General features: G+C 43.4%; 8 protein-coding genes and 1 long non-coding RNA gene across 27 annotated transcripts in view; 5 read left to right on the top strand and 4 right to left on the bottom strand.

The window, feature by feature from the left end:
* The window catches only part of LOC117232250 (four and a half LIM domains protein 2), a 70427-nt gene extending 45222 nt beyond the window's left edge, over positions 1 to 25205 (top strand). For 6 of the 11 annotated variants that reach the window (XM_033491508.1, XM_033491503.1, XM_033491509.1 and 3 more), the window contains 7 exons: positions 1 to 97; positions 169 to 378; positions 13039 to 13239; positions 14773 to 14947; positions 22378 to 22547; positions 22746 to 22932; positions 23056 to 25205. The exon at positions 1 to 97 is cut by the window's left edge and continues 137 nt beyond it. In XM_033491508.1, the coding sequence (XP_033347399.1) occupies positions 1 to 97; positions 169 to 378; positions 13039 to 13239; positions 14773 to 14947; positions 22378 to 22547; positions 22746 to 22932; positions 23056 to 23213 (1198 nt within the window). In that variant the 3' untranslated portion in view covers positions 23214 to 25205. Of the gene's footprint in view, positions 98 to 168; positions 379 to 6886; positions 8637 to 11421; positions 11856 to 13038; positions 13240 to 14772; positions 14948 to 17269; positions 17416 to 17836; positions 18102 to 22377; positions 22548 to 22745; positions 22933 to 23055 lie in introns of those variants that run through there. The other 5 variants (XM_033491505.1, XM_033491504.1, XM_033491511.1 and 2 more) reach the window with 5 other exon arrangements.
* Positions 4746 to 7052, bottom strand: LOC117232262. The gene is made up of 2 exons (XR_004493097.1): positions 6960 to 7052; positions 4746 to 6893 (listed from the first exon to the last, which is right to left on the bottom strand). It is a non-coding gene; the product is annotated as an uncharacterized LOC117232262 (long non-coding RNA).
* A 2089-nt stretch (positions 25206 to 27294) lies between the features above and the next one.
* On the bottom strand, positions 27295 to 72844 carry LOC117232258 (protein FAM76A). Of its 4 annotated transcripts, none has more exons than XR_004493095.1 (10): positions 72434 to 72844; positions 71882 to 71946; positions 71588 to 71801; positions 71380 to 71516; positions 70979 to 71222; positions 70662 to 70899; positions 34000 to 34248; positions 28207 to 30627; positions 27954 to 28014; positions 27295 to 27768 (listed from the first exon to the last, which is right to left on the bottom strand). XR_004493095.1 is itself a non-coding variant. In XM_033491532.1 (7 exons), the coding sequence occupies exons 1-6, from the start codon at positions 72527 to 72529 to the stop codon at positions 70666 to 70668; spliced, it is 990 nt and encodes a 329-aa protein (XP_033347423.1). In that variant the 5' UTR covers positions 72530 to 72844; the 3' UTR covers positions 69394 to 69979; positions 70662 to 70665. The 4 variants fall into 4 exon arrangements, 2 of the variants coding, with proteins under 2 accessions (XP_033347423.1, XP_033347422.1); XR_004493096.1 differs by having other exon boundaries at positions 27303 to 27768; positions 30365 to 30627; XM_033491532.1 differs by lacking the exons at positions 27295 to 27768; positions 27954 to 28014; positions 28207 to 30627; positions 34000 to 34248 and adding an exon at positions 69394 to 69979.
* Positions 57157 to 69181, top strand: LOC117232253 (PR domain zinc finger protein 1). Of its 2 annotated transcripts, none has more exons than XM_033491520.1 (8): positions 57157 to 58364; positions 60004 to 60216; positions 60937 to 61056; positions 61520 to 61645; positions 61748 to 61874; positions 61953 to 63803; positions 63911 to 64252; positions 64334 to 69181. In XM_033491520.1, the coding sequence occupies exons 2-8, from the start codon at positions 60010 to 60012 to the stop codon at positions 64492 to 64494; spliced, it is 2934 nt and encodes a 977-aa protein (XP_033347411.1). In that variant the 5' UTR covers positions 57157 to 58364; positions 60004 to 60009; the 3' UTR covers positions 64495 to 69181. The 2 variants fall into 2 exon arrangements, with proteins under 2 accessions (XP_033347411.1, XP_033347412.1); XM_033491521.1 differs by having other exon boundaries at positions 57159 to 58366; positions 60004 to 60174.
* Positions 72845 to 72970: 126 nt separating the features above from the next.
* On the top strand, positions 72971 to 74122 carry LOC117232260. Its single transcript, XM_033491533.1, has 3 exons — positions 72971 to 73587; positions 73659 to 73766; positions 73846 to 74122. Exons 1-3 carry the CDS (start codon positions 73250 to 73252, stop codon positions 74018 to 74020), a joined length of 621 nt encoding a protein of 206 aa, XP_033347424.1. The 5' UTR covers positions 72971 to 73249; the 3' UTR covers positions 74021 to 74122.
* A 505-nt stretch (positions 74123 to 74627) lies between these two features.
* Positions 74628 to 80917, top strand: LOC117232255 (exostosin-1). Of its 2 annotated transcripts, none has more exons than XM_033491528.1 (8): positions 74628 to 74875; positions 76056 to 77118; positions 77200 to 77401; positions 77477 to 77596; positions 77674 to 77904; positions 77983 to 78249; positions 78323 to 78573; positions 79359 to 80917. In XM_033491528.1, exons 2-8 carry the CDS (start codon positions 76235 to 76237, stop codon positions 79537 to 79539), a joined length of 2136 nt encoding a protein of 711 aa, XP_033347419.1. In that variant the 5' UTR covers positions 74628 to 74875; positions 76056 to 76234; the 3' UTR covers positions 79540 to 80917. The 2 variants fall into 2 exon arrangements, with proteins under 2 accessions (XP_033347419.1, XP_033347418.1); XM_033491527.1 differs by lacking the exon at positions 74628 to 74875 and adding an exon at positions 74974 to 75809.
* Positions 80918 to 81469: 552 nt separating this feature from the next.
* LOC117232254 lies at positions 81470 to 122904 on the top strand. Of its 4 annotated transcripts, none has more exons than XM_033491522.1 (18): positions 81470 to 81588; positions 81665 to 81933; positions 82012 to 82515; positions 109935 to 110112; positions 111618 to 111713; positions 113055 to 113484; positions 114090 to 114145; positions 114430 to 114584; positions 114730 to 114902; positions 115009 to 115058; positions 115747 to 115878; positions 116721 to 116762; positions 117312 to 117505; positions 119692 to 119917; positions 120637 to 120766; positions 120846 to 121153; positions 121231 to 121429; positions 121568 to 122904. In XM_033491522.1, the coding sequence occupies exons 3-18, from the start codon at positions 82443 to 82445 to the stop codon at positions 121730 to 121732; spliced, it is 2607 nt and encodes an 868-aa protein (XP_033347413.1). In that variant the 5' UTR covers positions 81470 to 81588; positions 81665 to 81933; positions 82012 to 82442; the 3' UTR covers positions 121733 to 122904. The 4 variants fall into 4 exon arrangements, with proteins under 4 accessions (XP_033347413.1, XP_033347414.1, XP_033347417.1 ...); XM_033491523.1 differs by lacking the exon at positions 119692 to 119917 and adding an exon at positions 118371 to 118596; XM_033491526.1 differs by lacking the exon at positions 82012 to 82515 and having other exon boundaries at positions 121568 to 121732.
* LOC117232305 (adenylate cyclase type 10-like) lies at positions 122385 to 128972 on the bottom strand. The gene is given in 23 exon segments (XM_033491615.1): positions 122385 to 122627; positions 122912 to 123128; positions 123186 to 123467; positions 123538 to 123634; positions 123691 to 123775; positions 123829 to 124012; positions 124078 to 124198; positions 124275 to 124531; positions 124612 to 124853; positions 124935 to 125126; positions 125206 to 125415; positions 125498 to 125678; positions 125761 to 125994; positions 126229 to 126416; positions 126509 to 126789; positions 126856 to 127130; positions 127206 to 127412; positions 127496 to 127850; positions 127922 to 128049; positions 128122 to 128228; positions 128296 to 128522; positions 128609 to 128745; positions 128807 to 128972. Coding segments are annotated over 21 exon segments (4080 nt in total). The 5' UTR covers positions 128680 to 128745; positions 128807 to 128972; the 3' UTR covers positions 122385 to 122627; positions 122912 to 122972.
* Positions 128973 to 129679: 707 nt separating this feature from the next.
* LOC117232261 lies at positions 129680 to 130135 on the bottom strand. The gene is made up of 2 exons (XM_033491534.1): positions 130049 to 130135; positions 129680 to 129982 (listed from the first exon to the last, which is right to left on the bottom strand). Exons 1-2 carry the CDS (start codon positions 130133 to 130135, stop codon positions 129680 to 129682), a joined length of 390 nt encoding a protein of 129 aa, XP_033347425.1.
* Between the last annotated feature and the right edge of the window lie 14044 nt (positions 130136 to 144179).

The raw sequence follows: 144179 nt of genomic DNA, 5'->3' as shown, positions 1-144179 counted from the left end.
TCCGAAACATGCCAGTAGCGCGGACGATTTTATGGCGGCGAGGAACGAGATCGCGTTGGATATCGGAAGCGTACAAGAAGTACTCGAGAGAGATCTCGTAAGTATCAACGCGAATATTATTATTCTATGCGATTCTATGGAAACTAAGAGTGTTTGATTCGTTTGTAGGATTGCGGCGCGTGTCACGCACCCCTGAAATACGGTAGCCTCGCCGTATCAGCGAGCAAGTTGGGTCTTTTGTATCATCCTGCTTGTTTCCGATGCACAGAGTGTAAGGAGCTTCTCGTTGATCTCGCTTACTGCGTACACGACGACACTCTGTTCTGCGAGAGGCATTACGCCGAACAGCTGAAACCCAGGTGCGCAGCTTGCGACGAGGTGAGTACGTTTATTTGCCGTTTGCTCGCAAATTTCGGTAATCGAAACCTCTGCGACGATTTATGGCAACGTTTAAGTCGACGATAGTTAAAACAAGCTACGAATTGCTTAATGAAACGTCCTTAAACGTTTTAAATTTCCCGCTCGAAAGAGGGAATAATACCGGCCGTACCCGATCAGATAAACTTACCGTGCGGCGCTAGTAAGATAGCCGTAGCTCATTCCGTGACGAAACGTTCTTATCTACTGAAATCTCCTTTATCGACGGTAGAGGTTTGCTAACCTCGATCGTTGCCATCGATACATAGAAACGAATCTCGATGCACGTTTCGAATTCTAACGCGGGAAATACTGAATCGTTCGCGCGTAATAAACGATAATTTTTTTAATTAATTTTCACAAAACCAACAATTTTTATTGTTACTCTTTCAAGCAAATCTGATTCGTCGTCCCACATGCGGTTGATTTTTCCATTTACGGTTAAGATCCGGCGAAAAAACGAAAGATCGCGCGCGACTGTTTTGCGAAGGTACTTTGCATCGTTCCGCCGAGCGTTTTTATTGCATCGGTGGCATTGCTTTCGCATTAAGAAAACCTGAAATCTCACCGGTGACCCAAATGCGCACAGTCAGCTGTCAAGGTGCGCGTAAATCGCGATTCGTGCCAAGCTCGGGCCTGTTTACCGCTCTTAAGTGTACGAGAACATCGTTTCCGAGCTTACGAACGATTTAACGTCGACATTGCCGCGATCACCGGCGCAAATAAATTCTCATTGAGTAATATACAAGTTACCGTGCAATTTTATGCAATCGTCAAACGATTTATTCGGTTGTTCCAGAATCTTTCTCTCCCTTGTCTGGAAACTTTCGCTGTTCTCGCTGACAGATATCGAGCTCTCGTGACAGTTTAAACGTCGATCTTGGCTAATCGTAAACAGTCTGACTGTTGTTAAAATATCTGCGGCATAGTGATACGAAGTGCAGCGCAATCGCGAGGCGTTGTCTCGCGCGTTGCGCCGGAACTGGGCCGCTTTCGGCTTTATTTAGATGGACGGAAATAGGAATCGTGTAGGATTGAAGCCGAACATCGTACAAGCATGTTCGTCACCGTGGCCACTGCGCAATGCGAATTATGTTGTAGAAACGCGAATTGGCCAAACCTACGATCTTTTTATCTCGATTCGTCGCTGACTAATAACTTTACTCACTCGTTTCGATGTATGTATTAAACGTTACTCAAATATACGATCAATCGAGTACAGCGCGTTTCCATGTTTCATCTTCTCCAAGAAATGACTGGGATAATCAAACAACTTGTCGATGTTTCATCTTTTTCTTTTTTATTAACTCAAACTGTGACAGTACTAAACCGAAGTTTTTCAGAATCGAGAAAAACTTCGATGCGACCGAAAGATGGTTCCTCTGGAACGCGGCTAACTCGAGAAGCTACAAAGCTTCAGCTGTTACAATTTGTTACCACCTTTCTCGTTCGTCTAACACGTCCGAATTGGTTTTCTTCCAACCGGAAACCCTATTAATCGTACCTGCGGCCGGTCGGTAATCTATTTTGATTTCTTGTCGAAGCTCCCACCACGATCGCGTAGTGTCCAGACACCGAGAACCGTTCCCGTCTTTTATTAGAGTCAGTCAATTGGAGGCGAACGAAAGGCCTAGCAAACCGCGAGAATAATCGACCAACCCGTTCTTCCCTCTTCGATCGAATCTAGTCGCGTTTCCCGTCCTCCTGATTCGCGCGAGTCACGTCGAGTCCGGCGTTCTCGCATCTTCGCGATCGTCATTGATTTTTTCTGCGGCAGTAAAAGCAGTGGTCTCTGGTTTCGGTAAGTGAAACGAGTCACACTCAGCCACACACGAGCCACTACCCGCTGAGGACAACGTTCGATCCTCGAAAGACTAGTTTGATCGACGATCAACAGCCTTTTGTCGATCGACGATCAATACTCTTTCGCTCTGTCTGACAATAAAATACAGAAACACGCAACGAACGTTCGCATTGTTCCCTGCCAGTTCGTATTCGGGCGTACGGCCAACGTAATCGTAACCGGATCTCGATAGAATCTCGTAAGGAATTTCGGCGAGAGCGTCGGCAAGCTTGTGAATATTTCTGATAAAAAACACGCGACAGGTTTAGACGCGCGAGACTCGAGCATCATCGACGATCATTTCGGAAGACGGTCTGAGCCTCTGACGGGAAACAAACGGCCTTTATAGAAAAGCGTGGCGTAACAGTGACGCAACAAGCCGTTATAGCGTCGCCGTCGTAAAATTCTACCGCGTTGTCTATTTCGGGAGCGTCGTGGTTCACGTACTACGCGTCTGCTGCGCAAAAATTGTCTCTCGCGCCTCCATTTGACCCGCGAGCGTGCACCCTCGAACGCTCGATCGTTCTAGCTCGCGCTAGGAACGCTACGGCGGTGAGCTTCTGATCGATCGGGTATCCCGCTCGATCGTCGCAGCTAGGAAACGAAAGAACGTTCCGAATGGAAAAGCGAATAGCAAGACGCTTTGTATTTTACGTCGTCTCGCAATTTGGCTGTCAAGCGCATCTGTCGATGACAAAATATACAGGGTGGTTGGTAAATGGTGATACAAGCAAAAAGGGGGTGATTCTACGCGAAAAAAGAAGTCGAAAATATAGAATGAAAATTTTTTTGAATTTTTCCATCGAGACAACGATCTACGATGAAATCCGTTATAACGTACCGTACGCGTACCGAGCGAAAATTCAAAGTCGATTTTCTCGAAAACAAAGCCTGAAACGAAAAATTTTTATTCTATATTTTCGACTTCTTTTTTCGCGTAGAATCACCCCCTTTCCGCTTGTACCACCAGTTACCAACCACCCTGTATATAAGCCACTCGTTACTACTTTTCGATCCAAGTTTCGCTTCGGAGCAATTAATGTTTCTTTAAAATTTCATCGAGCGAGCGCTTCGAAGTATTATAGCAGACGGGATCGATCGTTCGGACTAGAAGCCGCGTACGAGAGCAATTTCGAAAATAGCGCATTGCTGTTGCAACGCGAAAATGAATGACGCGAATTCAGGTCACCGGAGCCGCGTTCATTCGTCAAAAATACTTAAACGAAAACCTAGCAGCTTGGGCGATAAGTCGTGGAAACAGAGAGCTGCACGACTAGCATTCTGTTTAGGTCTTTGCACTTGACCGCTTCCCTGCTGCTACAGCGTTCTTCGCGTATCGACCGGTTCCAAAATGAGCCGCGGCCATCGATTTCGAGCATCGGAGACAGTTAAAAGCAAAGTTTCCACGCAAGGAATCGTGGAAGATAAACACGATGGTCGATGCAGCGTCGAAGGTTGGCTATTCTCGGAGCGATTATCGAAAAAAGTGTATGCATCAACCTATTTCGCGTAAACACGCGGGCGCCTGCGCGACGGACATTCGATATAATACGATAGCAAGCTAAGATCGCAGCTTTTGTATTTAGCATTTTGTTTGCCCGCTGACGATACTCTGTTCTTTGCTCCACTCGTCCAAGTTTCACGTAAAATCAGCGTTAATTTCGATCCGAGCAACGATACAAAAGGTAGAAAAATAGCTGTGTGCGTTGGCATATTAATCTTTGATCCAAAGACTATTCGAGAGGGTCAGAAAAGCGTGAACGAGCCGCTAACGCTTAAACCGCAAGGTGGAAGCGTGCTCGTTGAGCAAAAGATTCCATGCACCTGACACAAGGTGGAACGAAGGGTCGTCCTAGGAACAGTGGGAACGGCTGCAAAGTTTTCAGCGGTCTAATTCGGTCGACTCGCGAAATGACTTCGTAGAGATCCGGTGGCACGCTTTTCTCCGACCATGGCACACACGTTCGATCATCGACCGAAATAACATTGGCATTGTTCCGTTTCCCTCCAGAAGAACCGGCTTTCGTGGCAATCGGGTCGACTAATTTCGACCCTTCGCCACGACCGTGGAATGTCGCGCCTTCTACGGCCGCATTTTCAGATCGATCCACGTTCTTCCATTTCGAACGAACGTCGATTCGATTCGTTTCGCTGTTCCGCGGAACCAACCGTGTACGATTTCTAGTCGATCCATGAGCGGAAGGGGTCAAGGTCCAACCACGACTGTTTGCCAAACCAACGATTCATAAACGAGAAATTAATTCCATGGTTCGTGACTAGAAAACCGTAACCTTGCAAATTCAACCGGGGAAGGAAGTTTGGAACTATGTCGTGAAAACAACGCGACGAGCGCAGTTTCGCTGGCAGAAACGTTTCGTGAATCAGAATATTAATCGTCGCGACCCACGATTGTCGCTACGTTGTTTCGAGTCGTTTCTCGATGTAAATACACAAGGAAACAAGATAGGACGAGGAGGACGGAATCTTATTTTCGTCGATGATTTATTTACTCGTTCAAGTGCCAGGTGTGGACGAGGTGATTCGACCATCGATCACACGGCCAGCTTTTCCTTCGACAGCAACAGGAATCTCGTGAGACGTCGAGGTCTTCTTTCCGGCAGGGAGCGATAACCTTGCGCCTGCTTATCGTATCTTCGACGCTTTTCATTCAGAAGTCGTTCCACTCGATTAACTATACAAATTACACGAAAAATCCTGTCTAACGTTAGAAATAGATTCGATGGATAAGTATCGAGGGAGGCAGAGGGCAAAGCTCTCGTTCGTTCCTTGGATCCTCTTTTAGCTCCGGAAATAAAGATACTCATAATCCAAACAGCGCTGCTCCGATCATTGCGAAAGAAAAGCACACGGAATCGCTCCGTCCACTTCTTCGTATTTACACGACAGATCAAACGAACGTGACGCAGTCGTTTTGCATAACCAGCGGTGTTCTCTGCGCGGGAAACGTAATCGTAAATCAATTTACTCCAGCGGATCGTGTTCGATAAATCGTGCCATGGTAACTGACGCCAGCGTGACGCGCGTGTTTACGCGTCATACGCTATCGTGATACGCAATTCGAAACTTTATCGCGTTTTTTCTCCTACCCTATCGATTTCTATCGTCTTATTCTATACGTCGGTACGGTCGAACGAAAAGCATACAAACAAAGGTAAACGATTTTTAAGGAACAATCGGACAGTGTTGCGGTACGGCGCAAATATAGATCATCGAGAGTTCGATAAGCTGGACGTTGGGTGTTTCGATATCTGTTTGGACGTGCGCCAGAGAGACGTACCGCGCGCAAAACGTGTATCAAAGATCGGCTCGACTCGTTGATTCGTAACCGATGAGGTAACCGAAATAAAGTGGTGCGAGTAACGCGAGAAATTCGGCCGCGCATCTCGGCCACGTAAACAAGCCGGAATTTCCACGCCAGAACTCCGTCGAGTTCGAGCGAACACAGAGAAAGAGAGAGAGCGCAACGATGAATGGGATTAGGTTAATTGATCGACGTAACGGATCAAAGGTCAGGCCGCAACTGAACTTGAATCCTGGAAACTTTCTCTCGCTCGAAAGTTTCGCGACGAAAGATGGGACGACGTAAACGAAAAGAACGGCGACCAGAGTTCGCACTGACCGTGCTAGTTGCTGTATGATCGATTTTAAAGATGCGCTTGGACGCGAATCAAGTTGCAAGCGACGAATCGTTCGTTTTTGCGAAACGATCGCGACCAAAGGTGCCAAACTCTCGTTCTCTCGTCGCGACGTCGTACAGATATCGAAAGGACGCCCCCGCGCCAACGTTTCCGAACACGACGTGGAACGATGGTTAACGGATTGGCTCATTAGAGCTCGGCATCGATCGCAATTAATCGCGCGGCCGATGATCGGACGTCGCACGCGGCGACTGCCAAATCGGGCTCCGTTAATTATCTCGAGCGAGTGATCGATCGCGACGCGTACGCTGCATTAAGGACAGAGATTCGCGTCCAGGGACATTCGAGCTAACTTTAGCCTTAGCCACGGTTCGCTCCTCAAGTCGAACGTTACGTCGACATAACGAGCCGAACGGCCACTAGTTTACCCCGGGTCCGAACGGTTTGCCCACGGAAAATAAAACAGTTCTCTGGCCGCCATCCGGCCGCATGGATAAGCCGATAATCGCGTGATCACCGCCTCCTCGAGTACGTGCCGCTCGGTCAGGGCCCGCGACGCCTTTCAGCCTGCTAAACGGGCTACGCCACCGTTGTGGACCAGTGGGTGCGCGTGGGTGGTGGGTGCCCCCCCTAGGAAGTCGTTTTAACTTCTCGTCTCGTCTCTTTCCTCTCTTTCGTCCCCCGGGTGTGTGACGTCAGCCTAGAGGATTACCCGAGTGACACCAAGAGTTTGGTCGAGATCCCGAGGATATCTTATGGATGTAGCACGCACATCACCGAGATTCCCTTCGCTCTCCGAGATCGAGGAATTCCGGTATACGTTTCCGAGAGGACTTCTCTCGTAGATCATCCTGGAGCGGTCTCTTCTATGCTCCCGAAGAGCGACGAGCTCGAGAAAAAGAACGATAGGATGAAGCACCGCCAACTGTATGGGTATTTGACGTGTCGAGTTCGTGACGTAACATAGTCTCTATCTGTAAAGTGATTCGCGTAGAAAAATATCGTTTATTCATGATAATACGATAGAAGACCGCTCTTACCGTTTCTCATCGGAAAATCCAAGAACGCTTTTCGAGATGGGCTTAATGATGTCGATACTGATCGGATGCGTCGGCATGTTGGAGTTGCTCGCCTGCCTCCGTCACGTCACCGACGGCGTCGTGATCAGGATCAATCAACCAGCCACACCGTGTCTCTCGTATCACGAGCAGAACGATACTATGAGCACTCATGACTCCATCTGCAGTTTCAGTCACTCGACCGACGTGAATTTGCCTCGTGGCGCCAAGCACAAATTGGAGAATCTGCACGAGTATAGTTTACGAATCAGAACCGAACTGCGATCCCTGGACAAGAACTTTGACTACAGCGCGTTGTCGGAATGCAGCGCCAGAGATTTCCTGTTACCCTCCAGGGTAAGCCCGGACTCCAGGCTCAGTCCAGATTTCGAGTATCTGGTACAAGCGAGCGATTCTCGAGAGGATCAAGCGGAAGCGGAAAGCGATCACAGGGATCTATACGAACGAGATATTTACGAAGATGCGACTGAAAACTGGCGAATGGAAAGTAGTTCGAGAGACCGACCATTATCCGTGATAACCGCAGAACCGGAGAAATACGTCAGAGTACCGACGCCGATTCCTTTCGACGTGGACGATCCGTTGTCCAGTTCCGGAGCTTCGAGCGACGTGGGTACGTCGTTCGACAACGATTCCGGAAACGAAGCGCCCACAATGAGATCCTTCGAATCGATTCCAATGATCAAACGATACAAGAGTCCTTCGGAAGGCGGATCCTCGATAGACGAGTCCGATTGCCACGAGCAAAGGAAATATCCCAGGAAACCGATCAGAAAGTCTCGCTCCAAGTCTCCCGAACCTTCGAAGAGTCTCGAAAATCTCCGAGAAAGCGAAATATCGATTCCTTCCGAGAAACCGAACACGGCCGAACATCAAGTTGAATCGGTAAGAGTACCGAGTCAGAGGAAGAAGATCAAGTCCTCCGGCACGATCACGAGGAAGCCCACGAGGTTGAAATCGAAGGACGCACAGGTGAGCAGAAGCGCCGAGAATTTAACGGCGAGAAAGTCGAAGAGGCACCGAGATCCGGAGAGACGAAAGTCGGATATCTCCGTTCAGACCATCGGCAGCTACCAGAGAGACGAATGGACCAACACGTCGCCTCCAGACAGTCCCACGATGTCCAGGTCAGAGAGTCGGAGGAGCGTGTCCGTCCAGGTGCAGACCAGTTTCGAGAAGGAACTACCGAGCTTGGAAGCTTCGACGGAACTGGAGGGCTCGGTTCTGGGTCTGTCCGAGAGCAGAAGAGATCTCACGTCTCGGGATCATTTTGGCAGAAGGACCTTTAAGAATAGAAGATTCGGATCCGGTTCCAGGGACAAGGCCGACGACGGCGACGGCGCTCGAGATAACTTCTCGATGACTAATGCAACTTCATCCGTTGAGAGATCCAAGGATGAGGCGCGTCTGCTGAAAATATCCAGCTTCGAGGAGGCGGACGACGAGGATTATCAGAGAATCCGGAACATCCTAACAGACTCCGACTCGAAAGAGTTCAACGAGAAGAAGAGGAGAAAGGGATCTAGGTCCGTGTCCTCGTTCGAGGACGAAGATTATTGGGACGCGGAGGATGTGAGTGCAGCAACTGGACGGATACAGTACTCGATACCGGATCCCGATCGAAACAAAGCTTTCTGGGTAATGACGCAATCAATGAAGCTCCTCTCGTCTCTCTCCGATTACACTCGTTAGTTACACCCAATTCATTCGACACTCTTTAGACAGTGAAATACAATTGAAAACCACCATACACACTTTCCCCGCTGTTTGTATGATTTTACATACAAACATTGAACGACTCAATGTCGCTGTCACCCACTCAATTATCGAGAAATTGGGAATACTTGAGATTTCGGAAAATCCAAAAGATCGATAGAAGCACTCATCGTCCGATAACGGTCGATGTTGATCCTAGGTTGATTTATTTTCGAAGAAATTACTAATTGCTGACTGTTAAAAATCTAACATACCAAAAGGTGCAAAGAAAAGACAGAGAAATTAATTTCCAACCCCACTAGGGGCGATTTGAATTCAGGACAATTTGATAGGAGTCGCGTTATCGAATATTCTTCTTCACTAACACTGACCAATCTAATCACCGCCATCGTACTTGCTTCGTGTAACACTCGGCAATCGGAATATTTTTTAAACTCTGCGTATTAACCACGATTACGGTTATAAAATAGATTTTAACTTTCGACCAGGTCGTCAAATAGTTAGGAAGGTGCGTGTACAAACGAGACGGCGCGAAACAACGACGGTATACTCACAAATCACGGTGACTCGTGTTTTCACTGATGGCACCGAATTCTTGGTCGTTATTTGTCAAATAACCGACCTGGAATAGCGGCGACGAAGTCGTAAAACTAATGGCGAATCGCTTTTGGCCGCGAGACAACGGCGGTGTGCGAAATTACTCGCCGACTGGTATCAGATTCATTCTACGTGAAATAAAAAAACAAATGCCACCTGGTTCTAACATGAAACGATAGAAAATTTGCCACTGACGCGACGCGACGATTGCATAATATCCCTCAGCCTCGACTCTGGCCGAGGCCACTGGCGATCTTGGACCCGCTATTGTTATCCCCAAGATCTTGGAATCTTACGTTGTAGAGGGAAAAAAGAATCGCAAGGAGACGGGGTGAGAAAACGCGATCCCAATTTCGTACGAAATACTCACAGTTCTCTGGCACGTTCATTGGTGCCGTGTGCCTCGCGTGGGGTCTCCCAAAATATCAATCTCGTACTCGCTTGCAAATAATATACGTATACATCGCACTCCTGTCTCGTCGTTTACCTCAGACGCGACACTTTCTCAGGGCTTCCCTTTACGAACGTTTATGGGATTACGGGGACACTAAGTTTTACCCGGTCGTCTTCGAAGCTCGCTGGTTGGTGCTTTGACAGAGTTACGGTTCAAAATGTACATCGCGTATCAATGTATTAAACGGATATCAGCGATCTATCGCTGATCATCGAACGTCTACGATCACCATAGACGTTTTCAAGGCAATAGCTGGTACACCAGAAGCTCATCGCCAGAAGAATCCTCGTGATATTCCACTATTTTGGTCGACCCGATTTTTCAGCGGCGTTATATTTTTAATCGTCCCTCTTCCGGACCCCTCATGGCCGATATTATGTTACCGCCCGCCACGATTCTCAATCCGCGTAGGCGATCACATCCTCCTGTGACGGGCGATTTTCATTTTCCTGCTATTTATAAAACGGCCGGCGTTCCTGAAATATCTGTATGATGGAATGGCGATTTACCGTGAAACCGTGAAATCGAGACCACCGCCTAAATCTACCATGGCCGTGTTCCCGTAATTCTCTCTCGCCGGCCATGGTTACGATTTTCAAACCGGACCAGAATACGCGAATGGTTGTTGGTCGTGTTTGATAATCACGGCTGAAAGAGGTATCAGTGACGATGAGAATGCGGAACGTGGGTGGGCCACACGAATTGGTGATGTGCGGAACATTCCGATCCAATTACACCGTGGACTTCTTCTTTATTTTTCCGGCCAGTTCTATTTTTCGCGTAGTTTCACCCCGCGTCAACCAGGAACCACCTGTTTGGCACGTGATCAACTTGTCGATGTTTCAAGAAACGATCGTGAATGATCGATGACGCTTTCGTATCTTTCCTACGAATCTCTATAGATCGCAATAGTTTACAAATGGCTTTATCGATAAGAGATTTTTCGCGTCGATCCTATCTGACCTAGATCGGAAAGCTTTTGGAAAAATCTTTACTCCAATTCCATCGATCGTGAAGCAACGATCCGATTCGTTGGTCGTCGATTACCTAGTTGCGTTTCATCGACGAAATTATCTACCACTCTACCACTGCTCCCAATTCCCAGACTTATCGAACCAATTCGATCGCAAACAGAAAGCAACATACAATTTTATTTCATTTGATCTATCGAATGGGCTAATACATAGAGGGATACTCAACGATCGTCCTTCCGATCATTCAGAAATCGAATCGTCTGATCGAGCGGGCAGATAGAGGAGACGCCGTTAAAGTGTCCAGAAATATCGCTATCGAGAAAAGATAAATAAAAATGAAGAAAAAGGGAAAGATTTCAAGGAATCGGAGCGGCGTTGCCGCGAAACTGTAACCTGTCGCGGTCGATCGCTAACGAGTCGAATGGCAACGACTAAAGAGGGGGACAACGGAGTCAAAGAGAGAAAGAGGGGTGTCGTGGAGAAGTTGCACCCGGCACACTGCATCGAGAATCTCGACGAGGAGGAGGCAACGGAGGAAAAGAAGGAGTAGAAGGTTAGGGAAGATGAAGAGGGAAGAGAAGAGAGCGAAAAGGAGGATGGGGGAAGAGGGTGGCGGACGCGCGCGGCGAGTTTCTGGAGTCGTCGGGACGCCGAAAATAGCGTCCCGATATGATGATGCCCGGAGCGCGACGATCCTAGATTTCAGTCAGTTCGCAAGCTCGAAAGCTGCTGGCTACACACGGAACACTCCGACCACGCTCCGGTTTTACATTTTCATAGAGGCGCCAATCAGCCTTTTTCGTTTCCGAAGCTCCAAGCGTTCGTCTTTCTTTTCGTCTCTTCTCCTGGACTACACGTCCGGTTCCCGGTTCTTCTCCTCGTTTCCTCGTGAGACGACATTCGAGAGTATTCTCGCGACCGAGATCGTTAAACGCGCGGAACAAGCTTCGACGAGTAGCACACGATGGCGGAAGTAGACGGTGTAGTGTTCACGACCACCGAGCGCAAGATTCGCAAAGTGAAGAAGACGACGAAGCGCAGGGAGAGCCACGATCAGAACGCCGAGGTCACGATCACCGAGGTCGACAGCACGCAGAATCACCACGCCATCGAAGAGTATGTGCTGGCTGCAGATTTAACTCGGATCGGCCCGAACACGTTTTCGACGATCCCCTTTTTCTCAGCCACGAGCTTTCCGTTTGCGATCGCAATCCTCGCGAAACGAGATCTTGGCCGTCACCCGTGAACCCGCGCGATTTTCCAACTCGATCGTTGTCACGTGAAATTTTCGCCTTTTTCGTCGTTGATCCGAGTTTCAGCATGGAGCATGGTGAAAGACAAACGCGAATCTCGATATTCGCGGCAAACGAGAAAAATCGACGATTCATTTCGGCAACGGACGAAAGCAAGCTCTTTGATCGCGAGCTGTATTTGCTTTCCGACTCGACCTACTTTACTTCGATAGCGAAATTTCATGGTTACGTTTGCCGCGGTCGGTTCGTCGTCCCCCCTCCCCTTCCACTGGTTGTTTCCTCCTTACCGTTCCAAAGTAACGAGGTACTAAAACAACGAACCACACAGGAACGAGCTGCGATAGTAACGAGAGCTCGAAAGATTTGCTAATGTTTTCAAAACACGTTCGTTTTGCGAAATTTCCGGGTAACCGGCCAGCTTCTCGTGTCGAGGGGCGCTCTTCTCTCATGGGAGTAGAGGTTCGCGACGCGAGATCCTCTCGATCGACGATCGAGAGTGCCGCGTAATTCGTACGATACATATTATGCATTTTTCTTTACGCCACGATTATATGTTCCCGTACAAAAAATACTCAGCCAGCACATACAATAGCACTCAACCAAGGTACATATAACCAGCAAATCTATCGCAACACCGTCGCAGATACGCTAGACACTGCAGCACCGAGCAATGAAAGAGAGAGATTGCGAGGAACTTTTGCGGTTCGGTCGGTGGGAAATTTCGTCGGACGAAAAAGCGAGAGAAAACGATGCTGTGAGAAGAGCGTATCTGGAGCTTACGTCGTCGTACATGCCACGAGATTTATCGTGAAAAGAAAAACAGAGTTTTCGCGTTTAAATTAGACAGAGTCGATGCTATCTCTCGAATATTTCGCGTTGCCAAAAATTGTCGTGGAGAAGTACGTCGCTTTAAAAGCGACGTTTTCCTTGTTCCATGGAATCGTTCGATTGCCTTAACGTATTAAGGGGATCGGGTCTAACGAGCGTTCCGAGAGAAACCTGGCAGGAACGATCGTCTCTAAACAGGTCGCGTTTTTCGTTTCCAGTTGATTTTCAGTGGCGAGTACACGAAGGCGATGAACAAGGACTGGCACAGCGGCCATTTCTGTTGCTGGCAGTGTGACGAATCTTTGACCGGGCAGCGTTACGTGCTCAGGGACGAGCACCCTTACTGCATCAAATGCTACGAGAGCGTTTTCGCTAATGGCTGCGAGGAGTGCAACAAAATCATCGGTATCGACTCCAAGGTACGTATATCGCGGTTCCATTCCCGATATCTCGCGATCCTATTTTCCCAGCGATAAACGCGTTGACTCACCGACCTCGATCGCCCAAACGCTCGATTTTTCTCTCGATACTTGGTGTCGCGAACACGCGCCCGATAGAAACCGAGATATTTCACGAAACGACGACGATACGTGGGTTTGGATACGATCCAACCGGGCGGAAAACCAAAGTTTTCCCCTAAATTTAGATTCGCGGCACACGGCACGCGTTCCACCCTTTCCACGCGTGAAAAAAATCGAAAGACCTTCGCCGTATCGAAGAATTCCGTGGTTCGAAGTAAAGCCGATCGGACAAAAATCGGTAATTATCGGTTCGCGTATGATCGCAAGACGAGGTGGCGATATACGAACGAGCATGGGCGTTGATTTACTCATTCCTAGAAATAGAAACGATGATGCAGGTGCCTGCTTATTTCCGTTTCTCGCTGGTTCGTCGTTGTTATTCCTCCTACTTGGCCAGCCAAATCAGAAGAAGCGTACCACGAACAGCGTTATTTCGCCGGCCGGTTTTCGTGACAAATCGATATCACGCGAGAAGACGTTTGCCAACTCGACGGAAAATTATCCTCTTACATAGCGAAACAAACACCCAAGGATCCGCGTACCTTTTCCTCGCCGGAATGACACACTGCTCTAGTAGCATTGCTTAAAGGTCGACGAGTTAGCGATTGTAATCGATCCCGGAATGGAAACCCGCGTTTCGTTTCGATACAAACGCGTTTCTCTCTCTAAATTCGATGATTTGTATTCGCATGTTGGTCGTCGGAACGTGATCGAACGTTGCAACGTCCGTCGTAGCGTTCTATCGTTTTGCATAAGATCGGTCACACGAGCTACGTCCGTCAGATTTGTCGTTGTATTTTTTGTTTTCCTTTAAAACTGGACACGCGAACGGATGAATATTCGTAATGTGTAAACACGACCTATAAGAATTTGTTTTGTCTTCTCAGTTCTTTTAATTCGTCAAACGACGACCGCGACATGCGAAGATAATCGAAAAATTTCTTTTCGTCGGTTCGAAATGCATCAGAGATCGTGTAAGATGCATCTTTCAGTAATCTCGAATTCATCGCGAGTTTTGGCCACGTATGGATACTAGAAACGCGTACTGATATGGGAAAATTACGGAGATCAAAACCAACGCTCGCGTGACTGTAGCCACAACTTCCGTCACAACGGACGTCATCGTCACAACGCTTGTGTAACTCGAGCCTAAAAGGCAAGACGACTGACTGACAACGAATCTATTTGCTTAAGGCAACGCTGGATCTAAAGCGAGTTCCTTATAGTCGCAAAGGCCGTCGCGTCAAACATAATCGATGTTTTCCTCTGCTCGTTCAGCGTGTAATTCGCGAGATCCTGTTTTTCGTTATCCATTCGCGTATTTTCATTTCGCAACCTGTCCGTCGCTTGTCCGTTACACGAAACGAAAACGATTATCACCTCCGTAAGGCGAGAGCGAGCAAACGATAATTGGCGACGAATCGTTTGCAGGATTTGTCGTACAAGGATAAGCACTGGCACGAGGCCTGCTTCCTCTGCAACAGGTGCAGAGTGTCCTTGGTGGACAAACAGTTCGGTAGCAAGGTGGACAAGATCTACTGCGGCAACTGTTACGACGCCCAATTCGCCAGCCGTTGCGATGGATGCGGCGAAATCTTCCGTGCTGGTACGTAATTCGAAACCAATTTCTTCGATCGCAGAAATAGCAGAACGCCTCTTTCACGCGTATCCTGTCGAGTGCTTGAATTCGAAGGAACGCTGTTCGAACAGCGATAAAAATACGACCGCCGTTGTAACCCGAAATAACCAATTCGTTCACCATCGGCCGACTATAGGAGGTCCGGTCTAGACGATCGATCGAACCACCTGTTTTCCAGCAGCGATGACCCCCGAGGAATGACTCACGGTCCCGAGTGCGACACACGGGCAGTATAGATCTCGCATTCGGCGTTTCTTATTAAGGCAATCGAGTCAAGGTTCGAACCAATTATCGCGATCCTTTTCAAAGGGAAAGGAAATGCTTAAACTTCTGTGACCTCTGATTCTTCAGCGCGTGTCCAGATTGTTCGTGGGATTTTCCCCAAAATTTCGCTTCCTATCGAAACGTATTTTAAACGACAAACCTGGACCGTATTTCTGGACCCGGCAGACATCGACGTTTGATCGCATTTTAGAAGAAACTTGGCGAACGAAGTTCGCGCTGTACGGTTTCTCTGGCGGGTTTCGAGCCGAGCGAATCGAGAAGCGGGAAAGTGGGTCGAAAAAGGTTGTCGAGCAATTATGCGCGCGACCTTTTTCGACAAGCGCGGAACGCAATCTCCGAACGACTTATCGCTTTGTCGCCTCGCAACCTTCGGCGATCGCAGACGGCGTGGTGGAGCGCACCGCGACCTATATATCGCGTGATTCACGCGTGCCTCGACGACCATGCTTCAGGCCACTACACAGGTAATTGGGACGACAACGTGAGAGCCTGTGTTAACGAGCCGCTGATTCCTCGAGAATCGTAGACCTCGGAAGAGCCCCGACGATTAAACGTTAGTTCCCCTTGTTTCTTTTGGGAAAAGGTAGCTCTTCGCTCGAGGGCAGCTACTTCCGCTGAAAGATTACGGGTTGGTAATTCGGTCAAGTACGCTACAAGATGAACGAGACATCGTGCAAGTAAAACCGTATGGCAACGAAATTCGGAGAATACGAATTAAGCTTCGAATACGTTTAAACGAAACTGTCGAGGAGAAAGCCAAGTGCTTAGGATGGATGATCGATTTGGCGAACGAGGTTCGTGCCTCTGATGGACTGGTTCCGACTTACGTGACGCGCGTGGGAGTCTCGTTAAATCTTAAGAGAGGCACAGATAGTTACGGGATCGGCGAGGAATCGTTTGCGAAAATGACTCGGTACCAACGCGTGTCCGTATACGGCTCGACCTTTCGAACGATATCTAGCGTGGTGCATCGCGAATGAACTTCGTGAAAAAGAAATGCGCCGTATTCGAGCGATCTGGTTTCCCGCGGAAAAGTTCGCTGTTTGCAAATTTTTGACATGGAGTATCTTTAACGAGTTTTAATTGAGTTTTACGACGCAGTCTCGAGATATCGACGATAAAGATACCGCTATTTATTCAACCATTAAAAGAAACGAGAGATTACAGGACAGAAGAATCAATAACTTGATCGAACGAGTACGACTAACTAAAGGTTAAACTAGCGCGACGATCGTGAATTGAGCGCATTCTGTTGGCGTTTGACGTCGCTTATCAGGGAACGTGTTAATCGACTCAATTCTTTCGATGAATCACGGCCGATTAGTTCATTCTTCAAGCAAAATACTTTGTCATTCGTTTCTTTGGCTATTGCGCTGCAGGAATAATAATCTGGTCGTCGGAAAAAGAAAAAGTTTAAGAGTTCCGTGCCACTAATTGCCAGCGCGCTAATCACCACGGTACTCGATGGCGTAATCGTGCAGAGAAAATCGTTCGTCTACGGCAAGAAATCCTTCCCCTTTGTGAACGTCGTGACAAACGAGATGTAAAACCGATGACTACCGCAGCTAAAGCGATCGGCGCGCCTGTTAACTTCGAGGTTAATGCATATCATTTAAGCCGAAAGAAGCAGACTGCATTTATAGAAGCAACCATCAATGTCACGACGTCTGAACGATCGAAATAAACGTGCCCGTCGTTCGATCGATTAATGCACGCGTCAATTACAATTCCTCGCTTCTGCATCTGCGACGATGCTAGACGTACTCGGCAGAGGAGATGGTCGGATGAATCTCGAAAGAGACGAAAAGGAGCCGGTTCGACGAACGAGGCCGGGCCTGGGCTGGAGCGAACGCGCCGCGTAAATATATAAATATTCGCGGACGCGCTCCAGGATGGCGGAGAGTGGGTCTGGTGGAGCGGAAAGGCGAACTTATCAGCGGAGTAGAAGACACGTTGCGCGTGCTCGCGGTGTGCACGGTGAGTCCAGCGAGGGGGCTCGCTTCGGTTGCTTCAGTGGCTCGCAAGACTCCGGGCCAATCGCACGATCGGCCGATTTCTTCTCCTTAGCTTCTACTCTCCGTAGACGTTGTATTTGCGTCGTGTTTGAATCGTGTTCGCGCGTCAATCCGGCTCTCTTCCGATTCCCGTAGGTTAGCTCTTGATCTTCTCACTTCTCGATCGGTCCTCGACACGCGTTGCTTGGGAAAATTCATAGTAGACGCATCGTATTTTATTCCTTGGACGCTTTTACTTTGGTTAACGACGGTGTAAACACGTCTCGCAACACGTCTGATCTCGGACAAACGTCAGATATCTCGCTCGAATGCTTTTACTTCGAACGACATCGCTATAAAAATACTTGCCACTTGCGACTTGTAAAAGTCTCGTTGACTTTTACAACTTTCTCGATAGTAGAAGCAACGATTCTTTTATTCTTTACGACAACGATATGCGCTCTATGTCTGACAGTTTTACAGCTTGTTTAGTGCAAACTCTTTTAATATTGCGCGATCGAGGGTGAGAAATCTAAGGGTCGGTATTTTATATGCCATCGCGATATCGAAATTTCAGTGAACGTTTTGTCGTGGAAGTTAAGAGACTCGTGAGAAAAAAACAGAAACGAAGAGAAAGATGGCCACAGACACGTTGAGCGAACGGCTATCCACTAAGCTTCACCTGCAAACGAAGAAGGTGGGCGAGGACAGGATAAGAAGGGCAAAAGAAAAGGACGAGGATATTGCGATATTCAGCATGTTTTCATTGGAGGGTGACCCTAAGTTCAGATGCTGTCTGGGCAAAGACTGTCTGCTGGGAGATCCGAAAAAGGCAGATCCAGGTGACGAAAATGATAAACGACCTTCTTTCTTATTTTTCAATGATCTTTTGTTTAAAAACTCGAACGAAAACAAAACGTTCTGGGAAGTATCGTGTTCGACATTCCGGGTCGATCTTGGAGGACGTTGCAAAACCACGCGATGCACGCGGGGGCGACGAATAAGGTTCCGTTCTCAAGTTTTCCTAAGGTCGACATCGGCACGCCGATCGTGGGTCGATGTCGCGCAACCGGCCCGCGATAAACTATCCGATCGAACGGACAGTCGGCGAATCGTGCAACAGAGAAAGGAAAAAGGAATGAGAGAGAGAGAGAGAAAGAAAAATAGGCTCCGAGGAAAAGTGGGAATTCGAAGGGAACCGTGACCTTATGTGGAAACACGAGCACGGCCGCACAGTTCGATTGTCCGTGGCTACATTTGCTTAGTGAATCAGGTTAATTGTCCGTGACTCGATCAACCATACAGTTCTTAATAAGAAATCGTAAATAACGTGGAGAGTATATAACGAAACGTCTAACGAAATCTAGCGGGAAAGACGGAAACGTGTTTGCGAAGCGCGTGTTTAGAGAAGAGATAATCACCCAGAGACGCGGTAGAGAACCAAACAGACGGGATTCTATGCTAATCGTACACTCAAGCTTTATGATTAATATAGCTATACGATCGTGATCGACTGTGTCGTGGGATTAATAAAGCGTTCGATACTTCCGGCTGCGATCACGACACGTGTGTCACTTAATGAACGTTTCAACATTTCCTGGAAAATTCGTTTTTCCCTTCTAGTTACTTTTGACTTTAACGTTCGACAGAAGCTGTTTTATTTGAAGGACGCGACTGGTGTTTGGTTTGTTTGCGGATAATTCACAATGCAAATCCGTCTAACGAAGCCCAGCATCGTCGCGTAATGCACGCGGCAAAATTTGTCGTTGGTCAATTGCAAAACAGCTTGGAGTTTGCTACGGTGCGATTAAATAATGATGTCATCCGTCGTTTATTCGAATGTTCGCGAACTCTGGCAAAAGAAAAAGATCCTCGTGAAACGCGACTTTTCCACGGTTCGCTCTTCGTGCGTGGATCGATCGAAACGGTGACAAGAAGTAGATCGGGCGGACAACCGCGATCGATAGATCCTGGCAGAATGAGCCAATCGATTAAAAAATTGTGCATGCAGATAAGAAGTCCTATTAATACGACTGATGTAATTCATTGTCAGACTGTCATTCACGCTTGTTGTTAGATGCATCAATATCTATCGAGGCAAATTTCTTGCTTTCTTATCACGGCGCAATCTGCCTCGGCCGTTATCAACTACGTATTTGACGCCTCGTAAATCCCCGATAGAGTAAGGAAAAGAACGATTTCGAGTTTGCTCGCGAGAAAGGAGACGTGGGGAAAACAATCGCGGCAAGATTGATCGTTCGAGGCTTGTCGTAGGCACGACACGGCGAAGAGTAAAGTTTTATGTAACGTTTCAAGTCCGTTGTGCAACGGCGAATGATTTAAAAACAGGCCGGATGCGGCCACCGTGTTCTATATTTTCCTCTTGCACAATAACTAATAACGCTTTATGAAGGGACGCGTCGTGAAGCCTGAGCCGCGTCGAATTTCACGTGTTCACTTCACCAAATTCTCGTCGCTGTTAGTCGCGCAGCGCTCGCGTAGATCTGGAAAGTCCGAGGCCCGGTGTTCTCCTCGTCGGTGAATTTATATTTAGACTTGACGTGGCCGAGAATCGCCGCTTTCAACGGATTACCAGAACCTCGTCGATTCGAGATCTCGTAAAATGCGGAACGATCGCGTTAACGATCTTCGATTTCAAGACTCTGTAATCTTCGACCTGCGGTTAGCGGATCGACGCTTAGCTGTTTCCAGAAATACTCGAATCACACGAGCTTTTCGCGAATCTATTTCGATCCTTCGGATAAAAGAGCCGGTTCCTCTTTTCAAAAGAGTTTGAGGAAAACATGGGAAACAGCGAGTTAACGGCACCGCTCCTCCGAATTATTCTAATACGTAAATCGAATGAACGCGCAATTTTTCACAGTCGATCAGACCGATGAAACGCAGTGGTAACGAGCGAGCTAAAGCGACATGTATAATGCGATATTACCACATCGCCGGCCTTGGACCATCAGACTTTATACATATACGGAGGTATTGCTTGGACCAAGTGACGTCACAAGCCTTCTCCTGACTCACGGTGGACCAAAGGAATAGCGCACGGAAAGCTGTTGCTTTTTTCATTTTCGAGGACCACTGGAATCTAGGCTATCTATATTGGGAGGCAAACGGCCAAAAAATACACGGGCTACAGTTCCTGCTACTCGTTTCTCCCCCAGAACTTTTTGCACGACTCGTAATTAGGACCTTTTGCCGGTCTCTCAACCTATATTTTCGTCGGTTCCCATACACGAGCTCCGTTTGAATACAATAGCGTCTGCCTCGGATGATTAGCTATCTCTTCTACGTCCCGAACGCTATTGTATTCTACGATATCGAAAAAAAGAAGAGGAAGACTGTTACCAAAACTTGTTCTGCTATTACAGCGTGATTCGACGCTGTACTTCCTTCTGCGCGCAAATTAGGCATGCGATCGTCCACGTGTAGATCCAAGATCTCGATAAATGGAAATAAACTTGATTCGAACGGGCATTACAAGGGACAGGCTAATTCGCAGTGACTGATCGATCGGAAACTATGGGACCGGTAACGGCGCGCTGTTCATTTATCAACGACCACGCGGTGGATGATAATGCGTTGATTATATTGACGTTACTGGCAACAGATGGTCGAATGGAGCTGGGTATGCCACGTCGATTCTTTCTACGATTCGTCCGCCTTTCCGTAAGCGCAAGAACTGCGAAAAAGTTTCCTAAAATGTGGGCAAATGGATAAGATTTAAACGAATTAAAGCTGGTAAAGAAAGAAGGAAACATAGTAGGTGTCGAAAGACGTTGAAACCGATGATTCATGAAACTTTGAGGACCACAAATGGTATTATTTAACTGATCACTCGGACCTCTTCTAAGTCCTATTAGATCACCTTTCGGAATAGCGAGTCATCGTTAACTCGGGTTGCCCTTGGTGCGGCGCAAAGAAAGAGGAAGGAGCTAAGGAGCGAGAGAAATGTCGGAACGCCTACGGGGGAAGATTCCGCTGCGCTCGAAAAAACTCAACGCAGACTCGTGCAAGTGTCACGATTGTCACGATTAGTAAACAACGCTTGATTCTCTGATATCATAGCGGAGGAAGGCGATTGAAAAGTGGACGCGTAACCACTCGTAAGATTGTGACGGATCGTGGTCATAAACTTCGGTTCTGTGTTCGTCGCGACTACGAGAAAGGAAGCGACTCGAAGCTCGCGCGACTTCTCACGTAAACGGAAAGCGAAAGATTGTAAGCGTGGGACTCGATGATCTGCCCAATTATAGAGGACCAGTGACGAGCTCGCTCGCAACCCGGTAATTTCGTCGATCGTGGAATTACACGTTACGATCGGTATACCAAAGCGAAATTTATTTTCTCCTTTTCCGCGCGTGCCGAAGAAAACAACCACTTCGAATAAATTTGATCGTTGAGTATGCGAGTCAAGTTCTTAGCGAAGTTGTAGGTAAATCGTAGAAAAGGTAGCTATCAGTTGTAAGTTTCTATTAGTCGATAGAGATGACTACGATCGAGTTGAATGAGTACAGCGAGCCATCTTATGTAGATTATTAACAGCCGTGACTAGAAAGTTCCGTGCATGAAACTTTAAAACCGCATTGCGGGAGATGACACCTATCTACGCCGGCGATCTTCCGGTTTTGCGCGACTTTTTACACCTGTCTCGTTGAACTTTCTAACCTACTTCTTGTACAAACACGACCAATCGTCACGAATGTCGGTCGAAATAACTTCTCGCCAACAAAATCAAATTCCTCTAGGAATGGAGGATGAAATTCGAAACTACCCTCGGTTCGAATCGCGTTTCTCTACCAGATTGCCTTCCCTCTAAGAACGATTCCTTATCGGTGAGTTGTCGGAAAGTCATCTCCCTAGAATTGCACGAGCGAAACGGACATGCGAGCTCGTCGGGTGCCGCACGCGATCGTTCAAACGCAAAATGCACCCTACGCTGCAAACTTTCACCCTTGCAGACCGATCGTCTAGACATTGCCACAATATTCCACCTCTTTTGACGTTGCTTTGTAATTATTTCGCGAAAACGTGATATTACGCGAGGGTATTGTTCGTTTGGGGGAAAGTTTCGATGTCTGAAGGATGTCTTTCGCATCCTAGGTACCAAGAAGATGGAGTACAAGACCAGGCAGTGGCACGAGAAGTGTTTCTGTTGCGTGGTCTGCAAGAACCCGATCGGTACGAAGAGCTTCATTCCGCGCGAGCAAGAGATCTATTGCGCTGCGTGCTACGAGGACAAGTTCGCCACCCGATGCGTTAAGTGCAACAAGGTAAATCGATGAACTGTGGCGCATTATAAGCAAGGAAATTATTCGCGTGTTTTAACGAATATCTTTAGTTCAGCAAACGATTATCTCTTCGAAGAATTCTCCTGCTGTTTAACCGTTTGGCGAAGAAAGTCCGTTTGCCGGAGGAGAATGTGTTCTCGTATAGAGAATGGATAGATAAAGGGGATCTTATCGTTCCAGATTATCACCAGTGGCGGCGTAACGTATAAGAACGAACCGTGGCACAGAGACTGCTTCACCTGCAGCAACTGCAACAATTCACTGGCTGGCCAGCGATTTACGTCCCGCGACGACAAGCCCTACTGCGCCGATTGCTTTGGAGAACTGTTCGCCAAGAGATGCACCGCCTGCTCCAAACCGATTACTGGTATTTATCTCTGTTTCTTCTTACGAATGCGATAAACTTTATCCCTTGCGATGTTCATTTAACTCTTAGAAGATTTTCTTGCTGAAGAGGATAAATTTCTGATTCGTTGCCCGTGTATTTCAGGCATTGGCGGAACTCGCTTCATCTCTTTCGAGGACAGGCATTGGCATAACGATTGTTTCATCTGCGCGGGTTGCAAGACCTCGCTGGTCGGTCGTGGATTCATCACCGACGGCGAAGACATTATCTGCCCTGATTGCGCCAAGATGAAGTTGATGTAAAGGGGTAGTGAAACATCGAGCGAAGAAGAACGAACGAGAAGTAGGGGAGAGGGAAAAGGAGTAAGAAAACGAGAATTATCAAGGGTCTACGGTGTCCAGTCTATATACGGGAATAATATCCTCGCTAAGAAACCTTCCCTTGGAAACAACTGGAAGAGTCCGCTTCGAGAAACAGAAAGAAAGAAGAAGGAAGTCGACCAACTTTAACATAATTGCAGAAGGATAATTGAATAGTTTAGTCACCATCTCTCGAACGCGATGAAAATTACCGTGTTTTCTCCCATACGTATAATAATATATATATATATATCGTTATACGTATGTATACGTGCTCATAGTTGAGAAACGCGGTACTTTTTATTGAAAAAGCAGACACCATCCCGCGACGATTTTTTTCGTATTGGTCGGAAAGCTCTCTGTTCTTCTCGATCGGCTCGGTAATAATGCCGAGCTTTTGTGCATATTATCTCGAAGCAGAGAACGCGAGCAGAAACGAGGGTACTTCCTAGCTTCGTAGTATTTAGAGGTCATTTTAGTCACTCGCGATTCCGATTTCTCCGTCGCGCCGTAACAGCCGAAGAGACAAAGGAAAGTAAAATCGAACAAACGTAAAAATTATCGCAGAGAAGCGCGTTGGAGAAACCGAAGGAATATGCCTTGAAAAGTACGAGAATCAAACCGCCTTAATCAGTATAGTTACTGTCGTCAAGTTATCGAGCTGTGTGTTTAGAAGTGGAACGAAGTTACGTACTGTCGTGGTGTTATTAACGTTACTGTTTCTTTCTTTTCGCTTTATACAATAGATAGAGAAACGCACGACAAAGATTAACGCGAGGAGTAAAAGTTAAACGACAGGGACAAGAAAGGAAGAACAGATGGATCCTATATATTCTTACGGAATTAAATTTGATATACCTATGATAATATTATTTTTATTTAACTTAAACTCACACGTACACACACGAACACGATCGCGAACAATCACACACGTACACACTAACGCGAATCCCAACACGCGCGAAAACTGCACCCTTTTTTCTCTCTCTCTCTATCTATCTCTATCTATCGCTCCGCGATATTGTACAGTAAGACTCGTGCAAAATTCGAGTATAACGAACGATTAATTAAAACGACGGGGCTCGGGTGCACAGTTGTTAGAAAAATTCAAAATTTTTCAAATTCAAGGGTTTTTCGATGTATGAGATTTTTAATGTACAAATTTTACTTTTGTATTACTCCAACGATCGTAACTAAATTTCTATCTTTCCTATGTTAGCCTCGGAACGATTTTAACTCTCACGCGAGCCCACAAGTGCACATATTCGCGAATGCGTGAAAACGCGAATTTTAAATGCAATCGACCTTCATGTTCGATCGTTGTACTTTTTCTCGAACAAGAAAGTCAGTAAAGATCGAAATGATCTTGTTATCTCGCGTATCCGCGATATACGTTCGCGAGCATTTTTTGCATTAACCACATCAAAGTGGAGAAAATGATAAAAAATTGAAAAAAAAATAAATAAAAGGAAGAGAAAGAAAAAGAATCACACGCATCCACACACGCATGTCGGACGAGTGTGCGACACGCACACGCGGAAAATCACTAATTGTGGCCTTATCCGCACGAGTACATAAAAATAAAAAAAAAAAAACTAACGTCTTACGAAAAATAATTAGTTGTTGATACGGTACTTGGTAGAGATGTGTTACCGTCGAGAAGAGAAAGGACAAACGTGCAAGAGAATAGGCTAACAAACGGTAGCGTACCTCTATAACGAAATAAAAGGAAAGCGAAAGAAGAAGAAGCGACAAAAAAAATATCGTGACGACCAATAAAAAGTACACGTGCTATATAATATATGTTCTTACCGATCACTCACATACTAATCGCCTTAATTAGTAAACGATAAAGAGCAGAGATTATTCTATATTCAGCGTATCGTATACACTGTTATACTGTGAAATTGATAAATAAATAAATGTAATTATTTACAAGAGCTCTTTCATTTACCATTCACTTAATTACGTAGAAATTCCAAGATGGAAATAATAAGGAAAGTTCAAAATTCTCTTTTTGCTTCTAACTACTAACTATAAATCGAATTCAAATGCAGGCTACATAACTGTAAATTTATACGAGTATAACAAAGGCAAGGGAAGACGTGTGTGGGATGAATATACCTTCTAAAACCTTGGATATCTTTTTACATATTTTTAAATACGATTTGGATCTCGCTTTACTGATTCCATAAAGATTCCTGTAAGACATTTAAAACTTTATCCTATGTCCTATCTATTACAAATCTAGAGGCTCATAAATCCTACCTATTGCAAATGTAAATGTTTATATGTTCTATCTACCGGAGATCTAAGGATTTTATATAGCAATTATTTGCGCAACAGTAATAATTATCAACCTATACATTCAGATTTATATATTTGCAACACTAATAACATTCTAGGAAGCTACTGGTGAAACTGGATAAAATGACTCAGGAGCAGGAACATGCTGTCACAGGTACGATGTAAAATAAAAATATAAATCGAGGAAGCTAATTCAAATGCACATGAACGTCGCACAGTGATAGCTGTCCGTTCGCATGTGTATGCTCCAACAATACATAAACGTTTGTTTGAAAATCTACGAAATTTGAAAAATCGACAGGCAAAGTCAGAGATAAATGGCATGCTCCGTCATCGTGATTCACCGTCGGTTTCCCAAATCAAATTTCCCGAAACACATGAATATGCGCCTAACTCTAACCCGATCAGGGATTGTACCAACGTGTCTGGCCCTATCTACAATTAATGCTCATACCGGAAAGTATCCTATTTATCTCACTTAACTGTATATTTAAAAAATGACAAAATAGACACACGAACACACTGGTTCTACCGTTCTCACAATTTTTACACTTTAATGTGCGTAGCGCCTTTCTGAAATTGTCTGACGAAGACATTATCGGCGTGCATTGAACACGATAAAAACGCGTATAAATTTCAATTTTAATTACAATAATACGTACGAACATCTTTAAACAGTTAGCACTACTGGTATAAATGATATGGAGGATATCATTGTAATTTGACAGTCATATTTTTATATGACTCATATATCTCATTTATCAGCCATAATCATATTTTTTGTTGCTTATAATTCTTTGTAGGTATTTAATCGTAGATCTAGCTGTGAATTCTAATTACGTCACTAGTTGTGAACTCTTTAATTATTTTTGATTATAGTGAATGTAATAAGGACTGAGAAACAACGCAATTCCACGGCCTAGCCGCACACACACAGACACACACGCAGAGTATAAAATACGTCATACAGGATATACACGCAACATCAGTTACTGAGAAATTATTAATCTTATGAACTAGTCATCGTACCCATTGTCTTTCTTCTATCCGGCAGTACCTGAGTCGGTGAGTGAAGCGCTGGCAATGAACATGGAAGGTGTTAAACCTGAAAATTCTAGGCTAAATATATAATTGACATATCTTTTACAATTTTCATGTAAAGAGATAATAGCCCTATTTCATTCAAATTTTACTGATTCTGTACTTTACCTTACTTTATTAATTTTCAAATAATATTTATATCAATAATTCTAACTGAAATACTGCCCAACAGAAACATCCTGGAGTTATTTCGTCGTTAAAACACATCTTCGAAGCACAAAGAATGACTCAAAACTTGTTTTGATTCTGAAATCTTCTGATCGCGAAGTGTCTGCTTACACGTGAAATTTGATACACCTTAACAAGTGAACAAAATTAGACATAATGCCTTCATATTTCATATTCCAAATTGCACTAAAATTATGTTGAAAATATAACTTAAATAATAATGTTATTCCACGTTATCGTAAAATAGAAGATAAGATTGAATGTAATCATCATTAGCATTATAATAATTTCGATCATAATTAAAATCTTCGTGCTAACGAAGTTTGAGTGTATCAGACTTCTCCACTACAAAATACTTGAACAAAACCATTTCGCTATTTATTTCAATATTCATACAATATATACTGTATGGACATTTAATCTTTGTAAATAATCATACTGAATATAATTTGATTTTATAAATAATTATAATGAATATATTCTGTCATTTTCAATCGTTTAAACATACATTAATTATTTACATTATGCTATTCATACAGATTGTTTATATTGTAGTATGTAAATATTACACTGACATACATGCATTGATCAACAACACTTAAAAACGCGATTCGTAAGAAAACCTGCCCTCAACTAAAGAATAAAATACAAATAAAAAAAGTTACTACTCATGGATATAATAAATACCTGCGGTCACCATGCTAGTTAAAAATTCTACGTAATACGATCGGTCACCCGTGTCGATTCGGACCTTTCATCCTACGACACGATTGAGTGACCAGAAAAACAAAGATGCATGCGACTCATGATTAAATGCGAAGAACGTTGTCATCGATATCGTTGTGGCCCAAGGGAAGCCATGACCAAGGCGTCATCAGACAGAACCGCCGAATTCGACGGAAGAAGCGAAGGCCAAAAGAAACTTGTAACAAAGCATAAAGTATTATAATTTATTCTCAATGATAACGCTAATTAATTTGAAAGTTTAAAGTAATAATATCGTAAAATACAAGGAATATAATGAAACGAAGTACAAAATAAAATGTTACATTGTTACGGAAAAATAGGGGAATAAAGTTAATTGGGATACAGTGTAAAAACCCTTACATGCTTAAAGCTGAGACACCGCTACATCCTTCCTGGCGAAAGGGGAAATGTTATGAAGAATCTGTAACAAAATATACAAAATATTACATTTCGTCCTTAAAAACATACTTTTACTGTAATAACATAGAAAAATAGAAGACTGGTAACGCGTCCGTTTAAATAATATTCGGCAAACACATTAGCTATACTCGGGTAATCTCACTACAACAATATCTAACAAACTATTAAATAAGAACATATTAGTTAAACGAACCTAATAATCGTACAGATCTTCATTTTTTTCTCATTTTTTCGCTGTATAACGTCATCTAGCGCCAAATCTTCACCTGACTGACTCCTGATTGGTTGGGATCATTTACAAATCTTGCACACAAGTTCGAAAACTTTCTTTCTAGTAAATTATGTATTATGTTATTCAAATCGCTACTATGTATATATGTATATCGAATCGATAACATCGCATGTGACACGAAAATGGTAAGAGAATCAGGAAATCCTCAAAACGTGAGGCAAAAGTGTTACATGTCGCATCTGTTTTGTACCTTGTCTGTATCTGCAGCATAACAGAATCTCTAATTTTTTAATGACTAAGACATGTGACACGAACTTATATGTCATTACAGACGAGATGTACTCGCGTAGTAGCATATTATAAGTGACATTTTAGTTCAGCTTTCTCACCGCCAGATGACCATACCGTTTAGTCGCGTGCGAACAAACCCCGCTAAATGTAAAAGATCGAAACAATTAATATATGTCACAGCAAAGTACTAAACGAAAAACGAACAAAGTTAACAAAGACAAAACGAAAAAAAGTACGTAACTGTATCTATTTATCGTCTAAAGTGTAGAAACGATAATACCAAACACGATATTTCCGTTTTATTCGTCCAGTAGGAGAAAACTTACTTGCCTATGAATCTTTTCACCGTACCGCTATACTTACCAAGGCAAGGTCATTCGAGAAGTTCGTTGACCTATCAATGTCACCGATCTCACACAGGGAACCATAATCCGACTATAAAAAGATCTAGTGTCCATTTATTCGAAGGAACCTCAACGATCACGGGAAACGATTTTTACGTCAGGCAAAAGATGAGAAGAGCAAACGAGAGAGCGTAGTAATTGTCGAAAATATGCTGGTGAATTAAAGAGGTCATTATGAGAATGATAGCCCTCGCGGTGTAACATTAAAAAAGCGAATTTACGATCTTGAAGATTTGTATCTGCCCAGCCCCTCTTTCATACCTCGGCAGGGCAAGGCGTGCAAAACACATAACAATTACTTCAAAAATTCCACGTGGCCCCGGTAGGTATCGTTCGCTGTGAGACGAGCAAACGCAGTCGCTTAATTAAAACTCATGTAAATCGAGTAACCGCGCGGCGCTACGCCAATTAACTTTACATCGCGATGGCGAGCAAAAAGGATGGAAGGGGAAAGAATAAAACGGACCAGCGCGGCGAATGAGTGTTTCGTAAAAACCGTGGACGTAACAAATTGGTCCACGAAGCAAGACGCGTCTTCCGCCGATGCGAATCGCTTTACATAATACGGAACCGCGTGCTAAAATGACGCCAGTTCGATTACCGCCGATTCGTTCGATGCACTTTATTCTCGACGAAGTTTCGTTTACTTTGATCCCTCTCCGCGCAGATACCAACAAAGAATGTTTTCGGGCGGTTAATTTTCGTTAACGGTGAATCAAGAGCAAATAGAATGCCGTTTGCAAAGAATTGTGAAAGAGTAATGGGAACGACGAGAAAAAGGCAGGGCAAATTTTCGAGAGGCATCTTTGCTTTAAAGAGAAGGAAGTAAATAGACCAAAGTACAAATTTCGCTATCTAATTAAAAACGTCTCTGGCCCGAGAGAAAAGAAAAAACGGGACGTTTAATAAATCTTTTTCGCACCGCAGCATTTTTCCGGACAATGTGTGCAAGGGCTACAGAATAGGTCGGCATAATTTTCAGCTTCCTTTTCTCCGGGCGTGTCAGAGAAAAAGTGACACAATTCCTTTTATTTCGGAGATAAAATACAGTATTATATCTAATCTTCTATTTTCGATTTTCCGACACCAAACTCGACTAGTTTTATTTTCCGAAGCATTCGTTTAAAAGATCGATCTAAAGTATCTTCGAGTACTTTGTTTAACTAATCGTAAAAAGTTATCGTTCGATGCCTTTCGATTTTTTAAAACGAGCATATCCTTTCCCTGAAACCCGAGATCCCTGTCGATCGATTTCACGAAGTTCCGAATTCAGTCCATAAAGAAAATCACGAGCTTCCGTTGCACGTACACTGTACACATGTGCCGTCGGTGTATGGCGAGCTGAGGTGAAGCGAGGTCGATGGAAAGTGGCATAATCGCGGATGTGGATCGGCTCAAGGAGAGCAGAAGAGGAGATCCTTTACCTTACTTATGTAACGAGCGGTCGCCGTGTGTCTCGTGTCTTCGACCGCGTCCCGAACACATAGAAACCCTCTCTCGACCGTGTTCCTTCCTCCCTACTCTTTCCATCATCTTTCCCCTTTCCTCTTCTGACTTCTATGAGCTATCGTGATGTTTCTGTAACCGGTGTCCCTGAAAATCCCCTCGGCCTTATTGGGTCGACGCAGCTAGTCACCCCCTTTCTCCTTCGGATCCGTTTTCAGAATTGTCTATAGCTGCGAGTTTCCTAGAATTACAGATAATGGATCTATTAACTTTAACAGAACAGGATGAATGCATAGAACATTTTTGAAAGAGAGAAGATATCATAGCTCTTGCCCTTTGCATTTTGTTTAAACTTTATTTCATTACTACATTGTTAAGCTTGATTATGCCGGAAATTCCATCTTGAGCATAAATTTCTCAAGCTTTTGTTACAGCCATTCTTAGTGACTAAGCGGATGGCTCGTGTATTTGTCCATGACTCCTTAAGAAGAAACATCCTTTCCAACGAAATCTCACGAGACAATTAGACATGGAAAAAATTCCGGAGACAGAGATCGGTGTTTTCTCTGTAACCGATGAACAAGCTCGGAAGCTCAAGTATGGAGGAGGAGTTTCGTTTAACGATCAGTCGTAAAAGTCGAAAGCACGAAGCCGTAAAGGCATTATTCTGGCGCGACGGTGATTTCGACACCGAAAACGGAGGCCGTTGTTGTCGGAGGTCATTCGTCGGTTCAACGTTCGGGCCATTTACCTGGTCTCTGCTCGCTGAATCCTTCGTTATCGACGTTCCGCCATTGCATTATCATTTCCTTCACGATCATGTATTTTCAATCACACGAAATTTGTCTGATGATTCACAGGTGGAAAGAATTTCAAAGGATCCGTCAGCGTCGATAGAAAACGAGATTGAGGACTGAGATCACCGATCAGGATGAGCTCATCGATCACCAGTCGCGTCGATCGAGTTGATCGAAGAAGAGATGCAAGTGTGCTGCCTCTTCCTCCGAGTCTTTTTCTTTTTCAGAATCGCGAGAAGCGATTGCTTTAACCCTGTGAGCAACAAAGTGCGAAGGGAACCGATAACTCGAGCGTAATCCAGGTCGCGCTACCTTGTCCGTCGACCTTCCGCGGTATTCCTGCACAAGTCGGGGTGATGTTCGTTGCCGACAGCAGGAACGACGTTACTGATGTTAACACGCGCAACAGCGACAAACTCATTCGATGCCAGCAAACGTAGCATCGAATTAAAAGTATTTCTAAGGATGTCATTGCCTTTTTCACTTTCAAAACAGCGTAACTCCCAAATCTATCGTCATCCTCCTATACTAAATCTCTATCCCTACTCCCAGTCTAGTGACAACTCATTCTCTCTCAAGAGTCAGAGTTAGCATAATTTTGACCGATTCACCGTACGATGTCTCATCGTGGAATAAAGATCCCAGTTACGGTGATATTTAATCGGTACAGCATTGAAGACAGTTCTGGCAATATCTGTAAGCACATTTAACCGAAAGTGTTCTTCTCAAACTTACTTTCTTCGTATCAAACTTATCTACAGATCTTTTTCTTCTAACTTATCGATCGCAAGCGACTACGTTCTTCTATCGTAATCGCAGCTCTTCGATCTTTACGTCACCGATAGGAACAGGGATGATCGCGTGGTCTCATCGATCCCTTGATCTCCGTTAACCGAGCTACCTTAAACGAAGGGCAGCCCGAGTTCTCCGTCGATCGGCATTCGGAACCCGAATCGCGAGTAACTCACGCCACTGGAATCGACCTCTCGGAGGAAGGGGATGAGAATACCGAAGAAGGAGAAAAGCCGAAGCTGCTGGAGGGGGTTAGGTCCGAGTGGAGGTGGCGAGGACGAGCAACACGCAACACGACACAGCCAGAAGCCAAGACACAGCCAGAACGGAGACAAGACGAGGGAGGACGAGGATGGTGACGATGGTGTGTGACGATGGTGGCGGGGATGCGGTGGAGGTGGCAGGAAGAAGGACGAAGGAGAAGCGAAGGGAGACGATCGGAGGCAAGTCGAACGAAGACACAAGTTCATATCCAAGAAGATGTGGGACGATGGCCCGGAGTAACCTCCATCAAGGATGGACTTCCATCCACCGACCGCTGGGACGTACTATACATCCATACCTTTCCTCGCCAGTTATGCGAGGCTGGATAATCATCGTGTAGCGGGCGGCCCCGATCCTCATCTCCCAAACATCGAGTTCACGCGAAACGCTATTTGGATTTTCTACTTCCGAGTTTTCCTTTGTTCCTTCCGTTTGAACCCACGAACGAGCAATCGCGGCTCGTTCAACTAGTTTCCATCGATCACGGAATCGACTACGAAGAATAATGGAGTTAAATGCTTTAACCGAGAACGTTTGTTCGTGGAAGGATTTTGGAGAACGATGTATACCGATCGCAGTAGCGTGTAACGTGTATCCGTGATGGGAATATAGAGCGGAACAGGGCAGAAATATTCGTATCCCGGTGTGGGATTAATTTCTATTTTCAAGACAGTTTGGTAAGGAGCCCAAGATTATTGGACCTGAAAATGGTCGTTGATTGTCGCGCGAGCAGATCCTCGTACATGGTCGATGTACCGGTATCTTGATGGTTCACATGTCGATTGTAATTTGTTTATCGGCTGAAGGAGTTCGGGTGTCGGGGTGAACGGCCGTCGAGAAAGAAGTATCGTTGTTTTCTTTCAACGGCCGCCCGGAGCGGATAATGACGTCGACGAGCGGTCGGCCGTTTAGTCGAAATGTAGAACAGGAATCGTAGAAAACGAGGGAAATTCTTGTTTAATCTTTAGACCACCGATCCGTGCTGACTCGCTCCAAATTTGTAAGACGCGACTGAAAGTACGACGTTTCTCGTTAGCAATAGGGAACTCCGCTTCTGAAATTTCGTAGAATATTCGAAAGTGTATTGGTATCGCGTGACGTCGAACTCGCCGATGAACGATCGAAAGGAAAATGCTTCGACACGCCACAAACGGTAAGCAATGAATCATAAAGGTTCGAGGATGACGCGCGATCGAACTCGGATCTCGAACTTTCGCTAATTACACAACAAGAATGCTCCGAAACGCTTAGAATCTGCCTACGATCTATCGTTCGATCGTTTAAACACGTCTTTGTCCGTTATAAAACTCGTTCGCCATAAGAACGAGAATCACGTGTGACGCCGAAAAATCAAAAGTCAGGGACGCGATGACAAACGATTTCCTGACCAAAATCCGCCATCGTCGTAGAGCAGCGAAGAAAATGAAAAAAAAAATGATAAATAGCGAGCGTCCTAGTAACGGTGAGTCGTAGAATGTTGCGTAGAAAAGAACGTGTCGAAACAATTCCGTGGCATTCCGCGAGATGGTCAGGCCGACGAACCCCAGCGTGCGCGTCCATGCGAGCAGAAACGAACGCATACGCGTGAAAGTAATGGCGTTGCGCCAGTGTGCGTGCGATGTGCACGACTTATGTGCCTGCACCACGTCACATGACTTCGCCTTAACCCAGTGCCAGTGGCAGTTGCCCATGGAACGAGCGCTTTTTGGGTCTAGGTCTATCGAGGGCGTTCACCCCGCTTACGTTGTTAACACACTTACCATACCGCTCGACGAGGCCTCGCTACCACCGCCGCCGTCGTCGCCGCCGCCACCGCCGCCGCCACTGCCAGCCTCGCGGCTCGCTTCCACCGCGCGGCGGCCACCAACCCGCCAACCAGACGAAGAGAGTAACGTCTGCCTACGCCACTTTGACCTCCGGCCACGTGGTCAAGAGGCTTCACTTTTAATCGCGCTCCGCTCGGATCGACTCTGCTCCGGCCGGTTCGCTCCTGCCGCTTTGCACAGCGTCTGAAAATTAACAGCCACGAGATTAATTCTCCCCTATGACTAAACATCGCAGGCAAATTTTTTTCTTTCTTTTAGGGGAACTGATGGATCGGATAACGGAGCTCGAGTTTTTGTTCCTTTCTCTCGCGTCAAACAGGTACTGGAAACGACCAAAGTCTGATCGGTGAATAGCGAGGGACGTTCGCGAAATTTTGTCGACGATTTTACGAGAGGTCATTGTCCGAGGACAGTGACGAGATCAGGACGTTCATCCCGTTCGCATTGTCACCGTAATAACACCGCGTCCATCTTCTCCAGGCAGACGAGAAAAATCCGACTACCTACGTCTCTTGGAAATCCGTCGCCTCCAGTGTTCGCTAAACAATAGAGTGACATTGTCACTCCGAAAATTATACTACTACGCTATCTTTGAACACCCGCCATCTATTCGAATAGAGCGTCGATCACATTCGACGACTCGACGAACCTCTGCAAGCTCTTCGTTCATCCACCTCGAACGCTAATTGCAGCTGGTTCGATACGAATTCCGGTGTCGGAGAAGCGAGGTCGTTTTTCATCGGTCGAAACGAGCCTCGCTGGCGTCGATAACAGCAATCGAATCGATGCTCGGTTTTATCGGTTCCATTGAACCCAACGGTCCGCTCGGTCGTTTCACCTTCGCTTCGAACGGTCGCTTAACAGTACATCTTTCGGATGTAGATTTCCTCGTCGATGGCTGGAATGACGAAATTCACTCTCTCGCATGCGGGTCCCTATACGCTCGCCAGGCCACGCCACGGTACTTTCGTTACCGTCGAATGGAAAAGTTCCCTAAACGCAATCGGGACAAAACGACTCGGCGTTACCGTTAGTCCTCGCGGTGATCGTGCCTCTTACTCGTCGTTCGTTCGAAGGCGGCCGCACCTTGGCACGAAGATAGAGGGTGAAAGCCCTACGAAACCATTCGACATGAATGAACGTGTTTGTTTCGAAAACCGTGATCGTTATCGCGTTCGATGACCGGAAGAGCTCTATGCGTTCAAACCAATAAAGATTGCTCTCGCTGGGACAAATTTCTCAGATACTCGAAAAGTCTGTCATCGATGAAAGTTGTATCTTGTTCGAAGAAGGTTATTGGTCTTTGCATATATTTAAAAATATATACCTAGCGTTGAAAAAAACGTTGACCTTCGAATATTTATCTTGAAGTTTCATATCTAAAAATAACTTCAAGCGAACGACCTCACTCCTACGACCATTTTTCTCAACTTACCTCATCCTCTAACGCGCGATCGTTGAAAAACGGCCGACAAACGACAATAGAGTCTGGAACGTTCGAAATTTCGTTGTGGTGATCGTCGTGACTAGAAGGTCCTCTCGTCTCTTCTAGCACGGCGACTATCGTCGGACTCTCTCGTCGCGTATGCGTGCCGCGTACCGGGTGCTCGATGCACATGCACATGTACATACAAGCCCGTGTACACATAGACAAACGCTCGCGCCGTTCAGGAACTGCGATGCGTGACCTAGTGCCGTTGCGCCGTTCTACCTTCGAACTAGGTCTTCCTCGTTCCCAACTAAGTCCGTGCGGCCAACGACGTCGAGAATGCACCGGCGCATCGGGTCCGTCATCTTTCTAATCTTTTGCGATACACCTGCACCGCTATTCGTTCATCTTTCTGTTTAATTCGTAAATGTTCCTTCGAACATTTTTGGTTCGAACGGTTAGGTCTCTGTTTAATCAGCCATTGCAAGAAAGCTTGGAATTCGTGGAACTTTCGGTGGACCTAAGATGGTCGTAGAATGCGAGAACGTTGCGCAACCTAAGAGATTAAACCACCTCTATTCGTAGTTTCCGGAGAAATTAATCTTCTCGAGTGAACAAGGTAATATGCTTTGGGTTTCGTCGAGCGATGATTCGCTGAAAGACGTAATAGCTTGTAACGTCGTCGGTTAGTGCTTCGTTAGTATGACAATTTGTTATCTTCCTCTGCAATAATAAGTTAGCAACAATTTTTACGCTAAGTCCTGCCAATCGTCCGTTCTAATTAATCGAGCATTCTAAACTCTGCAGGAACGATCCGGACAAAACCGTACGCCGAGACTTTCTCACCGAAGAGGAAGTTTCGTTTCAGTCGCAAGAATTCGACCGTACCGCAAGCGGGCCCGGTCGAAATCGACGATTACGTAAGGCGATACGTTGTCCTGTATTCCCCTATGGGGAACGTAATCGTTTCGGGGCCCCGTTAGAAGCGGATTTGTTTACGTACGGGGACAAACACCTGCGAGAATGGCGGAGGGAACAGTAAGCGAGTCATTCCATAGGAGCTTGGCCAGGTATAAGAACGAAATGCGGTGACGTCGGGTCAATGCCTCGTATACGGAGCAGCATACGACTCGCCGACTTTCCGTATATGCCCAGAAACCACGGCTGAGATTCGTGCTCGAGCCAGATAGCGATAAAAACGAATGTGTCACGGGAGAATTCCCTTTTCAAAGCGGAATCGCGCGATCACCTTGCGCGCCCCCATTCTCACCCCGAAACGGATACCGCTTCGACAACCTACGATCGATCCGATCGCCAATGTCTCGTCAGCTTGTTCGTCGCATTGCTCGGTGCTTCGATTCGATCATTCGCGATAACGTCTTACAGCAGCGTTTCATCCGCGGATATTCAAAATCGTTGCACGATAGGAATTGAATCGAACTAGGAGCTGATGATCGATGTCGTTGCTCTTTTTCCTAGAACACGTACGTTCTTAGGTTGTCGAATATTTCTGTGGGTCACGTTGTTGCCGTTATAATAGCGTGGTCAAACGATCATATACAAAAATGTTAAAAGACGTATTTTTTTTGCGCGGCATCAACGCCAATTTAGATCTTGCGTCACGTAGCACGCGTTTCCTGTGCGCGATCGAACGAGCAACGCGGAGGAGGATCGTTGTGTATTCGTATACGTATGTTGCTTAGTTAGTTACGAAATAGCACGACAATAACGCGATCGTCGATATGAGATAAATGGGAAGCTTAGTCACCGGCGGCTACGAATTCGACAGGTTAAAAGTTTCAGGGTCGGGACTTTAACCTCGAGCATTGAACTCCGTGCAAAAAATGACTTGCCGACTAGAATAGACCACTGATTCTTTTCGTTTTTTTTTACCAAGGATCTGTGGTTTCCTGGGCTTCGCGCAGGATCGCTCGATGAAAATCGGTATCATACAGGATGGTGATTTTTGTAACCCTTGGAAATTTTTAGCGATGCAAAAACTTCCGCGTTGCGTGCGCTTTGCATACAATCGGTAACGCGATTCCAACGGTCGGTCGAGAGGAACCGGTTGTTAAAAATGTGATAAACCGGTCGCCAAAGCGGCGAAAAAAATCGTTGAACCGTAACCCCGCGCTTTTTTTCAACGGGCGCGAATGTTTCTCATCGGAGTTTCTCGAATCCATGTTGGGAAAACGAAAGATCGCAAGAGGCAGACCTTCGCCCGGTTAATTAAATGCTCGAATGTTGCGCTTAGAACGAATTATGACGTATAGTTTTTCAGGGAAACGTTAGGTCTATTCCACTGACGCAATATTATTTAAGATTAAAAATTTAGTCGTATTTCGGGCCAACCAAGAAGCTACAACTTTTAAAAGAAGCGAGTCAAATAGAGGAAGAAGAAAAAATAACGGGACAGATGACCGTGAGGGAAAGCAAAAGGGTTTTGATAACGACAGATCCGATTCAATTTCATAGTGCCGATCCGATTGATATTCGATAATTGCTCATAAGTTCGCTATTATCGAATACGAATTCGCGATTAACTGATACATAGGTATACACGATTGAATTTAATCGTAAAAGTTATCTCTGCCAGACACAGAACGATGAAAGGCTTGTCAAGTGCGAGGCGTCGATACCGTTCGATTCGCGGTCAAAGCCATCGCTAGGGACAGCCTCGAGGAAGCAGAGCGGTCGTCGACCCCTGAAAATACTCTTACGCATTGTGTGCCACTTCACTTCTGAGCGGTCTCGAGGCGAGCGAGGACGAAGAACGAGCGAGCGAGCGGCGGCGTCCCTCGCTCGAGGCAAGCGAGGACGAACCTCGATGTTTCCGACTTGGTGTTACATTATGGCTCACCCTAGGATTCCACGCAGCTCTCTACCCACTCCCCGATCCCCTCCCTCTACCACCAACGCCTCCTCCCTTTCGACTTTTTCCTCCTCCTCCATCTCGCGCTTCTCTTCTTCTACTTCTACTTCTTCATCTTCTTCTTCTTCCTCTTCTTTCGTTTCTCCTTTCAATTCGATTCGCGACTCAGACCCAAAGCTAACAGTACTCCCGTGCCTAGCCTAGCCAGACGTTGAGACCGTCAGGGACGTACCGCTCGAATTTCTGGGCCCAAACGAAAACGAGTCAGCCAGCCTCGAGTAACGTTAACACAATTTTCTCCCCTCACCTCCAGGCTCGTTCCCTTTCGAGCGTCGACATTTCGATGACTTTCCCAGACCAAGTCTTGTTTCTCTCATTTGATAGCTCTGAGATTTGTACAAGGGATTATAGAGTTTCGTTAGAAAACCGAAAAAGAGTAGGAGAGCGGTGTCAAGTGCCATTGTGCATTGGTTTACGCGTGGGTATTTCGGTAGCGAAGGCCACGATAGAGAGACATTTCTCAGAATACGCGGTTGTTAAATTAAGCAGCTGGCGCGAGGACGTTTCAAGGATAGAGCTGTCCATCGAGTATTCAAGGTTCTCGTGGGTTATTGGATCTTCGCTCCATGGAAACGGATTAAAATTTCTAAATCGAGGATCCCGTTGCGGATCGAACAGTCGTCGGCAGGAAGCGTTACCGTACAAGCAGGGAAAGTGTCGAATAACTCGAGGAAAAAGTCTGGAAGAAATCTGTTTGTCGAAATTTATAACGCTGTAATTCTACAGAGCGTTTAGACGTAATATTCGATGATTGTTGGCTCTTCTTATCTTGAAACGGACACGCGGCTTGATTGCAAATCTTGGAGCTGTCATCCGCACTAATCGTTGAACGTTCTTATCGCGTTCGAAAACAGTGGCAATTTCGAGCGCGTAATTACATTTTGCGCGGAGACGACATTAGTCTTGCAATGTAGGTGAAATAGATTTTCCAGCTAACGGAATCAATTGGGAATACTTTCTTTAGTCGATTTCATCGTTCATCCTGATACACATAATCCACGGAGGAACGTGAAAAGGAAAAAGCATCGTTCCTTGGTGCTGTATAACGTTAACCGTGCAAATCTCTAACATCGATGTTGGAAAGTTTTCATTGAATCTAGAGCTGCTAGAGCTAGCAAAGTTTATACACTTTCCTGGTTTCACAGTGGATCGTTGAATCGTTCGAGTTAATTACTGTTCGAAGCAGCAGTGGCGGCGGTAATGCCGTGCAGAATTCGAGGCAAGAAGAGAGGCATCTGGCCGATGTAGGTGAAGTTTCTAATGCGGAGTCCCGGTGAGGAGAAGCGCCGCGGCGCGATGCAACGTACACGTATACACAGTCAAGACAAGACCACCTCCACCTCTATGGAAAGAAGTAAACTAGTGCATCCCGGTGCGCGGTGCACGCAACCACGATGTAAGAGAGTATTTTCAGGGGTTAACGAACTCGCAACGGACATCTCTCGCCGGCCGTGTCATACTTTGCGCTTCTGAACCACGTTTAACGCGATATCAGGGGAAAATCGTCGATTTTTCTTCCGATTCCGCGAACGTGATTTCAATTTGAGCTCAGTTCGAAAGCGGCCGGCACGCTTTTTCGCGCGTTTTAACCTTTTACTTTTCAACGTTATCGATTTTCGACGATTCCTTTTTTTTTTTTTACGGAAAAGGAAACGTTAAGAAGCACTTTGCAAAATTAGACAAAGACGACGATATATGTAAACGGAAAACCTAGAGAAAAGTAAATTCCTTGCACGAAGATTCTATGTATATAGGAAGAGTCTATGACATAGATCGGAGAATGCGCTTCCGGTAGAAGAGTGGTGAAACGCGTTATTGGCCTTCCGGCGTCTCAGCGAGCGGAAGCGACGGTGGCGGGAAGCGCAAGGTGAAGGTAAAGGTAACGCCGCAACGTCGAAGGTACGCCGAGAAAAGTGGCGATTTAACATGATCACGGCGGCTCGGTACGCAGCTCGGTAACGACGAGCTAGCTAAGTAGTGCAAGCGTAAGAGTGCTCGATGCTAGAGGTCAGTAACCACTTGCGAACGCTCCACTCCGTTCCGTTCCGTTCCGGTTACCCGCTCCGCGCGGTACGACCGATCGCTCTTTTCCTCCAGAGATTATCCAGAGATAGAATTTTTTGTTCTGCTCGCTTCCAAAGAAATAAATCTTAACATTTTGAAATAATACAAACTCTTAATAAGCTGCTAATCCTTCTAAAATTACACAGTATTCGTAAAACGTCGAGTAATTTTTCCACGCCGGTGCTGCGATGGGAAATCAATTTCGTTGTCTTTAGTATTACGCGTCTAACGGGCAAAGGACATAACATAAAAACAGTGCCCGTGAAGTTTACGACAAGCGCGACGGAGGAAACCCGATAGCAGATTTTCATGGAGCGCTGTTCGATGCGACGATCGAGTATCTTGATCGACGATCTTGGAGCATAATCCTAACGACGCGGTATATTTACCTCGAAGACAATTCACCTTCGTCGCTTCTATCGTGCGTTAGCTCGTCCCTTCTCTCCACCGCAGCATCGTGCATTTTAATCGGACGTTGCTTAGAAAGACGCTCCCATCATAGACATTCTAAGCTCGATAGAAATCCTTCGCGACGACGAACGAAAAAAAATGAACGCGACTAACCAATGGGAGTAATTCGACAGGACACGGTCGATCGATCTCGGCATCGTTTCGCGGCGTGGTTGTTTCCAAGCATACGCGGTATTATGTAAAAGTGGCCGCATCCTATCGTTCTTCGTTATCACCGCCATTTCCTCTTCTCGTCGTATCCGTCTTTCTCGATTTCACGTTTCTCTTGCGTTTCGAATCCTCGAGAGGAGGACGATCAACATGGAAAATAATTCATTCACGGTCATTCTCTGGTGATCGCGCGCTTGCCCTCGTCGTTACTTTCAATCGACTTTCAAATTTACGATTACACAGACGGAAACACCGACGCAACGCATCAAACGTATTATTCGATCGGCGAGGCCCTCTTACGCAACGCGTTAAAGGTTGATAAATCGACATGGTTGTCGAGGGTCTCGTATTTCTCGACGGAGCCGCGCCATCACGTGGCATTGGAGCTCGGAGACTTTAACGCCCGGAAAGACGATTCACAGTGAACGCACGCGGCATAGCGCGCGGGCCATTCGCGCTACCATCTTTTTTCCTACTTTTCCGCTCGTTGATCCGCTCGCAGAAGCGCGGTTATCGAAGTGAACGATAATCGAACGGGCAATGCAACGATTAAAGGTACGATGACAGAAGAGTAGAGCTTGCAACGGTAGCGAGGTTGCGCGATAATTATCACGGTGGCGAAGAAAGGAAGTGGCGAAATCGATCCGCGACTTTTTCCACGATCATCAACACCAGATTCCCCGTCGTCGCTCCTCGGCCGTTAAGAACGAAGCCGAAGAAACGCGAAAAGAAAACGAGTGGCGGCTGATAGCTCGGATTTCCGAAGGTCAGTAACCAGGAGCAAGAAACACGGAAGAGACAACCCAGCGTAAAAACGGCACGTCGATTGAAATTATATAATTAACCGATCGCCGATTCCAGCCGCCTTTAAGAGACGTTTCTTTTTGCGTGACTCCATACCTTCCACGGCTGTCGTTCCATTTAACGCTATCTTCGACTTGTGGACTCAAACCCCTTTCGAAGGAAAATAAAAAAGGGAAAAGAAGAAACAGTGGGAACGACGTTCTTCGCTTTCGGGGCGGCTAACTCGAGTTTCCCAAAAGTTGTGAGAATATTCGAGAGCGTGACAATGGAGAATCAAACCCCCTTTCGACCTGCTGATTTGGCTCCACTAGATTACCCTTGACCGTCTTCCTGATCGCGGTGAAAAGATGGATTAGAGTGGAAAGCTCGGAGGTTGAAAAGACGTGTATACGCCTGGGTCCTCCGGCTCGTATTTTCGGAGGTCAGTAACCAGAAGAGAAAGAAGACACGGTTGCGCGCTCGTTCGCGAAGGGAGACGGAAGAAGCGAGACCTACGCGCGTGTACAGCCACGTCTTGGGGAGGGAAGGCGCGTCGAGAAAAACAGAGAGAAAGAGAGCGAGCAAATGAAAAAAGAGGCGAAGAGAGCGGGGCTACTCGATGGCCGCGGCGATGAACAGAGAAGAGGAGCACAGAATAGAAAGAGAGAAGAAGCAGAGAGAAGGCTACCGCCTTCTCGCTGAGGAGAACTCGGAGCGAAGCCGAGCTGTGCCGAGCCGAACGAAGGGGGTGGGGAAGAGTACCGTTGGTTCTGTCGATGGGGAATACTGAACCGAACGAACGAAACGTACCGGCTGCACCGCGTCCTCTGCACTGTCGAGGAACGAGCCGAGAATCCAAGGAAAGAAAGGAAGGAGAGAACGAGGAAAGAGTCAGGCAGAAGAAAGAACGAATCGAAGGAAGGAGGTTCGCCGGTGCCGCCGCTTGCTGCTCGCGCTTCTCGAACTCGCGCGGCCGAGAAAGACGAAGAGGGTTCGAGGGGCCGGTTAGAGTGTAGGAACGGGAAGAGAATCGAAGAGAAGGGAACAGAGAGAAAAGAAGCGAAGTGAGACTACTCGTCGAGTCGAGGCGAGCGGAGCCGGCCTCCTCTTCCTTCCTCGCTACCCGTCCTCCGTCAGTCCTCCCGGCGACGCACACGAACGCGCCACGGTAACGTGGTTACGTTAGTGCGTACACGCGCACACCGCGATTCGTACACAAGGAGACACCTAGACTCACCTTACCCACCGTACTCGTCAGTTCGAACCACGCGGCTTCGCACGGTGTACACGACCGTACGTCAAGGACGAGGCAGTCCTCTTCGCCAAGGAGCGAGGAGAGGTCCTCCGCGCGTGATTCCGATCGCTTCTTCAACGCGCTTAGTTCTTCCGCGCTACCGCCTGTCTTCCTCTGTTTAACGCGCGCTCGGACCTTCGCGAGAAATCCTGCGAGGTTAGTGACGAAGCCACGAACAGGTCGGACCACGAAGATCGAGCGTATCGTCGATAAGGGAGAGAACACGGCAGCGACGTTCTGTCGTTAATTTCGAGTTGTTCCACTCACAGGGAACTTCCTCTTCTGGGACCTCAAAAAGATCGGGAGGAAGTTGAGACTACGTCGAGAGCAGTGCCGGCAAAAGCAGTTGAAAAACTCGGTTCAAGTTTGTTTGTTCGTCGGGAACGAGAATCGAGTCGATGAGATCGATTCGGTTCGCCAAAGTTTCGCGCGTAGACGCTAGTGACCGCTGACGGACCACATTACGACCTGAAGATATGTCAGTGACTTTGACTTGTGAACTTTGACAGTTTACCGTGGTTGTGTCAGGATTCGCCGGCTTCCAGGGAAACGTCTAAGGTGAGTGACGAGTCCTCCTATTCAGCTGGTATACGATGTCTTAAATTTCAAAGCAACCCCCTGGTCCGAGTAATGTTTCACGCGTAACAATCCTTACAACAAACACGTTCGCGCTTGTTTACTATAAAAGTAGGCGCGCGCCCCCTCCTAATCATTCTAAAAGAAGCGGTCAATTTTCTGGAGAGTTCCGGAGAACACGCGGTGACCTGACATAGTTTTACCGCTAAACGGAGCAAAATTGTTACGAGGAAAGTTGCGAATCCGATACCGTACAACCACACTCCGCTAGTAAAAATTAATCGAAGAATGGAATAAATGGTATCGAGCAATAACTAAACGACGTGTAAGATTCCTTTTCTAATCGTTGCCAGCAAATTCCACGTGTAATCGATGGCTTAACTACGATGGAGCAATAAAATAGCATGGAGTATGTTACTTCAAACGGTTGAGACCCTTTAGTGCGCGAGTTACGTCATAGAAGGAGCTCTTCGAATACAGAAAGTGTTTCTTCACGCTCGGTTCTTTGAGAGCCTTGGCCCTAACGGTACCAGGACCAAAGTTAAAGCCTGGAAAAAAAGAGAACGGTAATAACGCAATCCGTGCTTCGTTCCCGAGTGCATTGTTCGCGATTCACCTTGTCTTACAGATTCGCATCGTATAAGCTTCGTCGATCCAGAATAATCGTGTTATTTTTGTTGATCTGTCGTTACTGTTTTATTTTTCCTACTTTTCCATTGAAAAAATCCATCGAGTTTCAACGACAAATAGAAAAGCAAATATTTGCTTTAAATTAAAAGCGATCACCATGTCTGTAATTTAGACTCCATCCATGTGCGCCGATCGACATTCGAAGATTAACGTAAATTTACACCGAACATGAACAAATCGAGTTATCGTTCTTTGTAATCGGAAGACGTTTGTTCATTATCGAACAGTTGGTAAACGATTCGGCTACCTCGAAAGTATCAAACAGCGAAACGAGTATAAAGAAACACCGTTAAACGCGCGTATTTCCTAATATGACATAACGGTGCACCGTTGGTCTCTTCTTCCTCCACTCGTCTGCTCGAAAATCTGTCGATCCTTGAGGAATCACGCGTTTCCGTTCTTCACTTATACTCCACTATACTTCGTGGAAACAGGAATGACGAGCGATAAGATTCGTTAAAAGTGTGAAAGGAAAACCAAAGATATCGAAATGAACGTAACGTCCAATCAAGCAACAGCTTGAATCAACTGGAACTAAGTTCCGCTAAACTAGGGCTCCATCGGGTGAACGTCGGGATATTTAAACGAGACATAAACGGTGCGAAAGGAATCGATTTCTGCCACGTTACAAGATAAGTGGTTTTCGATTTTGAGAATGGCACGCCGTAGGAGAGGATAATGACGCTCGCAGGTGCCTACTAATGTGACATAACGGTATCCGCAGACCGCGGTTCGTAGCCGCGGTCATTGCAAACTCGCGTGTATGTAATCATTTTGGGGTGGGGGACGGGGGCGGTCGATTTATTGGAACGGTCGTTGCACCTTTCAAACGGGCCACTCGACGAAGGGGTCCTTTTCCAATGATTACAGCGTATCTGACACTCGTGGCAGGGAATAAAGGGAAAAATCCGACAGAAGAAACGCAAACATTTGTAAAAATTCGAAAAAGATAGAAATTCAAAGATTCAAACGAAAAAATTTGAATTTAGATACAAAATAGCGAAATAATGTAACTGAATTTGAAGATCAGATTAATATTATAAGGTTCTTTTTTAAGATACTTCGATCTTGTCATAATCTAATTAGTACAAGGCAGAAGCAGTGTCGCTTTCTCCGTCTTTAAAAAAAAAAATCAAGGGTGGTCGATGACCGTGTCGTTCGTAGGCCTAGCCTAGATTCGTTCGCCGCGGGCGAGCGGCGAGGCTGAAAGTACCGTAGCGCCATTTTCCATGCAAAAATTGCGCTTGTCCTGCGATTCCGCGATAATACATACGCCGAACCGTAAAGTATTACGCGCTACCGTAACGATGACCGTCCGGTATATACACGGTGTCCCGTTCCACGCATTTCACGGTTCTGTTATTAATTATCGCGCATTCGCACATTTGTCTACACGCCCCTCGATCCTTTCGTAAAATCTTTTCAAGTGATCTTTATGCCATTTTCCTTGCGATCCTTACAAGATCGTCTATTAGATTACAAGAAGTTCATAGAAACATTTAAACAAAAATGACTGCGTTCACAATTTGTATTTTTGCTCCAAAATGTACTTAGAGATATTTTCTCCGCCGTTTCTTACACCGATTCTGCAACGATAATTTAACGTGCACCTCCGATTCCTCAAATTTCACGCCCCATCGTCGCAATTAATCGATCTCGTGTCGTTATCAAACAGCGAATTTATCGCGATTATCAAAGTCATTATTTTTATCGCTGTTGCGATTATTATTATCGAGAAGGTGCGTAGGACCGGTTAAAAGCGAGGTGCGCGAGTCTGCGTGAATGCGCCCCGCTATAAAGGCCATTATACTCACTTCCTCATTCTCACTTACCCTGTTCTTCGCAAGAATTTACCGCGATAAAGTTCGCGGTGGCAGCGGCGCGTAAATCTTCCATAAAAATATCGTAAAATTCCTTCGTTGCCGCCGGATTCCAAGGTCAACCGGGAAAAAATAAACACATTCGTATTCCGAGGGAAACACCATTAGCACGAACCGCGGTACTTCACATCCTGCGTACACCGAAGTACGTATTCATTCTGAAACGTTTTATCGTTCGATGGAAGATTGTCCCGGAGCAACGAGATATCGAGGGAGAGAAAGAGAAAAATTATCGTAACTTTCTGGCCGTGCTCGGTGCACCGAAAAAGCCTAAAGTATCACGGATCCTGCAGAGGCACGTATCATATACCGGGTGACTCGTTTCGAGACAACGTCGAACGTAAATGTGAATGGCGTGTGTACACGAGCAGGGGGTCTCGAGTGAGTCTAGCGCAAAAAGCCAATAACCGCCCTACATCGATCCTGTATTATCGAAAAAACAACTACTACTACTACTACTACTGCTGCTACTACTACTACTACTACCACCACCACCACTACCACTACTACTACCACTACCACTACTACTACTATTACTACTACTACTACTACTACTACTACTACTACTACTACTACTACTACTACTACTACTACTACTACTACTACTGCTGCTGCTACTGCTACTACTACTGCTGCTACTACTGCTGCTACTACTACTACACTACTATATCGCGAAATACACGTTAAATTGGATCCGATAAAAATGCAAAAAATAGCAAAAGACACAGAGGCTGAAAAATTTCGGAAAATCGAAGATAAAGAGAAATCAATTAAAACTCGTTGTGATTAGCAAGAACGAGCGATAGGAAGTATAGCAGAACATTCAACGGAGCGCATTAAGTTCGATCGATCGAATGATCACAATTGGATGGTAAATAAAGGTAGCAAAAATGAGTCGGTTCGATGATCGAGTAGTGAAGAAGGCCGAAGTATCACGAGGAACGGTGAGCCACGTAAAGCTACGTACCGGGTGTTCACATCGCGCAGAAGCGCGACTGGTTAAAGAGAAGGAGGAAGGTTCGAGCTTGCACGTATATAGGAGGCTCGCGAGCCGAGCACCAGGAGTCAATGACCGTTCTACATTGACGCGTTGCGCCGGCCCGAGTGCCGGCTGAGTTGAGTAAAGTCACGGCCAGCCATCAGCCGTGAGATTCCCTCCCTTCGCTTCGCTTTGCTTCGCTATAGCCTTGCTCTACCTGTCGACAGCCCCGAGCTACTCTCGAGTACGATCAAAACATACTTTTCCTAAGCAGAGTCACTTCCGTTCCGACTACTTTTCTATTTATTTCATTTCGCACACTCAAATTTTTATATTACACGCGCACGATATCGACTAAGAGTCGTTTACACGCTATAGAATTTTAAAACACCGTTGGATTCAGCTCCGTTTAGGTCGTTGATCGATTATCGATTGATCGAGTTAAATTTAGATACTCGATTTCAAAAGTATTCATCTAAAATACGATTTGATATTTGAGATAAATTTTTGTTACTTCGCCAGGCTTTATCGTCCTTCCAATTGAATTTAAATTGTTCGAGTCGAGCACGATGAAGATTATAGTTTACATCGAAAAAGGAAAAAGACAAATCGGTTGCGTGGTCAGAACGCGGCAGCTGATGGGCTATCTGGGAAGAGCGTAAAACAGGAAGTTGTTCGATAGGAAGATGTACGAACAGAATTCGATCGCGAACAAGTTTAACGCGATTCTGACACGATTTTATATCATTTTCCGGGTGTCACCTCCAGATGGTAATTACGTATGCAGGCTAAATTTAGTGTCGAAGGCTGAGCTATCCTTGACTCTCTCATCGGTAATAAACGCGCTTTACTATCGCCAAGCTACTAGAGAAGGTACACTTACCTAGAAAAGATACCACGTAAAATTTCCATTTTCTCAAGTACCCGCGAACGACTTTGAATAAGCAGCGAAGTAACGATCGCCGTGGAGCAAGTATGCCAATTTGCAATTCAAAACGACCATGCGGTTAACTTCTAATTTCTTCTTGATACCGTGGACGATTCATCAGAACGATTTTCAGCGTTGTTACAATGCTTCTCGTTTCCTTTGACATTCACCTGCCGTTAGATTCTGTTATTTTCTTTTCTTTTTTTCCCCTCGAAAAGAAACTCGGAGAAACTTTACCGAACGATGTTGATAATTCCATCTTAATTAACTTTGATCCTTGAATGAACGTACGAATGGAAATTATTTCGTTTCATTCGGGCCACTCGAAACGCATTAAACCGGTAATATGCAGCAGGCAAGAGCGAGCGAGCGGACGAGCGGGTGAGCGCACTCGTTGGTTATATAAGGTGAAAGGGCGACTGACATTGACATTGAAGTTCGTGCTATTCAATGCGGAAACGGACAAACTCCGTTATTTAATCTCTTTCACAACGATTACGAGGGAACGTTTTATCGGCCGGAGGTATCGACCGGAAGCGCAAATGCGTGTTACGTGTTTCGTCGAACGAGCTCGGCTAGAATTCTCGCGGTGCGTAGCAAAATATCAATTTCTCCTGTCTTACAAGCTACTACTACAGGTACTTCCGGTAATTATATATATCTTCTCTCTTCTGTAGTTTTTACGTGTCATTCTTAACGTTGCCATGATAACGATTTGGTCAAAATTCGAAAAATATCAAACGAACGTACTCTCCGATCAACGTTAACGCTGCTTCTATCTTTCGTACGTTTCATTAGAACGCCATGTTTCCGTTGATCCTCGAGGAGTAGCTCGAACGAGATATAGAAGTACCTGACCTGCCTTACACCACGCAGTCGAGCACAATACCCGAATAACCGACGCTCTTATCTGGCTACGACAATTTCTCCAACGGTGTACCGCAGGTCCGTACTTGGTGACGTGCCACCCGCTTATCAGGATCGTCTCGCAAATTCCGATGCTGATAATCCTGCGTATTCCCCTCTTAACGAATCTTATTTCATAACATTTTGGCGTAAATTGTCAACGATTACCAGAGAGATCACCATCCTTCATTTTCACTTTTTATCATTGAACGCGGCGCGTGCAAAGATCCATCCCGAAACACATACGAGTTTTCGTTCGACTCTTCGTGTTCTAAGCTGGTCAATGCAGGCGATAAAGCGGCAAACAAGCACTCAGATCGCGTATGCCGAACAAGAATTAATTTTATCAGAACGCAAATGTCCCTCCATCGTGATTGCTTCCACGAAATGGGTTACATGGGCAAAAGAGAGACAGAAATGGCAGGAATGCGGAGGGAAATTTTCGAAACGGTACAAACGTTCTTCCTTGGTTTGCAATGCGCAAGCTGATTGCCCATTCGTTTGCTTTTTGCCGTAGCAACACGGATCGTGGATGAGAACGAACGTTTCTTCGAGCGCTCACTTTTCTCCTCTAGCCCCCTTTTATATACGTTCGTTCTATGAATCCGATTTTTAGCCCGAGCGAATCATCTAGAAATTAGAATGCGGGCAAAGAACGATAGTTTCCAACAAGGACACCGTTACGTAGTCCATTTTGTAATAGGATGTGCGGGTCCCGGTGCGATTTGTGGTGTTACAAAATGGGTTATGCCGCGCGGCGAGTGCCAAGTTCATCGACCGTGCAGGAAAATGAAAATCCGCCTTTCATTCGGTGAAAATCGGGCACACGGCAAAAGGGAATCGAAGACGCGGAGACGCCATGATTTCGAGCGAATGTTCTGTTTCATTTACGGACAAATATTCGTTTCGACAGGTATCCAGCGGTTCATCGAGTTCTTTCGATGCGAAAGAATGGAAACCAAGCGTAAATTGTCTTTGAGACGGTCGAGCCGACAGCTCGAAGTGTGCTATTACAAAATGGGTTATGCAGCGCGTGAAGAGAGTCAAGTTCAATAACCGACGAGAATAGAAACCTGCGACCTAGTACAAATTCATTTCACTCGTGCTAGTAAAAATCTCGACGATTTCATTCTCCGCTCTAACAATTCTTCGAGGATTCGCTGACTATGCCAAACTATCGAACAGTTTCGTTAAGAAAAGAAAATAATATCAGAGTTCTGCTAAATTTTCCTGACGAGTTTTCTTCTTTCTCGCGTATCGTCAAATTTTCCACACTTTTCTCGAGAGAAGACCCTTGTCTACGTATCGAAAACATATTGAAGCGAATGACTAGAAATACGAAGAATCGACGCGTGGATCGTCGATTTTCGAGAAGGATACCGGTGTGCCTGTTCGAAGTGTGCTATTACAAAATGGGTTATGCAGCGCGCAAAGAGAGTCGGGTTCAACAACCGACGAGAACGGTGAACCGAGGCGCGCAGGCCGGTAGCGAAAATGATATAGCGGTCGTCCGTGACTCCACGGCGTACCGGCGTACGTAGAGGAGGTCCTCGGCCGAGAACAGAAAGAACAGAAAGAGAGGACACACCGGCGAACCAGCCGGTCGACCTCCACCACTGCCGTAGTCTGCCGATCACGTGTCCCCATTGAAAGCGGCTGGCCACGTACGGCCTGACGTCGATCACAACTACTCGAGAGCGGCGTTCTACCTTCGCGCGCCACGTTGCTTCTATCACGGCCGACCAGACATTGTACGTTTCCACTTGTACTTTTGCGGAGCGATACGATACTCTTCCAACGCAATACGCTTCGACGCTATTCGACAATATCGGACGGTTCGGTTAGCGGAAGAACTTCTCTTCGCGATTCCACCAAACGAAATCAATTTTTCGTCACTCGTAATTGGAGAGTTCGAGCATAGAAGTATCGAAAAGATAATAATAATGCCTCGACTGACGGACGAAGACAAAATTGGTCACGGTTCGTTCGTGACTTCATCGAGGATGAAGAACGAGTCCAGCCGCCGCGCCGCTTCGACTATCATTGTCCTGTCGAGATCGATGAAAAGATACTTGGAATTCAGGGCCGTCCAGTTCGATCACGACTAATCACGAAGATCGGCACAACGTGACGCTCGGCTCTACTCGATACGATGAACTCTCAAGGTTCAACGAATTCCCTTCGGTTCGAGGTCCTGAACTCGAGAACAGAGCCAGGAAACGATGTCTCTGACCTGGCACAGCTCGATTCATCTCTCGCCTTTGGGTTACATAAGAAGCAGAGGATGCCGGCGATACCTTTTACGGCGCGTGTGCGCGGACCTTGCGACATTAACGCATGCGATTAACCAAATCATCGATCGTTCATCCTATTATCGCGGAGAGTTCAATAGTCTTCGGTAGTTTCCCGACTTTCGCACAGCTCTTGAAGAAAATCTCATTCGTTTTATTAGAAACGAAGGAAAAGTCGCCACGAAGATACGGAATAGTACGTCGTACGACAAATAGAAACGCCGAGGGGATGACAATGTTGTTGGAAGGAAAAGTGAAGAAGGAGAGATAAAGCGCGGAAGATAAGGAGAAACACGACTGACCGAAGTCCTACCGAAAACGAATTCGGTTTTACTTTTGACCGCGCCTTCGTCGGCTGTACAACGGTGCTTTTACGCACCTGTACACGCATAGACGCGTGCATAGTGGCCCACGTGTAAACGTCTTCACGTATTCATGGTTTTACGACCGTTTGGTAGTCGTACCTGTACGGTACCTTGGTATACACAAGCCTATGTACAGTTAGGCGAGTGACGCGGTTTGGTTTCGATGCCAGTACGTGGCGATATGCAGGGGCGGATCATAAGCCTCGTAGTATCGTAACTCGTGTGTCTCGAACTAATTTTGCCACGTCGACTTATCGCCAATCATTCGATACGTTTTTGCCCGTGCCGATTAATTAGATGGAACACGAGACAAGACTGTGAACGACAGGCGTCATCGATAGCGTGTAATTAATTCATCTTGATGTAAATACACAAAAATTGCGACTCATCGTCTCGAATATCAGCGATATTACGATACGAAATGTAATCACGATTGAACGTTGCAACCAGTTTCAGAATCGCATACGAGAAAGGATCGTAACAGTTGGATGTGCAAAGAAAACTACGATTCTTGAGAAACAGAAGGAAACGCGGCGCGCTCGTTTAGGAAGATTTTCGCGCATGGCTAGGAACACGATGCGTTAAAGTTCGTTCACCGCTTGAACACTGTCTCCGTCCGTCCCTGTCTGTGAACGTACACGTACGTGTTGCGTATAGAATATAGGCGCAAAAGGGGGTCCCCTATGGGGGTATCGGAACCTCGTTACTCAGCGCACCATGCTTATAGCGTGGTCCAAGTCCAAGTCCAAGTAGACTTGCAAGTGGGACAATGACCGGCAAAGACCTTCTTTCAGATCCGTGGCGAGAGAGAATGGAAGGTGCCAGGTGAACGAGGAGAAAGAAGGACGAAGCGAGCAGGCGTAGAAGGGGAGGCAATCGCGAACTCACTTCGCTAATTCACTTGCTCGTTGCTTTTCCGGTTTACATTTTGCTACCAGCCGAGAGTACGTCGGCCTTTAAAGACGCGCCGCCGACTAGTCCGAGAAACGCGCCGGAAACGGGACTTTGATTTTCGCTAAGAATCGACCGTCGATAACGCTGATCCAAAGGAAGACGCGTTCTTCGGTTCTATCGAGAAATAATGAGAATTATTTCTCGTTAAAATCGTTTCTCGTCGCACAATTTGAAACTAATCGAACGAGAAATTTTGCAGCTGCTCAATCGAAATTGATTTTTGAAATTATCGAAATGTCTGGACAATGAATTATTTGTAAATTGTAAAGGTGGCACAGGATAGTCGTGGAAATTCAAATCGACTAACGGAACGTAGGCGAAGTTCTTTAGAGACGCCAACAGCTACACGCGGAAAATAGTAGATGCTTTTTATCGCGCGTAAAGAAGTAAAGTTCTCTGCAAGATCAGTGGAATAACAGCACTTTCTACAAAAAGCTTAAACGCAACATGTCCCGGTTCAAAGCCTTAAGGGTCATTGACACCGCGGTGACTCGGCAAAGCATCGACCTTCTTACAGATGTCCAGACCTTTCTTAACCGTCAAGAACACCGAATGAATATTTGATGCGACGATCCTGTAAGTTTCTAAACCTTCGGAATCCTCAACTTATCCGCTAATTGGTCAGTCGATCCAAGTTACCTCGTTACGCGATATCTTCGTCATAATCGACGTCCAGCCGTCCACCAGTAAAACTTTCAATGTTCAACTTTACGCGGTAAAAGAATTTCGAGAGGCTCTCCGGAAAAAATTGACGAATCTTCCAGGAATTCCCTCGCACGAGTCGTATACGCTAACCGAAAGAGAAATAAAATCTGTAAAGAGCCCGGAAACATTTCGGTGAGTCAACAATATTTCATTCTAGGCGAATTTCTGTCCGTTATTCTCGGAAAGCCGCGTGTGTATACGCAATCGCCGCGATAAACACGCATACGCCCGCATGGCCCGTTATTCTCTAAAGTAACAGTTACGAGTGTTGTACGAGAGTTAAAGTATCCTACTACACCACGGAATAGTTCGAATGGGTTCCATGGAAACGGCATTTCCGGTTCACATTCGGTTTTCTATTCGCGGCCGCTATTACGCGTCTGATTAGAAACTTGCCAGCCACGAGACAACACGTTGCGCTTCCGTCATTCATTTTACGAGGACAAAGGATCGGGAACCTTTGATTTCCCTTTCGATCGTAACTCGAAGGTATCTAATGTCGTTAACCGATAATAAAGGTATCCATGGAATATCGTTCGATCGATATCGATTTAACGTTCAGAAAATATGGATATTCGAGATCAAAGTATCGAATGAAAATTGTTTCTACGAAATTCTGTGATTCGATCGACACCGATGAAAAGTTGGTTAATCAGAAGATATCTAAGGATGAACAGGATGACCGACGTCTAAACCGACGATCTAACGAAGCGAACGACACTGTTTCTCGGTGTCGCCATAGCGTCTAAAAAAGGTGAGCTATTCCGAAATCGTGCGATCCTATCTGACGGTGATTCTCGCAAGAAGCGGTCGAACCGAAGGAAATTAATATATCTGGTACAGCCGTTCCTCCGAGGAGGGAAAAGATCGACGACCCGGGAACGTATCTGGGTTAGTAGTCGTCGGCGATTCACGCGGAAACTTCTTTCGCTAGGAGGGCGCCGCGTGGAAATTCGCAAGGTAGATCTCCAGCTCGTCGATTCTCCTCGAAAAGTGAAATTTCGAATAAGCCGTGCTCCGCTGACAAAATTTCGTCGCACGAATTCACGCAGAGATCAACGACCTCGCCCACATACCGGCACGAGTCACTCTCAGACTCGTGTCGCGAAACTGCACCGAGATCGAGTCTCGATGACAAAGAAATCAGCCCGATCGGATACGCGTTCAAGATCCGATACCGAAATAACAATCTATTGTTCTTTTCTCTGATAAAAGTGCAATCGCGAATATCGTTTAGAACTTTCGCTGCGAATAATCGAAACATTTGTCTGTCTGGCCCGGGGACACCGCGTGTTTACGGAGCGAACAAATTTAATTATTTTCAAATTTCCGCCGAAAGTAGTCGGTGCAGTGTACGCGCGACCGGGTTAAAAGCAGCCTGCCGTTAAATTTCGCACGCATGGTAGGATTAAAGCGGAATTATTTTATTCCTGTAAAAGAAGAGGAAGATGGAATCGCGACGAGACGGATTCAGGTGCGACAGAGACAATGCACGCGAGGACCGATAAAGCGCTATTACTGCCATAAATTTAATTCCACCGGTAGAGGCATTTCCACAGAATTACGAATAAATCACAGCTGGCACGATATTCTATTAATTTCAGGAACAGTGCCAAGTGAATTATTGCTAGTCGATACACTGCAATGCCTCATCGTCGGCGCAGTAAATATTTTTCCCAGGTCATTGAGTACGTTGTAGAAAATTTCCATACACCCACTCGTGGTCTGTCCTCGGACAGACTATTTTTTCCTCCCTATACTCTTTATTACACCGTATTCGGTCTTCCGTCTGTATGGTTATAATCCTAGCTACGCATTTAGGCAACATCGTCTTTTATTTACTTCTCGTACGTATGTTTTCGTTGAGAATATGCAAAGATATTCATGGCGAACGGCAGCGACCGTGGCTGAAACAACGACGGTATTATCTCACGATGAAAATCGGGCTTTTGTGTGCGTGGCAGATTTCGTACACGTAACCCGGTAGATGGAATCGAGACCGGTCTTCGGGATTAGAATCCGAGAAAGTTCGACGACCCGTGTGTATGTTCCTCTGTTACGAGGTGCCGATAGTTCCAAGCTAGGTACTCACGATGACGCGCAGACGAAAAAACGAGCCATGTACGAGCGATGCTCGTTTAACCAAAGTGAACGGGGTTACCGATCTCGAGTGGCCGTGACTCTGGGCCAGGGTCTGGGCCAGTTGGATTCCACGTACTTGGTGTTGCGAAAGGAAGATACCGACATCGATACAAAAAGAAGAAAACAACGTGAAAATAAGCGATCGAAGAGAGAAGATCGTTAGCTCTTTAGATTGCAGACTGGTCTGGATCGATTTGGGCCGATTTACATTCATCTGGCTCGAACGTGATCGGTCTATGCAACGAACCGTGAATGGAAAAGGAGGGTGGGAGTGTAGGTAAAGGGTGGCGCTGGGGTTAAATGCACGTCCCCGTAAAGGGGTTGCCTGAGGACAACGGACGAGGAGAAACCGTGTGAGAGGGACGCACCGTAGAAAAAGCACATACTCAAAGGAGGTGTAAACAAGGACGGGAGAAAAACACCGCAGGATTTTTGTAGACGGCTGTCTGGCTTGTAAATTTACCAGACCAGAAAAAATTGTCCTTCGATAATAACGACGATAATCGTTTCCAGCTTATACACCGCATCATGGACGATAATATGAAAATTTAAATCGCGAATGTTGTTAGCTCGTCGCATTTTAGTTGGAAACCTGTCGGAACGAGGTCAATTTCATCGTCTTGTGTATAGACTTCGTTTAAATTCAAATTTTCGCCACTCCGTCGAACTATTTTTCCATCGCGTGTCCTTAAGTTACATCGACTCGTATTCGAACGAGTTCCCTCCAATATTTTCCGCGTAGAATTGCGCACAAGAGAAGTTGAACGCTTCTGTATTCTTAGATCATTCGCCAACTCTCTCGCCTTATCGATTTTACGCGTTACATAAACCACCTCCGCCAAAACTAAGCTCCCTTACGAAATCCATTCGAATTTTCAACCGAATCGAAATGTGGACAGCGGTGCTCTCGTTCGTATCGAGAATATGCGCCGCGATGAACGCGGAATAGGCCTCGGTCAGCGCGATGCACGCGCGGCTCGCGCCTTATTTTTCTCCATTACGTGGTATGGTAAAACGTCTTACGATCGCGAGAAGTTACCGAAGAATTAAACTTAGAAGCGATCAGCGCATGCACCCTGTCGACATCGACGAACAGAGACAGAGCCGACGGCATGGAAAATCCGAGGACGGAAGAAAGAGAAATAGGAGGTAGAGGAGAGAAAGAGGGAAAGGGGAGGCATCGGTGAGAGGAAAGAAGAAAGGGAAGGGGACACGGTTGCACGCGCTGGAGTAGCTGGAGGGGTTGAAAGGGGTAACGAGAACGCGCTCGACGAAGAGAAGAAGAAACGCGAAGCGGAGCGACAAGGATGAAAGGGGGAAATGCACGAGAGGTACCGGGGCGGAGGAGAGCGAGGAAGGGAAGCGGAGAGAGAAGGATGGGAAAGAGGACGAAACGGCGAAGGGTGAAGTAGAGAGAGAACGGGGCAAGAGGGGGAGGGAGAGAACCTCTGGCAACGGGTCGATCGAAAGCGCAGCGCAGAGAAATGCACCACCTCTGCTCTGGTCTGGCAGCTTTGCTGGCACACACCACCGCGTTCGTGTTCGCCAGAAAGAGAGAGAAAGGGAGAAGGATGGAGAGAGAGGGATAGCGAGCGACCAATACCGACGCAGGGGGAGGACGAGCCAAGCCGACTCGCGTTGGGCTAGGTCAGGTCTACCCGAGTTCCACACACTGCTCTGCGTGTGCCATCCAAAGAGACCCGAAGGCGGAGACCAACCACCCTCGAAAAAGGGTTGAAACGCGAAATTACGCGAAACGCGTTCGTCATCGCGGAAGAGTGTTGCCTTTTTCGACGACATTTTTTTTTTTTTTGTTAAATATAAAACCAAACCAATCGATCGCGTTCCAACACCACCGGTTTGTTTGTCAAACGATCGGCATCATAACGCGGCGTGCTCGCTCGCGTTCGCCGTTTAACCGCGAGACCACTCTGTCATTGACAGAGAGGGTAGAAAGATCCCCGATCGTCGTTAGTGCGTCATTTTTTCCCTCGTGATAAAATCGTTCGTTGGTTTCGAGTTCTCGAGCCGTCGATCCGTCTTCGTAGTTGTTCAACCTGGAAAAGTAACGAGGGGTGGAGAGGGTGTGAGACAGAAAGAGGTGAAGTGCGTGGAAGTGGTTCGCGTGTGCCTTCGAGAAGAGAAAAAGAAAACGGTGCTTTCCGGTTTAATTTTTCCTTCGTATTCGACGGGAAACAGCGTCGACGATCGCGCGAATAAACACGCAAGGAGAGATCAAGGAGAAAACGGAAGGGCAGTGGTGTCGCGTCGAGATCCTCCAAAGGATAGTTGTTGTTGATAAACAAGCAGAAGAGAGAGTGTCAGTGATTGATTAATCGGGTGCAACGACAGCGCCGATCCAAATTTCCTTTTCTCGATGTCCTGATAATCGATAAGCGTCGTATAGGTGGTAGAGAACCGCCTAGGCCGGCAGCGATCGGCCTTATCGACGTCGAAATTTCGCCTTGCCGAGGGACATTCTCAAATAAATGTTGAGAAAAGCCAACGTGTTTCATCCCTCAACGCGAGGCCAGCCGAGGCTCCCGAGTGTCCCAAGAGTCGTCGGGATGCCGATCTCCCTGAGAAATCACAGGATCACGTAAAACCGGCCCCGCCAGTTCTTTTCGAAAATCATCCCCTCCGAGGGACTTAATCAGTCGCATCAGCACAATATAGACGAAAAAGCAGCGGAGGAAATCATCGCGAGGCGGTATTAAATTCGTTTCGTCGACTCGCAGCTCGCGACCGATGCACCAAAAGGCGTGAGTACTGCACGTTAACGCTGCACGATATCAACTGACATGATTTTATTTAGAACGAACGACCAAAAACAATAAATTAATGGTACGACGAACAAAAACTCGAAACGTTTAAACAACACGTATGGCGAGTGGTATACCCCATCGGAAGTTATAAGATATTTAAATGCCTCAAAGTTCAACAGAGTCGATGCACGTATACTGTTGTTTTATGTTTCCTTTTTTAAGTCAGTTTCATAGAAGTACGTGTTAACATGATGCATTATGAACGTGATCGTTCGCCGGAAATTGCAACGTTTGTCTCAAACGCTTTAAACCATGTCTGAACGATTCATCGTTCAAAAAGCGGGATCGAATTTCAATCAACGGAAAATTTTCAACGTTCAATCGTTACTTATAAAAAAGATCCAACAAATACTTTAAGGTATTTCTGAAGAACAGGTTTCATCCATACAAAAATACCATGCGATAAACGGTGAAAAAGGAAGGCGACTTTAATATAATAACAAATATCGTTTAGCAGTCGATTAACGAAAATACGATTCGAAAGAGCATCGAAAATTGGGAGCAAAGACAAATCCTCTTCGTCGAAGGGGATCGAGAGACGAGGAACGAAAATCAAAAAGTTACGCAGAAAGTTAACGAATAGTGAACGGGTTGGTAGCGTGCTATTTCCACGGAAATGGAAATTCAACGAGTAGCGAAAACCCCCGATGGCGAGGTGGGCGGGGGTGAGAGGTCGGAGGGGCGGACTTCAGAGTTTATGCCCCGTCCCCCTCCCACTCACCCCTGCAGTCGATCAATGCGTGGACGGGTTTCACTTTCGCGGTGTTAAAGTGTTGCACCATCGCCGATTGAGGGACAAGGAAAAGCACAATTTTTGTCTATCACGTGGCTAATTTTTTTTTTTTTTCGTCCGTAAACCAAAAACGATCGATCGTTAAATTCACCGATTCTTATCGAGAAACGGATGATGAGCGAAAATAAATTTCTCGTTGGTTGCAAGCGTCGACACGCGGACGAACGCGTTGCTTTTCTTTTACAAGCGTTTCGAAGTTAATGGCTGGAGTTATTGATCGTATCGATTTACCGGAATCTCAACTATTTATAACCCTCTGCGTTGTCGGTCGTCATTATACATAGACACTTCTAAGTCAATTCTAATAATATCGCGATTTTCACGTTTCGTTTTCACCCGCGATGATCTACGCTCGAACTGTAAAACCGCTTCCGCACACATTCCCGGTCAATGCTCGGGGAAAGGTTTAGATCGAAATATCAAAGTTGAAAAGTATAGTGGCAGTTATTCGATGACTAAATGTTAAGAATCGAGTGATTAAATAATTCATCGAATCAAACACGAAACCTGATCGAACCTGGCTGTAGAAGCTCGTAGATAACGGCGCATCGCTATGTGCTAAGTTTTTAAATAAACGATTCGGCTATAACGGTATCGAAACACGTACCGAGTCTTTGCGTTTCTGCGCACCAAAGTTACACGCGTGTAACGAAATCAAATTAACAACTATGATCGAATACTACTCGAATACTGAGATACTTCTTCATTCTTTCCTTGCCCGTTATCTAACATTTGAATCGAACATCGAAATTTAACGTTACGTTTTTGAATTTCTGTACAGTGAAGGATGGAGGCCAGCGAGTGGGATCACGCGACCTTGAGAGAAGAGGAATTCGAGCAGCATGCCGTATATTTGGTACCGGATGTGGCGGCATCGCCAGGCGATACCAATCGTGCGGAGGCATCCCTGCCAAGAAATTTGGTCCTCAAACCTTCTCAGGCCCTCAACGATGTACGTTCCTCCGCCAAAGAATCCTTTCTCGAGACCTCCTCGGTGAGAGTCGCGAGAATAATCGCAATTTCTCGTTAGTTAATTCCCTAGACTCGCTAATGATACCAACTCAGACTTACGAACTTAATTTCGAACTTATGGGAACTTGATTTCGTTCAATTCGGTCGGACCGGGCGATTGTTGCGATTTAAGGGATACCAGCGGCGAATCAAACTTGACCGAGTAACGAAGCTAATTAACTTACCGAGTATGACCTAGAGCTCAAGTAAATCGTTACACTTTCCTCGGTGACAGGAATCGAGACCAGTAGTCTCGGTCATTGCACGACGCGTTTCAAGTTCGAACAGTACAAAGTATTATTCGGTTGATTAGAATCGACGTACGAAAAAAGAGGAAAAAGTACAAGCCATAAAATCAAAGTTTAAAATCATCGGAGAGACGAAGGATATCCAGATATACCCGATCTAAGTATGGATAACATTTCTCCACACGAAAATAGAGCAGCCTACCGAAACGTTCGTAAATATCACGCGGATAAAACAGTTTAACGTGACGTACGTTCCCCGTCGAATTGACGTGCATGTTGTTCGGTATTCTCGTTCTACGAACCTCGCGTCAACGCTGAACATTAAAGATTTCAAGTATCGAATGCCGTACCAATTCTCCTCGCGTGGATATAACAAAGCAAACAAACGAATTCTAGCGAAACGATGCTTAAGTCGGAGTCGGCAGACGATAAAAAAATATGCTACGTATTCGCAGGTTTTGGGAGTGTGGAGCACAAGTTACATTCCCAAGGGAACACGGTTCGGTCCTCTCGTGGGACAAGTGTACACCAAGGACTCGGTGCCGGCCGACGCGAACCGGAAGTACTTCTGGAGGGTAAGAATCATTTAAGTGCCTATTCAAAATCCTCGTAGCAGTTATTTCGCGAGCTTCGACTATCATCATCGGCTAGTCTCTCGGATGATGAGAAAAAAAAAAAACAAGAAGAAGGCGAAAAGGGAAAGAAGAAGATAGAGAGGGAAGCCTGCAAAGACCAGAAACTGGTTTCAGCCGATCTAGCGAGCCTTAAAGCGAAACCCGCGAAGCCATTGATGCCTCGTAACGAATTGATGAGTTACGATAGAGAACTTGGTTCTCTCTCGATTCTTACTATTAAATCGCCAATATTTCCTCGTTGGTCGACGCCTTAACCGCGTCGAACATCGAAGATTTAGTCTCTACCTTGAACACGAGCTAGGGTTCTCGCGATATCTTACATTTCTTGCAGCTACCATTCTACGCAATAGCATATATCGAGCGTGTTCATTGTCACGATTAAATCATACATTTTGCTCGATAGGTGTACAAAAACAACGAGCTGTTCTACTACATCGACGGTTATGACGTCCAGAAATCAAATTGGATGCGTTACGTAAACCCGGCTTATTCGTCCGAATCGCAGAATTTAATAGCATGCCAGTATAAGGTGAGCCGAATTGATGGAACGCCACGCGTTCGAATCAGCTCGAGGCACTCTAACAGAATCATTCTGGTACAGTAACTCATCTCGATCGTGGTTGTTTTGCAGATGAACATTTATTTTTACACAATCAAACCGATACTACCGAACCAAGAGCTTCTGGTGTGGTATTGTCGAGAGTTCGCAGAAAGGCTCAATTACCCACTAACGGGTGAATTAATGCTTCAAAGAATACGTAAGCACATGTTTCGTTTGTCGCTTCGGCAGTGCTTCGTGGCTGACGACGTTTCACACGGAAGTTTCGTTGTTACAGGACAACAAGTACAACAATCAACGTTACCAACGGAAATTCCACCTACGGTGGACGTGGTGTCACCGTTAAAGGATTCATCGATTTACGAGAGACGCTCGCAAATGACCCCAACGGACGGTTCCGTTAGATCGGACGAAGGCTATCATTCCAATGGTTATCACGACGAGATCCTCACGCCCCCGGAAGAGAGCAGCGAGTCGGACTCGGAGAACAATTACGTGCTAGATTTCAGCAAGAACGCGAAAACGTCGGTATGCAACAACGAGGTGCTCAAACAAGACAATGCAGTTGCGAAGAACGAGTACAGGAAGGTTAAGATCAAGATCACCAAGACCTACGGGAACTTCCAGGCGTCGAAGAACCTAGACGCTAACGGAAAGGACAAAGATCAAGAATTGCCGAGCAGAGCTGTGACCCCGGAACTACAGAAACCGGTGTCACCCATAATTCTTCAGAAGAACGCCGTCCTGACGACGGTAACCGAAGATGAAATTCCAGAGAAAAACCCGAAGCCCTTTTACGAGTCCGAGGTCAAGGGTGCTTTACCCGTTTCCGGGAGACCAGCCTATCTGACCAGCCCGAGTAGCTCTATCCTCGAAAATATCCTTCTTCGTAGCAGTACCGATAACAATAACAACAGCCACAACCATCATCACAATGGAACGCAACAACACCATCAGATTCACCATCAAACGCATGCCGATTCGGTCACGCCGCCGCCATCCAGTCCAACGGAAATGGCGTACTCTTACAAAAAATCTCATCGCTACGGAAACATTCTACCTTGCAGTCCCGATTCCAGTTCGAATCTGCCTATGCAAGCGGACACGTGCGTCAATTCCACTACCAGTGGTAACAGCACGCTACCGATGCAAAGTCCGACGAGTAACTTGCATTCCAGCACGGGAAACCTTCACTCGAGTACAGGCAATCTACACTCCAGTACCGGACCCAACAACGTTCTACAGTCTCATCCAGGGAACATCCATTCGTCCAGCAATTCCAACAATCACCATTCTAGCGCGAACGTTCTGTCGTCTAGCACGATACTGACATCCACGAGTAACCTTCACTCTTCGACGACATCCAGTAGCTGCCCGCCTAAGAGAAAGACCAAGAGTCCGTCACCGTCTACGAATCCCACGGGTGCGTCCACCCCGACGATCTTGTACTCCAGTTCCGGCGGATGTCAAATAGAATCCAGCCCGGTGTACCCGACCTCCGCGGCGAACAGCAATCAAAGTGTTTCGCCCATTTCACCTATTCAATCGCCTTCGTCCTATCCCTACGGCATTTATCATCAGAATGGCTCGCTGCATCACAACGTGGCGCCGTTGTCTATCAATTGCACCGCCTATTCGCCAACCCCTAGCGGAAACGTGGTTTACGAGAGAGCCGATGGAAGAAGGCTGGAGGCTGCCACGAGCAGTCACCAATTGCCGACCTCGTCGACCATGCAAATCGACAGTAACCAAACGTTAATAGCTGGCACGCACAATCTTCACCTGGGTCATCACCCCGGCCTCACCATTCATGCCAACTCTTCGTCATTGAACCGATACTCGCCCGCGAGTTCTTTATCCCCGGACGACCACGGTTGTTCGCAGAGTGGTTCGCTGAGTCCGAACTCCCAAGGATCCAGGGGCTACAGGTCGTTACCATACCCATTAAAGAAGAAGGACGGAAAGATGCACTACGAATGCAACGTCTGCTGCAAGACGTTCGGCCAACTGTCGAATCTCAAGGTGCACCTGAGGACTCATTCCGGCGAGAGACCATTCAAGTGTAACGTTTGCACCAAGAGTTTCACCCAGCTAGCTCATCTACAGAAACATCATCTCGTGCATACAGGTAAGTTAACTATATTTTCCCATATAATTTGAAAGGATATGAAACTTGAGAGAGAGAGAGAGAGGGAGAGAGAGAGAGAGAACACTAAGACTGTATCAACGATATAGGTGAAAAACCACATCAATGCGAAATCTGCAAGAAGAGGTTCAGCTCGACCTCAAATCTGAAGACTCACCTGAGACTGCATTCCGGCCAAAAGCCCTATGCTTGTGACCTGTGCCCCGCGAAGTTTACTCAGTTCGTTCACCTCAAGTTACATAAGAGGTTACACACGAACGAAAGGCCCTACACCTGTCAAGGTTGCGACAAGAAGTACATTAGCGCGAGCGGTCTTAGGACCCATTGGAAGACAACCAGTTGCAGACCAAATAATATCGAGGATGAACTTGCCCTAGCCGCGGCCGTGGGTTCGCCGACGTATTACGAATACGGCCCGGACATGAACGTCGGTAAGTAGAATTGAGAAGAAATTGATCGACCAATAGACAACTTGGAAGAAATTCTGAAGGAGAATATTGTTTCGATCGCAGGAAATATGCCGAAGGAATGCGAACTGGAGCACATCGATAATTACGAGAGGCACGGATCCACGCATGGCCCACACTCGACGTCTCTTCACAACCTGGAGAATTCCGTAGGCCGGCCAAGCGTCATAGAGACCTCCCAGCCTCACATAATCGAGTGCACCTAAAAATGGGGGTATGAGCCCTTTCGCTCAAACGCAAAATCCAGCCGTGGAATAGTAAACGAGTTGCTCACGACAGACGAAAGCGACGTTGCCCTCGTGAGATGGTAGTGACAACGATACTCGTTCGTGCTTCCCTTCGCAGTGGGTCGCAAGAACGGAGAAATTTTCGAATTGTACTTTTCTTCATTTCGTTCGTCGTAAACAGCGTGTAAGAAGAACGTATAAAGAGGCAGAGACGATCGGAGACAGGAAAATCGTCGAACGCGATCGAAAACGTGAGTGAGATTACGTGAACAAGTAATTTGAGATTGTTAAATATTGTTGCTTGGTTATTGTTAACGCGAAGGAATTCAAAGCTTTTAGTAGATACACTTCTTGGAAGCTGGTTACTTTACGTACGTTAATCGTAACGCGAACTAGTTCGATTTCTCTGACGAGGGTGGACGAATCGACGAGATTCCAGCTACGAGCATACAAAGTTCCTTCCTTGTAAATACTCGTTTCTATATTTTTTCTATGGTAGCGCCACCAACGAAAACAAATCTAAAACGTCAAACAAATGAACATGAGGGACGAATTGAACGATAGGATTAATATGTCTCGAGTCGTCACACGCTGCCATTTCCGGATAGAATCGGATAGAAACCGAGAAAAAGCGAGTACCAAAGTCGTCCGAGCTTCTCGATTATCCTTCCACGGTCTATCCTAAAGCGATGCTTAGAAAAGGTACCGTATTAACGCGGTACACCGAGCCGTTGCTTTTTCTATCTACATACAAAGTCCATAAAAAATACTTCCGCAAATACTTCCAACGTTCGTCTGAACGACAAACACTATCAACCGTACATAATTTTTACTCCTGAAACGTAACGCGTATTTGCGCGCTACGAACATAGTTTATACTATTTTTATTATGAAACATACGCATCGTCGAATAATTATTATATTTCCTTCTTTCTCGCGATATCACGGTACCATTTTCTATGCGTTCGAACTTAGGCGGTTGAAAGTGAAAGATGACGGATTTTGTCGGCATCCGTCAGCATATTCGCGTATAAACGCGCGAGAAACAAAGGCGAGAGAACGCGATAATCGAACAACCAGTGACGACACGACTGCAACTATACGAGACCTGTACCTGTATATACTAACATTACTATTAATTATTCGATAATTTAAAAAGGTAATAATATAAGGAGCTCTAATTTATGAATACCTTTATATATGTATATTTAAAATCGTCGTCGATTGGCGAGAAGCACGGTAGGCTGCGCTCTACGATAATCCTTTTGATAGGAATAAACCTTTTCAGAAATTAGGTAATTTATTACGCCGCGTACTGTAGTAACGTTAAAACACGAGAAAAAAGCTTTCGGTGATCGAGTATCTATATCTATATTTATACACGTTCATATAAATAACATATACATATATATAAAAATATATATATATATATATATTTTTTAGGCGTCCTTTTGTCGTGGAATTTTCGAAACGGAAAGCATAGTCTCTCGGTCCACGCGAACGAATCTTTTTATTTCCCTTCTCCATCCTTCTTTTCGTTCTCTTTCCCTTTTCAATTTTCTCCTTTCGCGACACTATTCTTCTCGTTTCGATCGATCGATTTTCGAACGTACGGTTTTTTTTCTCTGTCGTCGATTGTAAACGCCGATGCGGTAAGACGATAATAAAGAAATCGAGAACGATTTTCATCGTCACACGGTTGATCGTTCGACGGAAAAACGTCTTATCTTTCCCGTTTTATCGCGATCGCGCACAAAACTCGTTTACTCGTCGCGACGTAACGCGATTAAGAAAGCTGATTAATTTTCGTGTCGTTAAAAGAATACGAAGAATTGAAGAAATATGCGCGCTGGAAACGCAGTATTCAGATGAAAAGGCATTAATTCGTTAATCTTCGAGAAAAGCCGTTGACTCGCGATGTCCGGTGTACAAAATAACCTATTCGTCGTCGGGGCGAAGACTCGGGCGTGATTTTCATTGGGAACAAGTCGAAAGCGCACATTAACACGGGAACATCGGGTAGAGAAATTCGCAGAAATCATAATCACGCGAAAAAGGAAAATCTAGTCAAAAAAAACTAACACACGGCTGCGTCTCGTGGGTAACTTTTCGTGTATAATTATAAGATCCGCCTGAGCCTTTCCTCCAACTTTCGGTTCGCGCTTCGATTTAACGTAAACGTTTAGCACATAAAGAATTGTATCTTTCTAGATGTACGTAAAGTTATTCGGATTACGATGAAATTTGTAAGATCGTTTTAGAACGCTGCTCGTAATTGGCAAAAATACGATAAGTCTTTTTTTATCAACAACAAGAAAGCAAATAATATTAATAATAATCAATAATCCATAATAATAATAATAATAATAGTAATAATAATAATAATAATAATATTAATAATAATAGTAATAACAATACTGATCACCAATCGATCGTTCGAAGGATTCGTCATCGAACGATCGATCAAAAACAAAAAAAAAATTTGCCGAAGAAACTCGAACGTATTAATCAGGCTCGCATCAATGGCCACGCACCATTGATTCTTTTTCCTTTTCTTTCTTTTTTTCGTATCTTCCATTCGGTTGCATACAAAATTTCGTCACTCGTACTTCCACTAATTTTTAAGTGCCGAATCGTCGACAGTCGAAATCAGTGAGAAAGCGCAGCCTACCATTAGATACGAAACGATAAAAGTCGCGATCGGTTAATGATTCATGCGCCTCCTGAATCCCCGAGTTTTGAGAGGCGAGTAAAAACGAGGTGACGCTGGAATCGCTAATCGATAACGATAGCACATTACAATGTATCGCAGACTGATATACGCACGGTTATCAATCGTTTATAAAAACATTCTAAAGGTACGTGCATCGCGATACGACTCCAAGGGCGAGAAATCAGATTAAACAGGAAGATAGGAAAAGAACGAAGAAACAAATGGCATGAAGCACAGACCGCGTTCAAGGACAATTAATATTCCAAACTTCCTTTCTTAATGTCTCAGTTTCGAGAGAAAAAAAAGTCGTCGCGCAACTCGCGTAAACAATTAACCTACAGAAATCCAAAGGTTCCGCGTCCAATAATCGCAATCTATCCATCATCTATCCGTTTTAGCTTGGAACGTGACAAGTTCTATGGTTCCTGCAAATATCATGGTGCTCGTCGTAAGATTTTTGGAACTGATCGTTTAGTTCGTTTCTTCCGTTTCGCTGACCCCTTTTGTGTAAAGGCTCTTTTATCATAGAATCTTTATCAGGAAACGATATTTCGATACGTCATAAATTTAAGGCAGCTTTAAAGTTTACTTTATTTCGGCGAATCTCCGTTCATACGTATCCCGGAGGAGAAGGTAAACGAGAAAAAAAAAAAGAGAAAAAAAGAAAAAGAAGGAGAACGATAGAAAAGACGGTACGATTCGCAAGGCCTTTATGCTGATTTTTGCAAACAAGTTAACAGGCAATGTAGAAGACTCGGGCATTCTACCGAATGCCTAGGCCAAATGAAAATTTTCTTACACGATGTGTACGCTATACTAGCGATTTATCGGCTAATCGAGACACGCGCAGGACGCTGAGGACTACCTTGATCGTATCAAAATCGTAGGAGAAACACGGACTGAACGATTCTACGATGTTGACTTTCGGTAGTAAGTTTAGGCCTGCATGTATTCTATGCCGTGAAAACGACATTGGAAACGACAATCTATAGAACATTCTACGTTCGTTCGATACGACACCATTCATTTCGCACTCATCAAACATAACAGATGTACATTCCAATCATTAATTTTAATACTTTTGCGACCGTGCTACTACAAACTAGTTAAGTATAGTACCTTGGAAATTCGGGATTGCTAACATGACAGGTATATATATAGAGCTGCTCAGTGATCATGCTGGTTACAACTATACGACATTTAATGAATCCTAAAAGACATCTGACACAATTCGAATCCATCGATCGCAAAAGTGTTGATTACCGAATTCAACCACATCAGGTATATTTTTTTACATACTCATATGTATTTCATATTATACAAGGATAATATGAAAGTTCGGGAGATAGTTTCCAGTGACGTTTTGACGATTGTCATTCCGTATATTGCCTCGATTTCCTACCTTGCCTGCATTAAACGCACTATTATAAATAACGAGATGAAGAAATGAAAGAGAAAGAAAGAATGCTGGAATGAAAGAAAACAGATGAATGAACGAACGAACGAACGAACGAACGGGAGGGCGAAAGTAAGGGAGAGAATGAAATAGCGAAAGTGGAAGAGAAATAAACCTAAAGTATAAGATTTAAATTGCGAAAAAACAAAAACAGGAAACGAAAAAACGGTGTAGAGAATGGAAAATTAAGAAGATCGTGTAAATACGCTGAAAGTAGATAAACGAAGGAATCAAGCGACTAACCGCCTCGACAACAGACAAGCAATATTTAGTTCTTACCATCTCGTAATAATTAAACGATAACTCCAACTGTACTGTACACACGTGTACACACTCGTACGTATTTAAACGACTATAAATTAAATGTTAATTATCCTTACACTTCGTATATAGTAAATTGTTACGCATTTATTATCATTACAATTATTGAATAGGTAATGCTCAATTAGCATTTGTTTCTTAAAATAAAGAATAAATATATGGCTGTTGGATATTTATATGCACATATCACTACCTATCATTCACACCTCTCTCTCTCTAGTTGTAAGGTCTAATTTCAATCATTCACTTTACCTCTCCATAAAATGAAAAATCGTTCGTTGTTTTCCGTCGATATAAGCTATCGTGTAAAACGACGATCGAATAGAAAGACGGATCCTTCTAACAGGAAGGAAGTCCAAGGATATGTTTCAACTTATAAGGCGAGGTATATCGTTTTTAACCTTTTATTGTAAATTGATCTACAATCACCATATCCTGGTTCATCGTCGTTACATCGTCATCGTTATAGATAGGAAAATGTTACAGCAGCACTATTGCTCAATTATAGTGTGTGTATGTGTGTATGTGTCTGCATATAACTCTGTTCATTTTACGCAAGTATCAACTTCGATCATAGAGTTTAAAAATCACTTTTCTCGGACCGGATACCTTTCCGATTTATTAATGTACAATTCGATAAAGTGCAATTTCATTGTCATATAAACAAATTTATCGCGAAATGGAAATTGCAAAAATTTGCGTCCGCGAAATGGTAAAAATGGAACAAAAGGGGGAAAGCTACCTAACTTACGAATAACACCTTTTCTTTACACTTACATCATCGTCATCATCCCCCATTAGAAGAACGTGTAAAACTTTCCGTATACACGTCGAAGATAATATATATTCCTATATTAATTAGAAAAATAATACAGATTTTGCCTTGTTAATGGAAACAATTAGCTATATGTAATATACTACATGATTTATGCGGGTATGGACATTTGAGTATGTTGTCACGGCTAACCAAGTCCCTGAAAACAATTTTAAGATTTCTTTCATCTCGCAGAAAAATTACACGTTCTTTGTCTAGAACAAATACTCTTTAAAATACGCGCCAAAAAATAGATTTACTTCGTACTATCTTACATAACCGCAAAGAGCATAAGCACAAAATCGTTGACGGTGCTATAAATTTCATATCTAAAATATTTAAGCAACGATAACGCATAAAGAAAAAAGAATGATAAAGAAGACTCGTAGTAACAGTAACTATTGCAATCACAATATCAAAATAATTTTTTTAAAACGCGAAATTTTTAACGCAAAACAAAGCATTTTGTAACGTTCGGAACATAAAAGGAAACTATGAGCCTTGTATCGTAAAATCACTCCAAAGCAATACATCATATGGAACTATAGGAGCGAGGTAGCAAAAGTTATACATTCTTATACACATATTTGGAAATAATAGAACACAACTAAAAGCACAAGAAATGGAATCCTGATAACGTTTGGCTCTTATCAGAAGTAAAAGATTAGGAAGCCATGAACGTTAAATCACAAATAAAATATCATTCCAAACACTAAATATATACTCAATTACAACATTTTATTATTATAAATATGTCGCGTCGACGAATTAAAATGTAAATATAGAATATGATCATTCGAACATTAATTGACAAAGAATAATGAGGATGTGAAATGTCCTACCTTATCAAGGTACAGGACTGTCTGTTCCACTTCCACTGTTGGTCCCAGCTTCTGTTTTCGTAGCAGCAACTCTGTCGCCCCGCTTAGAACTCTTCGATAGAGAAGCAACTTCTTTTAACAAACTGGAGATCTTGAGTTGCATTGTCGATATTTTGGCTTCGTATTCTTTCTCCGTCGCTTTCATCTTGTTACGAAGTTCCGTTTCCGACGTGAAGTTTTTTGCCTTCAATTCTGTAATCTGTAAACAAGAGTAATTCTAACTGAATCAAAGCTGGTCGATAACATTTCAGAGATTTTCGCTTTCAGAATATACATACTTGTCTATCCTTAGCAAGTAATTGCCCATCTTTAATAGAGATTTGTTTCTGGAGATGGGCTATCTTTTCTTTAAGTTGTGTAACCGCAACTACGTGATCCGAACTGTTGGGATCATGCGGATCGTGAACGCCACCCATCCGCGCTGCTTTCACCGGTGTCGGACCGTTTGTGTCTGCACCTTCGGACTGAGGCGGTAGTTTCGTTACATCGACTCTGTGTGGTCTCTTATTGTGACTTTTTAATCTGAAGCAAAATAAACAAATTGACCAGGAACTCATACAAAATGCCTAGATACTAAACATTACCGGATTATGTTACAACAAAAGAGAAATTGTGATGAACACAATTAAGACTACTAAGCACAAAGTTACCTTGTGACATTACGTATTTGGATAATTACTTTTGTTCTTTGTGCTTTGCTGCTCGTTGTTGTGCAAGTTTCAAATGTGCCCTCCTCTCAGCATCCGATTGTTTAGTTTTCGCCAATGCTCGTTTATATGACAGTGTACATAGCCAACATAATAACTTTCCATCAACCTTTAATCAAGATATTAGTAATTATCGTTCACAATTTACAAGCATATCATTATCTTATCAAAATGAATTACTTTTTTATCTTCATCTTGTCTGTCAAAGGCACACTTCTGTTTGCACTGCTCACAAGTAACTGGTGGCCCATAACGTTTTTCAGAATTTGTACATCTTTGACATTTACTACCAATAAATGCAGCTATGGTATTGCAATATTCACAGGCCGATGGCTTACCATAAGATTTCACATTCTGCTCACATTTCTTACAAATAGTGCTTGTATTACCCTTACTGCAAATTAAAGAATAAAATTGTTTAGAGATATATTACATAAATTAACCAAAATGGGAAATAACTCATGTGGTGCTTACATTGTTTGTTGGAACTCTGATCTACAATATGTACATTTCACCACAGGAAATGCACCTCTGCATTCCTAAATAAGCAACATAATATAGTAAAAATTGATTAAAAGAATGCAGAAATATAAAAATTTACAATGTATGTATTTACATTTAGTCAGTTTTAATGTTCACACATTACTCAAGCTTTTGCACAAAACACATAATACTGGAAGAAAAAAATGTTTATTAAAATCCAAATCACAATGTCTCATTGAATTGAGACAATTTTCAAATAAAAATGATCAGTTAAAACAGTAATTATTTAATTTTTAGGTGCATACGCACAATTGTTCTTAAATTTTAGTTTAAAAGCGAGTCTGTATGCAACCAAATTTTTATCTAACTCATATTTTAAGGTTTGATCGTATGAAAACAGCAACAATTGTATCTGGAACGTGCATTTGAATTAAAAGTTCTATTATTAGCATCGTATCTTGCAAACACGAAAAATGACGCTCCAAAAGAATTGGTAGTCGTGTGGTGGAATCCGAGGAAAAATTCGAAAATCCAAAGCAATACCTTGCACAATTGTTGCCCCGGCGAAAGCTCCTCGAAAGGATGCCTTGAGAAACATCTTGAACAGGCGAAAAGTGCTTGCACATTATTCGCGCTCATCCTCGAACAGCAAATTGTATTTGGCCTCGGTGTTCGAGAACCGTACGTCACTGACGATAAAACCAATTCGTGAAAGCAACGGTGGAACAAGCCAAGTTTTGCTTTCACTGCTGATCGGTGGTATTGCAAAACAAAAAGGAACGTAAAATTCAACGTGTTGGCACTTATGATAGAAACTCCTTACATGTTTCACGACGTTTTCCGCGTCTGACGCGATTGTTTTGCGTACATAACCGCGTCACTTAACTCGTTCACTGTACCGGTTGTTGATTTGAGACGGCCATCTGTGACTTCTTACGATTTTACTAGTTTACAATAGTGACTAGATGTCGCTTTCGTTTTCCTTATGCACATCCAACGGAATATAAACTATGCTATAACCAATCATTACTTTTCTACCTAAAAGATCTGATTGACAATTGGTTCGTATATTGCTAACCAGTATTACGGACGTTCTCTGTAGAATTTGTCCTCTTTGACCTTTCCTTGTTGGAACCTGTTGGAGCTAACGAATCAGTAGGCCTTATTCATTTGAGCAGTTGATCAGTTCCGTTTACGCACGTGCATCAATGCACGCATCTTATGTTTATATACTTTTCTAAACCTAACCACAAATACAAATATAACCTAAAATTTTATGAAAGCCTGATCACTTCTATCGTGAATATGTTTCTATCTATATTTATATCTATCGAAAATTGAATTCGCGAAAGTACAAAAATGAAAGTTACAAAAAAAATTATACAACGACAGCAAGAAAAAGAACAAGCTCTATACGTTCGTTTGCCACATACAATTCGAGATAAAGACGATGTTGCAAAATTATTTACTGGTAATTTTAAAGTAAATTTACTTCGACAATCTAGTAGGCATTGTTATGTAGTATTTCCCGATGTAAAGGAGAAGATGAAAAATTTAACAGCAGTGAAAAATACAAGGATAAATGGGAAACGTATATTGGTTGCACCTGCAAATACAAAAATTGAAAGAAAAACTACAGTAGTAAGAAAAAAGATTGTTATACCTAAGGTGAAAGAAGATAAAAAATTGACAAAACAGTAAGTACATTTCATATCTTTTATAATTACAATGAAATACCAATAATAAAATGTGCTTATATCTTTAATAGCCTTTTTGTATCAAATATCAAATGTGGAACAAAATCTGATGAATTGAAGGCAGTTATCCCAGGCTGTGTATCTGTTAAAATGTTAAAACCATACTCGCAGACATCTAAGTAAGTTTATTATTGTTTGCGTAGATGTATCAATAGTATCATATGCAAAAAAGTACAAATCACAAAATTATATGTTTAGGGCTGCAATAGTTAAAATGGAAAGTACTCAGTTAGCAGCAGAATATTTAATGAATGTAAGGGATATGCCAACTGTAGCAGGAAGAAAATTAAGGTTAAATCCAGACACTAGAGACAGACATAGAAGACACGAATCGAAACCTCTTAAAATTTATGATGGTGAATCAGAAATATGACAAGAAGTTACAGAAGTGAAATAAAGCTTTAGGTTATATCATACTTAAAAATAAGATGTATAAAATTTATTATGCTATTAAATTTTTATTTGCTTTTAAATATATCGAATTCTATTACTATATCATTATTCCATATTATTAGTATACTATCTCATACTATTTCACACTATTAATCTGAAGAATACAAATATATAATTATTTTAAAAAGTGTATCTTTACTTTCTGTAAATTCTCTATCATAAATTATTATTTATTACAGTTATTTGTTATTAATTTAGTTTTGTTAAATATATCACTAAAAATATATCACTAGATTCGTAATAATTCATTTCATAATTATGTCATTTATGTACTAAATTGAAACAAAAAGGAACTATCAAGGTCTATAAGAAGCAGGATAAAAGAATTCATTTGCATAAATATGTCATTTAATAATGTGAGGGCAACAAATGACATATTCATATGCATACACGCCTTATTAAGTATACACATTTACGTCACGTTATAGATAAGTTCAAATTCCATATTGGAAAATATATATATATATATGTATATATGTATATATATATATATATACAGAGCATGCTTTAATAGTATAAGTGTTCGGCAAATCAATCGCAAGAATCGACGATCAAAGTAAAATCATTATTGGTGCAACATGGTTGCCGGATAGTACTTAACTTAGAAATAGTTTACAAGTTAAGAGAGTGAGTAAAGCACGATCATGTGAAATAATTAAAAAGGCAAAAATATTTTATTTCTATCGAAACGTATATTACAATTGTATAACGGTTAATTCTGTAATTTCTATAGTAAAACGAAAATTTTGGTCCGATACTAAAAACGTAATATAAGGTGAGTTTTTGTGATAAAAAAGTCACTTCAATGTTTTTTCATTTATTATTTTCATTCTATTATTATCTTCTCTTCCTTACTTAAGTAAACTCTTCGTGTAACACAATAACCTTCACTCTAATTGATACCATACAACCTTTACGCTAAACTATGTCTCTCTTAAAGAGTATTGATTTACAATAAAAAAAATATGTGCTTTTAATAAATTTAATCGAAGCGGGTGAAACGGTTCGAGAGGTTTATCGGTTGACCACTAGGTAGCGGCATAACCTTGATCGACAGTTTTGTTTAGATTTGTAGGAGTGTAGTTTGCAGTGTTTCTCACACAATCAAACATTCTGCAAAGCTCGGCATGAAGTAACCAATAAGCGATTTGCCAGTCTAATCGTTCCAACGTCATTGCATAACTCGCGTTGCTTTTTAAACCAATTATTTAATGCGCTGCGTGCAATGATTTTGCACTTGGAGGCGTTTTCCGATCGATGTCACGCGTGTGTAGTGACGCCGACCGAAAATGCGAATGGGCGTAATAACGCCGGCACGTTCTGCGAATTGAATGTACGTCAGAACTAACCTAACTAAGGAAAAAATTCACTGTGTTGTTTTAACAAGAAAATAGATTATTGTAAAAAAGTATGAACCTCTATTTGTCCCCGTCTTATCGAATGTCGACTTCGATAAGTTTGACGTTGTCGCTCTCGTGTGCAATGTCCGTAATAATATAGGATAGTATAGGTTAACTCACGGCAGCGTCCATAGACATTTACAATCTGTCATTTAGATTCGACATTTTGTAAATCATATTGTAATGCATAAATATAAATATAGAGTTGATGTTTTATTGGGTACAGCGCGTTTTTTGCCATGTATTTTGTAATAATTACAACCTTTAAAACGTTCCTGTTAACCAATATTGGATCATGCAAATTCGGAGGTAACTAAATATATATTTCATATATTTAAAATTAATATAAAAAAAATGCTGCAATATATATAGGATTTTTTTTTATAAGTGCTATGCAATGCATTTAGATACTGTATGTTAATGATACATGAAAGTCTATTACATTATTCTCTCTTATATATATATATATATGTCTGTATGTATATATATATTATATATATATGTGAAAATGTTTTCATTTTCTTCAATAGCTGTTTCTTTTTTCTTTTGTTTCAGCAACCTTTAAGAATGAAATTAATTTCATTTTGGAGTAAGTTTTGAATTTGTGTATTTATAAAATTGAAGTAGTAATAGGTCCATTACAATGCATTTATGATCAAATGCCATGCATTCTATATGTGAAAAATAATGTTTAAAGTCAATGTATATTGGAGTATAACCTGATTGCATTAAAAATGCAAGCCAAGAAGCGCTATTTATTATTATTTGTAACATGTGCGTTTCTTGGATATTGTTACTTTGGTGGTTATCGGTTAAAAAGTGAAAAATGGACAGGCAGATCTCAGTTGCCTTATGAGCGATTGCCTTCATATTTAAGTCTAAATGAAGAATTCTATGACAAGGATTTGAGAACATCAAATGGAATCCCACCTATGTCTCATCGTGCAAGGCAATGTCGTATGGAGACTTGTTTTGACTTTACCAGATGCAAACAAGGTTTCACAGTATATGTGTATCCGGTTGAAGATGTGATAAGTCCATTATACCAAAAAATATTGAATGTTATTACAGAATCAAGATATTATACATCAGATCCAACTCGGGCATGTATATTTGTATTAGCTCTTGATACATTAGACAGAGATCCATTATCAACGGAATTTGTGCATAATCTTCCTTCAAAATTAATACGTTTACCATATTGGAATAATGGCAGAAATCATTTGATATTTAATTTATATTCTGGAACATGGCCTGATTATGCAGAAGAGTCATTGGCTTTTGATTTGGGATATGCTATGCTTGCTAAGGCCAGTATGTCTATCTTTAGACATAGACCAGATTTTGACATATCTATACCATTGTTCGGAAAACAACATCCAGAACGCGGTGGAGAGCCAGGTCAAGCTTTAGAAAATAATTTTCCTAATAATAAAAAATACGTTGCAGCTTTTAAGGGTAAAAGATACGTCCATGGTATAGGTTCTGAAACTAGAAATGCTCTCTATCATTTACATAATGGCAAGGATTTGGTATTTGTTACAACTTGCCGTCATGGTAAAGCATGGAGAGAGTTACAAGATGAACATTGTCAACAAGATAATCAAGAATATGATACGTGAGCATCAAGAAGGGATAATCTAACAAACAACTGTTCTAAATAAAAAATCAAAACTGATATTTAATTCATGTTTTTCAGGTATGATTATGAAATTTTATTAATGAATGCTACCTTTTGTCTTGTACCAAGAGGAAGAAGACTTGGCAGTTTCCGATTTTTAGAAGCTTTAAGAGCTGGATGCATTCCGGTTATTTTAAGTAATGGCTGGGCGCTTCCTTTTCATGAACGAATTGATTGGACACAAGCTGTTATATTTTCCGATGAAAGACTGCTACTTCAAGTAAATAAGATTGAAATAAAGGCTATTATCAAAAGAGCGATCAAGTTGAACTACAGATAAATGTTGTTTTTTTAGATTCCAGATATAGTGCGGTCTGTGTCCAATGTACATATTCTTAAATTGCGGCAGCAAACGCAGTTTCTTTGGGAACGATACTTTTCCTCGATAGAAAAAATTGTATTTACAGTATTTGAGGTAGTATTATAAAGTAACGTTAATATCTTAGCGATAAGAGGATTTTTTAACTTTGTAATATTCTGTCGAACTCGTAGAATATCCGTGAGCGTTTGCCTTGGGAAGGTACAAGAGAAAAATTTGTTTGGAATACTAGTCCTGGAGCGTTAGCAATATTACCGCAATTTGCCGATAGTCAGCAAGAACTTCCATTTTCGAAAAGTAATCCAGGTAATACCTTCACTGCCATCATATACTCGCAGTTGGGATCCACTGCTGTGCTATATCGCCTGCTTAAAAGTCTTGCGAAAAGTAAATACCTAGATAAGGTGAGCTTATCATATAAATCAACTCCTTTTTTTCTCTATTCCTTTTTATATTTTGTACTAACACACAATTCGCTTTAGATTATTCTCATGTGGAACTCGGACATTCCGTTACCAAGAAGACCACGATGGCAAGGGATCAAAGCATCAATACATGTCGTTACGGTCGATGGTATATCTCAACGTTTCTATCCTCACCCATTAATCAAAACTAGTGCCATATTATCTCTAGACGAAGATGCCACACTCAACACAGATGAAATTGATTTCGCCTTTACGGTATGGCGATCATTTCCTGACCGGATAGTTGGTTACCCAGCAAGGTCACATTACTGGGATGACTCTAAAGTAAGTGTATAAAACAACATTTTTCATCTAATATATACGGTAATTTTTATACAAATCTTTTTATCATTTAAAGCGCTCATGGGGTTATACAAGCAAATGGACAAATGATTATAGTATAATTCTTACTGGTGCCGCCTTTTATCATCGTTATTATAACACGTTATATACCGAATTACTGAGTTCGACGTTACACAAGACTGTCGAGCAATCACAAAACTGCGAGGACATACTTATGAATTTTTTAGTAAGTCATGTTACGCGAAGACCACCTATTAAAGTAACTCAAAGGAAATTGTATAAAGATACTACAGTGGGTGGAATCAGGTATGTATTATGTATTTTTGTCAAGCTGCTACGCAGGTAAATATGGTTTACCGAATGATTTTAGCGCTTATCGCGACTGTTTCTTTGATTGCATACAAATGGTCCACTTTGTCACTTTTTTAAAAATGAACACAATATTTTTGACACTGGTAACTGTAAGCATTCCTTCATAACCAATCTTCTAAATTAAAGAACGTTGATATTTCAATAATAAAAAATTTATCACGATATTTTAATATTTAAAATTGATCAATGATATTTCAATATTTAAAATCGGTTAATGACATTATATTGCATAATCGATTTTTCACAATATCGATTAGATCTGTAGTAGTTATGCTCTGATTGGCGGATCGTTATTTCAAAGTTTCATTAATAAAAGCGACGCCATGATGTGTAAATCCGTTTAGTCGGTAGTTAAATTTATAAAGTATTTATTTTGTTTTTCATTTGTGCAACAAATATTGGAAACAATTGAATCATAGATTTATTATAAGTTTTAAAAGTGTCATGCTTTTTATCGTAAATGTATCACGTATATGCTGTCTCTATTCTATTGCCATTGGTAATTGAGTTTTCATTGTTTTTCATTGCAGTTGTGGTAAGCTTAAATTTTTTATTTTTCGTGATTTAAAAATATTATTCGTCGATGTGTAAAATAATTATATATTATCCATAAGGTCCGCTTGATGCTTATAATGCATCGTTATACCTGCGTAGCAAAGTGTCGTATTCTTGAATAGCATCTTCAGTTTATTCTCTTACTTGACACATGAAATTTTCAGATCCCCATGGAACGATCCAGATCATTTTATACAACGGCAAACGTGTATGAACACGTTTGTAGCTGTTTTCGGGTACATGCCGTTGTTACGATCCAATATGAGGCTCGACCCTGTTTTGTTCAAAGACTCTGTAAGCAACTTGCGCAAAAAGTATAGGCAAATTGAATTAGTTAGTAACTAGAATTATACAGGATATTTTATCAGTTATGCAGTTATCTACCCTCGAAACGGGCATACTATATATAGCCTCAAATATTTCTATTAAATAGTGGCGCGTATTGCTAATTGCAGCCGCGTGTGCGCGCTAGAGGCTATTCCAAATGTATAGAGAACACTTACATTGTTGTAAGTAAGAAACCACTGTGTTTCAGTGGTTATCGGGCAGCAAATTAAGAAGGTCTTTCATTCTCGAGGAATGGCGATATTCTGCGCTTTTATGTATTCGCAAAATGAATTTTGTACAAAGTATGGGGTATCTTGTAATATTGTTCGAATCTAACTCGAGCCACGGCGTGCAACCGTTGTTGTATATATTGCCGTGTTCAATTGATGTACATACGAATCGTTTCACAGTTACTAATAAAACGAAAAAATAAAAAAAAAGCTAACATTATTTGACAAATTCTTCGATTTTTAAAACCGGCCTTTGGAAGCTACACAAAGTATTCTAATCATAGTCAATTGAAATCGCTCGAAACCAAATTTACTAAACGCTTACTTTTCTCTAATCGTTGAAACAATAATTATCGCGCAGATAATATTTTATATAAACCAGACAAAAAACGTAGCTGTATCGGATTCAGTGTTGAAAATATAATAGTAGCCTCAGGGATGGATCTATGTAACGCGAGAACTGAAATGCAGCTTACGATTTCGTGGACTGAGAGCAATTGATAATAATTTTGTTATTTCTACATATAAATTTTGATAATCCGCCGATAGTAATTAACGCTGTTATCCTTGCAAGTTTCAGAGAAGTGAATGTTTGGCTCTATTCAGGGTTCATCGTTGCAGTAAATGTAAATTTACGTAAAACGTTTAAATTCATTTCTCAATGTGAACACAACTCCGTACGTTCGTAGTTTCTCTATAAAAAGTTTCTCTATATCCAAGGCACAGATTATTCGTAAGTTGTAATCAAGTACGTAGAAAGTATTTCAAGGTTTTACGTATTGTTGTATATGTATACATACAGATGTTGCGTATTTTTTTTGTTCTTTACGAATACGTGTACAGTTCGATCGCTCTCAGGAGACCTTTGGAAGGAAGTAAGAAATTACTTGTGACAGAACACCACAAGTATGTCTAGTCGTTTATGTTGATTTATATTGGTTCACCCAAGGGAAAAGTACACGATCCACGTAGGTAAACTCGATGCCGTATTTGTGTTTTCACAGTATAAAAAATGAAAATAATGTACATATATATGTGATATGTTTATAATTATCATGTGATATATTCGTAATTATCGGATGCAGGATTAAAAAGGACTGTGTAATTCCACCAATGGCATTTCTTTGTCGCGGTATACGTTATAATATATGTTGTAGGAAGTGTTATATTTTTTATCGTATCGCTGATTTCGATACCAAAAAGGTCAGCAGGAACAAAGAATACTTTTCGATAAATATTTTCTGATTCATTGTATCTTTTTATTCGAAAGATTAACGTCGCAAGAAATTAAAGTCTTATCATTGTTGCTATTTATCGACACAAATAAGTTTGATTCTTCTTTCCTGCATATTCTCCACCCTATAAATTTAATTACGTACGGGACTGTGCAAAATGGTCGCTTTTATTCCGAACAAAGTTATCCGCGATAGCTTTGCCGTTTGTTGCAAATATCAAACTTTAACTTTTAATTCTAACAAGAGAATATTTTAAAATTAACGTAGTTTTCGTTGTAATTCGAAGCTTATTATCAATGTAACCTTGTTGCGTCAAAATAACGTGTGTTTGAACAAATATTGGTGATTTTATATGGCCGAGAAAATAAAGTTTTTATACAAACCTACAATCGTTGATTCGTAGGAAGGATATATCTGTGATTAATTTTATTTTCTCACGTTTTTATTTGTGATTCATTCTATAGTATTGCTTGTTTCTTTATTAGAGATTTACCTCCATGAAAGAACCATATTTCTTCCCCATGAACCCCCCGACTCGACTGCGCAACATTTCTTCCGAAATATAATACACCATTAAAGATTCCTGGAAGACACGAAGAAAGGTAGGAATATTTCACGCGACTGTATAGCCGTGTCTTCGCAAAGAACCGAAATTAACCCTCGGCATTTCGCTTGCAGGAGAAAGAGCGTCGAGATCAACGTCAAACTTTTCTCTCGTTGGCCGGTCACGTAAGCCGAGAATGGTTTCAGGGTTACCGATACGAAGAACAGAAAAATCTGATCGAAGGAAGGCGGATTTGGTGGTGGAAGGCGGCTGATCGGTGTATCGGTACCACCACCGCCGTAACCACCACCATCGGTCGTTTGGTGATCGCGAGCGCGAGAATGGTGGTGGCCACGCGATATAGTACCAACACTCCCTTCTTTGTTGCTGCTTTGCTAGAAAGGTGACTATGCCAAGAAGACAGGAGGTATTGAGCACGCCTTGCGTATACCCAGTCACCTTTCTCTCTTCGTGACCGTAGCATATGTTTTGCGACGTCGATGGAGCTCTCACGGCTTTGAACGGCGCTACTATTGAAGCTGCTGCTCCGGCTCCTCGTTGCCTCCTTCCTTCCCTTTTTCCCGTTGAATTTTTACCGACTTCTTGAGCAAGAAGAACGCACCTGGAGACAGCCAGTGTTCGTTCGATCGGGATCAAGCTCGGTAAAAACGTAAACAACGAAAAACGAAAGGAAACCACCGCGGCAACAACGTCGGCGCGGAGTCGGCCGTTTCGCGCTATATCACCGTTTCACCGGTTAACTTAGTTTTCATTTTCGTATACGCCTTGCAACCATTTTTACGCATATGTGCGCGAATCCTTCGACGTTCGAATAGCAAGCATCAACATTGTCGTTATCGATTTGGAAATTTGTTTCCAATTGTTTCTGCGTGAATTCATCGAACGGTTAGGATGAGACAGAAGAACACGACAATGATCATCGTGAGCAGCGTGTTGCTCCTACTGGTGGTCGTATCAAGAGTGGGTGAGTGTTGCACAATTTTTTAATATTATCTTTAAATTTTATTTTCTCTTTATTTTCGTGCGTCGATACAGTGCATTTCAGATATCGTTTTTTGACATCTGGATTTTAATTTTTGCTTTGTATCGAATGCTTAATTGGTATTTTTTGGTTTATTACATCACTATTTGTACAAGTACGTTGTTTTTGCCACTCCTTTTTCTTTGTTTGGAACTGCGGTGCTCAATTTTTTCGCGAGGCTCTAAGTAATGCTCGCGCTTTCGTTCATACAGAAATTCGATTCGCGCGAAACGTATTTCGCGCCGGCGTCTTTAAATCACTCTCGAAGGTCGAAGAGGAAAACCGATCGTAGACGAAGTGGTGAACGGCAACGCGACACAAACTTGTATTTAAATATCTTGAATAGCTTACGGCTTACGTTACATAATGCACAAGTGATATTTTACTAGTTTCGGAATGGGTTTCGAAATAAATTTAGAATAAAAATATTGGAAAAAATTTGCTAGAGAACTTGAAAACAAATATGCATTCGCAATTTTTTTTTTATAGAATTATGATATTCAAACTTTATTTCTAAAGTATACTTGTTTATTTATTTAATATTTCCACTACGAGATAAAATATTCGTTATTCAATGACAACGCTGTGAAGAAAGTTTCCAAAAAGATTAATTCTGCTAATAATTCTTTCCTAGTTGATGGCATACCGATTAGCGCACTCTTTGACTGGTTTAAGTTAGCCGCGAAAATGTCAGTTTACGTAATGTTTGGATCGTTGAATAACTGGCGCACGCGGAAATCAAGCAAAATGCTTTTGATCTCTGAGGGCGTGCCCCAAGGGTGCGCATGATCCTTTTTTCTCTCTCGACGTTCACGGCGGTTCCCTTCTCGATCGAACCCCAAATACGGTGACACGTTCTAAAATGCTTCCTTGAATAGCCAGTTTGGTTTAATTCGCTTGGACTGCTTTGGGAAAAATCTGCTACTCGTTAGCGGTTCTTATCGAGAGATGCCGAGAATACTCGATGCCTTTTTAAATATTTTGAACATTTTCTTAAGGAAATATCATTTTAGTTTCACAAATGGGATTTCTTTACACTTTCTTCTTTTATCCATTTTTTGATCTTGCGTATCAAGTTGACTAAGAATTATTTAGGACAACTCGCAGATTTCCAATTTGATTGTTTGAAATATTTCGTCGTAATCCGGTACTAATAAATTCAATCCAATTTCGCGGTTGTTAATTTTCGTCGATTCACCTAGGCGCCTCCGTTGAAGTCTGCGGCCACCGTAACAGGATTTCGCAAAACGGTTGTTTCGCATGCGAAATCCACCTACCAGCACCTCGATTGCAAGAGTTTCTCCCCGTCGATCGTTGAAACGGACAATCAACAGAAACCGCTTGTAATCGAGTAACAAGTAACAATGCTGTTTACTGATTGCCAAAAATTACTTGCCGTAACAAATCGTCTGTTCACAACGAAATCATTCTCTTACGTTCTCGCGAGGGAAACGAAAGCTTCGGCGGAACGTGAATCCTGTCGATTCTCGAGTAAACGGGAATCGATCGACAACAAACGATCTCTAACAAATTTATTGCAAAACTGACGATCGATCGTGCCTCGGTGAACCGTGACGATCGTATCAGAAGAGATTCGATTTATTAATCTGAATTATTAAATGAACGAAACGACTCGATTCAAAGATTACTTAGATGCAGACAAAAGAAAATATTAACAACCGTGGTAGATTTCGGTAACACGGTTGATGGGCTCGCCGTGGAAACGATCCATTTGCGAAATCGTTTGCTGGCGGTGCTCTCTTAGCACAAGAGACGCCCGCCGCGACTGTGGATAGAATCAGAAATCTATTCCCATCGGTTAACAAGGAACGCGCACGCTCTAACGTACATCCGCCGTTGGTTCTAGCCGCCTGTGAACTTTGATACCGCGAGCGATATATAATTATACCGGTTGGGAAATCGATGCTTTTGTAAAAATTATAGGAGTGACGTTCGATTCAGCTACGTTCGCTCTAGGGAAGTCTATGAGATCTTAATTTACGACGTGACGCATTTCTTACGAGCTACTTAAAAAGCTATCGAAAAGTTGAAAAAAAAAAGTTAACATCGGCGACATTTAACGTACGATTGAATCATCTTGTTGCAACAACACGAGAGAGTATAACGATTATACGTCGCTGAATGGCGCCATTCGCCAGCGAACCTTTATCGTAACTTCCCGAAGATACAGCGGCGATAACACGTTAATAGAACGCAGAGATTCACTGGAATCCGACCTTCGACGATGGTTTCAATATTTTTTTCTCGCTAGAAATACACCGCTACGCGGGATGACGAAGATGTTATCCATGAAAACAGCTGAGCGCAGCCACGTGCCTGCAGCTACGAGTATTCAAATTTATTCAATCTCTCTCCGATTTGTTCTCGCTCTTTCAGTCACGGACAAATTGAAATAGATTCCGTCCTATGCGTAGAAATTAAGAATATAGTATTATTCTGGCAATTAAACCATCGTCTTTCTCGGTCGATCGACGTCGAGATTTCTCAGAACCGCGAGAAAAAAGGAAATTTATCGGACAAAAGATAGGAATCGCGATGGTATCCTCGTAACATTCTCGCAGGAATCCTGCGGATCAAGGATCCTAGGATTATGGAAGTAGATGTAGTTTCACGCGTAGGCGCCACGTTCCACGGTATCGTCTACCGCTATCGAGTAATTTACTGTCAGGATGCAGTTTACGCCCCGTAATTTATCCGCCCCCAATCTCAACCTCGGCGTCAAGGGCTCGGTTAGAAATATTACCGAGATTACGTTTGGGTGGCGCAGGGTGCGGCTTGAGGAAACCTCTCGAGTCGGTACTCTTGTAAAAAAAGAGTATGAATTACCTCACGGTTCCCTAGCTTTTCCATTATCGTTTGGGATAGGAGGTCGTGATCGTTTCTTTGTTCACGATTACAGCTTCGAGTTATTTATGCGCCTTGTGCTAGATCTCCAGTCGATCTCCTCGAAGGTTTAAACATTTGAAAATATAGATTCGAATTTTTACAAGTAATTTTTCCCAACCGAAGACAATGATCTTTTTCTGCAATGCAAATTATTTCGCTAAAATTCGTATGACTTTCGGGTTGTAGAATTCCGAGTAAAAGAGAAACCTACTCGGTGATCGTTCCAATTATCGGAAATTCGAGTTGTTTTTCTCTGACATTAACCAGATCAGCCATCGCGTTCTTTTTTACCGAACGATTGTTCGAATTATTACAATATTTCCCGAGGAAGGAGAGGATTTCGCTGATAGAACGTATGTCGCGGGGAACAAATCGTTTCGCCAACAGAATCCCCCTTTTAACCGGATCACATAGGTATTCGCGACTTTAATTCGCCGATACTGTTCCTTTAAAAGGCCGGATTACAAGCGTTCGTGTAAGCCAGTCGACGATATTTTATCCGCCGACAGTCGGATGGTTAAATTATGTTCGCGCGGCGTATTAAAACCGATAGCTCGAGTAGTACGTGCTCGTCCAATATTCAAGGAATACGATACAAACCGCGACTGGACACGTTCCACGGCTATTATCCTTTCTCCGGGATTCCAAGTGCACCCGCACTGCACTTCTGCCTCGCAATTATTACAGGAATTCGCTTGTGATGCTTGTCGTCCGTTATACGGCCAATCATAGCGTCCTGTGTTTATGGTAAGTTTAGGAATATAATATAAATCGCGTATCGGTGCTGGCATGAACGGCGGCTCGCGACTTATCCATCGATTTCACGGGAAATTGCTTCTCACTCTCATCGACGACCGCCGTGTCGCGGTTATTATGCTCATACGTTTCGATGTTTTTCACGGTATTACACCAGGGAGGGCGAAGTTTAGCGAGGATAGAATTCCACATCGGACAAAGTATTCCTCGAGGGTATCCGATATCGTAATATCGCAGGCTTGTAATTCCGTTTGTTAGCATACGCGGAGAACGGATCTGTCCGGTCGAGTACCAGCAAACTCGCCGCTTTGTGTCGCGGCGAAACGTTCTCCGGCCATTATCCTTCCCTCGGGATTCCATCAGCACCCACACCCTCTGCCTCTTGTTCGCAATTACCGAGAGAATTTACCACGGCGTACATAGGTTATGCCATGAACCGCGCCGTGTTGCCTATTACGTTCGCCGCGCCGCATTATCCATCGATGTCTTCGCTGTAGCTCTCGCTGCTCGCCAATTACCAAGAGAATTTACCGTGGCCAATGCACCGATATCAGTTCCTCGACTCCTCAGCCGCCATTATCCTTGGACCGCCGACTGGTTTCGTAGCCATCTCTGCAACAACAACAACGAGTTTCGACGATCATGACAGACATGCTATACGCGACCCTCGCTTGTGTCAATTCCTTCTGACTTCTATTTACCGACACTTTTTACCGTAAATCTCGCCGAATTATGTAAACGAACATAAGTACAAATCACGTTCTTAAGTTCTTGAATTTAAGAGCACCAGATGGTATTAACACACCTTGTTACCTATTACGAACGCAGCGGTAACGTCTGTGTTCGCGTCGTAAAACATTCGCAACAATACGTAGAGGAAATGACTAGCCGAGGACCATAATAATACGTGTGGAACCAGCTATCGCTTTTAACAGCTCCGAACGATCGATCGATGAACCAGGATCCATATTTGGATTCGCAAATAACCAGGATCATTACACGTTACGATACTCGAAATAACCACTTTTACCGTCCATTCGTGTGTATAACGACGATGCTAATTCAGCTTGAACTTGAGTTTAAATTATCCGAGGACCGAAATCAAAGTACTCACCTTCGTAGAGTCTTTGCTCGTCCATACCTATCGCGACGGCATCACCGATTATCAAATGTCAAACATCCAAGATCCTCCGTCATCGCGTCATCGTGCTATTTCCCCTACTCGTCGATTCCTCCGAATAAGGCTAGCCTCAATCGAGCTTCAAGAATCGCGTGTTTGATCGCATTAACCATCGATTGATTAAATATTCGCCTTCTGTATAGTCTATCTGTGAAATTTCTGAAAGTCGTTGCGTATGCAGGAGACGAAACTTTCGCTTACGTCGTCTATCAGCCGCAGTAAGAGATTCGACAGAGGCTGGCAATAAATAAGACAGTTAGGATTTGTGCGTAGCTCGTTAAACGCAACTTGCACCGATTTACTGCTCGAAGTCGAAGTTGAATCGGTAAGAGAATTGTCGAGGATGGTTGGTGTCGTAGGTCAAGCATTTTTCACGTCGCAAAGAAACGCCCACGCACTCGTACGTCGTCAGGGATGTCGAAGCTTGTCCAATATGATTTAATACCGGACAATCGTCTACCTACGTCGTAAATGAGATCCTGTTCGATGGAACGATATACTCTCGATGTTATCTCGAAATCGACCAGAGTGGCGTAATGTGTCTGCTCTATTAGTCTTACGAGATATTGACGTGCGATTTCATGCACCGTTATTTTGCTATTGTTTTTCAATCGGCCGTTGTTTAACCTTTCAGTTGCGAACAGCGAACGTATACGTCTTGGTAAAATCGTTATTCTAAAAGAGCGAGCATTTATCGTGATCTTACGCTTATCGAAGATGCTCTATGCTCTGTGTTTGAAATATTTATCCAGTTCCGAGCACGTTCGTTTTTATCCAACATTCTCGTATCTTTTATCGAACGCATTTAAGTTCTACGTACGTACGTAATGAATTATGTCGCTTGCACGGTCACTCAATTTACGTTGAATCTATGTACGCGCGCATCTCCGTCACCGTGTCCTATTTCTTACGAGTTACGCGGGAAGAAACAAAATGAAACGGGTATTAAGGACATACACGTTCGCGTACGCTCGCACTTACGTCCCGTGCCCTCGAAAAGCCACGGTACATCGAGAAACGAGGTTTCACCTTCTCCTTCGACAACTCGAACGGTATCCTCGCTCCGTATCTCTTTGCCTTTTCACTGGTGCGAACGTCCGCGACCCGAGGCGACCAAATCTAGACAGATAGCTTTGCTAACAATTAAATATTCCACGTTTCGTGGTTGAAATTCTTATGCAATTACCGAGGCCGCACCATTAGCGCAATTACGCCGACCAACTTGCTCATGAAAATTAATTGCTTGTCACAAGACCCAGCGTTGCGTCAATCTTCCTTCTTCCGCAACTTCTATGAATAATTTTTGACGAAATCGAGTCGCGGTATAGTTGTCAATTTAGGTGAAACAATAGTCGTCTGGTGTGTTGGAAACTTCGATCAATGCAAACGAAGTGCGCGACACGTGTACAGAAAATAGCCGAGAAAGGAAGTTTCACTCTGTCGTTGGTGTCCGAAGCGAGGAACAACACCAATTCCAAAGTCTTGGGGACTCAGCGAAATCCTACTACTCACGGGACTTTCGCACGTGCATTCGCGCGAGCGTGCGCTTGCGTCGACAACGATAGCGAAAACAGCGTGATAGATGCTTGATTACGCAGCAGACGCTTCACACGAGCAACTTTTCCAAGCAAAATTGTGATTACCTGTTTTTTCTTCTTCTTTCTAATAACAATGCTAATGGTAGAGTGTTGTAACAATTCGGTCAAGTTTTTTTCAAGGCTTGTTCGCAAAACCAAGAAGCTACTACTCTATGTAGGTCGTCAATATCCGGTATCAGTTTTTCACTGACACTTTAGAGAGAAAGAAAGCGGCAGCGTACTGTTTGGCTGTCTTCGATATTTCATAACTACTTGTTTATTACGTTTTCTTCTGGTGTTACTGGGATTAGCGTTTCGGAACAAATAATTTATAATCTTACGTCGATAAATACAATAATAGTCGTAATGGTAGCTGTTCTCATATCTTCGGGACGTCTTACCCTCTAGTTTGTTCGAGATAGAATTTCTGTGGTTAACAAATTCGCTAATAATGGAAGATTGCGAATAGTTACTTCGTATTAATAAAGTTATACAATCGAGTAATCACTCGACGCGAACACATAGGAAACGCAGTCGCGATCTTGTGGTTTAACTCTTCCTCGCTGGCCTCTGCAATTATTAGCACAGCGTGTAATCGATTCACGTTACACGTAAAGAACCAATAATCGCCCACAGCCATTCGATGTCCTATTACATAAGCGGTAATTTACAAGTAAAATTGAAGAGAATTCGAAACAATGTTACCAAAATAATCTGACAAGCTTTTAGTATTGTTCTTGCTCGAGAACGAATTGTTTGTTTTAAATTATCGCTTGTGTGAAGTAGCATCAAAGGGAAGAAGATCGGTGGAAAGCACGGATAGCAGAAAGATCGTAAATTAAACTGAAAATCAAGGAAGGAACACAGTCGTTGAGAATTTCTTGTTCACCCAGTGACGATATGCTATTCGTTCGAGTATTCCTGTCGCACAAGTGTTACGGAGTAAAGATTTACAAGTAAAAGCAAACAAGCACGAGCAGCCTAACGGACGGATTGGTAAAAAACGGAATGCAATCGTTCCGCATAGACGGCTGTTCGTTTGTGGGATTACTTTCATCGTGTAGACAAAGTTTCATTGCGGCGCGGCGTAGACAGCGTGTGATCATCGGGCTAGCGCTCACGTTGCATGGTCTAATTAATTAAGGAATTCATGAAAAAGAATTCAGCGCGATTCTCAACCAAGATATTCGACCGTGTAGTCGAGTGATTGCGTTTTAACCGTGTACACAGCCGCGTTCTTTTCCTTCTTCGTTTCTTCGCGTCAGATCTTTCTTTTTAGCGGAAATTAAAGATCGTCGCCCGATCGTGGTAACTTGTTTTTCTGGCATCGTAGAAAACAACGACAACTCGTTAAATTTTTTCTTCATTTCGATGTGGCACGATTTACATTCCGATCGTTCGGTTGGCGCCGCTATAAATTTTTAAAAACAGCTTCTGCGTCACCCTTTCGCTGAGTTCGACGGAATTCAAGGTATGTGTATCGCCGCGCGGCACGTTTCACTTTCCACGCATACCTACTATTTTGGAATCCACGCGAAACTGACGTAGAACTTGGAATCGAAGAAGCTGGTCCTCCGTGAATGCCGTCACCCGTTCGTTCAGACGTCGCGCGTTTCTTTCTAAGTTTTAGTACCACCCACCATCTTTCTTTCGCACTATTTTCGTTATGACGATGAGAAAAAAGGTAATGTAGTCTGCACTTCAAGGTCGACGTCTTGTCCTTTCCCTCAAAGTCCTCGTAACCAGCTGAAAGAGAAAGGGCAGCATACGTGTCCGCGCTCTGAGATTTCCGAACCACCTAAAAATATCTTGAACCCGGAGTCCGAGGCGTCCTTGTCGATTTCCTTCGTGGTTCTTGAGAATGTTCCGGCCTGATAACGCGCTCGTGCATTCTGCTGCATCTCATTAATCGATTCCGTTACGCGTACACCCTCGAATCTTATAATTGTTCGTTCGTTCTTGGCAAGAGTGGCACGCGTTATCGCTGGCAAATCTTTCGATCGTACCATATCTCGCAGTCTGTCAATGATAAATATTTCACTTTTTGCGTCCGCGTTAATTTACGATGCAAATACATATCAATTCGACGACAAAAGCGATTTGAATAATCCGATAGCGATCGAAGGAAATTATGTCGCGAGACGATTTATGTGTCCAGTATGCAAAAAAATGTCTTTGAAATTTACAAACCGGGCATTATGATGGTATTGTTGTGCTACTTTGGACTAACTTATTGCTGGTTTTTTCGGCGACAGGATCCGCTGAGAATACCGGGTTTTTTGGTGGAATAGAAACTTTTTAGTTCAAAGAACCTCTGTTTATCTTGTTTAAAATGCAGTCGCTCGACGAGACGTAAAAAAATGAACGTAGGACCTTCAAAAGCAGGCCTCCTACCTTTCGCTGCCTATGCAAATTTTTGTCGACGTTGACGGCCTCGATAAATCAAACATTCAAACGAACCACAGAGAAAGAATAGCTGCTCGAATATTTGACCTTCGTTTACGAAACCTGCTCTGGTTTCCGGCCACCCTCGGGCAACAATTTTTAGATTGAGCAACGCGCAGATAAGATCTCGATTCTTTCGCTTCTAGATCGCCTTACAACGAACGTAACCTTGTCCTTTTCTCCCTCGATTGTCCTTTTTTCCTTACACTGGCTGTAGTTCGGCGAAAATAAGATCGGACGTAACAGATGTAAGTGGCATACATTTTTTGAGACGTTTTTGCGAAAGGTTCGAGCCACGAAGATCCGCCTTCGAGAGTCGCCGAGATTTCATCGTGGAATTTAAAGTAACAGAAACATCGAAGCGCCACTTTATATTCACATTCTATGTTAGTTACGAGCTATTATCGATTATTTCAAATAGATCCGCCGTCTCTACCCACCGACTTCTCTGTCTTTATCTATCTCTCGCTACACCGAGTTCTGTATGGACAGAATTTCCATTTTTTAGAAATTTTATAAAAGTCTGCGCGCCATGCAACGTATAACCCCTTTGACAGCTACCCACGAAGGTTGCGCAAATTGCTTACGAAAAACAAAAGAACCATAAGGTTTGAAAGACCTCGGCGAGCGAGGAGATCTTATCAGAAGCTATCGGTGGACAATAGGCACGATAAAGGTGACAGCAAAAAGGCACGAAACTAGAGAAAGAGAAGGACGATTGCTCCTTTCTCGAGTGGCCGCGATCGGTAACGTAAAACCTTGATCGATCCGTGGGACTGATTCTGCACACTCCCACGGAAATCTGACGGTAACCGTATACAGTATTAAGAAACACGCGTGGCACGTAATCGGCGCGCGTGTTAGAACGCACGACAGACCTTCCACTCGTAGAAAGGCGGATTAACTGGGCTTCTCAACGTCGCACGCACCCGCATTGGTGTTCTTTTCCAATTTTTTTCATTCCCAATAAAAGATCAAATTCCTTTGTGCTCGCCGTGACACCGCGATTTTTAACGTTCGAATATTCGTATAACGCGATTACCTATCACGACGAGCGTTTGCCATCTTCTCGGTTAAATTTCCTGTCACGAGCGGTGACGTTCGATCATCGTGTAGCGGAATAATGAGATCGAAACTAGGAAATCGCAAGAGAGACGGCGAGTCAGCGATTTCCATTTCGCGATGAATAGCGTCGACCTTTATAACGCGATCGGGATCCTTCCGGTTGAGATTTACCTGGCCAACGGAGAAAGTAATTACGATTATGCGCACGCGTTATCGCACGTATCTTTCCAGTATAAATCTTTTTCTTCGATTGTAAGCGGAATCTCCCATGATTGCGCGTCTGTATCGAACGCTTCGTGTGACATAACTTTCATGATCTAACGAGATCGCGAAGAAAATGTTTCCGCGCGAACTGTATGGACGGCATAGCGGAACAGAACGTAATCGGTGTGCCGAATTGGCAGCAAGCAAGTAGCTCGTTCACGGAGAAAGTTATATTGCAGAATATACGCGTTAGAGTGCCGCGCCGCGAGTACGCGGTATTTTTTGTTGGTGAACCGTGCGTTTCTCGGCATTGCTGCGCTTATCCGGTGCGCTAATGAGATCGAAAGGGAGTTCGATCGCTGGCTGGTTGACTCTCTTATTGAAATTCAGGCGAAACGCAGGCGTCACGTTCGGACACCGACGTTAATAACGACGGACGAACGCCTGGAAATATTTTGGTCTGAAAAGAAACCAACGGGACAGGTCACGATTTACCTTTGCATATCGGGAGTCAGCGGTGGAAGGACGGGTTTCGCGAGAAATGTGTCGCAACGCAGCAAAACTCGTGCAGATCACTCGCGAACGTATAAGGCAAAACGTGGAGCATGTCAACGATATATCTACGGGTGGATTTCTCGCGTCTGGAAAGCCTTCAGCTGACCCTCTCTCGTTCGACGTAGAACGCTATCGAAGGGACGTATCTCGGTGTCGAGAGTCTGTATATCGAGGCAAATACGAACATACTGACGCACGCTGACCGCCTATCGTCTCGACGTTCGACCTGTTGCTTTTGTGCATCGTACGACTCGTTTCGCGTCGATGCCACCTCGCAAATCGACCCCTGTCGAGATATACGACCGTGGAAACGCGTAAAAACGATAAAAATCATGACGCGTACGCGATCGAGAAATATGTGTATAGCACGCACAAACGAGTTACCGGTTCTCCCCAGGAAAGTCCGGCTGGTCTTTTTTAGTTTTGCTCAACGGAACCCAAGTCCCTACGATGCGAACTCGTAAACCACAATTACGATATTCCTTTTTGTCCCCGAACGATCGATGGAAAGCGAGAATATCGTGTTTCTTTCCTGATCCATTACCTGCCGCTGTTAACACCTGAGAAATCGCCCGCCAACGAGAAGCTCGCTTTTTGTATCGTCGTTACGCATACGAACATATATAATTCGCGTCATCAATTTTTTCCCTTTTGTTCTTAACTTAACAAACGGTGTAATCTTTCGTACGTGATCGGTGGTTGCTTTATCGTCTCTCGAGCTCTGATCCTGGCTAGATCATGCTGTATGAACACGTAACAAGAGTCGGCGTGATAATTTAACACAGACGTACGCATATTTACGTACATAAGCGTACGTACAGCTCGCGATCGCAGCCGATTGTATACCAGACGCTTATGTATTTAAGCGCGATATCTCTCCTGGATTCACGGGTGAACGCGCGTGTGCGGCGTTCGCGTCTCAGAGTTCACGTCTAGGTAACAACGCCTCTTGCATCTGTACGACCTTGGAACTCGTTTTCAGGTCGATGAAACCCTTACCAGCAGGGATTTACGCTGCCACAGGCACGAACAGTAGATCCGTTGAAGAATCGCGCGAAACGACGTTCGAACGTGTAGCTAATATTCTATCGAAAAGTCGATCGAACGTATGCCGATGGGCAGGCTATAAATCATAATTTGCTGATCGTTAGCGAGACTATTAGCCAGGGGAACTAGTCGCGCGAAAAATCGACGAGTCGGGCAATTCCATCTGAATTTGCGGTCATTTACCGTGAAGTGCATTAGCGATCCCTTTCCGTTCGGTCGGGGGCCGCTATTTCTTGCGCACCGACGTTACAAACGGATATACAGCCGGGACGTAAGAGGCGAAATGCACGAAGCAGGAGTCTATTAAGAGCAGAAATAACCACGGTGTATTACACCACGAGATCGACCCACGAACCCAGGATTTAATCAACACACCGAGCTATCGATCCTAATTGTCATCTAATTATCCACATTATCTCGAAGGCATATCGTATCTTGACGGCGATCTATCGCAACACCCTCTGCGAGTGATTTTTCCACTGTTAACTCTTGGTTCGCGTTTAGTTGGTAAGTCAAGAGGGAAGGAGTATCGGGAACGAAAGGTCAGTTGTTCGCCTTCGCTCCTGGGAACGTTGCATCGCGAAAATTTCATCAACTTACTTCGTCGGTTAGGAAATTTTTAGGCATCGATGCAGATCTTGACACGCTTATTAAAATCAAGAACAATCATATCGTTATCTTAATGAAGAACCCCGCGTAGACATCGCTACTCATTACCATATGGTTGCGAGAATTGGACGTGAGGATGTCTCGCGCAGGACAAATTTTGAGTCACGGGATATTCGCGCAATCCCGTGGCAACAGAGATGGTCCAACGTCGAACAAGTTCAAAACAATGGCAAATGAAACGATGATTTCGCCAACGTACGCGTATCGCAACGATCGACCGCGGCAGCGACGGCAATGTCTTCAGTTCCGTGAGTGAACGTACACAAGGCGTTCGAGTCGGACAAGAAGAAACGGGTAACGCCTGTGTAGGTATTCCAGCAGCCTTGGGACGCGTATCCAGCCTTTCTCTGGATCGCAAACGCGATTCCAATTGGCGATTGTCGCCGAATTCTGTTTCTTCTGACCCCGGACACGACGTCCCGCTCTCGTGAAAGTGAAATCGCTGCACCGGACCTTCGGCACGAACGTATCGCTTGACTTGGCGCGTTCTGCGTTCGGACAACCCTCTTTTCAAAGCCGACACCTCGCAGTTTGGATATCGAGAGTATCTTATTCTTCTCTCCTTCGATCGACGGATCACGATCGCATCATGCCACGTTCTCTCGAAATCCAAAAAACGCGTGTCACGTTCGAGACGCTTTCTCATTGGCGACACCTCGAGAAAGCGGAAGTTGGCAATTCGATAAGTTCCTCGTCGAATATCGGAGACGCTCTAATTCCCGAGAACGACTCGGCGATTTTATTTCCAGTCACATTGTCGCGATTTCGTAACGCGACGTAATCGTTCTCGCCGATCCAATTAAGGAGCACCTGCATTAAGGGGCGCCAGTGACGCGCGTCGATAACAATATGATAATGAACTTCAGGTGTGGTGTTGACAGAATCGTAACGCGCGAACGAAAGTGGATGCACGTCGGTCGACCGGTTACGCGCGGTTATCGTTCCGAAGCTTTTGTTCCTCGCTGTAAATGGTGCGAAGGTCGTCACCGATTTGGAAACGGGTGGAAGCCTGCGCGATCCACGCTCGCGTGACTTTGATCTATTTTTCAACGCACGATCACGCTCGCTCTCCATCACGATCCGGTTGCATCACAGCGAAGCCTTTTGTGTCGTCCTCGCCTGCACGCGCTGTTTAATCGCTCGACGAACGGGCTCCTGGAAACGATTCAGCGTTCGATTGCTCAACCAGGAGTCCAAGTCTCGTACCGCCGCCTAACGCTGCGTTACTTTTCATTATTAATAGAAATACCAAGATACGGGTAAATACACGAAGGTTCGCGAGCACCGTTTCACGGAGAACCAAGTCTATGAGATAGAGAGAACAAAAAAGAACGTGCTTACGTTAATCGTTGCATCGTTCTAAATGTTTTTTACGTAGAAGAGTGAACGCCATAGAATTTGCAGGATCTGATCTGTTCATTTGAAAAATGTCGGCTTGCACAAAGAAAACGTATGAATCGAGTAGAGGGATAGCTCCTGACGCATTGGGTCAGCTGGATAGAACGTCATTGAAAATTTACGTAAGATTTGCGCAATTTTCGTCCGACGATGATGTTTAGTAATGATGATGCTCGCTTTCCTTTTCCGTGGAAACGATGTCTTAAATTGCGTCTACAAACGCAAAACTTGGTTTACGTCTGATTTATAGCACGTTTCTGAGGAGCTTGCACGCGGGAGAAAGCCACGCAACGGGGAAAAAAAAAGAAATCGCGCAGCAAGAAAATACGCGCGTCGTCGATGATTTGATTACGAAATCGCGATGCGTGAAGAAGACTCCAGAAATTCGTCAAAGCTGAGACCATCTCTGTTCCGTCTCACCGATCTGGAGACACGGTCTTAATTGTTTCGCGAGATCAACGATCGGATCGATAACAGGTAGAAGGTTGTGTACGAAGACAATTGTTTTAACGAGCCAGTTGTCCATTCTCCTTGCGTAACCGTGCGTCTGCCGTGTGCATAGCCTTGTCAAGAGGAGTCGAAAAGTCGCGAAGAGGAAAAATGTCATTTTACGTTACACGGTGCACGAGATAATACGACGAGCCAGACGCTTTCTGCCTCGGTTAATCTCGGATTACGCGCGAAGATACATAACCGACTACGTACCATTTGATGAGTGAACACCTTTCTTAATCTGCTGGAGTCGGCAAGATTCGAGTTACGTAAAAATATTACCGCTAACATCTCCCGTCCATTAGTTTAGAAAATTTTACACATACGACATTTATGTCGCCCACTAATTAATATCTGCTCGTAGAAAAACACTGCATCCCTTATGATCGGCGTACCATTCGTCTAGCGAATTGTACTTGGTCGAATTCCTTCGCTGGGTATCGCGCTTGTTAAAGAAACGTTCCGAGCATACTCGAGCTATAGTTCGACAATACGCGGCGAAACGTCGAGTCAGTTCACGCCATTCCCGGTGGTCAGCTGATTCGATTGAAACCAAGATCGAAGGCGGCCGCGTACAAACGTTCACCTCGTTACATGGCAGCGGCTAGTCAATCCGCTAGTCAGAAAGCCGTACAACGAGACGTAGGTGTGTGCACGTCGATTACGTGGGTGCAGTGACTTCCACGTCGACGCGAGAGCGAGAGAGATGCATGTTTTAACAGGAGCGTCGAGAATGAAACTCGCTCGCGCCTCGGATAAGCTATATCTATCTTTTCTCTCGACGCGTTACTACGTCTATTCTAACGATCTACAGGCCATCGGTTGCCTCACCTTAAATCGAGGATGGCTGGCTAATGGTTGGCCAACAGCGTTAGCTTTCCTAGCCTTCACAGCCTTTGAACACAATGAACGTTGCGCGTGCCGAAAATTAATTGGGACGAGAGATAGATCGAATCGAGGGGGTATTTGTTAGGAAACGCGAATAGAAGCAAAAGATATTAGGATATTACCGGTTAGATCGCTGTCACCGATAACTTCGTTGCTGATTTCTACCGATTACTAGCTAGCATTCGCGGTAACGTTGAATAGATAGTCTGAATGTTACTTCGAGACGGTATTAATCGCGAGAAAGAGGTAATGTTTAGGATTCAGTGACTATAATAACCGACGGTACAACGGTTAATTTCCATTCGTACGAAGAACGGCAGAACCGATGCACGGGTTCTCGTGTAGAACCACCGCTTTCCATAGAAAGTTTCGCGTCCTTTGTTTTCCTCGGTCGCGGTTGTCTCGCGACGAGACATCGAAAGCATTCAAGATCGTCCTGGTATTACGAATGACGAAACGGACAGCCACGTAACGATACTCGTGCGTTCAGTTATATCCGGGTCAGGAACGTGTCGCCCCTAGGAATCTACTACGTTTATCACCGTATTTAACCACGACGAGGTACTCTTCTCCGATTTCCGCGAATTCTCTGGCCGTTCGTCGATTACTAAATGTTAACCCGACTTCTGCGATACTCCGTCGCCTCTCCTTCTCTTTCTGGAGGCCACAGCGTGGAACATCGACCGAGTAAAAAGGAGACGAGGGCACACTCGATGTGTATCCGTCTGTCCCTTGGAACCGTTCACCTCATTACGTACCCCGTTCCCGCACACACAGCGCGCGGACGTGTGTTTCACTTCGTCGAGCGTTTACGTGGGTGTGCAGCGTACCGTATCGGATATCGAGCGCGAAAAAGATAACGGTATGCCCGGCCCGCGATAGCGAGAGTGAGATCAGATGCTTTCGAAACCTCGCGGACGTTCGTGGCTAGTTAATACACGGGAATATTCTCATGGAAAATGCCCTGTACCGCTTCGACAACTAACGCGCCATACTGAGAATCTATAATGTCATTCTATCGATAGTTCTGTCTCGAAGACTCGAAGAGCGTCTTGGGTTCCTCACGTTTCGTAGTCCGTGATCGCAAACTCGTATTTCGATTTGGGTTATAGCCGTCGACCTGTGGAACGAAGAGAAACTTCCATGTTTAAAATATCGCCGATACAGGCTGAGAAAAATGAGCGTGAATAGTAAAAGATGTGCCTAAATAACGATGATGTAAGATATCCGAAAGTAGGTACGGTTCGACGAACACTCGTAAATTAATTCGGTGGTCAAACGTTGCTTTGTCAATATCAAGCATTTCGGTCTACTTACAGACTTGCTAACACGACACCGATGTTGAAACTTTGCGTACAATAGTAGTTTATACTTCGGATATACCGAACGTCGGATTTCTTGAAATCACGGCTACAAGTACTTACGGGCACAACAGATCGCGCCTGATCACTACCTTCCTTTTCCACTTGCTTCATCACGCGAGTCTTATGCTCTCTTGTTCCACTGAGAGCATAGAATTTCGCAAAGTGATCGTTTCGAGTCACGCGTAGAAAGGCAAGATTAACTACATTTTGACATCTATCCCTCTCTTCTCCTCGCTTGTCATTTTCAATGGAAACAAGCGTTTCGAATTTACGAGTAATTTATCTGAAAGATTTGCACGAGATATTCATCGTTCAGGATCTTTTCCGATGGACGTTACGTGCCCCGGATTTCGATATTAGCGTCGTGATTCACGACGCCACGAATCGGTCGAAAGTTAACGGCGAGATAAAGGGAATCGCGAATTCATGCAAATTTCTAAGGAAATTCCAAGCGGCTGCGCGCGTTTCGCTTTGTTTACGACACGAGATGAAAATTAGAACGGAGACGGTGGGAATGGGTCTCAGGAAATTTTGAAACGAACACCGTGTCCCGCTTGTTGCACCTTTCTAACTCGTGGCTGTACGCGAATCGAAATAGCAAAGGTTAAACACGTTGTTCGCACACGCCCCTGTAACTGCGTAACTTTCATGGCCGATCGGTACATTTCCACGCCTGTGTGCATTTCACGCGATCAAATCTATAGCATCGCAATTACGAATTGGATCCGCGGAATAATTTTTTTCAACAAACGTTTTGTCTGTTATTTAACGATAACCGCGATATATTTTCGGAGCGTGATTCGTGAGGATTAATGCGGTGGTTTGTTTCCATCTTCGAATGTTAATATTTGTCAGAAGTTAACTTGCGTAACCCTTCGTCTTCGTACTTTCTTTGTACTCTCCTCTCGCGTCACAAGGTAATCTCTCCGAATTGTCTTCGTCGATGCAACGAACGTTCGATGTCAATCTCGTGGCATAGTAATTAATCACGTGTTCGTTCGGAACGTAATAATCGTGCTTAACGAGGTAACCGCTTTCTACGTTCTCCGTCTCGCGCGATTTTTGCATAACCTGAATTGCAAGGTTAAACAATCGGTGATTCGTGCTTTCGACCACCTACTGATTACTTACCGCTTCGACAATGCTATCATCTCGAGAAACGGCAGCGCCTTATACGCTTCTTTCATACGGACTCTTTGATTATGCGCGAATTGCCGCTGCCTTTCTGACGTCTTGCACCGATCTCAGATCGATAGCGGTTTCTTCCGCATCTAACGCAACGAGTACCTTTATGCAAGTTGTTATCCAGCAACTTAATTTACGAATGTTTTAAAAAAACTCACTCACGTATCTCCTTTCACGCCTACTTTCCTCTTCCTCGTGCTATGACTTCACGAATATACTTTCACGACGATTCGCGCGCTGATCTACCTAACGGTCTAAGCGGAAGGTTAAGGTCCTGTTTGAATATTCGGTGAATCCGCTGCCCACGCAGCATCAACGACCTCGTCTTCCGGCACTTGGTCGCTACTTAAGTAGAAAGAGATTTGTAAGGGGAGAGAAGATCGTGGGATCGAGGCACGAATGCCGATGAGGTCGGAGTATCTTTAATAACGCCGAGGGATCCAGCGAATCGTGAGTAGGTGTTCCCAAGTGATCCGCAGGATTGAAGACTGGAGCGAGGGGCGTTCACTGGTTACCATTATGCATTCGTGTATATCGGTGAAGTTGCAAGCAGCCCTGCGAACAAACGCGATCTCTCAGCGGTCTTTCTCTTAAACAGACGATTAATCACGGGTAAAAGGGTAAGGGGAATGACGCGCAGCCTATCCCACGGCATCCCGTGATTGTAAAGTTTTATTTCGTAAAATATGTTTCCGATCGCGTCGCGTACGTCACTGTGAGTCACGTTCGCGCTGTTGCGTCGTCGGTCAATAACTTCTAATCCGAACAACCGTTCGATAACGCGACGTTCTAATTAGCCGCTTCGCACGTGGGAATTCGACTCGATCGCTTGCCAATTTCTTCTCAAACGTTAATACGTAGGTATATTCCGGTGGAAATCGATCGTTAAAAGCAACTAGCCATTATATGCGAGCGTTACTTTCGCGCGCTGGTCTTTGCTACCGATATTTGTTAAATAAACTACTCGAAGTTAGCAGTTGATACGTTCCATACTAACGTTAACGTTAAAAGAATGATTTAATCGCGTTGCTTCGATGCAGGCTGATTGAAAAAAGACTTTTGAAAGGTATACGATTAAACGGTCGGTCGATGCAGAGTCCGATATCGTTGATTGGAAGAACGGCGGAAGTCTTCTAACTTCGTTTGGCCGATCTCGCTAAATTATGGTCGGTGTTTCGCTTTTATCGAGTCGTCCACTGGTTACGAAAGCGCGCTTGTCTCGTTCTATCCAATTTGTATTACGCTATTTGTATTACGTATTCCGTACGCCAGGTAAAACGGAATTACTGCGGGAAATATCGAAGGGAAACAGGCGGAAATACGAGTACGAGACCTCGTATTCATCGCCACCTCTTTTGGCAGATGCGTCTTTTCACTTTTAAGGCCGTCCAGTGGACGAGGCACCGTTACCCGATTGCATCCACGTACTAAGACGCGCGTCTAGAAACACCGATTCACTTGACCAAGAAGCCTGCGGCCTTGTAAATTCTCTTTCACCCGAGGATACTCGGTTTACGGCTGGAGTAGAGGGAATCTCGTCGATCTGACTAGAAAACAGTTTCCATGGACGCGATGGCACAACTATCGAGGTCGTGTCTTTGTCGTTTCACGATACGACTTGCGTATCGGAATCTGTTAACACCTGTTCGGTCGCCGCTCAAGTGGTACGTGATTCTTGCTTTTTTGCTAATCAGTTGCCTAATAGACTTATCCTTTAAAAGTTTCCTTTATGAATATGAAAAAGAAAAAGACAAAAGACGAAACGTCTTAAAGTGGAAAAGTTTAGCGCGTGTTAGCTCGACATGGTTAGCTCGACAAAGCTATTTGTCGGCGATGAAATGTCGCTGTAACGAATATTCACAGTCCGTAAATGAAAACGTAAGTGTTACGAAAGCGGGTGGTCGCACAATGCCACGAAACTGTATCGCTTTCGAGAGAGAAATTCCCCAAGAAAGTTTTCCTCGGCGAACGTAATTGGTCCACGTGATGTAGAAACTGGGTCGCAAGTTATTCTCGGTCGTCACGTTCCATCTTGCAATTGTACCGCTGGGATTATGAATTTAATTGCGAACCGCTAATACAATACTCTCGCAATTACTGCTAATTATTGGCGCGCGTCTTCGTTCTGCTGATTCGTACGCGCTTGCTTGCACGACACTTGTCGACGTTAATCGTCAGGGAACATTTCCACCTTTCACTCGTTCACCCAATGTCGAAAGGATTAATTCTCACCTAATCCGAATACATGGCTGGATTGATAGACGATTGCGCAAAACATTATGCATCTTCTGATTATTACCATATACGATGCCCATGCGCGGAGACACAGCACGATGCACATCTCTGTGATTGCTAGTTTTCCACTTGTCCCTTCCTTTCGAGGTCGTTCTCCGTCGTTTAATAATGAGAAAGGTCGACGGATGTTTCACCGAATCCACTGTTTCCACTTCGTTACTATGCATTGCTCAATCCTTTTATCTTTCATCCTTCCTAGATAAACGGATCTGCCTGTCCTCGAAGGACGGCTACGTAATTCGTAAAGAAGAAGAAGGCTTCGATCCTAACGAGAAACGCGAGACAACAAATGGCATGCGCGTTTTTTAGACGCGCTGTATGAGCCGTTTCGTTATGGTCGCCGATCATATCGTGTTCCAAGACTGTATCGGATTGAATAAAACGCAGGGTGTAGCGGGTGACGGTAACCGGTGCGGTTACGATTCGATGCTCCACTTAAAGTGGGAATCGGTTCCCAAAGTCACGCAAAGAAACCTAAAAACCGTTACACGGTGCAGATATATTCGTTAGATTTCCCAGCCCGTAGGCGTCACAGGTATTCGTGAAATCGACGCGGAAACGATTCTGCTTTTAATTTATTGCGAATCAAACGCAATGCTCGTTTTACCGTTCGAAGGAAGTACGCGGTGCGTCGATCGAGAGAAATGCTTTGATTTACAGACTCTCGTATCTTTCTCTCTCTCTCTCTCTCTCTCTCTCTCTCTGTTGAAGTCGGAAGTCTATTCAACGAGTCGTATAAATTCTCGAGATTTACAAGAACGACAGGAAGGCGATGCTTGAAATTCTTCGTTTTTCGTGATATACTCGGCAAAACTGTTGGATCGCGCGAAATCCAACGTTCCGATTCCATGCCAAATGCGAAAAACATCGAAATTAACAGTGCGCCTATCCGTTGTGCGGCAATCGCGGCTGGCAATGAAACTCGAAGCAACTCACGACGTGAATCGTACTTACTCGTGTTCTCTGACTTGGAATGACCCGTCAACGCGATAGGCCCGTGTTTTCCACGCTGTTTGCTCGATTCACAAATTCCTCTTTTTGCTGGCGCACACAACGATCAAGATTGCGAAACTTCGCTCCGGTGCACGGACAATCTGGGTGTTCGTGCCGCGAGGAAACTATATCGGAAAGAGAAATCCGCTTAGTTTGGCGTTGATCGGTGGGACCACTAACAGCGGTTAGATAGAGTAAGCAGGCTTCGAAACTGTATCACGAAATTGATGCAAACTGCTGCGCTTCCGCGTAGAAATCGGTAGTAACGTGTACTCGATTATGTTAATTACATTCAATTTATAAGCGATGTCATTTGTTAATGACAACGTTTCTTCCTACCTTGATTTACGATCCAGCTTAATACGGGAATTATAGTTTCCCAATCGCAACTGATAGTTCGCTTCTTTCGCTTCTGTCAGGGTCTTTCAATTTCGACACGATCACAAAATATTTCAATTTCTATAAATTTCATCATCAGCTCCACCCAAGAGACTGATGGAATCAGTTTCAAAGTTTACGTTCACCCTTCCAAAACAAGAGAATTCCATAAATGGGAAGCAAAGACAAGATTCGTTGCCTTTGGTGTGTTCTTACAAAAAACTAGGGATTGCGCATTCTGGATCTATAATAATTATACACTTTTCCTTTGCGTAATTGGACGCGTGACTCGACGGTAATTGTGCGCGCAGCTGATTCGATCATCGAGCAATCCTTTCCGATCGCTAGGGAGTAATCAAATTATTCCGAGATCGTGTGCCGGATCGTTGGAGAGGAACACAGGAAAGCCTAAGTCACGAGGAAAAGTTCCGAGTCACCTATCGACCGTGTTATTCAATACAGAGACCGTCTCGGTAATTCGTTGCCGTTGCACAATTTAAAAAATTGAAAATGGAAAAGTTTAAGATCTGAATTTATCGTACCAACAAGATGTAATTCCGTAATTCCGCGACTGCGAGTTTATTTGGCGGGAACTCAATGCAACTGGAGTATGCTTATGATATTACGTTGCTACATTCCCGGGCTCGCGCAAACGTGATTCGGGTTTGTACAGTCTAGAACGGTGTAATTGCTGCTTCGCGTTGCATGCAATCGCGAACGAAGGTATTTAATTTGCCGCAACTGTATGGACCTTTATTAATCATGGGAAAACTCGAGAGTACAATGCATTAACAAGCGATTCTTACATATGGAATTAGCTGCAACGAAGAAAGGACGGACTATCGATGTGCTATATGGCATTGGATTGCGTAATCGTATTGAAATTGCAAGTGGCAGACCATGGGTACCGCGGAAGTATCTTGATCTCTTCTCAGAATTAATGGGAACGAACGTTGAAAATAGACGTCCGGCTTGAAATTCTAAGCAAATTTCCGTGCAATATGTTTAGCAAAGTGGCAAGGTGGACACGCGGTAACCGCGGACATGCACGCGCCTTAAACTGTTTAAACTGTCCGATATTATGCAAGCCGTGTTCCAGTTTTAAAGCCCCGCTTCGGTATTCCAACTCACTTTCACTCATTCACTCGCTAACTCTTTTATCATGACTTCTCTCGCTCGCTCTTCTTTCTCGGCCTGCCTCCTTCCCGCGTTCTTTTTCTCCCTCTCGTTGCCATTCGTATGACTTTCACTTCTCTTAGCTTCGTAAGTCGTTCCTTCCTCGCCCCGCGTCTTTCGCTGCAAACTTCCACTTGTAACGCCTTAGAAAACCATAGTCCTATGATTTACAGAGTGCCCCGGCGACTCTCGTTGCTTTGCAAACTATGGACGCGAATCGCTCCACCGTTCGATACTGAAAATCGCTTCCCGTTTCGCGGTTCCCGGCTATCGCGAACTTCGACGGTAGCCTTTTCGAACGAAGCCCTTTTTACATGCACGTTTATCTCGAAAGATCCGTATCTCGTTAAAAACACAATCGTAAACCGCGTAATTTACGAGGCAACGGAAAGTTTACGATGGCGTTGTGGCGATGAAAATCGTCCTCCTGGTTTTCATATTTCGAAGGAGTTGTTCGTTTCGTTTTGCACGGACCAACTGTTGCGTGATCCTGCGATCCCAGGAACGTACGGTATTCAAGTACCGAGCTCCTTGCAATGTGGGAGATGTTATTAGGTTGTCGTTACGATATTTACCTCGTAGTCGATTAGAGAGGTCTGTAATGCGTCAACGGCTGATTCCAGCGTCTCGCAAAGCTATCCTCGTCTTTCGTTACATACTCAGCCAGCTTTATTCTCAGCGTGTAAAAATTCTAATTAGCCGTTCTAACAGGTCGCAATTACGTAATTTATGGACTGACGAGTTTGTTATAGGTGGTAAATAGGCACCTTACATGGCCGTAGATCGTTAGAGGGACGAATTTACGATAATATCGGTACCGAGAAACAATCTGTTTCTTAAATTTCGACTATTATCGCCTCTGCTACCAAAGGTTAGACACGTTCCGGGAAACCCCTGAAATTGCTAGTTTTACGACATGTTTAGGCGTCACTTAAGTCGGCGCTCCTATTGGTTTTGCACGGACAATGATTTTATGGTTTCCGAATTATGTTTGAACGACCAGCAAGACCGTGATTAGGTAAAATACCAACCGCTGGTACTAATTTCACGGAAACTCACGCGTACCAAGTTGCCGACGATAATTTGTTAATTATATTGTAAAATATTGTTAAATTGTATTGTAAATATTGTTAAATATTGTATTGTTAAATATTTGTTAATACGTTCGTGATTCCATGGTATTGATGATACGTTTGCCGATCGACTTATCCCATTTTTACATTCGTGTCGAACAAATTGGTGTCTCCGATGCGATTGGTCCTGCTTCATACGCTTTGAAATATGAGAATTCCAAACGCGAACACGAGGTAGTTAAATTATAGTTTCACGGTTTTTCCAATTACCACGAAATCGTTAACGATTTAAAATCAAAAGTCCGGTAGCTGCCGGTGTAAAGCGCGCTCGTTAAAACGCGCGTTACGATAATCAGCGCAACGTAATCATTTCTCAGCTATACATCGAAGAAGGCGTTCCTCCAGGATGGCTTTATTGTGAGCGATAATGAGACCACGTTGTCTGTCTGGTAATACAGTTCTCACATTTCTGCAACATTCAATAAGGCTGAATGGTGTAACTTTACATCCACGATCTCCCGCCTCTCTTTGCCACCCACCCCCGGTTGATGTCATGTGAAAATTCAGCGAGTATCTCTCTCACAAAAAGAACCCGCCGAAAACCGCAGCTCTTGCGAAACCCGGCTCGGCCGTTCAACGAGTTTTGTAATTTTTCCGTCACAATGAGCCGCGCACGACCGCCACTCCCCCGTTTATTCTCCATTATCAAGATTTTAACGAGAGGAATGTCTGGCCGAGCACGCGCCCTCCTACGAATCCGCGAAGGCTTCTTAACACGTCGATCAAACGATAACAAGTAGCTCGCGTTGATTGGAAAAATAAAATACACGGAGACATATTAACAACGAAGGTCAAACGACTAAAAGAATGCCAAGGAGCACGGTCAGAGAATGTACGCGTACACGAGTGACGAAAAATTGGAACGCGCGTCGAAGGTGGGACCGCGTTTCATTTGACATTTACTCCATCGCGGCCAAAGTGCGCGAACATTCACGGGATCAGTATATTATTCGCCTTTCTAGAACGTCTGAAACACCTCTCGTCATCGGCCCTGACGCTCGATCGCATTACATTTTATACGAACGCCAGGCAAATGTCAGAATCGTACGAGATCCGTAAGAAATCTTATTATCCCTCTTAAGGAAAGAGGATTCCTCACGCGAAATCGATTTCACGCCAGGAGAAAAGATCGCGCCGCTACGGAGGAAATTGAATTGCGACTCGATGCGATACCGCAGTAAGTACTGCAACGTCGCATTCCTTACAACAACGACGAGATGGGTTATCGGTATCGTATATCATTCCTCCGAAAAGGAAAGTCGTAAAGCGATCGTGTTCCAAAAGGAGAATCGTAGGAATTCGTGGTCGAAAGGGTCGACAAATATTTAAGGATCAGCTGCCTTACCATTGCGGCAAGGTCGACGTCGGTCTACCGGAAGGTCGAGAGAACGGTACCAGGATATTCGTCCGAATGCTCGTTTTGTCGTACCTTCTGAACTATATTCTCTTCAAGGTCGATCCCGTCACGCAGTCCAGAGAGCTCACTTTCCTCCATTTCGATTTTTCCTGGTGACCTTCGTCGCGACTAGTTGATACTTTCAATGACACCGGGAAGAGCGCCAAGCTGCGTCTCCTTGCTCGAAGTACATCCACGAGGACGCGCGTTGCCCTCGTAATCGTCGCCACGTTCGATAAACAATTCCAGCAGATAGTTTGTTCGCGATGACCACGCGATGGTAATTGACCACGATGATTATAGATGGTATTATAGGTGGTTTAATAGGATTTACGCAGCTTTTCGTATTACGAAACGAAAGTGTGATTCACGTGTGCCGCGATTTAGCGAGGTCGGTCTATTAACAAGGTATAAAAGTAAAAGTCGCTTGGGTGGGAACGATTGCATCTATAATCATATTTTCTTGTTTGTTTGCCAAGGGCTGCCACGTTAATCGCGCTTCGCGGCGCACCAGTTTCCACAATTCCGTGTAATTTCAATTAACGACTGGTATCCGTGATGTGTCCACGCATGTTACGAACAGCGACCGTTACGAACCACGTTAGGTCGCTAATAGAAAGTACCCTCGCGGTTACAAACCAGGCCGTTCGTTTTTACACTGTCGGACGAAGAAAATTTCCAACGTGCGTCGAACCCTTGCCGCATGACTTCATATTTTACTTGCAAAACTGAAAGCATTTGGATGGAACGCCGCGAAACTGGAAGGCGAAGGTTGGCCAAACGGTTCTTGTTTCTCGTGCTTTTTGTTCCTCGGTGTTATCGTACAGAAAAATGTTCTCCGTCTCGTTGAACAATAAGGGCGTGTTAAACTTGCGAAAGAATTGAATTTCCGACCGCTGCCTCGATAAACCGGTCTTGATCTAATTAAACGCGTTCTCGGTGATCGATCGCGTCTACGAGTTATTACGCGAGGCTTACCTTCGCAGCGGCTCCGATACAACCCGCGTCTCCAATTACAGTTGCTTAATTCTACCGGTAACGGGTGTCTCTTCTCGTCCTTCGCATCAACAAAAATTCATTACCGGTATCCCGCGCGTCAGATGCGCGCAGCCTAATGACAATTATGTAATCGCTCTGTTATTCCTTCGCCGCACATGGGAAGGTAAAGAAATACACCGGGAGTTCGGCGTTCCACGGTTTCACCGCGCCTCGTAGCTCCGCTGAGCGCAAAAACGTTGACCCAGAAATGCTTTCGATGCACGTGGTTGCTATCGCTTTCGATCGGCAATTGGGGAAAAGTTGGAAAATAGAAGCGAACGCCAACTTTCGACTCGTATAGTTCGTTTCGTTCCTATGTATTTACCACTTTCTCGTTTTTCCTAACTTTTGTCAAATTTGACACACTCGTGCTACCCTGTCTTAAGTGGTGAACGAGGATATCTAACGGAAGCATTGGCTCATAGATTTTGACAGTTTAATCGCAACTCCGGTAACACCGTTATAGAAGTGGTAACGACGTGAAAAAGGATTTACATACAAGCAGCCGGCCTAGGCGTTACTGTACAGGCACGTATTCTCACGACGAAAGTACAACAAGGAATGGCGTAAGTCACGTTTCTAACAAATCAATTCGTCTTTCCAGCGGTGGCGCGGTCTCACGATGAAGTTGTGCCAGAAAGCTTTAGTGGGATAATCGAATCCGCCAGCAGACGAAACAATGGTAGAACGTAGAAACTATATTCAACGATAGCATGTTATTTAGCTGGTAACAAAGTGGCACCGCAACCGCTGCCAAACGCAACGCATCTCGCTCGCTTCGTGTCTCTCTTGTACTCCTGATGAAATATCGTTCGCAAATTCGCACCATAGCGACCACATCGTATCGATTACGAAAAATTTGGCGCCAAGTGTTCGATTTCAGTTGCCCCTTTCCCTTCCCTAGTCGTTGTTGTGGTGCATCCGAATCTGCAAACATTGGTTGCTCGAATTTCTCGAATGTGCGTACGCGCAAGGTCGACCAAAAAATCCGGTTACTTACAATCCGCGTTACGCAATCCACCATCTCGTCTACCGCTCACGTTCCAATACCTCAACCGATCCACATCGAGATACGGGAACATACACTACTATAATTCAAACTGTATCGGATCCCCGTGGACAGTATCTTTTATCGTTCTGAATTTTTTCGTTAAACCACTTCTGCTGCGGAGGCGGATATCGAACGTGTCTCAACTTAATCGTATCCTATTCTGCTTTCAGAATGTCAACGAAACCCCATTCCTAGAAGCGCCAGAGCGAGTAGAAACGAAGCGGTATTGGAATTCGAGTGTCCCGAGGAATTTGGATATTACCCTCATCCTCGTGACTGTACGCAATACTATGTTTGCGTGTTTGGCGGTGCTTTGCTCGAATCCTGCACAGGGGGATTAATGTACAGGCAAGTATAATCCTCGAAAGTTATCCTAATGCATCGAACTTTACAAAAAAAAAAAAAACTTATTTAATTACAGCAATTTCATTAATTTTATCTTTAGTTGTTCTAACAGGAGCTATTACTATAATGATTTTGCGTTTAATTATTATTATTAATTAAATTAATTATATTGTTTCTACAACAGGATATATAATCCCAGTTTTTAGCTTAATTAACTAAACTTAACTATAACTCAATTTAATTAAACGATTAGAATTAGAATTCTATATTTTGACTTCTTTTTTCGCGTAGAATCGCCCCCTTTCCGCTTGTACCATCATTTACCAACCACCCTGTATAATCCCAGTTTTTAGCTTAATTAACTAAACTTAACTATAACTCAACTTAATTAAATGATTAGAAGGGTTATAATATATAATTCTTGTCCTACTGTCGAGCCAACATTTTTTCTCATTGTAAAATACAGCCGCGGAACGTTTCTTCGAATCAGCTGATAATTGATCGAGAGGACACGTGCAAACGGGTGAACAAACGGATTGCGAGCAAAAACGTGGAAACGATTCTCGTACACGATCAACTAATACGGGTAGAAATTGGTAGCGCGGTAAATTGAAACTCGAGCGAATAATACGAGGAGTCGGATCAAAAGCGAAATGCGGTATTGTCGTCCAGATATAGACAAGTCTAATGGATATACTCTCCCGTATTCCCAGGACTCGTGTATTACGAGATTCCGTGGAGATTTCTATTTCTTGTCCGTTTCCAGACCTGAACAGAATGCTTCTCAAGCCTCAGAACGTCCACCAACAAACTGCACTACTCGTGGAATTAAACATTTTCGATAACACTAAATGCGCTATACTCTGTTGTTCGAACTAAGATTTCAACCATCTAAAATCGCCTGTTGGCGGCTACGTTTCATATACTTTTAACAAATATCTCGATATCGAATAAAAGAATTTTGTTTAATGAGATGGTTCGCGTGACGTAGAGTCGGTAATCGAAGAAACTTGTTTCCCGGTCGAATCACCATGTTTGATGGGAAAAGTCACGTCGTACGTCAAAATGATGCTTTATAGTGGGCAAATAGTATAAAAGTTAACAAATTACCGCAGGAATCACCGTACTTCTGCCTGTATCGTTAAGGGTAATACTAAGTAATTTACTTGAACCCTCGAAAGTTACTACCTGGAGTTGGTAGTATATTGGTATATTGTCAGGAGTAGTAAATCTGTCACAAAACTTGCTTAACCTAAAGTAAACCGAGCTCGATGTGAATGCCATGCCTCATTCAGGATAGTGGTTAATTTACCTGAAACCTATAGCGTAAAACGACCCTCGAATATTTCTACCAGATGAAAATTTTGTAAAGAAGGTTTCATTCTATTCTAACACAGTTATCATAGGTATACCAACCCTGCTATTTTTTGCCAAAACGATGATCATAAAACGATTAGCGAAATACAACAATCGATATTGAAGAAACTTGTGTTGCTTTCTTTTTACAGTCACGAGTTGCAGACATGCGATTGGCCACGTAACGTAGGTTGCCCCGAAGGCGGATCTCCCAGTAAGGAAGCCGAAGAAGATCCGTTATTGGAAAGGTGAGCTTTCAACGCTATTACGTGTCGCTTGTAACTATTACACACGTGGGTTACCATACCAATTTATTTATCAGTTTTCGACTGTTCGATTGTCTTTGCTTGTCTTCCCTTTGCTATTCGATGCGAGCGATTAGTCAAGAACAGGCTGCGACCAGGCCGATCTGTTTGAACGGTCTTTGGAGAACAAAATCCTCTCTCGATCGATCTATAATACCGGACGTCCGTCGATTGCGTGACGATTCAGCTTTGACGGTGATTGCCAAAGAACTTCACTCGTGTTCGCTGTTGATGTGGAAAGAGGAAAAGCCGCACGGAGTGAGAGTTCGAAGGACGAGGAAACGAAATGGGAAGGGCGTAGCGATCGAGACAGAAACGTATCGTCGAAACGGTCGTATTTTTCCAGTTGTCAAAACTGTTGCGGAATTACGAGTTGATCAGCGATCTGACTGCATGCGAGAAAACAGTACCTTGAGAAAATAGAAGCAATGACGTCAAGAATCGAACAATAAACGTCGATCGATCGCGATTAATCCGATTACGATTTCCTCTGCCCCTCTATTTATCGCTAAAATTACAATTCAGGTCTGCCATGCTTTGTCAGACCGGTTGCCACGTATGAGACTTCCTATTATCTTTGCTTTCCCTCCACTTTTACAATACTACGCTACTTTATTCTTCTAGAATTCTTTGGATCTCGATCAAAAGAACCGTCAAAACGGCTACGCGTTAATTCTCCCGTCCATTGAAACTCGTTGCCGAAAGGATTAAGCGGAAACCCAGTGAATTTGTTGTATAACCGAGCGCTAGCCTACAATGAACTCCCACTCTCTCCGGCTGTTTCTCGCGGAGAGCACTACACCTCGGAACCGGGTACGACTTCCCTTGTGCGAGCAAAAGTTAGGCAACAAGCGGTCGCCGGTCGCTCATTAACGTATTGTGCACGAGTAATCGGGGAAAGAAGCGATTTCCCAACCTGTGCCCCACTTCTTTTCATCTCGCCGTGTCTGATCAACGTCCTTGCCATTCCTGGCAACGTGTTTTGGTATCGAAACTGGTTCGATCGGCACGCCCGGCCGATGAGACGTTACGATCGATCCGTTTCGATCGACGAATCGATCCGCTCGGATTGCTACGAGCGCAACGCGCCGTTCTTTTATCGCAATGAATTTTCGTTTAAGCTAACACGGTCAACTTGGTTTTATTTCCTCCGGCGTGCCGTGTTCGACACGGAACTTTGCGAAATCTCAGAGGTCGAGAAAAACCCACCCAACCGAACGGCCGCAATGATCGTTAAAGGCCGTCAATTAACCGTGACGCAATCGTTTCTCTTGAATCGCGCAGATCGGCAAAGATCGAGACCCTTCAGGAGCGACAACGGCCGCAGCAGCAAATCCGAGAACAACAGCAAATCCGAGAACAACAACAGATCCGAGAACAGCAGCAGATCCGAGAACAGCAGCAGATCCGAGAACAGCAGCAGATCCGAGAACAGCAACAGATCCGAGAACAGCAGCAACAACACAGACGTGAACAGCAACAGCGTCCCGTTCAGAGACAACCGATTCCTATCACGACAACGCCGTCTCCCGTACCCCAAATCACCGAAAAGCAGATTCGACAGAGGCAACAGGCCAGGAACTATCACGAGGACGAGTACGAGCCAGCGTCGGAGGTAGAGAGCGACAGGCAGCAACGAGTCTACAGAGGACAACCCTCGACGATTGGCCAAGTTCAACGGGATAGAGATGGTCTCCGAAGAAACGTGATTTCGGTGAGTTCCTTTAGTCGCTATGGTATATATGTATATATATCGATGGAAAGATTAAAAAAAAAAAATTTAAAAAAAAATTTTTATTTTATATTTTCGACTTCTTTTTTCGCATAGAATCACCCCCTTTCCGCTTGTACCACCAGTTACGAACCACCCTGTATATTGGTTTTTTTAAGTGATCTAACGAAGCTACAATAAATTGAGTAATCCCTCGCTTTCTTCTACTTCAGAAATAGCATGATTAAGTATCGGTTTGCCATTTGTCTGGAACGTTTGGCAAGATAACTGTAAATCAATCAGAGATAAACGTAGGCCGGTCGATTGGAACTGCCCGACTCGATCGGCCAAACAAGAAAGTCTACGTAGCGTAAAAACGGGGACACAGAAGACTCGTGTTCGTACAATATAAATTTCTCTGCTATTTTCGAGCTCTGAATCTATTCGTACGCGTTGCGTAGGAAATAACTTTCGTAAGAAATGAATTCTTCGCGCAATCGTTGCCACGCGGGCGCCAAATCAATTAGCGTGGTTGAAAGCAAGATAAATTCGACGAGAAATAAAAAACAAGCGAGGCGGGAATTAATTTCTCAATTAATGTCCCGCAGGAAAGGGAAAAGGAGAGTCTGGTGAGCACGCGTGCCCAAACGGAAGCCCATTACAGGTACGTAAAATCTGCTTTGAAATCGGACCGAGCAGCCCTGCCGCGGCGCGCGCTACGACCTTTTTACTCGATTTCTCTTTCGCCGTGGGCTCCTTTAATTCTACCGGTGGCTGCTTCGCCTTTACGTAACGTCGATTCGACGTTCCTTTTTTCCAACTTCCAACACCGATTATCTCACGAAACGGCTCTAGCTGCCAGTGATCGTTTAAGATAACTCTCTCCGTTGATAAGTACCCCTCTAAAGAGAACGTTCCAGAATGTTAATCCTGTTTAACGTGGCACAGGACGCAAGTACCATCCTCCGAGTCGCCGAGAGTCGCCAAGATCTTGGCGTCCACCGTTGCCCCGGTCATCTCCAAATCGTACTACAACGATCCGGACCAGAGTTATCCTTATTATACCATTTACGATGACGACGTGTCCATTTACAAAGATGACGGTAAGATAATTGTTTACGTAAACCGACTCGTGACTCGTTTATCCAATCGAAATGCTAGAAGTTGTCCGTGATCGCGAACGCGTCGATGAAACCATCCGGAATAATATGAATTGGATAAAAGTAATCGATGGTATTTCCCGGTTAGATTACAATCAATATACCGTGAATCAATCAGTGCCCGTTCAACCGAGTGTCAAGATCAGCGAGGTAAACACGAAACAATACCAAAAGCCAAAGAAGGTCGCGGTGAATGAAGCGGACAAATACAACCTGAACCAGGACGTTACGGCGCAGGATTACGATATCTACGAGAATCAGGTAGAATGGAAAGCGTCTAATTGCTCATTTAGAAACGAATTGGGTGCAAATCGCGAATCATTATTGTGTCGTTTTTCTGTTTGCCATGTGTCGGATGTACGTCCAGGCTCAGCTTAACAAGAACAAGTTCCGAATTACCGAAAACCAGTCGTTCAGGTGAGAAATCTTTTATTAATTAAGACGGAACCTTTGATAGTTTTATGTAAAATACTCATCGATGTTTGCTAAACCTTCAAACTCTCTCCTTGAGCGTGAAGCGAGAAAGAAACTACCGTCGCCTTGAGCTTTCATCGATGTCTCTTTGCTATTCTTTCAAATTACGTTTCTTAGGAATTGAAGATGATATCGGCACATCCGCGCAACGTTCGCTGACTCTTACCGCTGACTGATATTCCGTGAAATCAAGCGAAAATCGTGCTTACGTAAACGCGCCAAGTTATCGGTTTAAGGAGCGTTAAAAATAGTAGTCGGCGCAGACAAACGCGCGCAACCTGCTAGACACCCGTCCAGCTGGTCTGGATGACTTGCTGTTTCTAAAAGTCCATTTCAAGCTGAATTTCCTTTTTCTCGCCTGTTCTATCGGATGCTTTAATCGCTATATTTTTGTATTTTATTTATATAAATCTCATTCTAATTCGAACGACGTAAAGTCAACGACAGGCAGAAGAACAAAGAGAAACTTTGCACAATTGGTCATGGTTAATAACATAGAAAAATTGGATAAACGATCCGTCTCAGCAGTGCCGTCTGCGGTCCTTCACCGCAGAAAGCGTCGATGGGATCACGAGGAGAATCGTTGCTCGGTTTCTCGTCAATTTATTAATTAATCGTCGCGTGTGCACAGACCGAACGTGCTCAGCCACCCTGTCGTTCACGTGACGACTCCAAATGCCATCGTAGACACGTTTATCCCGTTAACAACGACCACGCAGCCTCCGACAACTACCAGCAGGCCTTACACAGTCAATGCACCCAGGTAGAGTATCCACATACTCATTATCGGTCGTCGTCGACTAGTTTTTTCCCGAATTATGCAACCAGAGAGGACTGAGATCGCAAGGATCACCGCGCACAGCTTGATAGTATTCCGACAAATCGATAGTGACGAATGCGACATTATTTCTCGCTTTCTTCGAATGTCGAGAGGCATACGGGATTCCCCCGTCCTTTCGTAAAGGTTTCGATAAAAACCCGGCGGTGTTTATTCAGCGGGGACTCGTCCCATGATCGAAGATCATTACGCGATATTACTCAGCGCGAAAATATAAAACGTGAACGCTGATTGAGTGCAATGCGTAAGTACGCTCGTACATGTTCACTTTCATTATATACTCGCGTCCAAGAGTTCGTGAAAGTGGTGGTAAAACTATCGTAAGCGAGATCGAAGACGTTGAATACCGTAACATACTTAGGATTATTTCTCGTGAGAGTAACACGTTCAGTCACGTCCAAATTTTTCGATAATGTAACAACGAATTACGACGCGTTTCGATCAGCATCTTCGATGTTCGTTCCGTTACTGCTTGAACCGATTCTTTGGTTTTCTGCACGGCGAAAGAACGGCCTTGCAGCGTCTCCATCGACCAAGACCCGATTTCGCCGGTCTCTGTATTCCGCTAAACGAAGCATTCGCTTTCTCTCCCGGCAGTCGAACATTTTCCTTTTGTGCACCACCGGAAACATCACCGATTTTTTCATTTTCTTTTCCTTTGCCTCTCTCTTTCTCTCTCTTTCTCGCGTGCGACTCCTCCTCGCGTTTTACCTCGATTTCTATCACGCCTCCGTTTTCTTCAATCCTTTTCTGTGTTTTTCTTCCAGCCGAGGTCGCCCACAACAGGTCCACCGTGGCACGGCACCACCGTAAGTCGAGATACTTCGCACGATATTTCGCTCTTCTGCGTATTCGAGAAACTAGCTCTAGTTCCGATTAGTCGACAAATTATCAGGTTCTTTCGCGCAACGTTAACATCGTAAAGGTTGATTACGGGAATGATCGTTGCAACGAAAACGAGCATCCGACCCGGGATGTCGAAAATCACGAGATCCACTAGCGTCGCGTCGCCTCTCGGTGTCTTTTCTCGTTGCCGACGAGGTGAACGAACGTGACTGTATCGAATTAATGCAGTTAGAAAGTTAATTGCGTGTAAGCTGCACAGCTGTCGCTAATAAAGTTACTAAACGATTATCCGCCTCTAACGGATACCATCGGCCACCGGGAAAAGTAAAAACGAAAGAATAGAAACGGCAAGAGAGATAAATCAATTTTTGATCGATGGATCACGAACGTTGTCGTTGACAGAATGGTGAAATCACGTTGCACGAAAGGAAACAATAGCTAGTTTCAGCGAACTGCGGAACGCGACCTTTTTTCGCCATTGATTCTCTGAAATCGATAATTCTGCGTTTCAGGCGATCGCGACCAACCTTGAAACCGTCCACCGAGATCGTATCGAAAGCGCAGGAGTTCATCGACATTTACAGGTATCCACCGACGAGGCCAGCGCCGATTTATCCGACTCCTCAGGTCGACAAACCAGCGGCAAAGTGTCGCAAGGACGTCTGCTTGCTTCCTGATTGCAGCTGCGGCGGCGCGGACATTCCAGGTATGCGAGCACACGCAAATTATTTCCTTATCCGTTCGACGCTCGATACGGAGCAGGGGAAAACGACCGGTGCGGTTCGCGTCGAGGAGACTCGCATACACAGCTAAACACGCGGAAAAGTCGAATCGATATCATCGAAGTTGGAACGATACAACGTGGGTAGCCAGTAGCCAATGACGCAAGCGTCCGTACGCCATGAATGTTAAGTTTAGCCGATCGGTTTAGCAGCCACCGTGACTTTCTCCGGTTCTAACGTTACACATAACCGTTCCATGGGCCGCTCGAAAGTGAAACAGATCCGCCTAGCCGCTTGCAATTTCGCACGTGCGCGTAAGACTGTTCGAAATCGAAAGCTCCCGCGTGATTTGAATCCGAATTAGGCATTCGCGTTTCAAAAGTATCTATATCGACGCTGAAATCGTCGAGGTATCATCTTATAGGCGTTATGTCAAAAGAGAACTATCCATATATATTAAATTAAAGCGCGTGGCATGAACGAAACGCGTCGAGTCGCGGTAATAATATTTGGCCGCAGGCGAGCGATACGTAAGCGATTAAAACAGCCTAGCTAGCTGTACATGCGTCTAGAGTGGATTGTGCAACCGCATATCTCGCATAAATCATCCGGAAGAATCTGCCAGAGTCGGGTGTCTCTGCTTATGTTTCGTTTCTAATTAAGCAATGGATCAACCGCGCTACTTTATCCAACGAGATTTCGTTTTTCTGATAAGCGTTGCGTGTCACATGGATTCGGTCGCGGTAAATTCCACCGATGCACGAGGATATCTCGCGATCTCTCTTAGAAGTGGACAACGAATGAAAATCGCGCAACGTACGATACATGTGTGTAATGTCGTGTACTTAGGTGGAATCCCAGTCGAACAGACGCCGCAGATCGTTCTGCTGACGTTCGACGATGCCGTGAACGATCTGAACAAACCGTTGTACAGCGATCTATTCGAAAATGAGCGTAAGAATCCGAACGGCTGTCCGATCACGGCCACCTTCTATGTTTCGCACGAGTGGACCGATTATAGCCAGGTGCAAAATCTTTACGCGGACGGCCACGAAATGGCATCGCACACTGTCTCGTAAGTTAAACGGAAAGAAAAAGTAGCCGCAGCTTTTTTTCGCTCTGACTACGTACACGGGACGGGCGAGGTTACGAATGTCGCGCTTCTACGCTAATTCGTTGCTCGCGTAATACATGGTTCATCGAACGTCATTGCCTACGTCACTCTTCCACTAACGTTCTCCCGCTAGACTTTACAGACTTCAGAGTCTACTAGTCGCCTATATATCTGCGCTGGTTCCAAAAAAAAAAAAACACTCTGGAACGCTTCGTTTCTTCGACGATCCTCTAATTTCGTGCAAACGAAACCGGGATAATTTGTATCGGAGTAGACGATGCGCGGAAAAGAAAAGCAACATCCCGACTGCACGGAAGAAACAACAACCAGCTAATCTGAAAGTAAGATTTCGTATTCTCGACCGACGTGTTATTTCAGGCCTGAGAATAGGATAGATAGGAAAGAAAGTGGAGTCGATAGTATCGTCGCGCGATGTCCTCCAACGCGTTGTTTGGAAAGAAGTAGACGACTTATTTCATTGACGCGCATCGGAGCGTTTCGTAGAAAGAAGCGATAGCTTCTCTTCGTGCACAGGCACAGATACGATGCCGTGTTTCCGGAACAAATTGCTCCGCTCCCATTGCGAATGCCGCGTTACGCTCGGGCCAGGCAATTAGAGGATTGTCGGGGATCGCGATAAAACGTAAATTGCGACGCACGGCTGGTGAAATGAGCGTGATCGGAGATGAACGGTGACACGGGTCGCGAAGCAGTTTCACCAGCTGTGCACCGCACCTGTGCCGTGTACTAATGACGCACACTAACCGCAACTTTTCTTTCTTTTCTCTCTTCGCTCTCTTCTTTCTTTCTCACTCTTTCTATTCGCATCACTCAATCATCCCTCGCATTCCCATCACGCAACGACACCCGAACCGATCGCAACACTCGTCGACGTACATTCACGCACACGACATTGCCGTTTCTTCGACAAATTACGGAAATACAAACAATCGGCGTACACGTTCCCACACGATAAAACACGTCCACGTTTCCGATCGTCCTTCCCCTTCACCTTGCCCTTTCCCCTCCGATCCGGAACAACGATCCCCGAAATAGGTGACTACCTTTCGGAGGAAATACCGCAAATCGTTCTGCTGACGTTCGACGATTCTGTGAACGATTTGAATAAGGGTCTCTACAGCGACCTGTTCGAGAAAGGACGAAAAAATCCAAACGGCTGTCCCATCTCGGCCACGTTCTACGTCTCCCACGAGTGGACCGACTACAGCCAAGTCCAAAATCTGTATGCCGGTGGTCATGAGATTGCCTCCCACACGGTTTCGTAAGTATTCTCGATAGGAAAGAAGAATCAATGAACAAAAACGTTGCAAGCGATCTTTTGCCGTTTTCTACCTTTTTCTTATCGCTAGAGTTCCCTTCGAATTGAAAATCTTTTATACGATCTTGATCGTTGTATTCGTCTATCGATATCAAAAAGATCGACACGTTACACGATATCCGAAGCAACTACGTAATTGACTGTATTTCATAAGATAACACCGCGAATCGCTGCTCGATCGATCGAGTTAACGAGATACCGTGTGTTACATCGTCGTCTGTTGTTGATCATTAATCACGTGTTCATTACCATCGAGCAATCGGGGCGCTTCAGCGATTCTAGCAATTGTCGGGCATCGCAGTCGTTCACGCTCAGCCTGTATGTACCGCCGATCAATTAGTAACCAATGCCAGCTTGATTAGTCCGTTCGAGCGAGACACAATCGCTTATTCGGATAGAAGACGCCGCTTTCGCACCTCGCTATGGGTCAGGATGCAAGAACGGATCAAGAACCGGTTTCGAACGCGTCGTAAAACATTGCACGGGTATCGATGGAAAGCGACACTCGCAAAGGGTTCTCGAATCATTTTCGCATGATCGCGTCCGTAACTTGGAAGCGAGCAAACGATTACCGGTCGATCGATTTTCTTGGATCGTGGCTCTGCGAACGCATGTCTTCTTTACCATCGGATGACCAATAGGCTGATTAATTCTAAAAATAGGCACAGTTTCGGTGAGCAGTTCTCTCAGCGAAAATGGGCGCGAGAAGTTGCTGGACAGCGAGAAATTCTCTCAGCCTACGGAGGCGTCAAACTGGAAGATGTCAGGGGAATGAGGGCGCCGTTCCTATCGGTAACCCTTCGTTCTTAAAAAGATAAGAATGAAGAATATAACGCACTCGATAACGACGTTTTTAATCCTAACGAAACAGGTCGGCGGAAACAACATGTTCAAAATGTTGTGGGACACGAACTTCACGTACGATTCCTCCATGCCGATATACGAGAATCGACCCCCGAGTTGGCCGTACACTTTGGACTACAAGCTGTTCCACGATTGCATGATTCCTCCGTGCCCCACCAGATCTTATCCAGGCTTGTGGGAAGTTCCTATGGTGATGTGGCAGGATCTAAACGGAGGTAGATGCTCGATGGGAGACGCGTGCAGCAACCCACCGACTGCTGACGGTGTTTACAAGATGCTCATCAAGAACTTCGAGAGACATTACACGACCAACAGGTCGGTCTCGCGAATTACTACTCGGTTATCGATCGAATATACAGTTACCCTAATTGTAAGAAAAAATTACTTTCCAGAGCGCCATTTGGGCTATTCTATCACGCCGCCTGGTTCACGCAGCCCCATCACAAGGAGGGCTTCATTTCGTTCCTAGATACCATAGTCGCTATGGACGACGTGTGGATCGTGACGAACTGGCAGGCAATTCAATGGGTCAGAAATCCTACACCGCTGCCGCTGTTACACACCTTCGAACCCTTCGGATGTAACTACCCGGTATACATAAATCTTCTTCCATTATTTAATAGGCGAAAGCTGTTTCGGTCGTTCGACTGTGGAAGATGGCTCGAAGAAGCTTTGAAAAAATGATCCACGCGTAAATCTTCGGCTTAATTTATTTCATGTACACCGTAGGACCGGCCGAAGAAGTGTAACAATCCAAAGGTCTGCAATCTGTGGCATAAGAGCGGAGTGAGGTACATGAAGACTTGCCAGACGTGTCCGGACATCTATCCATGGACGGGCAAGACCGGAATACGAAGCAGTCGTATCGACAACGACGTCGAAGCGCACGAATGAACGAAAAGAGAATCGGTGTTCCGTGCGATCGAGGCCCACCCAGCCGAAGAAGAGTAGCAGCGCCAACGGAGGAGATGAGACGTTTTTACACCGATTCGATTAATATCCCGTCCTTGTTTCTCCACTAGCCACGTCCTACGAAACATATCCCAGGTCGAGTACGCCAACGAAATCGACTCGAAATCACGCCACTACCACCTCTTCTCTCCCTCTTTTCATCGAAAATGGACAAATCGCGAAGGAACTAGCGTCACGCGGTGGGTCTTCGATAACATACACGAAGAAACGTGTCGTTCGACTCATATTGAGGCATTCGTTTCGCGAAACGAGTCATTCTGTTCGACGCGGCGAACGAGCGCACGATGGCCGAACGTTTCGAGTCTCTATATTCCGATCGGCAAACGTACAAAAATTCTAGCCACGCCATACAACGTGTGCCTGTCGTATATTATATTAATGTACGTCGGTTGTATTTAAGCGATTTGAGATAACTCGATTAGGCCGTATTAATTGATCCTAGTTTTGTTTGACGAATAGTAAGATCGATACAGTGTCTTTTTGCATATCGTTGCAATCAAGGCACTTTAATTAAGTAATTAACTAACGTATCGCATCAACATTTGTAATTCATTCGATTAATTAGCCGTGATCGTAAGTCAAATAAAGTTTCTTTACAGCGTTGTGCCAGAAAATGGAATCGTGGAAATCGAAAAATCGGTCGATACTTTACGCTGAAATCGAGGCATCGACCGATTCGCGGTTATCTTCTTACCGCGTTGTCGTTCCTTCCATTTTCTTGCTTTATCATCTTCTCTCTTTCACTCTTCGTCCTCTTCCCGCTCGCTGATTCTTTTTTCTCGTTTAGCTCGAAGCTTGTATCCTTGGCGTACTCGGCCTAAATCCGATAGATGAATTAATTAATTACAAAGTATATTGTCGTGGATGTGCAAACGCAAACAAAAACTGGAATCGTCATCGGTCGCGAGAGGTTTCCTAAAATCGACCTGGAGGTTCAGCACGCGCGGAGATCGCCTTGCGGACGAGAGAAACGAACCGAGAGTAACCGAGTGTTCACCTTAAACGAAGTATCGTGTATACGAGGGGATCGTCGTGTATACCTTTTAGAACCTGAAACTGTAATACGCCTTTAATCAATAAACATTTCGCTACAATTCCTACCTCTATTTCCTTGCTGCATCGTCTTCGTAGTCGCGTACCAGAATACATTAGGAATTGACCATTAAAAACTAGAATATGGAGGTGGAAACGGGTACAATATGGTGGACCAAGCGCTCACACTGAACGAGTGAATCTCCTCCCAACGGATTCCGTCCATGTTACCTACGTGTTCCACCCAATACTGCGCCATACTGTTATAATTACTCTCCTCCCAAGTCTACGACATGCATTCGATCTACGATACCATGGAAATAATCCAACAATTATTAATTACCCTTTTGTTCTGTTCGATCCAAGCTTGAACCAATTTGTTCTCCTGAGAGGAAGCGAATTTGCACGCCTTTACGAGGATTGATCGAGACCGTAGTTTTCGAGCACACAGCAGTTCCATGTAAGATTGTAATAAGTACAAGAATGGTTTGACGAATGGTGCGGATAGAGACTGGTTACGAAGGAACTTGATAATCGTTTTGGCGTTCTCCAGTCGATTAAACAGATCACTCGATCGTCGGATGTGAATTTGACGCTTCAGTATTAACAAATAACACTCGAGTGCCTGCGACGAATGGCCGAGAAGTTATTATTTTACATACAATCGTATACTTTTCTAATTAATTCTTTCTAACCTTGAAGCAGTTGCATATTTTCTGAAAGTTATTATGCGTGACCTGAGTTTTTAACTCAACGACGTCTTCCACGAACGTAGACGTCACTATTACGTTCCTAAAAAAAATTATTTGGTAAGGTAAATGTTGTGATCGAGTGTCGCGAGTACTCACATTCTCAATTGCCAGATAGCTAGACAATTTGTCAGACGCAACACACTCTCTGGATCCCGTAAGGCACAAGTGTTGGATCTGAAAGCTGAGAAACATGAAAGAAAATCTCAGCGAAGATTCTTATGGAGAAATTCTTACCTACAACGTTTCTATAGAAATTATAACAAGTTTCGTATGTTTCCAAGATCATGGCAGCGTCTAACAAAAATTCCATGCACAGAGCATAGTACCATATGATAGCAGAATAATCTACGTCCCTGTGAGAGAGATGATACAATTCGTACAGCAAATCGACAGCTTCGTATATCTTCTTCGTCCAAACCTGGTATAACGTTCCCGCGATTAAAGTACAAAAGATTCACGATGCTACGTTAAAAAAAGCCTTACCATAGCTTCTATCAGCGACGGTAGTATAGCAAGCTTCATCTTATTCAAGCGCAAACAATTACATATTTTACAGATATTTATTCCAACCTCGATACTTTCCACCAGCTTGCCCTGTAATATTCTTTCATCAACGAATAAATTATTAACGTTTGTTCTTTATTACGAAGAATTAAGATATTTTAAACCTATTGAATTACCTGGTTTCGAATATTGCCTGATAGATCCGAGCCACCAGTATCATTTCTTCGGGTTTCTTCCAAACAAGCTTCTCTTTAATCATTGATAATATCGGTATCTTCAGGGACTTTATCATGCATGGTTCTTGGAGCTGTCGAAAAGTTTGCACAGCGGATACATAAATCTCTCCTTTCTCCAAGAAGCCGTCGGGGCTTCCGAACGCCATTCGAAGACTCTGCAAAGTGGTAAGTTCCGCCATTTTCATTTCGTTCTGCAGCTGAAATTTCATCAATCACGTCATACATATATTCCGATTAAAGATTTAAAATTGTTTTGTGGATCGCAAATGTCTCGAACCATCGAAACCATGGACAATCGTTGCAGAGCGATAGCGTGCTCTACCTTCTCAGCAACCTCCTTCTCGGAGTTTTTATTTACGGTATGACTGGGAATACCTAGCATCTTATACCGCACTTTTTCTAACGCAGTATTGTAACAGATTGCTTTGGCGCTCTGCGGTAGTTCGCCATTCAACAGCACAGCGTCGGTATAAAATTTCTTCGCTTGAGAATAATTTCCGCAGGCAACGTAAGCATCCCCTGAGCAACAACCGCGTTCCAAGAACTGGATTTCTACTGAATAACGCCTTGTAATATCATACAATAACTAGGAGACTTTACCCATTAAAATTAAGTATTTTTTTTTGTCAATAGCTTGATCTATAGCATCAACTTTCGACTTTTCCTTGATCTCTGCGATATCGAAATTAGTGATCATGGTCGCGAGAAATTTGATTGCAGAGAGAGGCTGCCCGGTTTGGATTAAACCTGCGCTATAGTTCAACATAAACGTGACAAATTTCTCAGGATCGTCTGAAAAATATATTTCTGTAATAATTATACCATCCGCTGTTATAACAACTACACCGTTAGGGAAAATGTGAAACGTTACCAGACCGTAAAATGTGATGATGCAACTTCCAGAAGACGTAATCGATCACTTCAATACATCTGCAATTACGATAATCAATGTAGCTAAATTGCTCCAAACGGCTGTCCCATGAATCGTCTAATACGGTATCCAAAATAGCAGATCGACTCGTTCTTTTTATTAAATTAGGTGCATCGCCGTTCTTGTTCGTGTCTCGACTTTCTGTATGATCTATCGAAAATAAGTAGAGTCAGATGCAAGTACATACATGTGTTTAAAGTTTGATACGATTTCAGTATACACATGTATTCACCATCGGTTTCGTCAGTATATGTTGGCAGAATGGAAATCCTGCGAATATTCGCATTCTCACGCTTCTTATCGTTGTTAGTATCGGCAACAAAAATTGTACTTCGTCTAGTATCTAATCTATCGTATCGAGTGTGGAACGTTTTTCTTCTCTGTGCCGTTACATTTAGTTCCTGTGACACTTCCTTATGTTTGGAAACAATCAACGAAAAATTCGAGAATTCATTTTAGATTACGAGTACTGGCTTTTATCTTTTAGATGCTTACGATTGCGTCGAACTCGTTCTTCGAGGTCGTTATTAAAAATTTGCCTCCGCCACAGGTATTACACTTTGAAGTTTCCTTTTCAAGCTGGTCTACAACCTTCGAGTGGTAGTCTTGCTTTTCGTGTGGCGCGAGCACATCGTAAAAAAATTTGCGAAACGAGGCTATTGTGAACTTCAACATTTTACAGTAAGCGTACGAAGGCAACGTTTCCTTGACAAATATAGCTGGAACAGAATGTCATTATCACGATCCAGAATTATCCAGAATGATCCTGAATGATCGGTATGTGTCGAATCAACCAACGGGTCGCTTGACATTCGCAGATCACCAAATGATGCATGTTGCTGAACGTTTTCTGTTTTTTGAATATGTGATACAATGACTCTGTCGAGTGATAGAATTTTCTCTGGACCATAGCGCACTCCAAAATCCTTAATTTGATCATCTCTGCTACGGCTAAAGTAATCAGGAAGAATATGGTAATTGCGAAATTTGTTTGCAATAATTGATACTTCCTTTTTGTATGTATATCGGTGTAGCGTCAACCATCACGTGGTCCAACATACTGCGTAGAAAAATGTCACCCAAAGTTGCCGCACACTTGATGAAATTTTGCTCGTAGAAGTTCATTCTGTTATAGATATCGACTCTCAAGCCTAACGACGTTACGATGTTCGTTTAAAATATCTTATATTAAGTTGGAGCATATGAAAACGTAATTCGAATAATAGACAAAACCCCAAGTCACCTATAACGTCTCGGTTGGATTCAACGAAACCTCTCGTCTGCTTCGACGATATACATACGTTCAACGCGCTCATCTGCGTCCAGTGTAGCGGTGGTGCCAACTCTTCAGGCGTCAAATATGCTGGGATCTTTGACAATAGCGATTGATCTGGGAAAACGAGATTATAGCGAGCCGCTTCCATAGGCGATATCGTGACAACCTCCAACGAATTAACTTGTATAGCTGACATCAAGAACGCTTCACACCAGCAAATCATATTTTTACTACGTTGCCGAAGAATTCTAAACGAATCAAGCGATTGATACACCGTACGACGTTTCGATAGAAATGGACTAGGCTGAATTTACCTGTCGAGAGCGTCTGGAATCGCAATAACGTTCAAAAATTGGCAAGCAAACGCTGTCAAATATTTCGGCTCTAATCCGTCCAGTATTCTGTTCATCAGTCTCTTATCTTGATAAATGCCAGATTCGACTTGAGATAAATTATCCGAAGAAGTAGGTTCCATCATCGTCATGCCTACAACCACGCGGTTATTATTCAAAGTGGAGGATAAAAATTGCCAGGAAAGAAGATCCATGTATTGCACGTCGTCCAGGAGGATGCACAAGCAACCAATGACCTGAATTGAAATTTAACTCCATATAATAACATTTATAGACCGTTTTCTCAAAATAATCATTTGCCACGTTATAACCTCGTTTAATATATCTTCAAAGATCTCGGTTGCTTTTTTGTGACGCTGCCAATCGGTATCCTCGCAATATTTCTTCGATAGAGGAAACTGTACTCTCATGATGGGATTCAGGTAACAGAAATCCTCTGGGTCCAGTACTTTGGACAGCGTGTACGATAGAACTTTTTCACGATCCTCGATGGTCGAGCAATCTTCAGCTTCGAAAAGCTAGATGCGCGAGAAAGAACGAAAAACTTGTCGTACTTTCGGCAAACACGGATGAAAGGAAATTCTGAAATTCTTGAATTTACTTGCAGAAGCACATGGTACAGTACAGCGTAAGCTTTCTCCGAATACGATGGATGCAAAGAAAGTTGAACAAGCTTTATTTGTCTGTTTCGAACAATCGTGACAAAAGCGTCGAGAATCCTCGATTTGCCAGATCTCTCACAGCCCTATGCGATTAATAAATATGAAATTTCTAATTTTAATTGCACATACCGAAATTTGTATGTTTCGACCAGAACTTCGATAAGCAATCCGGAATAAACACGTTCTGCCACTCCGATGTCATCTAGAATATCCTTGAAGTATTCTATTTCATTATATCGGCCAAGAATGGGATAAACATACTCCAAGCTCGACAGTAATTCGGTTTTCCTGGAACTAGAATGGATTTAAGTAGACACCAAAACAACGTTATGGAACGTGTAATTAACGATCAAGGGCATAATTACGACGGATCTTTAGCCGAGAATTCGTAAACGTGACATTTTCCAAACTTTCTCAATATCTTTATACCTTGCGAAAGAAATTTTTCCTTGGGCAGATCACTGTTTAGAACGGTGTCGTAGTCGCAACATATCTACGATAAATATTTTTGTAGATTTTACAAAGGAATTTTCAGAACGAATTGTTAAAAACTTAGAAGACGAACTGTATCGAATGAAACAATCGCCAAAGAAATCGCTTTCTGGACAGGCGTACCAAAAATCATGTACTGTCTTCTAACGGCATGACCTATTACTCCGCAGAATGCTATACCTGTTAAATACGCAATAATGTAAAATCTGAAATTGAAAAATTCGACATTTAACATTCAAAAGATCACCGGTCGAGATGCCAATCAGAACCGTTTTGATACCAGAAACGCGTTTTACTTCTTTTATTATTTGAAGCGAGGTCAATAACGCGTTCTTTGCATTATTCTTCTCGCTTTCTCTTTCTTTCTCTTTCTCGCTATTATGATATCCTTTCATTCCGTATATGATATAAAACGATATATCCTTTTCGCATAAATTCACCATGTACGGGCATCCAAAATATCCTTCGATTACACTGCAACAAAAGATCAAGGCATTCGTCACTTCTAGCAATTGCACAGAACAATTTCAATTCCAATGAATCTATTCCAACGGAGATACTTTTGAATAATTTCGAACAGTTGGTCCGCCAGAGAAATCAACTCGTACACACTACACTCACTGGGAACCATATTGATACAGACCACGGTAACTTGTCTCAATTCCGTTAAATATTTCAACGATTCTTCGTCTTTGATCTGAGAACAGAATTTTGTTATGCAATCGGTTTTTCATTTCACGAGAAATTACGAAACTTACGATCTCTAGGACCTCTCTGAATATGTAACTTTTCAAGTATATGCCGATACGTCTTCGCAACGCGTCGACTACTGAAACTCTGGCTGTGAAAAATTATCATTATCGTTAATTCTTTCGTTTCTGTATTAATTTGCTACTAAATCGGGACGATTTACTCTGAAAGTGTATAACATCAATGTCGGGATCGACGGTTACTTCGGAGACGAGTGACGTTTCCGATAACACCTGAGACAAATTGGGATGACCATTCAACGATAAGTTATCCACTGGTGCGCTGCTTTTTCTCGATGGTTCCGACGGCGGTCCAACCACTTTAATAATCTATCACATACCGACAATCGATGATATATCGATATTTAAAAAGATAGTCTTCGATCTTCGAAATTATTCGAAATTAAGTTATTCGCACCTTAATGTTCCTGGCGTCTTTGATAACGTACTCATACTGGCTGGGTGAGCAATGTTCCCAAGCACTGGAGGACAATACAAGATCGCCTGGTAAACTGATTCTTTTCGCGTGCTTCAGATCCTCGACTGGCTTGCCAGCAATTACAAAGTGTCTGGCTCTGTCGTCGCCGATTATCGAAAACGTCAAGCTTCCCGTGGAGATTACGATATTCACTATGAACGTCAAGATCGATACATTACTACGACTCGCGTCTTACTTAACTATGCGCACCTAAACGGGATTATCTTACCTTTCGAGACAAAATCTTCACTCTTCGTGTGAGCAACGGCATCCTGGATTCGTTGAGCGGATAAAATCGCGTGATGCACCATTTTTGAAACGAATTCATCTCTGTTTACCTTCCACATGACTAGCAGAGCATCGTCTACGTGCAACGACGATTTTTGAAAAGATTTGTTTTCTTATTACCAATGGAAATCGATAGACGTACGAGAGAATTTCAACACGTCTCCGTGAGTGAGGTACACTTCTTCGATTATAATCTCTATGTAACGGTTCAGAAGAGAGAACAGAGCATAGCTACCGCCATTTTCACCACTGATGTATTTTTTGTAGAGACCGACAAATTGCGTCATGCTGATCATCGCCATGACCGCGGTAAATTTACGGAATTTCTTCTTGGATAAGTCGCTCTCGTATATTAACTCATCAGGAACGAATGTCGCCATTATTCGAGTGCAATTGTCGTCTCGGTGAGCGTTTAATACCTAATTATTTTGTTCGAACGTCGTACGTGAATACGAAATTAAATGTAAAAAGAGAAAAAGATTAACCTCTCGCAAACTGGTACTCTCTTCTTTGTATATCGGTCCGATGATGTCTGGCGTCCACGCAGTTTCCACGTAATCGCAATACAACATTACTATACTCTTTAATTAAATCTAAGTACGAACGATACGGAAATCGAAATATATTTTTAATTCACTCGGAATCGCTCGATTACACTTCGTAAAGAATTATAATTCGATCATCATTTGTTTCGATACGATATAGGTCGAAAGGATTGGTAGGTTACATCCGCGCGTGAAGAGTTCTAAAAATGAAAGATTTCTCCAAGCTTGCACCATTCACGGAAGTAGAAAGAACGGAACATTAAGGACATTAACAAATACATTTTTTATATAAATTATTTATTTTATTATGTTATTAATTAATACAGAAGGGAATGTCAGAATTTTGTATCACATAAAATATGATATCACAAATACAAAGAAAAGTAATATGTATGTAATAATACCAGAATGAGAATAGTTAAACACAAAATAATTATATGGTTGCATTTCGCGATACCTTTTACTTTAAAAAATAAACAAAAAACAGCGTAATGCTTAGTCAAAAAAGAACCAAATGAACCTATATATTTACCCATTTGCATCCGTAAATAGAATATTCGACACATGACGATCGTCTTCTATCATCGAGCGCGGACTATTCCGCAAGCCGCGACTTTTTTTTGTTATCGGCCGTGGAATATTCCACATATGACACAGTTCGCGTTTTGCTGTCAATCTGCGAGCATTTGAGCTGTTAAAAAATACCATGTCAAATAAACTCTAAGAACCATTCAGAAGTCATTTACTATAGGAGTTAACGAAAATAATAAAATTACCGATATACGGCCGCGCGTGATGATACGGCCCAATCATCAGTTGAACGACACTGATGTCTGGACACAGTAACACAGTCATGATGCAAATGGGTCAAGCCTATAAACTAACCTATAAACGATAAAAGAAAATGTAAAATTTAATATATAATATTTACAAGTACAAACATAGATTTTCTTATTCCCAAATTTCTTTTTGTTGGTTTCGGTTTTAGTTTTAAATATTTGTTCAAGTACTGTTTTTATATTTATTTTTGAATTATTATTTTTTTTTTTCTTATCGTAACCCAAGCAAACTTCTTCCCCTAGAAATAACTATTTTCTATTATTTACAATGACCACCGTAATAAAACATTCTGTCTTGTTTCAACATGAACATAAGGAAACCAAAAATAGATCTCCTTTCATGTTATGTTGTTCGTGTACATTATCGTATATTGGAATTTGATGCACGTTAAAAAATTTAATACACGATTTAGTACACAAATAAGACATTTATACACAGTTGTCGTATAAGTTGGCTGACATATGCAAATCTTGGTGGTTTATTTACGATGTTCTCGTTCGTCCCTTGACAAAGTGTTTTTTAACCGATTAACCCTGATATGTCTTTTCTCAAATTTCGCCATGGTAAAAGATAGTAAAAGATATCGAAAACTTGAAATGATAAATCCTATAAGATCTGTGACTAAGTGTGTTAGAGCATTCGATTAAGGAACGTAACGTCATCAAGTATAAGAAAGGAAAAGAAAAGAAATAAATCCTGGTTAAAATCGTAAAGAAAGGAACGTAAACTTCGTAAAAGAATAAAGTTGCAATCTATCTTAACGTAAACCACTATACGCCCCGTATCTTCGTTGATACAAAAAGAGCCAAAACGTAAAATATAATTGAAAGTAAAAGAAGACGTAAAAAAAAAATAAAAATCAAACGAAAGGAGAACTTTGTCAAGACGGAAGACGCTCAACAAAAACATTGAAACATCGCATATTTTCATGGAAAATTTGATTCCATTTGAATCTTCCAACTATTTTGAATGATAAACGAAGCACGTAAGTTATACAATATAAAACGTCAACCACCAAAAATGTTTTTGCTGTTGCACTATTGTACACACGGCGATCGTTTCCGATTACAATTAGTTGGATTGCACAATTTAACCCGAAGCTAGCGATACTCTGATAAACAATGCGCTAATGCTTTCAGGTAAATCTAACATTTTAATAACTTCATTACTAAGCAAGTAAATCTTATCAATGTAGTATTACATAGCTAGTATCGATTGCTTTGGTCCTCTTAATCTTTTAATAATATATGTACAACGACAGTCACTTCCTGGAATAAGATCCCTTAATGAGAGATGAAACTTACTAAATTTCCCTCTTGTCGTTTCTATGTAGAAAATTTGCGTGAAAAAAATACGTGAAGAAATATTCCACACATTCTCAGTTACTATACTTAGCTCTTGATCTTAAATTATTAGAAGATCATATATTTGTTCCAGTAAAGCTGCCTTGAGCATCGGTCGTTTACAAAAATATGGAATTTTTATTAGAAAATTTGTATGAAAATACAAATATATATATATATACATTTAGATATATATGGATATATATATACATATATATATATATATATATATATATATATATATATATATATAAAAATATAGATGACCTTATACTTCTATCTATTAGATACCTTATCTATAGTCTTTTTTAATATCTGTAACAATTAGCTATGTATTCAGTTGCTTCAGCGTATAGAACGAAGGACGGAATTTCTTATCGATCACGGCACACTATTTTTTCAGGTTTATTCCTTCACGTTACCGTGCCCGCTATTCCGTGTAGCTTGAAGCATTAGAAAAAAAAGTAGGCTCGGCTTTTATTAGGTAGTAGGCAGGCTTTTATAGTTATATAAAATTCGATCAGAGTTTATCGCGGATTTACTGCCGAGAAGATCTACCAATGTTTTGATCTGGCGACATGCAAGAAGAAGGGTATCCTGTTGCCACACGGAACGCCGCAAACGTTGCAAGTATAAGGATCGTTTTCACTGTGATACCCCATATGGATAGTATACATCACTAGGTTACCAAACACAATGTTACAGTGTTGACAAATGATTTTCTGGCTCAGTGTAAACTTGCTCCAGTCGTAACCTGTTTGCCCAAAGAAACAAAGGTCATTGGGAGATGAAAGCCTGGGCGATTGTTCTTCCTGCTCACGTGATTCTTCTTCATCGGACTTCTGGACCACCCGACGATTCAGTTTTACAGCTTTCCCCTTGCGTCTGCTAGCACGTGTCTCTTTTGATTTGCCAACATTTTTAGAAGTACTGGGTTTACTAAGGTCTAAAGGTGTCTCCTCCTGCTCTGTTTCTTCTACAATGTTCATCAAATCAGGCTGAATGGAAATCATATCGCGAAGCGCCTCGTTATTTGGCGAATTATCGGCCACATCATTTGAAACATTGCTCCCATCGGGCCATCTGAGCACGAGATTTTCAAATGAATCATCCAACATCCTTCCTCCGTTTAACATCACCAAGTAGTCCATCATCACCTTAGATTGTATTTGGTCGAATTCTTTTACGATATTGTTGCCTTGGGCAGCAAGGAAGGGCAGTAAAGGAAAGCGAGCGAATATCTGATTGTATGGGAAAGTCGCGAATGATTGATTCGGTATGACTTCGTTGAGTCCTCTTGCGGAGGTGGCACTGCTCGCAATAGCTCCGTTCAACATGTTGACACTATTCAAGATGGCAGCGTTTAAAATAATAGCATTGTTCAACGTATTGGTATCGTTCAATATACTCGCACAGTTCAACATATTCGAGAAGTTGAAGATATTCGCATTGCTTAAATTATTTGCTCCGTTCAAGCTAAACGCGCCGTTGAAAATATTTGCAGCGTTGAAGTTATTCACGCCATACGAAGTGCTTGGTCCATACGAATTGCTTGGTCCAGCCGAAGTGCTTGGACCATACGAAGTGCGTGGACCATACGAAGTGCTTGGTCCAGCCGAAGTGCTTGGGCCATACGAAATGCTTGGTCCAGCCGAAGTGCTTGGGCCATACGAAATACTTGGTCCAGCCGAAGTGCTTGGGCCATACGAAGTGCTTGGTCCAGCCGAAGTGCCTGGTCCAGCCGAAGTGCCTGGTCCAGCCGAAGTGCCTGGTCCAGCCGAGGTGCTTGGCCCAGCCGAGGTGCTTGGGCCATAGGAGGTGCACGGAGCATACGAAGTGCTTGGGCCATACGAAGTGTTTGGGGCATACGAAGTGCTTGGTCCATACGAAGTGCTTGGTTCGTACGAAGTGCCTGGCCCATACGACGTGCTTGCATCATACGAAGTGCCTGCGCCCTGCGAAGTGCTTGCTCCATGCGAAGTGCTTGCTCCATGCGAAGTGCTTGGTCCATACGAGGCGCTTGCATCATACGAAGTGCCTGCGCCCTGCGAAGTGCTTGCTCCACGTGAAGCGCTTCCTCCATGCGAAGTGTTTGCGGCATTCAAAATATTCGCTGGATTGAAGTTACTTGCAATGTTCAAGGGGTTTGCGCCATTCAAAGTATTTACAAGATTAAAAATATTCGCCGCATTGAAGTTATTTATGGTGTTCAAGGGGTTTCCGTTGTTCAAAGTATTTGCAATGTTGAAAGCAGTCGCTGCATTGATACTGTTCGCGACGTTCAATGGGCTTCCGCCATTGAAAGCATTTACTCCACTGAAGATATTTGCGGTGTCCATGGGTCCTGTGCTGTTCATAGTGCTTGCCATGTTAAAAGTATTCGCTCCATTGAGGTTACTTGCGACGTTCAATGGACTTGCGCTGTTTGAATTATTCGCAACGTTAACAATATTCGCTGCATTCAAGTTATTTGCGATGTTCAAAGGGCTAGCGCTGTTCGAAGTATTTGCAACGTTAATAATATTCGCTGCATTCAAGTTATTTGCGATGTTTAAATTGTTCGCACTGTTCAAAGCATTTGCAGCGTTCGCTGCATTTATAATGTTCAAGTCGTTTATTGTATATATCGACAACTGATGGTTAATCGGAGACACTTCCGGTGGAAGCTCTGATTGAGGAGAAGATGCTGCAACTTGAGCGTTGCTGTCAACAGCGGTGCTCGGGCCTGCCTCATCAGGAGACTTGACCGCCTTTGGTTTCGGACCACGACGTGTTCCATACACATCTATAATAGGAAGTGGATTCGGCGAACCATCGGCGTTCAACACCATCGCCGGATCGTGGTCATACTTTCTCAAATGAAGTTTCAACGAGTGACAGTACTTTGTAGCATATGAACAGTTGGCGCATCTATATTGGTAGACATTCGAGTGAGATTTAAGATGGCTGTTAAGCATGGATTTGTTCACACACGAATATGGACACTTGCTGCATTTGAAAGGTTTTGAGCCAAGATGATTCCGCAGGTGATATTCCAGATGATGTTTATATTCAGTGATGAAAGGACACTTTGGGCAAGACAAGAGCTTCTCAGCCTTAATATGACACCGACTATGCTCCCAGAACTCGAGTTTAGTTATGGCTATGAAAGTACACTGTTTGCATTTAAAAGTTTTCACTTTGCCTTGCGAATTCAATCGTGGAACTCGGAGTCCCGGGTCCTCGTCTGCTTGCTGTCTCGAACATTCGCCTTGAGTTGCGGCAGATGCTGATTCCGCTCCCAGCTGGTTAACCATAGATTTTAACGCTTCTGAAGCGTCTCTTCTTAACGTAGAATGTGCCGTTAAATGAGTCGAGAACTGTGCCCTGTAAAAGAATATCCCCCTTTTGTTTTGTCTTTGTTCGGTTTCATACTAATATCTATGATAAGAAAAAAGATAGATTAGTTACCTATCGTACGTAATGAACTCGCAAATAGGACATTGCAGGATATTCTTCTTGGGTGTACGTTTTTGTTTCGCTTTTGCTGATTTCGTCACTCTAGAACCGCCAGCCTTTTGTTTCGACTTACTTCCACTCTTTGAAGTACGTCCCGAAGGTCCGGGAGTTGGATGATTGTTATTAACCGTCCCCTGTGGATTGTAACAGTATGTATTGCTTCCTACGTTATGCGAATCCTGCGAACTCCCACTTTCCGGTGACATGCTAGAGATAACTGTCGAAAATGATGTCGATGTACTCGGCGAACCAGAATTGCTCGTGGAATGATCGGGTGATACACCTGAATCGTTGTTCTTGTCTTCGTTTGATTCTTCTTTCTATGAATACCGTATTGTACACTTTATTAGTTAAGGTTTTCGATTCAGATACGCTGTCTCTCAAAAAAAAAAAAAAACAACAAAATGTGAGATAGGAGGATAGATAGACAGGTGGTGGATACAAGTTGGCGAGTGGTCGGTCAAGCGATAGCAAAATTAAGCCAAGTTCTGAAAGTAAAGCTATGAGGAGTTAACCGAGTCCATCGAGTTAAGTGAAACGACATTTTGTCGATCGCCGAAGAGAAAACAAGTGGGGGTTGCGGCTGGGGGATAAAAAAACGAGAGGGTGTAGAAGGGGAAGACGCGAGTGTAGAGAAAACGAGAGGGATGAATGTGTTAAAGGGAAAAAAAGGGATTTGATCAGAGAGGGGTTGAAACGATTACTCACCACGCTTCTATCGGCGATACCCCAGGCGGGCGTGGTTGACGGTTGAACTTGAGGTGGGGGACCTTTCTCTTGAGCCATGCTTCGTTTCCGTTTTTGATCTGTTTGAAAACTGCTACTCTGTCCTCCGTCTCTGCTCCCTGCACTATCTTCTCTGTCCGATTTCTTATCGTCCCTTTTCTTATCAGAATAAATAACAAATATTTAATCGTATTTAATTTGAAGCATGCTGCTTCGAAGTTGATGCGATAATTAGCGAATATGTGATAATCGTTCAAATTGTTACATAGGCAAAAATTAAGAATTCGTATGACGGACAACAACACATATGAAAATTCGACGATCCAAGTAAAAGATTTAAGCAAGGTGGAACAACGAAACGGGTAAAACAATTCGGCTTGGATTGACCTTCGATAGAATACAGTTGAAAAGGATTAATATTTACAATGATCGTATGAATATCCGCGAAGAAGGGAGCAGACCGCCTCGGCAACTAGCCTGCGCCTATTCTAAAGCTAATTCCAAGTAAAATCATTTCACAATGTTTGCCTGTTGTTCTCGTCGTCCTTTTGCCTTGTACGCGCTACAAGAACAAATTACTTTTGATGTATGGAATCAGTCAAGCTATTTTACTCGAAGCAAGACAACGAGTGGTAAAATCGTTCCGATCCAAAACACGTATCTCTATCGTTCAAAGATTCCGAGAAGCGAAACAAAAATCCTATGAAATTATTCGAAATCTACATCGGTACATCTTAACGATTTATTTTAACCAATTTATTCGATCTATCTATCTAATTAATTTGAAATATTTAGCAAACTTATTGTTTCATCGCTGTCCACTGCGTTGATATATTTACGACAAGTTGCGTATTTTAAAAATGTAAGTATCCCAGTGGAATTGAAGAACAAAGAAAAGCGAGAAAACATATTTTACCTTCTGCGATGTGCCAGACGGAAGATGAACGGCACTGGGGTTAAAGTCTACCTCATTTATTCAAGTAGAGCATACTTGAAAGGTTCAAAAAGTGACAGGGTTGAAAAATCCTACTTTTCACTTCAACTGGAAATGTCATTGTTCGCCTGCCTCCGTACAACTATGGTCATAAATTAAAAAGTAGTCTTTCCCTTTTGCTTGACTGTTATACGACCAAGTATACCCAGAAATCGGTTAATAACAAAACAACCCTTGTATTAATAAGGTCGTCACGGTTTAACCTGGATTTGCAATGCATGAAGCGTCAAGTTTTCGAATATTTACGATTTCTAAATTGCAGCTATAAAAAATGTACAACTTAATTTTAATCGTGACGAATTTATCCGACGCGGAATTGCCAAAAATTCCAATCTTCTCGAACTGTAAGTTCGAAGAATTTCGTGTCGATCATCCGCTGCGGAATTCTTTCGACGACGCACAAACATTCGCGTTCCAGTAAGAACGCTTATAAGTCGATTAAAGCGAACTCCATCGTGCTCGTTTGAACAAGAACAAAAAGACTTCGGTAAAGGTCGAAGGAAGAGAACCTTTCGAAATTCTTAGCACAATCACAACAGTAGGTAAATAGAAAACTTACAACAAAGGGACGAAACGGATACAGACTCGCGAATATAGATGACTTATAGATCAGAGAGAAAACGAACTCGTTCGAGATGGACAATTAGAATTAGAATAAGTATCAAACTAATGCGTGCTAAACAAAAAACTTAATAGAGTCTAATAAAACGAATCGTAGTCATTTTTGCAGAATTACAATTAAAATCTCTGTGAAATCGGTAATAATTATCAGAGGAATAAAAACTGTTAACAGATGATATTCGAAAACGATCATTAAGAAATTATAATATCTATATTAAATCAGGAATTTGTAATTTTCAGATGTGTGCAATATTGAGAAGTTTGTAAAATTTGTAAAGCTCGCCTTGTTTGAAGGTCGCCAGGCTGAAATAAAACTATCTATCTATTAAATCACGATGTAATGTTTATTTGTATAAAGTTGAAGCCTGTATCCATGCTAGACTAGAAGACAATAATACGGATGTATCAGGACAATGAATGTAAATTTGAAAGACTATTTAATGAGGCGACACTAGGGCAAACGTGAATTTCCATCGGTCACCGTACAGCGTACACCGACGTTATGGCGATTCGGAAAACAATCGGCGAGTATCGTTGCTGACTTCGCGGCTGCCCTGTCTTTTTTTAATAAAAATTAAAAAGAAAAAATATGGGGGAACAAAGGAGAAAGAAGTAAGAAACAAGAAGACGGAGAGATTTGCGACCATATTCACGAGAAAACATATAACGTTTGTTTTTCCGATATCCTTGTTGCTCCCGACATGTTGAATTTTCTCTGTGTTTGTTTCGATTCCGTACACGATGTCATTGCTATATTATATCGATACTTTTCGAAACGTGCAAACTAAACAACGGCTAATTTCGATGCGCGCGTATACCTCGATAGAAAAGTCAATGATTCTCGGATTCGGCTTAGAAAGAAACTCGTAACCAGCGTATCGTTGCTGGCGAATCTGTAAATTGGACACGACACGCGTATACACCGGCAATTGAACATTTTAATTTATCCGTATAAAACAAAGGAGCAGCGTAAAAAAGTGCATGATCGAATGGAAAACGATCGAACGAACGCGCGAAAAGAGAGGAAACGATCGGCGATCGTCCCTCCGAAAACGATTCTGCTGTTCGAATTTCGATTTTTCTTGCTTTTCAATTATGGATCAATTATGGATCGCATGGTTTAAAATCTTCTTTGTACCGCGACTACCTTTATTCGCAAATTGTCACATAACGTCAGATTAGAAAAGTTAAAAGATTACTTACCTCGGAATTTGAATTCTTCGCTTTTTTCATTGTCACGAACGATTGTAGATTTTAATTACACACTATTAGCACTAATTCAATACACTTACTTAATACGCGAACTTAATTACACGAATTTAATACACTAACTTAATTACACAAACTTAATCACACAAACTTGCCCGTATATAAACATTTTAATTTAAGAAGAAAAACTAAGAAAATTAAAAAAGCTAACTCTGCCGGTAATCGAATACATAAGTAAACCGACAGATATGTCAAGCGCTAAATAAGTAGGCAAATACACAACTAAACTTCGTTAAGAGCGATCTGTCCTATGACTGGCAAGGAACTGCCGAGCGACTGGCGAACATGACCTAAGTCCCAAAATGAAGTGCTAGGTATATTTGTGACTCGTGTATAGAGGGCAGCTACCCTCTCCCTTTCGAGACCGTCTGCCCAATCGGAGGCCTCCGATCGCCTGGTTCGTTTTTTCAGTTCCCACCCCTTAACCCTGTCATGCCTCCTGCATATTGAAAACTATTAGCACATCTTATCAACCACCACTCCGTACCTACGTAACATTTCTTCGTTCCCTCCAGACACAGATTTCGCTTGTCCACAATGTTTTCCAAGCATTCTGCCTCTTCTTTTTCTACCAGCTTGAACATTTCCTCCCATCGTAGATATCTATAATTCCTTACTCTGTAACTGTTTCTTATCGTTCGTAATACTTGTCTAAAAATTTTTTAAATATATAATTTTGTTTTATAACTCGTTTTTAACCTTCTTACCGTACTCTTGTCAGTTTACTGAGTTTAATCGAATTTCGCGATTTTACGCGCCGTTAGCTAGAGAAAAAAAAAACAGAAGATGTAAAAGTAAAGAGAGTCTTTTAATTAGCGTTCGGTGATTTCCAAACGGAGAAAAGGGACGAAAAATGCGTGGATACGCGTGCGCGCCCTATTCTTTTTCCGTTGGAGGCAGTCTGCTTTCTCTCGTGTTAGACAGATCGCACCCTTTTCCCGCGTTTCGGGAAAGCATCAAGCTAAACCATTAGCCAAACTCGTTGTTCCCGGTTCAGAAAACACTGATAATGGCGAATAAAATTTCCAAAGTTTCTCTCCGCTATTTTATCAAATTTTGTCAAACCCGAGAAAGAGGTGCGGAGAGGTGCGAAGAAAGCTGGTGACATGAAAATCCTAGTAAATTTGAATGAAACTGTAGAATTCGGTGTTTTCCAAATCTTGTAGAAAATGACGTCAAAAACGTAATCTTGAGGATTTTCAAGGGTTTTGACCGACAGGTACAACAGCTTCGTTACCGTAAATCGTCTTTTAACCCTTTCGAAGTTGAGCGAGAGAGAAAAAGGAAAAAATTTCCTTTAACCCTTTCCCGTAATCTGCTCTTCCAGCAAGCGGAACTATTTCTACCGTACGTTTACGACTGTACTTTTACAGTTAAAATCGCCGTCAAAAGAAAAAAGAGGGTCGCATGCATTTCTAACAGTTCCCACGTTTCTTGTTTGTCGTACAGTCGTTGTACGGTAACCCTTCATCGACCTTGTTTTTCCGATCTAGGAAAAGGCCAATTTTTTATCGTACATTCTTGCCCATCGATGCTCAAAGATTTTTATGTTTAGTTAATAACTTTTAACCCTTTACCCCTAATAGCGTAACAATAGATCGACAAGAAAAATTGAAGGAATTTTGCGAACGAGGTTCCGAGTCCTCCAACTTTCATCCCCTTGTAATTCAATTTTGAACTTTTGCAAAAGCTTTTCAATACATTGCCGTTTGCAAAGGTCTAGAAATAAGACGAGAAAGTGTTTTCGCCTTTTATAAAAGAATGAAATATTTTTACATCTTTCTAACCCTTCGTGTATTCATACTCTGGCCTTGTTTCTCTTTGCTAACCCGCATTTCCGTCTAGCAATTTCTGTCATAAATATAACAAAAAGAAAGAGTACGACGACATTTATATGCAAATGCTAATAACCGCCGTGGTAATAAATTATTATGCTATTAGGTCACTACGTTCTGCGTTACCAATGAGGGACCAACGTCGAGATTTTTGAGTAATTGTCCCTCGTACCTAAAACCTATAAAAGGACCTTAGTTAGGAAAGATCCGTAAATTTTGTTTCTTTAACAACCGTCCTTTAATCCCTTCATTCAGTCAGGTTTTTCATTTGCATGTCGATACGTGAAATTACCAGGAAAATATATTCATTTTTATAAAATACGCAACGTATTTTATGCGAAATATGTTGTGTATAAATGTACTTCGCGCTTAATAAAATTTACAATACTTGCACATGCGTCTTGTAGAAAATAAATTTTAACATTTAGGGATTAAGTTATAATCGAAAAGAACCTAATAATAGATCTTTTTAAATGTGCGATACGAAGACGATATTAAATACTCAACAGTACTTAAAAGACTCGAAAGACATTAACAAGAGGTTGTAGTGGGCAAGTATTCAACGAAGAAAACTCGTTAACTTTTAAATAATAAGGAAAGAGGTGCTTGGAAGCGCCTTAGAAAAACTCGTTTATGAGAAATGAAAAGGATTTGCATATTTCGCTTTTTGATTTACGGACTTACCAGGTGTTCAAGATTTACAACCGAAAAACTAATTTCCACTGTTCTTCCTGTCCTTACGTCGAAAATATCCTAGTTCTTTGTTAACCGAGTTAAGCTTTAAAGAATATCCTCTGCTGTTTTTGATTTATTTATTTTATTTCAGTTCTCCTTCTGTCGATTTTGCCTGGTGCCCTACCTAGTTTTGTAAACCTGTGCCTCTCTGATAATCTTCCTGAGATTGTTATTTTTTAAAATTATCTAATTATTATAATTATATAATCAAGAAGTATCAAACATCAGACATCGATATTATTGCATTCTCACGCGAGAAACAGAAAGGGAAATTTTCTGCCAGCATTTAAAAAGAGTAGGTCAGATTATTGTCTCAGACTAGGGAAAAGAATTTCCTCCTGTTCAATGACCTTCTTGTTTTCTTCCTGCTCTCTCTCTCTCTCTCTCTTTCTCGCACCTATCGTATATCTATCTCGTTTTCCAGGTCTGTCCAATATTCGGATTTTAAAGCAACCAATATAAAATTTTCACGCAAGGATTCACCTCAGTTAGGAACTTTATGCACTCGATGATCAATCAGTTATTATATAATTGTAAATGGAATTTATTGGACCATTTTTTTTTTTACAAAAATCTGTAAGACTATTTTGGCATTAGAGCTTAGGATAATATTTTTATCTTACATTTTCGTATACTCCTTAATCTTTTTTAAATCCTACCTACCGTCATACTTCTTATATTAACTTGTGAAGCGGTCATAAATATCTATATACTGTAACCATCATAATTGGTGTTAGAGACCACAACATATGTGTGGTCTATGTACATATTGTTTATATAACAATAAAGTAATTAAACATAAGCACTAATAAAATTCGAAGAAGACAACTAAACATTCTTGTTGGCATGAGAAAAATTATGAAATTAATACTTGTACAAAAATATATAATTTCTGACCGTGAATATGTGTTAACGAAATTCATGCAAAAAAGTTGGATAAGCGGAAACATCGGTAAAGGCGCATTACCTTACCTGAGCGTGGGTGTGTCGAAGTTCGTTTAAACAGCTGCACCGTAACCCCTTTTGCACCCCTTTCGAGCTTCTCGAAATTTTGCCAGAAAAATATTTTCCCGTTCCGCTTCGCAGCAGCCGTACGACAAATACGTTGCGATCTCCTCCCTGTTCTGTCAGAAAACTATTTTCTCATTTTGTGTATCCAAATAAAAATGACGTCGTTGTATCACGCGTTACGTGCATCGTGTTTTCATCCTTTTGCCGTTTCTTTTCCGATGAACAATCAAACGACTGAAAATTTGCGGAGACATGCGGTAATTTTCCAACAGAGGCGATAATCGAGGAACTCGGAGAATGTCAATGTGAACAAGTTTAACGAGCACTCATCGGTAAATGAGCTCGAAAATGCATAACGAGTACGTTATCGCGATTTAACTCGGATTTTCCTCCTTTTTAAACCACCTTTGACTCATCGTCTCGACTAATGTGATTTACTTTTTAATCGCTGACCCCTGGATTCTTGGTTGTCGTTGTCAACTGATCGTTTCGTATCGATCTCGACCCTTTTCCACAAACAACAAGTTTATCCATTCGTTGTTTACAGCTAGATGATAAAAAATAAGATGTTTTCCTCTCGTCTCGATAGATGCATTTATTTACGATTTGTTTAATTGTGTTTAAACTGTCAACGAGAACAATATCTGTTAACGAACATGGACAATAATTTAATACATCCGATATTTTTGAGGACTAAAGTCATTTTTTCTGCCATAACACAGCCCTTGTACCTTTCCACGCTATAATCTTCCTCTTCGACATGAACCTCAACCACGAGGCAATAATCTTGGAAACCCAAGAGACAATAGTCGGTCGTTATCTCGTTTGGGCAATGCCTATTTGCTTCGCTAACTTACGAGGAAAAATAAGACGGAGTCATTGTTTTTTTGAGAAAAATTCGATGAAAAATTGGCTCGATGACGTGCGTTCTAAATAAACTTGCGTCGTCCGATGTTCGACGTCGAATTCCTATCGCAAGCGACGATTCAAAATCAGTGTAAATTCAAATTTGTTAATGCAAGCAACTCTTTAAACGCGGAACGGTTTTGGTCGGAAAAAGATTAATGGATGAGATTTCTCCTCGGTTAAAAAAGAAACCGTTCGCCCACATTTTTAACGAAACATTCAAATTTCTAAGAAAACGAGCGGAACGGTGAATGAGGCGAAGTCTCGTGCCCCGAATCCTTGTTCCGGGCAAC

The sequence above is a fragment of the Bombus vosnesenskii genome, unplaced genomic scaffold (genome assembly GCF_011952255.1).
Source record: "Bombus vosnesenskii isolate JDL3184/JDL3185 unplaced genomic scaffold, Bvos_JDL3184-5_v1.1 scf7180000013285, whole genome shotgun sequence".
NCBI classification, from domain to species: Eukaryota; Metazoa; Arthropoda; class Insecta; order Hymenoptera; family Apidae; genus Bombus; species Bombus vosnesenskii.
This window is presented reverse-complemented; position numbering and strand designations above follow the sequence as displayed.

Bases quoted from the DNA above. Each gene is read 5' to 3' on its own strand.
- LOC117232253 (XM_033491520.1), top strand. From the start codon at position 60,010: ATGGAGGCCAGCGAGTGGGATCACGCGACCTTGAGAGAAGAGGAATTC. The intron at 61,646-61,747 runs GTGAGCCGAATT...GTTGTTTTGCAG, and splicing joins TAATAGCATGCCAGTATAAG to ATGAACATTTATTTTTACAC. The intron at 61,875-61,952 runs GTAAGCACATGT...TCGTTGTTACAG, and splicing joins ATTAATGCTTCAAAGAATAC to GACAACAAGTACAACAATCA.
- LOC117232258 (XM_033491531.1), bottom strand. From the start codon at position 72,529: ATGAGCGCGAATAATGTGCAAGCACTTTTCGCCTGTTCAAGATGTTTC. The intron at 71,947-72,433 runs GTATTGCTTTGG...TTGCTTATTTAG, and splicing joins CGGGGCAACAATTGTGCAAG to GAATGCAGAGGTGCATTTCC. The intron at 71,802-71,881 runs GTAAGCACCACA...TTTAATTTGCAG, and splicing joins TCAGAGTTCCAACAAACAAT to TAAGGGTAATACAAGCACTA.
- LOC117232260 (XM_033491533.1), top strand. From the start codon at position 73,250: ATGAAAGTTACAAAAAAAATTATACAACGACAGCAAGAAAAAGAACAA. The intron at 73,588-73,658 runs GTAAGTACATTT...TATCTTTAATAG, and splicing joins GATAAAAAATTGACAAAACA to CCTTTTTGTATCAAATATCA. The intron at 73,767-73,845 runs GTAAGTTTATTA...TTATATGTTTAG, and splicing joins CCATACTCGCAGACATCTAA to GGCTGCAATAGTTAAAATGG.
- LOC117232255 (XM_033491528.1), top strand. From the start codon at position 76,235: ATGCAAGCCAAGAAGCGCTATTTATTATTATTTGTAACATGTGCGTTT. The intron at 77,119-77,199 runs GTGAGCATCAAG...CATGTTTTTCAG, and splicing joins GATAATCAAGAATATGATAC to GTATGATTATGAAATTTTAT. The intron at 77,905-77,982 runs GTGAGCTTATCA...AATTCGCTTTAG, and splicing joins AAAGTAAATACCTAGATAAG to ATTATTCTCATGTGGAACTC.
- LOC117232254 (XM_033491522.1), top strand. From the start codon at position 82,443: ATGAGACAGAAGAACACGACAATGATCATCGTGAGCAGCGTGTTGCTC. The intron at 114,146-114,429 runs GTACGTAAAATC...AACGTGGCACAG, and splicing joins CAAACGGAAGCCCATTACAG to GACGCAAGTACCATCCTCCG. The intron at 120,767-120,845 runs GTAACCCTTCGT...CTAACGAAACAG, and splicing joins TGAGGGCGCCGTTCCTATCG to GTCGGCGGAAACAACATGTT.
- LOC117232261 (XM_033491534.1), bottom strand. From the start codon at position 130,135: ATGTTGTATTGCGATTACGTGGAAACTGCGTGGACGCCAGACATCATC. The intron at 129,983-130,048 runs GTTAATCTTTTT...CAAAATAATTAG, and splicing joins AGAGTACCAGTTTGCGAGAG to GTATTAAACGCTCACCGAGA.